General features: G+C 38.6%; 2 protein-coding genes across 3 annotated transcripts; one reads left to right on the top strand and one right to left on the bottom strand.

The window, feature by feature from the left end:
* Positions 1 to 34,471: 34,471 nt before the first annotated feature.
* On the top strand, positions 34,472 to 69,748 carry METAP2 (methionyl aminopeptidase 2). 2 transcript variants are annotated; one of them, XM_046646303.1, is made up of 11 exons: positions 34,472 to 34,695; positions 36,480 to 36,584; positions 42,827 to 42,892; positions 46,739 to 46,841; positions 55,362 to 55,523; positions 56,250 to 56,431; positions 57,271 to 57,365; positions 57,632 to 57,728; positions 67,660 to 67,763; positions 68,266 to 68,381; positions 69,062 to 69,748. In XM_046646303.1, the coding sequence occupies exons 1-11, from the start codon at positions 34,545 to 34,547 to the stop codon at positions 69,312 to 69,314; spliced, it is 1,434 nt and encodes a 477-aa protein (XP_046502259.1). In that variant the 5' UTR covers positions 34,472 to 34,544; the 3' UTR covers positions 69,315 to 69,748. The 2 variants fall into 2 exon arrangements, with proteins under 2 accessions (XP_046502259.1, XP_046502257.1); XM_046646301.1 differs by having other exon boundaries at positions 36,477 to 36,584.
* A 3,375-nt stretch (positions 69,749 to 73,123) lies between these two features.
* On the bottom strand, positions 73,124 to 96,251 carry USP44 (ubiquitin specific peptidase 44). The gene is made up of 6 exons (XM_046646568.1): positions 96,183 to 96,251; positions 82,801 to 84,298; positions 79,963 to 80,158; positions 77,884 to 77,992; positions 74,708 to 74,913; positions 73,124 to 73,740 (listed from the first exon to the last, which is right to left on the bottom strand). The coding sequence occupies exons 2-6, from the start codon at positions 84,226 to 84,228 to the stop codon at positions 73,541 to 73,543; spliced, it is 2,139 nt and encodes a 712-aa protein (XP_046502524.1). The 5' UTR covers positions 84,229 to 84,298; positions 96,183 to 96,251; the 3' UTR covers positions 73,124 to 73,540.
* Between the last annotated feature and the right edge of the window lie 30,302 nt (positions 96,252 to 126,553).

Genomic DNA, 126,553 nt, shown 5'->3' with positions numbered 1-126,553 from the left:
AGACTTCCTGTGATAAATCCACAGGGTCTATCCCAGTGTGGACCTGCCAGTGGAGTTAGAGAAGATTCCTTCTTCCTGCCCTCAATTTCCCTGGGCCTGACTTGATAGTAAACTTCCATAATGTTCTGCGTTGAGCAAATGTGATAGGAATTTGGAAAGGTAAAGAGGCTGATAATTCTGATTTGCCTAAAATGGTATTCCATCCAGTGAGCATTCATTTAATCTCCATGCTATGTCCAACCCTGGTAACCAGGGGAGAAGACTTGGCTGCTGGTCTTGCAGAAATGTTTTGTAATGCACATATTGTAAAATCATGTGTTCTCTTTTTAAAGCTTGGATTCTGGATATGACAGATCCCTTGGCAGAGAATTCTACCAAGATTAGCAATTCTCATTGTTAAAAACCACTCCCTTGACACAGTTTATTACTGTGGGTCATGTATAATAGCATCTTACTCATCCCTGTTGCTGTGTGCTAACTAAATTCACCTCCTCCATCTACTCTGCTAAGCCATCTCTTCTTGGTTCTAAGCCCACTTGTTTCAAAAACCACTTCTGATGGTACTGGGTTATTATGAAAAATGCTTTTTTACTTGCTTAGTCCTTTACTGTCTACAAAGCAGGTTTATGTGTATTGTGTCACAATGACCTGCAGTGGTGAGCAGAAGACACATTATTATCCCTAAACGACTAAAGAAACAGAGGTTCAGGGAGTACCAGTGACTTACACAAGCTCCTACACCCACTGACTCATGAACCTGGTGTTCTGACTCCAAGTTTGTCTTTTCTTCTTTCAAAATTTTTTTAGACTTTGTTTTTTAGGGCAGTTTTACGTTCACAGCAAAATTGAGTGGAAAGTACAGAGAGTTCCCATAGACCCCTGCAAATATGGTTTTCTTTTCATTAAAATATGCTGTCTGCTTCACGTCAGTTTGAGGCCTTTTTTTTTTTAATTTTTTTTAATTTTTTAAAGATTTTATTTTTTCCTTTTTCTCCCCAAAGCCCCCCGGTACATAGTTGTGTATTCTTCATTGTGGGTTCCTCTAGTTGTGGCATGTCAGTTTGAGGCCTTTTTAAACTTGGAAAGTTAATTCTAAGTTCACCTAGAAGAATTGGTGAAGCTGGTTAAGATGCTTTGATGTAGACAGTGTAATCAGAGGAGATTTGCCACACAAGGTAGTAACAACTAACATTTACTGAATGCCTAGTTGTGCTAGGAGTCCTTACAACAACCCTAAAAGGTAGCTACTATGATTATCCCCATTTTACAGATGAGGAAAGTGAGGCAAAGGGAAATTAAGTGACTTTCTTGAGGTCACGTGAATGGATGGAGCTGGGATTCTAGCCCAATCAAATTGACTTCAAGGCCTCTTTCTTAACACCACACTTGCCTTTCTCATATTATATAATCTGAATAATTAAAATAGCTGGAAACTCAATAGGTGGATCAACGAAATAGAATAGACAGCTTAAAAGCATACTCTAACGTATATAAGACTGAAGACATGATTAAGTTGAGAACTCAAATCAGTGGATAACAAGCATATTTAATAAATGGCTCCAGAGAGATAAGAGAGTGTTGCAGTTGAACGCACAGGCTTGGTATCAGACAGATCTAAGCTTACAGAGCAGCGCACCCACTTACTCGCTCTCTGACCTTGGCATAAAAACAGCCACTTACTCATGGAGGCACGTAAATTGCTTCACGTAGTGCCTTACACAAAACAAGCACTCGATAGATAGTAGCTATCATTATTATTGGCAGGGGAGGAGGAAAGCTGGAATGTCATCACCTCGCAACACACAACAAAATTTCCAGCTAAATGTAGAAAAAAGAAATAAAAAAATAGAGTAGGTCTATCTAATCTCAGAATGAGGAAAGATATCTCCTGTTATAAAAACAGTGGGAAAAAACCTTAAAACAAAACATTGATAACTGTACAATAATAAAAGTTAAAATACTTATGTCTTAATCATAAAATTAAAAAGCAAACAATAAGGTGGAGAAATAAATATTTACTGCAAACAACAAAAGATTAATAGCTTTCATACATAAAAACCTTACATGAGGGGCTGGCCCGGTGGTGTAGTGGTTAAGTTCACGCTCTGCTTTGGCGGCCTGGGGTTTGCAAGTTCGGACCCTGGGTGTGGACCCACGCACCACTCATCAAGTCACGCTGTGGTGGCATCCCACATAGCAGAACTAGAAGGACTTGCAACTAGGATATGCAACTATGTACTGGGGCTTTGGGGAGAAAAAAAAGCGGAAGATTGGCAACAGATGTTAGCTCAGGGCCAATCTAAAAAACAAAAACAAAAAGAACTTAGATGAACACGTAAGAAGGACACTAAAGCCCATAGGAAAAAAAAGGTACAGAAATTAGGAATACCCAGTTCCCAGAAAAAAATGTTTCGAATATCAAGAAACACTTAAAAAGTTAAACTTCTCTGCTTAGCAAAGAAATAGACATTTAATGAGAGTATTTTTTTGCCTATCAATTTAGCAAAGTTGGATAATCTTAATAATTATATTCAGTGCTAAGGACGCTGAGATGGGCAGTCTCCTGTTAGTGTGAAAGGTTAGCTGGCATGGTTTTTCTGGAAAGCAATTTGGCAGTACCTCTCTAGCCCTTTAAAAATGTTTATATCTTTTAAGCAAGTTCCACTTCTATGAATCTAGCTTTAGGAATGAATCAAAGAAATGAAAAAATGTTTGTATGACAGTTGAACAAATGTAAATGTTCAATAATAGAAGAATGGTTCAAAAAAATCATGGAACATTCATGGAATGGAATTCAAAGCAGTCATTCAAAATCTTGTTTCTGAAGAATTTAACAGCAAGATGCTGAAGTTCAAGTGAAAGGAAAAAAAGCAGGATAAAAATGGCATTCAAAAGTAGTATATATTTAAAATGATATATATATACATATATAAAATTCATAGTACAAAATACCTATTTACTACATATGTATGTGAGTGTGTCAGTGTGTGGATGTGTGTGTATACTGGATGTATGTGTGGGTGTGTGGGGGTGTGTGTGTTGGAAGAAAATATGTCATAATGTTAACAGTGGTATTCTCTTAGTGAGAAGATTGTGTGATTATAATTTCTTTCTTACACTTTTCTAAATTTTTGGAAAATTTAAATACTAAGTATGTACTACATTGAAAATACATTCCCAAAAGCGATTAGTGGTTATTTTCACACTAGAGGCAAGGTGAGGAACAAAGCATGGTTGACAGTGGGTGGACTGTGGAGGCAGATAGAGCTGGGTTTCACCCCTGGCTCTGTCTTTTTCTAGCTGTACGACTCCGAAGGAACCACCACACTTCGTGGCACATTAGTTTCCCCATCTGTAAGGTGGAGATGCTAATCGTACCTCTCTCGTGGGGTTGTTGTAAGGAGTACGGACAACACATGGAAAGCACCAGGTCCACTGTCTAGCACAGAGTAGATATTTCGTCAATGCTTGCTATCATTATTATCACTTCCTAATTGTTTGATTTGTCCTCTGTCGATCGTTAACTTGCTGAGATGTTTAGTTTCCCGTTTTAAATGATGACAAGTTCGTTGAACACAGGGACTGGTTTTATGTTTCCTTAGAACAGTGCTTTGCCTACAGCTGGCTTTCTTTCCCTGACTTCTTCTTTTCTTCCCTCCCTCCTCTCCACCATTTCCATACATGATCCTGTACTGGTCACCTGACAAGGCTGATTAACTGATAAGTCATGTACCATTGCGTGGCTTTTCCACGAGCTACCAGGAAGAGAAGGGTTTGTGTGTGCATGTGTGAATGTATTTCTTCATATTACAGGTACAATAGGCAAAGTGATAGGGTGAGTTGTCCAGGGTCCACAGGCTCTTCATCTCTTCTTGCCTTTCTACCATAGCATATGCCTCATAATAGTATACGATTCTGGAGACTGCAGAGGCCTCCCTACATTTGAATTACGGCTACTTGTAGTCTCTTCACAGTAGTACTGAGTATTGTCTTCCATTTTAGAACTTCCAGTTTTGAGTAAGGATGTTGAAATATCCAACCTTAAAAAAAAAGACACATATTAATATAAAAGGGATATTTCAAAATGTATACTGAGTCAGTGCTCATTGGGTAAATCCTGCCCAGCCATCAAAGCCTACTTGAAAAAGTAACCAAAATCCATTTGTATTAAAGTATAAATAATTAGCAGCTTAAGAATTACCTCTCCCCAAGCAGATTTGCACTGAAATAGGATCAAAGCTTTAACTCCAAGGATTAAACCCCTATGATGACATCTGGAGCACTAGAGGACTTTCAAGGATCCCTACACACCCTGTGGACCCACAGATCAGATTCTTCAGCATCTCCCAGTGTCGGGACAGAATCCCGTCACCAGAGTGAACATTTCATGGGTAGTCAATAGACTTGGGTTCTGGTCCTGACTCTCCTGCTAACCAGTTTGGGTGCTCAACATCTCTGGGCTTCAGTTTTCTCATTGGTAAAATGGGAGAACTGAATGAGATGCTCTCTAAGGCCTCTTAGCTCTAACATTCTTCCCTTGTAAAAATTCTACCCTTGTGATGAACTTACAGAAATAACCACAGGCAGCTTCAAGGAATTTAAGGGAAGAGGAAAACCTGCTATATCTTTATTTCATCCCACCAAGTCTCGTCCATTCGATAAACTAGTAAAGTACATATATATATATATTTCTTTTACATATATATATATGTAAAAGAAAAATTGGAAAATAAAGAAATGAAAGGTGGCAGGGAAGGACATGGAATCTTGCCACACAAGCACTGTTACCATTTTGGTGTAGAGCCTTCCAGAATTTTTTCCCTATGCATGTTTTAAAATATTAGTTGTAATGGGAATGAGTACACTGTTTATCTCCAGGTCTTTTGCCTGAGCCATGAGCTCTGCAATTTAGCTATAACTTCAGGTGAAACTTTGAATCAGGGCATTGTGGCTCCTCTCCATTTTTTTTTTCACCTCCATTCCCCACCCTAGCACTAGATTAAGGACAGGCTTTACCTTCTCTTCCCAAACTATGGAACTACTTGACTTCCCTTCGTTTGAAGTATTGTCCCACTCCCACCCCATGTGGCTCAAGTTGGGATGATAATTACGCTTTCTTGCCGCCATGAGCCAATGACCCAAGTTTGACCAATAGTATTACTCTGTCTCCCAGGCAACCATGATTGGGTGGCACTTGACTCAAACAGAGCTAATCAGAGTCATTACCTTGGCTACTCAGAGTCAATCCCAATGTCCTGGGATTACATGAAAACTGGAGGAAAAGAAGTACTTTCTTCCTAGGCAGGGAACACGTGAATGTAGGGCTGGTAGTGACCATCTTCTCCACTGTGTGAAATGAGCCTAGCTGTAGGATTTAGCCAAGCAGAGATAGACAGAGTAGAATCCCTGCGGTGTGGAGTCCCACATCCTGCCTTGGATCTTGTTCCTGCAGTTCTCCCTTTAATCTTGTGAGCTACCAGTACATGAGCAAATAATTCTCTTGTTGCTTAAGCTAATGTGAGTTGGGTTCTTACCCCTACCACCTAAAGATTTCTGACAAGCATAATCACATTCAGGTTCATCCCCATTGGATCATGAGAACCATCCTAAACTCAGAGTGAGGAGTGAACAAGTTCCATACCAGTTTCTTTAGGATTAATGTTGTAACTGCTTCCAGCTTCCCATCTTGGAATTTCAGTCCTGCCTTTCACTGACCAAAGCCTTGCTCCTTACTCACAGACTATCTAGTAGGCTGACCACCCGCTTGCCATTCAATTGCCTGCTGAGGGATTTCCTGTCATTGTACTTAACCGCCTGTTTGGATTCCAGGACATTTCCTTGCTGATCCCTCTGGATATCTTATAATTTATTTGATTCCTATTTGCTGTTTTGCCATACTTCCTGGGCTCGTTCTGAGCATATATATCTGGGTCTATTTCCTCAATGTATGTCCCACCCTGGTGGGACAGTTCCAGTCCTAAATTTCAAAAGCATATGTAGGGAATGGGGAATGTAGAAGGGACGCTTGACCCCTAAGCACATTCTCTAAAAGCAGAATCTTTCAACAGTTTTTAAGCTTGTTAGGTCTCTGATGAAAAGACCCCAAAAAGCAAATCCACAAGACCCATGGCAGTTACTCCCAGCTCCCACTCAGGCCCTGAGCCACGCAGCAGTTAGCTATACTATGTCTGTGTTCCAAGGAATGAAGAGATTCCCTTTTCCTAACAACCCATATCTTATCCTTTTTATAACCTCATTCAAGGGTAGACAGAAATCTTTCTAGATTTATGGGACCATAATCCTCCCTGGGAGGTGTCCTTTGTAACATTCAAACAACTTAAGAACCAATTTTTGCCTTTTAATGCAGAAGCCTTGGTTCCCACTCCATGGTGGTTTGTTTTTGTGATGGAAGGGCCCTGTGCTCTTCTAGGGCCATCCAGGTCACTGTTACCCAAGCTGGTTTCCCAGAACCATAAAGAATTCCCCCCTCCCCCCCAAGTACAAGGGAGGAGAGACCCAGGAGGGCTGGGTCAGAGCAGAACGACTTTGAAAAGTTTGACTTGGAATCCACAAACTGAAAATGCTTGGCTCTGCTGGAGGTTACAGTAGGAGGACGCCTGGGAGACAGGTCCCAAACCCCGGGAAAGGAAGTGGTTCTCACTCTGGTTGCTCATCAGAGTCGACCCGGATGTGGGTGAGTAAAGGGATCTTACAATTTTCTAAACAGATCTTACATGACAGTGAGAAGTGGATGACCATAGGTAAACTGCTACCCCAGGAGAACTGGGGACACTGGTTGTGGTTAACAAGAGCTAGAAAAAAAGGAAGAAGGAGGAAGATGAGGGGGGAGGGGGAAAGAGAAGTAAAAGAGAGCATTTTGCTAGATCATCATCAACAGGAAATCAACCCACAATAGTCCATGAAATATTTTCATTTGCTCTAGAAACAAATCAGCTTTTTGGGTTTTTTGGTGAGGAAGATTGGCCCTGAGCTAACATCTGTTGCCAATCTTCCTCCTTTTTTTTTTTTATTCCCCAAAGCCCCACTACATAGTTGTATATCCTAGTTGTGAGTCCTTCTAGTTCTTCTATGTGGGACACCACCACAGCATGGCTTGATGAGCAGTGTGTAGGTCTGCACCCAGGATCTGAACTGGCAAACCCCAGGCTGCTGAAATGGAGAACACAAACTTAACTACGCCACCAGCCTAGCCCCTGAATCAGCTTTTTTTTTTTTTAAAGATTTTTATTTTTTTCCTTTTTCTCCCCAAAGTCCCCCAGTACATAGTTGTATACTCTTCGTTGTGGGTCCTTCTAGTTGTGGCATGTGGGATGCTGCCTCAGCGTGGCTTGATGAGCAGTGCCATGACCGCCCAGGATTCAAACCAGTGAAACACTAGGCCACCTGCAGTGGAGCGCATGAACTTAACCACTCAGCCAGGGGGCCAGCCCCCCCGAGTCAGCTTTTTAAAGTGAAAATTCCTCTGCAAAATTTCTTGATTTATTAAAAGATTGTGTTTATGCTTTTGTTCTAAGAACTGACCTTCGACATGAGAACTATTGAAAAAAGAATCATGTTTTACGAATCTCTTTATTCATCTTTTAGCAACTGGAATAACAGTCAGCAGCCTATTGCTGGTAAAAGAGACTACCAGGATGCAAGGCCTCTTTGTAGCATTACTAAGTTTTGTGGTTAAATGTAAATCTAAGACAAGAAATATTATTAATCTATGAAGTGGAATGAATTCATCCTGTGGGAAAAAAATAGATGTTTCAAAAGCTGTATAGAAACAAAAAAAATAGGGACATTTTGAAAAGAAAGCAAAATCCATGAGAGCTTCTTAAACTTTATGTATGAATTAGGAAGTCCATAAATCCAGGATCCCATAACAAACAAACTGCATCTGAAAGAAATAAGATGAGAAAATTATAATGATAAAAAAGTAAAAGAAATAAGGCTACAGGAAAGAATTCGCACAACTGTGACTTACATTTATTGAGCACATACTATATGCCAGGCACTGTGCTGAGCACATTACATACATTATATCATTTAATTCTCTCAACAAAGTTCTACCATTAATCAACCTCATTTTACAGATGAAGAAATCAAGTAAGTCTAGGATAAGCTCTGAAAATGCCTGTTCTAACAAGTTCCCGGTGATTTTGATGTGCTGGTTCAGGGACCACACCTCAAGAACCACTGCTACAGAGCATCTCCACCCCTTTATTAATGGCAATCACTTGTTCCTAAAAAGCAAAAAATGCACTGCTGGAATTATCTTGTTAAAGCAAATGTATTGGGTTTCATGAGCCATCAGGAACCCAAAATAATACCTACATACCAAAGGGTACTATGAGGATCACACGAGAGAATGAAGACAATAATTATAAAACAACAATAAACACATACGTAGTGTCTACTGTGTTTAGATACTTTTCCAAGTGCTCTAGTGTTAACTTATTTAATATTCAGAACAACCCTGGAAGGAGTACAATTAGTAGGACCATGTTATAGATAACAAAACTGAGGCAAAGAGAGGTTATGAAATGTGTTCAAAGTTATCCAACTAGTAAGTGCAACAGCCAGGAGTTGGACCCAGGAATCCTAAGAGCAAAGGCTTAATCACTACACTAGGTTACTTCTCCATCTCAGAGGAGTCATTGTAGGAATAGCTACAACTACTATTTATTCTTACTGTCAATATCACTATCGTCATTGTGATAGTAGAATGGGAATTAAGGATAAAGTACCAGAAAGGACACTATACTGGGAGTCAGAAGACCAGGGTTAGGGTCAAGGATCTATCAGAAACTGTATGACTTTGGGCAAGTTGTTTAGCCCTTTGGAATCTCAGTTATCTCTTTAGTGAAACAGAAATCCTATTAGCTATCCCACAGGGATACCAGGAGGACTACATTAGAAAGGGCCAGCCCTGGTAGCCTAGTGGTTATGATTTGGCGTGTTCACTGTGGCAGGGGGGATTTGTTTCCCGGTCAGGGAACCACACCACCCCTCTATCACCGTGGCGGCTGCATGTTGCTGTGATGCTGAAAGCTATGCCACTGGGATTTCAAATACCAGCAGGGTCACCCATGGTGGACAGGCTTCAGTGGCGCTTCCACACTAAGACAGACTAGGAAGAAGGACCTGGCCACCCACTTCCAAAAAGATTGCCCATGAAAACCCTATGAATAGCAGCACAGCCCTGTCTGATAGAGCACCAGAAGGTGAGAGGATTGTGCAAACAGATGAGGCAGGGTTCCACTCTGCTGTCCACAGGGGCGCCACAAGTAGGAAGCTACTCCACGGCACTAATAACAAAAATTAGACAATAGCTAGAAAGCTCCCCACAATCTGTAAAATGCTATAAACTAAGATAATTTTATTGTTTAAAATACCAAGTTTTTTCTACATCTAACCTTGCTTATATTTATTCAACACAATATAAGCCAAAGTGGAAGTTCTAAAGTCCTGAACGTAAAGTTTCAGTCTGGGGGTAAAGGGTCAACCGGCACTCTTCATGGTACCGTGCTCATCTCTGGTGAGGTTCCTCATCGTTTTCTAATTGAAGGGCTGTGCTGGTCACTCATATCTCCCTATCACGTTTCCTGAAATTATGATCAGCAAAGACTTCAGACTCCTAAGCCTTTTTTAATAATATTCTTGGGTTTGGTACTTGCAAATGTTTTCAGCATCTGAGAAGATCATTGATTTCTTGGAAATAAAATGGTAAATTTCATTTTAACTGTGAAAAATCTAGCGGCTAAGGTCAGGCAAAGATCAGGTGGAGAGAGAGAACAACGTTCTGAGATAGCGGCAATTCCTCAGAAGGAAGGAGGAAGGAAGCAGAATTGCCTTCTCCATTAGGCACGTGACACTTCTAGGAGCCCAGAGAATGTTTTAATTTTAGTTTCTTTTAGAGCAGCAGAAAAAAAATGAATGTGACAATAATGAATATATAATAATGAGTCCAGCTCTATTATATTTGTCTTTATACCAATGCAGGTCTAAGATCTAATTTTTAATAAGTTTTGTGGAGGAAGGCACCCACGAAGGAAAAAGTGCCCAGGACCCACAAAAGTCATAATGTGGCCCAGGGAGTGAGGGAACACAGATGCAGCGGGAGGCAGAAAGGGGCTGTGGAAGCAGCACTGACTCAAGTGCCTCTAAAATGAGCCAGTTTGTACTATTTTACCCAAATATCATACATCACAGGTTCCTGATTCTAGGCTTACAGACTCAAGTCTTCTCTCCCCACTCAGAAATTAAATGCCCTTTATGGTCTTGTACACACTTGTCCTTCCACTCAGTTCCTTTCATTTACTCCTTTATAAAAAGGAAAGCTTCCTTTCTACAGTCAGCCTAGTTTTTTCTTTTTGCTAACTGTGGTAAAATATATACAACACAAAATTTACCATTTTAACCATTAAAATATTTTTTACTGTGGTTGAATATACATAACATAAAATTTACCATTTTTGGGCAAAAACAACCAAAACAAAAAGTGACAAATGTTGGAGAGGTTGTGGAGAAAAAGGAACCCTCATACACTGTTGGTGGGAATGCAAACTGGTGCAGCCACTATGGAAAACAGTATGGAGATTTCTCAAAAAATTAAAAATAGAACTACCTTATGACCCAGCCATCCCACTACTGGGCATCTATCCAAGGAACCTGAAATCAGCAGTTCCAGAAGTCCCATGCACCCCTATGTTCATTGCAGCATTATTTACAATAGCCAAGACGTGGAAGCAACCTAAATGCCCATCAACTGATGATTGGATAAAGAAGATATGGTATATATATACCATGGAATACTACTCAAAGTATTAACAAAGTATTAACAAAGGATAAAATCATCCCATTCACAACAACATGGATGGACCTTGAGGGTATTATGTTAAGTGAAATAAGCCAGATAGAGAAAGACAAACTCTGTATGACTCCGCTCACATGTGGAAGTTAAACATAGAGACAAAGAGAATTGATTGGTGGTTACCAGGGGAAAGGGGGGGTGGGGGGAGGGCACAAAGGGTGAAGTGGTGTACCTACAACATGACTAACAATAATGTACAACTGAAATTTCACAAGGTTGTAAACTATCATAATCTTAATAAAAGGTTAAAAAAAATTTACCATTTTTACTACAACTCTGTAACATTAAGTTCATTCACATTTTTGTGCAACCATCACCACCATTCATCTTCAGAAATTTTTCATCTCCCTCAGTTGAAACTCTGTGCCCATTTAGCAATAACTCCCTATTCCCCCTTCTTCCAGCCCCTGGACACCCCCATTCTACTTTCTGTGTTTATGAATTTGACCACTCTAGGTACCTCATATAAGTGGAGTCATGCTATATTTGTCCTTTTGTTTCTGGCTTATTTCACTTAGCATAATGTCTTCAAGGTTCATCCAATTATATCATGTATCAGAATTTCATTCCCTTTTAAAGCTGAATGATATCCCACTGGATGTACATACTACATTTTGTTTATCCGTTAATCTGTTGATGGACATTTGGGTTGTTGCCACCTTTTGAATATTGTGAATTTTCTGCTATGAGCATTGGTGTACAAATATCTGTTTGAGTCCCTGCTTTCAATCACCTCCAGTTGAAGATAACTTCATCCTAGGCCTCAAATGATTTTTAAAAACAATTTTTCAGGGGCCAACCCAGTGGCATAATGGTTAAGTTTGTGCACTCCACTTCAGTTGCCCAGGGTTCACAGGTTCGGATCCCTGGCACGGACCTAGTACCACTTGTCAAGCCATGCTGTGGCAGCATCTCACATAAAATAGAGGAAGATTGACAACAGATGTTAGCTCAGGGCTGATCTTCTTCACCAAAAAAAGAAAGAAAGAAAGAAAAGAAAAACAATTTTTCAAATACAATGACACAAAATAAAAAAGAAATCATATACAGGGAATCAAGAGAATATGAATGAGAACCAGCAGAAGCAAAAGGAGAACCTAAAATAGATGCACACAGGGGCTGGCCCTGTGGCCAAGTCGTTGAGTTTGAGCACTCCACTTCAGTGGCCCAGGATTCCAATCGTTCAGATCCTGGGCGCGGACATGGCACCGCTCATCAGGCCATGCTGAGGTGGCATCCCACATGCCACAACTAGAAGGACTCACAACTAAAATGTGCAACAATGTACTGGGGAGATTTTAGGAGAAAAAGCAGAAAAAAAAAAAAAGAAGATTGGCAACAGTTGTTAGCTCAAGTGCCAATCCTTAAAAAAAAAGAAAAGAAATAGATGCACATAAATATGCCCATCTGATTTTTAACAAAGATGCAAAAGCAGTTCAGTAGAGGAAAGATAGCGTTTTCAACAAATGATGCTGAAGCAATTGGACATCTACAGGTAAAAATATGAACCTCACCCTAGGTCTCACGTCTTATACAAAAGTTAACCCAAAATGAGGTCATGGACTTAAATGTAAAATATAAAACTATAAAACTTTTAGGAAAAAAAATAAGAGAAAACTTTTAGGATCTAGGGCCAGGCAGAGTTTTAGTCTTGATACCAAAAGCACTGTTCATAAGAAAAAGAATTGATAAATTGAACATAGTCAAAAAATAAAACTTCTTCTCTGCAAAAGTCCCTATTACAAGGATGAAAAGATACTGGGAGAAAATATTTGCAAAGCACATATACAACAAAGCACTAGTATCTAGAACATATAAAGGACTGTCAAAACTCAACAGTAAAAAAGCAAATAATCCAATTAGAAAATGAGCAAAGACGTGAAAGATATTTCACTGAAGGGGATATACAGATGGCAAATATTCAACATCACTAGCCTTAGGGAAATGTAAATTAAATACAATGAGACATCACTATACACCTATAAGAATGGCTAAAATACAAAATAATGATAATACCCAAACACTCTCAAGGCTGTGGAGAAATGGGATCACATACATTGCTGGTGGGAATGTAAGATGGTGCAGTCTCTCTGGAAAACAGTTTGGCAGTTTATACAAAAGTAAACATGCAATCACCCCACAACCCAGCAACTGTGCTTCTGGGCATTTATCAAAGAGAAATCAAAAACCTGTACACAAATGTTTTAGCCACTTTCATAATAGCCAGAAACTGAAAGAAAGAAAGAAAAAAACACCCAGAAGTCCTTCAAACAGTGAATGGTTAAGCTGACTGTGGTCCATCCACACCATGGAATATTACTGAGCAATCAAGAGAAAAAACCACTCTACATACAGCCTGGATGGCTCTCCAGAGAATTAAGCTGACTGAAAAAAGGCAATCACCAAAAGTTACACATTGTATGATTCCACTTATATAACATTCTTGAAGTGACAAAAATATAGAAATGAAGAATATATTGGTGGTTGGCAGGGTTACAGAGGGGGTGGGGGCAGGAGGGGAAGTGGGCGTGGCTGTAGGACAACAGGAGTGATCCTAGCAGCAACACAAAATGTTCTGAATCTTGACTGTAGCAATGTCAGTATCCTGGTTGTGACATTGTACTGTAGTTTTGCAAGATGTTGCCATGTGGAGAAAATGGGTAAAGGGTATATTGAATCTCTCCATATTATTTCTTACAACTGCATATGGGTCTATAACTATCTTAAAATAAAAAGTTTAATTTAGAAATTATAGATGTGACTAGCATCATATTTCTGTTGGACTGTGCTGCTCTAAGAAAATTTGTAGGATTCCCTGAGGCAGAGACTTCATACCACATGGTTATGAAGCGCAATAGGTGCTTTATTTAACTGAAAGCACTATAAATTTTTGTATCTTTCTCCTGACATTCACTAATTAACTTACTAAAATAATTAACACAAATCAAATATCACTAATATTTTTCAGTTTCTCATTTACTTGCTGTTTTTATTCTTTTTTTTTTTAACCTGGAGGATCATGTATAAATCTAGTTAGTACTTCTACTTACATGTTTTTCCCATAAAATTACTTGATGCAACACAGTGGTGTTTTTTTGCTTTCACCAGATGATTTTCCTTATGACACTCTTCTCTTGAATAGCTGCTCATTTTTGTATCTCTTTAAGCCAAGCTTGGTCATAGAATTGGAATCTCTTTGCAAGGCATTGTGTTTCTTCAGCATTGAATTTTTGGTTGCACACTTATAAGCACTTTCAATAAGATCATGCCAACTGTAATTCACAAGGGTTACAATTTCCGCAGGGGAAGCAACGTTATACTCAGCATATTTCTGCAATGTCTCCCCCAGTTCATCCAGTATTTCAGCACCAGTGAGTTTGGATTCTTCAAAGAGACTCTTTTGCAGGTATATTTTGGAGAATTTAAGGTTAGTAGCAAACTTGGAAACACCAAGAGTTTGTGAGATGCCAGATGAGTGGAACTCATCTTTTTCCTCAGATGGCAGCTACTGTAGAGAGTCTTGCTTCCTCTAATTCTTTAAATTTTGTACTCTTTGTATGACTGTAAAAAACATGTCAGCCTTAAAGATATTTCATACTCATTAAGCTAGTAATTTGACTTCTAGAAACTCATCTTAAAATATTCAAAAAGGGGCCGGCCCATGGCGGAGTGCTTAAGTTCACACGCTCCACTGCAGAGGCCCAGGGTTTCACTAGTTCGGATCCTGGGAGGGGACACGGCACCACTCATCAAGCCATGCTGAGGTGGTGTCCCACATGCCACAACTAGAAGGACCCACAACTAACAATATACAACTATGTACCAGGGGGCTTTGGAGAGAAAAAGGAATAAAATAAAACCTTTAAAAAATATATTCAAAAAGATGTATAATATCTGTGCATAAAATTGCTAACAGTAACATTATTTTTCGATATTAGAAAAAAGTGAAAAGAACCTAAAGGCTCACAGGGATATAGCTAAGTAAATAATGTTGTACCCATACAGTGGATAGCCATGAAAAATTGTTTGACAAATTGTTAATAATCTTGGAAAATGCTTATGTTATAATATTATATAAAAACCATACACAATTGTATATGTGGAATGATCTCAAACGTATAACGTATATATCATACATCTGGCAGCAAAAAGACTAAGCAAACATCCACCAAAAAGTAAATTGATTGTGGGATTATGGAAGTCATTTTTCATTTTCCCCTTTTATACTTTATACTTTTCTAATTTTTCTACGATGAACATTTATGATGTTTATACACAGAAGATAAAAACCAATATGTGTGTTGTTTACTCATTTGTTTAATTATAAGGCAAGACAGAGATCACTTATTCTAAGAAAGCCTTCCTTGAATTTCTTAGGTTAGTATACAAACACGTTCTGTGTCCCCTTAGCCTGTCCTACACACCCCTACCAGAGTTACTATATTACAGCATTTTTCGAGGACACTCTGACCTTCAATTTTCTTCCTAAAAGTGGAGAAAAAACTCTCTGTCCCAGGGGGAAGAAACATTCTTATAACCAGAGAGTTGAGGCCGAGAGAAACCTATACAAAGAGACTTGGTCAAACTAACCCTTATCTTCGTGGTCATTTCTCCATGATCAACTGCCCTAGCCTAAACCCCTTCATCATGTCACTTTTTCAGTTTACACTCTTTGTTCAACCTAGTATATAAGTGTTTGGCTCTAATTGCTTTTTTGGGTCTTCATTCTTCTGAGGGCTCCTATAGACATGTAAAAATTACTAGATAAAATTTGTATGTTTTTCTCCTATTGATCTGTCTTCTGTCAGTCCCAGCCAAAGACCCTAAGAGGGCAGAGGAGAAATTTTACCTTTTCTATACCCTTTTCCTCACAGCCCCTGGTAACCACCATTCTACTTTCTGTCTTTATGAAGTTGACTACTCTATGAACTTCATATAAATCATACAATATCTTTTCATTTGTGAATGTCTTATTTCACTTAGCTTGGTAATGTCTTTAAGGTTCATCTGTGTTGCAGCATGCATCAAAATTTCCTTCCTTTTTAAGGCTGAAAAACATTCCATTGCATGTGTTTACCACATTTTGTTTATCCATTCAGCCGACAATGGACACTTATGTTGCCTCTACCTTTTGGCAACTGTGAATGTTGCTGCTACGAATATGGCTGTACAATATCTGTTTAGGACCCTGCTTTCACTGCCTTTGGGTATATACCCAGAAGTGGAATTGGTGGATCATGTGGTAATTCTATGTTTAATTTTTTGAGGAATTGCCATACCATTTTCCACAGCAATTGCACCATTTTACAATCCCACCAGCAATGCACAGAGATTCTAATTTCTCCACATCCTTGCCAGCTCTTACTATCTTCTGTATTTTGTTTTCTTTTTTTTTTTTATAATAGCCACCCTAATGAGTGTGAAGTGGTGTATAGCAAAAGTCTTTGAAAGTTGCTTACTCTTGCTCCCATTATCTATTTAACCCATTCTATTTGTCCCCACAACTCCACAGGTAAACCTCTTCTAAGGTCAACAAAATCCTTTATAACGTTAAATCCAATGGTCACTATTTAGTCCTCAGCTCACACACTTGACATAACTGAATTCTCTTGAAACACCTTTGTTTGGTTTTCTGGTCACCATTTTCTCTTGGTTTTCCTCCCTCCCGAGCTATTCTTTCTCCAGCTCTTTGCTGGTTTCTCTTCAGGGCTGAGTCAACTTCTCCCACTCACACCTCTTTTCTTCTCTGTACCTATTGTCCCTAATTGATCTTATGTAGTTGAATCGCTTTAAAAATCATTTAGATCCTGACAACTTGCAAATGTGTATCCAGCTCTGACCTCTCATCTGAACTCCAGACTTATATATCTAACTTCCTACATAACATACCTAATAGGCATCTCAAACTCAACTTCTCTGACACGTCCCAAACTGAACTCCTGGTTTTTCCTACCAAACCTGTTCTTCTCTTAGTTTTTACTTATTTCAATAAATGGCAACCATATTCTTCCAATTGCTCAAGCCAAAGGCTCTGGAGTTATTTTGACTCCTCTCTTTCTCTCACATTCTATATCCATTCCATGATCAAATCCAGTCATCTCTACCCTCAACTATATCCAGAATCCAACCTCTTTGCCCCTATTTCATGACTGTCATACTGGCTGGTCCACCACCATCCTTCACCTGGATTATTACTATAGATAGCCTCTTTTCAGGTCTGTCTTCCGCTCTTTTCTCCACCCCTTAAAATTGAGTCTCAACACAGAGGCCAGGTCATTTAATCAGGTCAAGCGATCCCTCTCTGCTCAGACTCTCCAATGGCTTCCCATCTCATGGAGAGTGTAAGCCTGTGTAACAGTGGCCTCCAAGTCTTTCATGATCTGACACTCTCCCTCTCCTCTTATTCTTATGATCTTATCTGCTACTATTTTCTCCCAGTTCATTCTGCTTCAGCCACACTGGCCCCCCTTGCTGTCCTCAAACATACCAAAGATGCTTCCCACCTTTACTCCAAGTCTCTGCTCAAACATTAGTGTAGGAATGAGGCCATTTTGAACAGCTTATATAAAATAGCATCACTCGAATCCCCTTAAACTTGTTTTATTATCTCCAGGGTACATATCACTACTTCATAATATATATAATTGCTTGTTTATTTGGCTTTCATTTATTTTCTTTTGCTCCAGTGAAAGCTCCAAGAAACAGAGAATTTGTTTTTTCACTGCTGTATCACTAGTACATGTTTGCTCAGCAAATATTAGAAGAAAGAAAGATAGATTTAGGTCCAGATAGCTGAGTTTAGTGGGTTTCAGTCTTGCTCAGCTGTGATTCATCTTCAAGACAGGAACAATGAGCTGAATACAGAACATTTACGTCCCAAGTACATATTTTACCAAACAGCAGTAAAGTTATCTCCAAGCCTCTAGATAGTTGATACAATAAAATCTAGGAGGATAATCGAGCAAACATTGTGCGGGCACTGTGTTACGTGGAATACACAGAGAAGACACAGTCCTTCCTCTTTCAGGATCTTAAAATCTGTAATCTGGCCATTATGTTCATTCCTTCATCAAATATCCATTGCATAAAAAACTAAAACTGACTGCATTGTACTGTCAGAGGCATGAACAAAATTACCTTAAGTGAACTGTTCTCTGAAATGTTCTCCTCCAAACCAGTTGCTCCAGGATTTCTAAGACAGCTGCCCCAGTCACCACTATTTCAAAGTGTTTTCTTTCACCAGGTTGATGTGGTAAAACATGTCAACACCTGATGGAGTTTCACCTGAATAAAGTTTTTATAAAATGGTACACAGCACTAAAGAGCCCCTTGTATTTTTCTTGTAAGTGATGGTTTCATTAGCATAGTTTGAAAAATAACACCAGTTTCCCAATTAACTGTTTAATATGAAATAAAAGGGAATTTTTTTTTTAAGATTTTATTTTTCCTTTTTCTCCCAAAAGCCCCCCAGTACATAGTTGTGTATTTTTAGTTGTGGGTCTTTCTAGTTGTAGCACGTGGGATGCCGCCTAAGCATGGCCTGATGAATGGTGCCATGTCCGTGCCCAGGATCCGAACTGGGGAAACCCTGGGCCGCCGAAGCAGAGTGCGAGAACTTGACCACTTGGCCATGGAGCCTGCCCTAAAAGGGAAATTTTTTTAAGATCAAAAGGATTTTGAATTGGCATAAGAATTCTAAATGTAGATCTTAAATCTTTGATCTTTGCGTATTGGTTATATTTTCATGTTGATATTTAAAAGATGAAGACTCATTTTTGAAAACTCTAAATATATTATTATAAGAAGAACTCATTAAATTTCTATATCCCTTTATAGCTTTCAAAGTTGTTCTTATAAACATCATCTCACCAAACTCTAATATTAACCCTATGGAGGCAGCCATCATATTATCTCCATTTTATGGTATTTTCTTTGTAACATCCTGTAAATATACATTCATAACTATCAGGCTTATCCATTGCTCCAATAAAATGATAAAGACTTACTTATTACAATAATAGTAACATACACCATTTATTAATTGCTTCAGTTTTATCATATGTAAAAAGGGGTCAGAATTATACCTCCTGTATTTTTAAAAAGAAAAGGAAATTTTATTTGCATTTAAAAAATATTATTTGTATGTTTGGTGTGTTTTTCAGACAGAAAGCTCAAATAATGGACTGTCCAGTTCAAAACTGGACTTAACCTTTTTTTTGTGTGTGAGGAAGATTGGCCCTGAGCTAACATATGTAGCCAATCCTCCTCTTTTTGCTTGAGGAAGAGTGGCCCTGAGCTAACACCTATGCCAATCTTCCTCTATTTTGTATGCAGGATGCCACCACAGCATGGCTTGATGAGAGGTGTGTACGTTTGCGCCTGGGATCCAAACACACGAACCCTGGGCCGCCGAAGCAGGAGCGCATGAACTTAACCACTACGCCACTGGGCTGGCCCCCAAACCAGACTTAATCTTTCAAAGGATAATCAACAATGAAGGTCTTGGCACCTGGCCCAGTCTTAAAGTCGCCCCACTCTGTAGGTACTGTACTTGTGAAGAAATGCTTCATTCAACAAATATTATCAGGCACAGTTCTAGGTGCTGGGGAGACATGGTGAAGAGGACAGACCTCTGTCCTCAGGGAACTTACATTCTAGTTGGGGATGGATAGGAAGGAAAGAATAAATGGAGGGAGAAAGGGAAGAGAAAGGAAAGGGAACAAAAAGAAAATTACAGATAGTGATAACTGCAATGATGAAAATAAAACAGGGCATCATAATAGATGAAGGGGAGGGGTGTATGTTTGACTTCTTTGGACTGCGAGATCTCTGAGGAGATGACATTTGGGTTGAGACTTTAATGATGATGAGGAAGGGCCCACCATAAAATAATACAGCAGAAAAACAAAGCAGAGACCACAGCAAACGCAAACAACCTAAAGCAGGAGTGGACTTGGTTGTTAAAGGAATAGATAGGCCATAATGGCTGGGGAACAGTAAGTGACGTGGAGTAGTATTCAAGGAGATCAAAGGGCAGGTAGGAGAGGAAATCACAGAAAGGCTTGCAGTCCATGGCAAGAAATGTGGATTTTATTCTGGGTAGAATGGCGGGAGTAGGATTGCCGGTGGAAGAAATGGGGTGTTTCCAAGCAGATGGACAGAAGCAATGCTTAAGACGTACCCTGAGGAATGCATCAAATGAGAAAGCTGGGCAGCCAATAGACCCCTGGAACTCTAGGATAAACAGACCTACTTATTGCTCATACAACAATCTGAATTCACTGATTGAGTGCCAATTATAAGCAAGCATTGTGGACGCAAACAACCAAGTTATATCGAACTGCTTTTTAAGCAGAAAGAGTTGGAAATAAAGAGACAATGAACTTCTGAAAAGAGCAGCAACCTATAGTGGTCTTGAGAAAAGTTTTAGCAGACTTGGAAAAAAATACAGATTTGTGTACACTAGAGTTTCTCAGTTCTGGCACTATTGACATTTTGGACCAGATAATTCTCTGTTGTGGGGACTGTCCTGTGCCTTGTAGGATGTTTAGAAGGATCCCTGGTCTCTATCCATCACATGACAATAGCATCACATTCCCTAGTCATGACAACCAAAAATATTTCCAGACATTGCCAAATGTCCCTTGTGAGGCAAAATCTCCCCGACTTGAGAACTCATTGGTATAAGTGACAATTTTTAACCTTATACAGCCTTTTGAAATATGTTCTAAGACAGGTTGGGATATTTTAATTTCCAAGCTAAGAAAATGTAGTAAGTAGAGGGTAAAAACTTTGTGGAACGACTAGTTCCATTATCTCATTCATCTTTTCAGGGTTGTCACAATTCCATAGTTGTTAATCACAAACCTTTATTAAGCACATTCTATGTGCCCAACACTGCTTTTGGGACTGAGGATAGAGAAGTGATCAAGTAGACAAAAAATCCTGCCCTTGTAGACCTGATACTCTCATGAGGAGAGAGAGGGCAAACACATAAATAGGGATATCATTTAGAATGTTAGAAAGTGATTAGTGCAGCAGAAAAGATAGGGAGGGGGGATAGAGAATGCCAAGGTGGGGACAGGGTAGAAATTTGAATAGGATAATCAAGAAAAATCTCATCACAAAGGTGATATTTAAGTAAAGACTTAAAGGGAACAGGGAGTAAGCAATGCAGAAAACAGAGAGAAGATCCAGTGCAAACTCCCTAAGGCAAGAGTGGGGCTGGGTTTGTTGTTGACTAGCAAGGAAACCAGGGTGACTGGTCGGTACGACCAATTATGCTTAAATTAACCACTGATCTGGCTAAAATAAAGTTCTCTTTAATGCTCTGCAATGGCAATTCCTTGATATAATTTCCTGAGGGATAGGGAATAGGGAAGAATTGGTTCTGAGCACCTTATAACCATCTGAAAATGTAGAGTGACCCCAGCAAGTGAAGAGTAATTCCAAATGTTTTACCTATGCTTCACTCCTGGTGTGTATCTCAAATTAGGGAAAGGATCTTCACATTCTCTCTTTTCTCCTCTTTTACTTTTTGGTTTCATCTAAAATGAAATAAATGTTTCTGATGAAAAAGTAGAGAAAAATATTGGTCAAAAATGAATTATTTTTTAAAAAGTAAACTACCATTTGATTGGACTGAGCTATATTATTACCTAATCAAAGAAATGGATGGGCTCAATGTCCAAAGGTATATCTTCAGTAAAGTCTTTCATTCTGCCATGAGACTTAAGAAGGAGAAACTGGAAATCTGAAGACAAGTTATCATGTCGTAGGTGATATTCCACAGAACTTGATGGCTTTAAAGTTTAGATGTTTTATTTTCAACAAAGTGTAAAAGAATTTGGGGGAGGGGGGAACACAACAGTTCCTTTATCCTCACTTCATAGGCTATCAACTTGACATAGCTGCAAGCAGAGGGTTGCATGCTTTTGGCAAACAAAGTAATAGCATGTCAATGCTGTTTCTCAACCTTGGCACTATCGACATTTTAGGCCAGATAATTCTCTGTAGAAAGGAGCTGCCATGTACACTGTAGGGTGTTTAGCAGCATCTCTGGCCTCTATCTACCAGATGCCAATAGCATACCTTCTTACCCAGTTACGACAACTAAAAGTGTCTCCTGACATTGCCAAATGTCTCCTGGAGCTCAAAACTGCCCTCAGTTGAGAATGACTGTGCTGATGCCATGGCCAAAAAAAAAAAAAAAGGTTTGATAAGGGAAGGAACTGGTGCCTGTGAAGATGAGTGGTACTGCTGATGGCAGGGCCACTAGGGCAGTGCCACTGAAAATGTGGTCCCTGGACCAGCAGCATCAGCATCACCTGGGCCCTTATTAGAAATGCAAATCCTCACTTAGACCTAATGTATCATATGTCGGAATCTCCAGAGGTGGCATCCAGGAGGTTGGTTGTGGCTCTAATCTCAGGTGGCTGTGGATGAACAAGCCCTCCAGGTGATTCTGATAATGCTCAAGTTTGGGAAGCAGTGATCAACGGAACACACTTTACCAAGCAGGTTGTGAAAACCGCATGATTTGTGTCTGGAGGGGAAGTTTGGGGCTGGCTAAACCAAAGCTAACTGGCCTCATGGGTTTGCAATGAAGAAGAGCACACACTGGAGGACTGGGTAGCAGCAACAGCATCAAAGGACTGGGGCACATAGTGGACTGAGGATCATTAGCTATAATTATTACTAAAGAAAACCTTCTGAGGCTCAGACTTGACTAGCCCTTTCTTAAAGAGAAGTACGAGAATCTGTTTAAAATGAGATTTGAGGTACAGCAAAAGCTCCTGTTAATCTAAACATCTCTATCTCATTGTCTTGCCACTGTTGCTAAAGATTCCTTTTTGAGTAAATCCAATTATCTCCATGGTTAAATGGTTAAAATGTAAATACATTTATGTTGCAACATGACATATACATTCGTGAAAAACTTCATGTCTTGCAAAATTGTACACTAAAAATAATAAGGCTTATGGGAAAAATAGAGTTAGGGCACACCACTTAAAACCTATGCTACCTTGGAACCAGAGCACAAAAGGAAAACAATAATTGGTACCTCAGGAGAAACTTAGCCCAGGTAGGCAGTTGTGACCAGAAGCTGCTTCAGGTGATATTTTAGAAAAACAACAGAGTAGAAATGCAAACTTACGGGTACTGAAATAATGTGGATGAAGTAGAGCTCCTTATCAGTAGGGTTGACTTTAAGGTGGGCACAGAAAGAAGTGACACTTGCCAAAATCTGAGAGCCATAAGTCTAGGGGTGTACCTTTCTGGGAGGGATCCCTGGGTACTAGAACTCATTTTTTATGTTTTTTTTTAAGAGTTGAAAGAGTTCTTGCCTATATAGCAGCTGAGCTGGAGACTTCCTCCTGTCCTAATAAAGGTTATAATTCTATTACCTCTACTGTCATCCTCCTTTCACTAGAAAAATCAAGTATGAAAAATTGAGGATGACAACTTCCACGTTATACTGACATCATTGCCTTTTTTAATAATCATTAGCTAATTTGCATTACAGAAACACCAATTATGGTAAGACGGACTATACATTTCCTTGGGAGGAGAGAAGAAACAGCTGAAATAAATAAATGCATAGTGTTTCAAATGAGGTCACTCTCATCTTGAAACATAGAGAGCAGGACCTGAGGAAATCAGGGAGATAGTATGGCAAGAAGAAGGAAGTTAAAGGATGATCCTGAGAATATCAAAGAACTTCAAACAGTTCTAGCCTAGATTTACAACAAAAGGAAATCTGGAGCTGTCAAAAATCAAGCATTAAGAGTACCCCAGACTTTTTAAAAAAATAGAAGAGGAAAATCCTCCCAACTCAGTCTATGGGCCAGCATCATCCTGATACAAAAACCAAAGTCATTGCAGAGAGAAAACCACAGACCAATATCCCTTATGAATATAGACTCAAATATCCTCAACAAAACACTAGCAAACCAAATCCAGTAACATATAAAAAGGAGTATACATTATGTCCAAGTGGGATTTATCCCAGAAGGCAAGGTTGGTTTAACATCCAAAAAAATCTATCAATGTAATAACCATATCAGTAGAATAAAGGACAAGATACTACATGGTTATGTTTACAGACACATAAAAAGTACTTAGTTAATTGCAACACCCTTTTGTGACAAAAATATTGAACAAACTGGGAATAGAAGAGAACTTCCTCAACCTCATAAAAGGCATCTGCAAAAAACCTACAGCTAACATCATATTTAATGGTGAAAGATTGAAAGCTTTCCCCCTAAAATCAGGAACAAAGACAAGGACAAGGTCTCTCAATCATTTGTATTCTATATTGTACTGGAAGTGTTTGCCATGGTAATTAGGCAAGAAAGAAAGAAAGAGAGAGAGAAGGAAAGAAAGAGACAGAGAGAGAGAGAGAGAGAGAAGGAGGGAGGGAGGGGGGGAGGAAGAAAGAGGACCTCACTTGGAAAGGAAAAAGTAAAACTATTTGTACATAACATGATCTTGTACATAGAAAATCCGAAGACCAGTTGTATTTCTATACACTTGTAATAAATAATTTGAAAGCAAAATTAAGAAAATTCCATTTACAATAGTATCAAAAAGAATAAAATACTCAAGAATAAGCTAAAGAAGTGCAAGAATTGTAACATTGACAACTACAAAACATTGTTGAAAGAAATTAAAGAAGACCCAAACAAACGGAAAGATGTTCTGTATTTATGCCTTGGAAGACAATAGTGTTAAGACAGCAATACTCCCAAACTGATCTATAGGTTCAATGCAATATCTGTCAAAATTCCAATGGTCCTTTTTTTAGAAATTGACTGGCTAAAATTTCAAAAATTCATACGGAAATTAAAGGACCCAGAAGAGCCAAAACAATCTTGAAAAAAAGAACAAAGTTGGATAACTCACACTTCCCAATTTCAAAACTTACTACAAAAGCTACAGTAATAAAACGTGGTACTGGCATGAGGCTAGATAAATAGATTGATGGATTAGAAGTGAGTCTAGAAATAAACCCTCACATTTATGGTCAACTAATTTTTTTTTTAGGTTTGAATTTTTTTATTTTTCAATGTTCTTTTTATAGCAGGGGAACCTACATAGTTTGAACTTTTGATGCGTGCCTGAGTACTGACCCACAGCACTGTCATATCCTCCCTCCCTCCATCCACACACTCGTGCTTCTCTCCGGTGGGGCTGGGGGAGCTGCAGGTGCCCAGGGGGCTGGCCAACCACCAATGGCTTGATGTCACTATCTCTCCACATCACTCTACAGCTCTCCTCCCCGCCAGTCCACCCAGGCACGGCCTCCCCACCTATGGCAGTATGAAGCTCTCACCAATATCTGGATGTGTACCCAGGGTCACATGGTTCTTTATTTTCTTTCTTTTTATAAAAAAAATTATTTTATTGAGGTTATATAGATTTATAACATTGTGTAATTTCAGGTGTACATTATTATATATCAGTTTCTAGATAGACTATATTGTGCTCACCACGAACAGTCTAGTTTTTATCTGTCACCATACGTATGTGCCCCTTTACTCCTTTTGCCTATGCCCTCTACACTCTTCCCCTCTGGTAAGCACTAATCTGTTCTCTTTATCCAAGTGTTTGTTTATCTTCCACATATGAGTGAAATCATATGGTGTTTGTCTTTCTCTATCTGGCTTATTTCATTTAACATCATACCCTCAAGGTCCATCCATGTTGTCGCAAATGGGACAATTTTCTCTTTTTTTATGGCTGGGTAGTATTCCATTGTGTGTGTATAAATATATATATATATATATATATATATACACCACATCTTATTTATCCATTCATCAGTTTACCATTAATTAATTTTTGACAAGGGTGCCAAGACAATTCAATGGAAGAAACAATAGTCTTTCAACACGTTAATGGGACAGTTGGATAACCATGTGCAAAAGAATGAAGTTGGACCTCTACATCACACCATATACAAAAAATTAACTCAAAATAGATCATAGAATGGGAAAAAACACTTGCAAATCATATGTGTAATAAGGGTCTAGTATCCAGAATATATTAAAAACCATTAAATTTAACAATAAAAAGGCAGATAACTCAATTTATAAATGGGCAAAGGGGGGCCAGCCTGGTGGTACAGCAGTTAAGTTCGCACATTCTGCTTCAGGGACCTGGGGTTTGCCAGTTTAGATCCCGGGTGCGGACCTAGGCACTGCCTGTCAAGCCATGCTGTGGCAGGCGTCCCACATATAAAGTAGAGGAAGATGGGCACAGATGTTAGCTCAGGGCCAGTCTTCCTCAGCAAAAAAAAGGAGGGTTGGTGGCAGATGTTAGCTCAGGGCTAATCTTCCTGAAAAAAAAAAAAAAAGAAAAAGAAAAGAAAGAAGGGAAAAAAATGGGCAAAAGATTTGGATAGACATTTCTCCAAAGGATATATGCAAATAGCTAATAAAACATGAAAAGATGCTCAATATCATTAGTCATTAGATAAATGCCAATCAAAACCACAATGAGATACCATTTCACACCCACTAGGATGGCTATAATTTAAAAAAACAGACAATAATAAGTGTTGACAAAGATATAGACAAATTAGAAACCTCATACACTGCTGCTAGGAATGTAAAATGGTGCAATTGCTTTTGAAAACAGTCTGGCAGTTCATCCAAAGATTAAACATAGAGTTATCATATGACTCAGCAATTGTACTCCTAGATACATATCCAAGAGAAATGAAAACATACATCCACACCAAAACTTGTACGTGAATATTCACAGTAGCATTATTCACAATAGCCAAAAAATAGAAACCACCCAACTGTCTATCAATTGATGAATGGAAAATGTTCTGTAATTAGATGGTGGTGGTCGTTATACACTTGTAATAAACTAAAACCCACAGAATTGTACACCTTAAAATGGTTAATTTTTATGGCATGTAAATAATCATAATTTTTTAAATAAAGGAGTACCCAAGAGCCTTAGCCAGTTCTAACCTCCACCCATACCAACTTAGAGATGTTGACTTCTAAAGATCAGGTCCTTGAAAACACCTGAGTGTCTTTAGAAGCATCTACCTTTTCTCCCACCAGCTTCTGTCAGTTTTCAGACCCAAAGAATATTAGAGATTTGTTAGTTCTGACCCCCAAATAACTTTATACTAGTGTTCTGTTCAGAACCTCAAGACCAATTGACTCCATTCTTGTCTTTTACCTCAGCCATCCTCAGTCACTGGAAATGTGAGCTTGGAATTTCTGAATCAAGAGAGCTAACTGAGCACCAAGTCCTCTACGTTCTGGAATTTGTATCAGTTAGAAAGACTTTATAAGTATCAGAAATCTCTGTTTAATAATACAGAGATGTGGCATCTTACACGTTTGGAGAAGAGTGTCTAAACTAGGGTTTTCCAATTTTGCAGCTCAATAACATCAAGGGCCCAGCATCTTTCCGTCCTTTTTTCCTGTGTTCTTCAGATTTCACCCCATTCTCAGACCTGAAAACATCTAAAAGAAGAAAAGGGATTATATTTTCTTTCTTTTTTTTTTTTTTTAAGATTTAGGAAAACTTTTCCATAAGTTCTCAATGGTTTTTCTGCATTGACCGAAATAGCAACACATGTCTAGGCCTAAATAAATTGCTGGGAAGAGAGATTGGAACTGTTGTGTAGTATAAGTTTAGCGCAGTCAGGAGGTATTGTTGAGATAAGAATAGGTTCTCCTGCTTAGGCACGTGATTAAGTAGAGAAGGGTGGACACCTGAACCAAAGCAGCGCTATGTTAGCAAGGGAAAAACTTAAAATGAATTCTCGGTAGGCATCCAACAGTGTCTATCACAGGGATCCCAGGTCTATAGTCTGCTTTTCATCCATTCACATTAAAGAAAAGCTTCTCTGTTGACAAAGCCCTGTCCACAAACACAGAGGTCACAGTCAGTTTTTCCACTGCATCATTTTAAAATATGAAATGGCAAGTAACACCCATCAGACATTTAAGGAAAACCTGCAACGTGGGAGAGAAAAATCATGATAAGGACTTCTACTTTCAATTACGATACAGTAACTGACACTGGGCACAAGATGTTCTACCATATACAACTGTAAAACTGGGAAAAATAAATAAAATAACTGTTTTTAGATATTGGTCAACAGGGAACATAGAACTGTGATTGCTAACAGAAGGGAAACAAATGAACAAGCTGCATGATCGCCACAGCTTTTTGTATGGAGGCAGTTTCCAGACCACAGTACAAAGAAGGGCCAACCAAAGCATGTGGTGTCACTGAGCTGAGGAGATGGAGATCAGGTATCAGGGAGACGGAAGCTGCACAGAGAAGTCTGCACAGGGAAAGACTCCATGAGACTAGGCAAAGAACAACTATTAGGGAGAGAACAATTTCTGGGAAGCTATGAGCTAAACAATGACCAGAGATTTCACAGGGATGGGAGGTGTTGACGTTCCAACCAGCCCAGTGGAGCGATCTCCTTAACTACTCCAGGAATTTAGCAGACATCCCAGAAAGGCTGGGTTTTAGGAATAGGGTTAATGTAGCACTACAACAGTACTATTCAAGAGAAATATAATGTGTCACAAATGTAATTTAAAATTTTCTAGTAACCTCTTGAAAAAAGTTAAAGTGAACAGATAAAATTAACGTTAAAAAATATTTTATTTAACCCAATATATCCAAAATATTTTCTTTTCAACATGTAACCAACATAGACGATTACTGAGATATTTTACAATCTCTTTTTCATACTAAGTCTTTTAAGTTCAGTGTCCATTTTTCACTTACAACACAGTTCAATTTGGAGTAGTCACATTTCAAATGCTTAATAGCCATATATGACTAGTTGATTTCATATTGGACAGTGGTGCCCTAGAATAAGGTGGTGCTCTAGCTCTGTCTAAAATAAGCTTGAAACAAATCTTCAAAGTATCACACTGAGATGCAAGTAAATCAGCTGACTAGTTGAACAATATTCAATACCCTATTAAGAAAGACAACACTCAAAGTAGTTTCCGTGGTGTCTAGCATAAGACAAAAAAATTACTAGACATGAGAAGAATTGGAAAATGTGACTCCTAACCAGAAGAAGAAATCATGAACTTAGAATCGGGAGAGATGATGAAAATAGAGGATAAGCACTTTAAAGTAGCTATTATAACTGTTTAAATATTTAAAGGAAAACATTAATATAATAAGGGAATAAACAGAAAATCTCAATAGAGAAATGGAAAGTATAAAAAAGAAGCAAATGTAAATTCTACAACTGAAGAATTATACTATCTGAAATGAAAACTTAACTGGATAGGCTTGACGGGAATTAGACTACACAGAATAAAAGGTAAGTGAAATTGAAGGCAAAGCAATGGAAACCATCCAAACTGAAGCAAGAAAGAAAAACAAAAAACAAAACCAAAATTAACCAAGCCTCAGTGACTGTGAAACAGTATCAACTTGTCTGATTCCATGTCTGGAGAGGTCCAGCTTCCTGGTTCACAGACAGTTGTCTTCTCACTGCGTCCTCACGTGACAGAAGGGGGTGAGGGAGCTCTCTGGGGTTTCTTTTATAAGAGTGCTCATCCCATTCCAAAAGCCCTCATGACCTAATCACCTCCCAGAAGCCCCACCTCCAAATACCATCACACTAAGGATTAGGTTTAAACATATGAGCTTTAGGGAGACACAAACATTCAATCTATGGCACCATACAAACAAAAAATTTGTGAGGTCCTCTGTAATTTTTCAAGTATAAAAGGGTCCTGAGACCAAAAGTTTTGAGAGCCTCTGTCTTATCCTTTTCCATATTACAACCTCACGCACAATGTATTTCTAGTTTAACTCTACCCACCTCTGCCTTCAACACCAAAATAACTCTCATTTTTTAATAAGTAGTAAGAATCACTACCAGGAGAAATGAGAAGAGAGAGTCTATGAAAGGTACTGTCATTTGTCCTCCAGTATTTCATGTAGCTCTTATCTTTCTTTTGTGAACTGATTCCTATGTAGCCCTGTCCAATAAACACTTGAAACTTCCATATGAGTAATGATACTCCTGACATCTTGGCCACAGGAATATTGCTTGGAATCACATATGTCTTTCCCAAAGTCCAGCCTAAATACAGGGATGCTACATAGAAATTATGGGGAAGGTAAAGAAGTTCTGTTCTTAAGTATCTAACTATTCTAACACTCTCTTGTGAGGATCCTTTTCTTGGTGCCATCTAACAAAATTGCTCTCATTAAAGTCACCAGTAGCCTCCTAATGATTAAAATCAATGGTCTAGTTTGAGACTCCATTCCACTTGATCTTTCTTTAGCAGTTGATATAGCTGACCAAACTTTTGTAAAACTTTTTTTCCTCCTCACTTCCACGTGATTATTCTCTAAAGTGTTTTCTCCTTCTTGTCCTACCATTCCTTTGTAATGTCTTTAACAGAATTTCCCACGCTTGTATGTTATAAACAAACAAAATCTCAAAACCTTAGTGTCCTTCTGGGTTGTGTTCTGTTTTTGTTCTTTTTCTCTTCTCTCTAAACTACCCCATTCACAGCCTTCTCCCACACCCAAGTTCTAGTAACTCTCATGTCTATATCTCCAGATCCATATTTCCTCCGACTACCAGATATCTTTGCCTGGATGCCCTGCAGGCATCTCAAACTTAAAATGCCCAAAACTTATCTTGCCCTCTGCCTCCTCCAAAACCTACCCCTCCTCCTTTATTCCCTATCTCAGGGAGTGGTACCACTATCTACCCAGGAACCCAAGCCAGAAACCTGGGTGTCATCCCCAACTCCTCCTTCTCCACATTCAATGGACCATTAACTTCTCTTAATTTAATATTAGAAATGTTTCTGCAATCCAGTCTCTCCTCTCTGGCCCCCCAACAGCCTTCCTGCAAGTTCTCACCAATATTGTTATCAATAATAACATCTTAGCAAGTCTTCCATACTACTAGGCTCTGTCATTTCCAATCCTTTCTTCAGAATAGAGGCCATCAGCCTTAGCGATTTCACTGTTCAGAAAAATTAAAGAAAATAACTTTGAGAACTGACATAGTGTGGCTTTTTAAAAAAAACAATCTTGTCAGGGCACAAAAAACCAACATCATCTACTCTCACTGTCATTTCCTAACAAGAATTTTAAAAGACTATTCAACTTCAAAAAATAGAAACTACCATACTCTCAAAATAGAAAATAATTCTTTAAATATATTCGGCTTTTTAAATGAAACACAGTTTCCTGAATGGGAACGACTGCTCTAGAAGCTAGATTGCTAACAGACTGATGTTTCTTTCACAAAGTAAAAATGAACATGTTTCCTTCGCTTGAAAATCTCTGCATGTATTATATAAGCATTTAAATTTATCCACATAATCTATATGCATATCATTTTATTGGCTTTTAATGGCTACATATGACTCATTGTGTTGACATGCTATTGACATGTGTGTTGCGGTCTTCTATTTTGGGCACTTTTTAAAATATTAAAATTTAAATATCCCTTGTCACATGTCACATCGGCCCTTACAGTAAAAGCCACACTCTTTAGGCTAACATAGAAGGGCCTTTACAATCTTGTCTCAATAAACTTACTCCTCATCAAGAACTTCCCCTAAACATGTGACATTCTTTCATGCCTTTATGCCAGTGGTTCTTAACCAGGAGCAATTCCCTGCCTATTTCTCCAGTGGAACATTTGGCAATGTCTGTGTTATCGTTCTCCAGTGGAACATTCGGCAATGTCTGTGTTATGGTCTGAATGGTGTTCCCCCCAAAATTCATATGTTGAAGCCCTAATCCCCAATGTGATGGTATAAACACATAGATCATTCCATCTATATATTTTTAAATACTTATATCACATTTTTAACCAAAAAGATATGAAAAAATCCTTAGTATTTCCCTTAATGTCAAGCAATCAAGCTTTCCCGATTTTTTCTTAATGTATTTCTTGTTAACCCATTGCCAAAGGTCACATCATAACGTGTGCCTTGGCTCTCTAGGCCATCATATAATCCACACAAATGGAAAGTTTTCAAGAGCATGGCTTACTAACAGTCATGTTAGCTAACACTTATCATTATTGTGTCAGACATTGTGCTAGCATAGTGCTTTCTCTCCATTTTGAAATTTAATTTGCATATCCTATGATGTGATACTACTGTTATCCTCATTTTACAAATAAGGAAACTGAAATTTGGAGAGATTAGTGACTGTCCAAAGCCGTACCACTAGCAAGGACTTCAAAGAAAATAAGGCTGGGACTAATTATGTTGTCCATTTTGGAATCAATATTTTCTCAGCAGATACATTTTTTGGACAGAATAATAAATGTGTCTTATTACAGTGCATTGATTTTATAATAGGAAAAGTATCTCTTTAAGGAAAAAAACTCCCTATTTTTGTCTGCTTATCTAGTTAACCATCTGAGACAAAATGACTTCACATAATTAGAAAAATATTCTAACCTGTGCTGGTATTGAGTTACATTTATCACAGTTTCTCTTAGATTCTTACTTAGGTTTTCAACGTTTCTCATTGCTTTACACCATCCAATTTCCTTCAGCCGAGAAAACCAAATGAAGAAAAATGATGAAAATAAGGAGTGTCTTGGGCTGTTACTTTAAGTATAGTTACTTAGTTTGAGGAAACTCTGGAGGTTCCTGGAAAATAATCATCCAGCAAATATCCATTACCATACTGTTAAGCTATGGACCGTTTTTTACTATTATCTCAGTTTTGTTTTCTTGCCTCTTTTTAGGAAAGAAAGGGGGAGAAGCAGAGTACAATCCCTTTACAACCAAGAAACTATTTTGTTTCACCATTTCATTTTAGCATCCTATTTTTTTCACTGAACAAACTTTATTTTGACATTGATCATTCTGTAGATCAACTTATATCTCAAGCATCCCTTTGCCAAAATGCATCTATCAACCCTACAGGTTCTGTCCCTCAGGATCCTGTGCCTGCTGAACCTGGTCTGAGGTAGCAGCCATGGCACAAGTGTTCCCAGAACTTAGAGAAGAACCGGGAAGACTCACAACAAAGCTTGAAGACGTTTTTGATGTTAGATCTTACTCATAAGGATGTTAAAAGGCTTCTAGCAGTACCTTTGCACCTTAAAAAGGGTGTGATGCCTCCTAAAGGTGATCTGCCACATCTTTGCCTCCAATCTGAAGATCTTTTAGACCCTTTAAAAATTCCTCACCTTTGTGATAGACTAACTTGGAATAAAAAAGAATTAATAAATGACGTAAGGAAAGGATTAGCACCTTATTTTGTTCTTATTTATTTACATGTCTGTCTCATTGAATCCTAAACTTTCTTGACGGTACAGATTTGTGTCTTACTCATTTTTGTATCTTCCACAGAGAAAAATTACTTCTAGTTTACAATCAATAAATAATTTGCTAAACTGACTTGAAATTTCAATTGGGAAGGTGGAATACAGTGACTAAACTTTTAGGGCTTGACGACCTGGGTTTGGATTCTAATTCAGCTACATACTTGCTGTATGACCTGGTGCAAGTTACCAAAACTCTAATTTCCTCAACTCAAAAGTGGATTAAATGAGATAATGAATGTAAAGTACTTGGCACTTCTTAAGTGCTATTTATACAATAAGTATTTACTGAGCTCCTACTATGCTCCAGTTTAGAGGGAGGTGCTGGTGACTGAGTACAAAATTCACAGTGTTCCTGTCTTCACGGAGCTCAAGGTAGTTGGCGAGAGGGACGTAAAACAAATAATCAAATAAATTAATTACAAATTGTCATGGAAAAAGATTAAGAATTCCCTGAGAGGTTGTAAGAGCAGGGCCTGACTTATATCGTCGAGGAAGGATTCTCTGAGGCAGTCACATTTAAGCTGAACCGTGAAGGATGAGGGGAGTTTCTCTTTCCTCCCCTCCAGGCGATCCCCCAATCTCTTTAGCCTGGCTTCCATCTCTCCACCTAACCAGCTCTTGCTAAGCTCACCAGTGGCTTCCATGTTACTATACACACCTGACATTTTCCCGTCCTCTCCCTTGACCTTTTAACAGCACTCAACACAGTCCATCACGCCCTCCTGGAGGGAGGCGCTGTCTTCCCTTGGCTTCTCTAATAATAAAAGCCTCCTGAGCCTCCTCTCTGCCTGCCTCTTCAGTCCCCTTTGCAGCTTCATCTCCTTGAGTGCCTGGACGGCCTCGCCGTGAGGGCTAACTGTGAATAACAACGCAGTCCTTCGAGTCAGAGAATAGGAGTGTGTACAAGTGAACACATTTTTTGTCCCTCGTCTCACTTCCGGGGTGTTTTATAAAACCGCGAATGTAAAACTTTCTGGTCCCCCCTGAGTCTCGCCTCTCCTGGGGGCCGCGCCTGTCTACCGGGCATTCAACTTGACCCTACCCGGGCATATTTACCCGGGACATGCCCAAGGCGCGGGACGACACAGTCGTCCCATCTGGCCCGAGCCGAGGACAACGAGGCCCGGCAGGCCATGGCCCAAGCACCGCTGCGGCCGCGCCCCAGGACGACTCCGCGCGCCGCCGCCGCAGGCGAGTCCGCCGCCGTCCCGGCATTCCCCGCGCCCCTACCATCGAGAGCAGCTTCCGGCGTGGCGGGTGTAGGCGGGTGAAGAAGGAGCGGGCCCTTGCCGCTCGGTCTCACTCCCTCGCGCTTTCTCGGGCAACATGGCGGGTGTGGAGGAGGCAGCGTCCTCCGGGAGCCACCTGAATGGCGACCTGGATCCAGACGACAGGGAGGAGGGAGCTGCCTCTACGGCTGAGGAGGCAGCCAAGAAAAAAAGACGGAAGAAGAAGAAGAGTAAAGGGGCTGCCACAGGTAAAGGGAGTTGTATGTTTCCAGGGTCCCCACCAGGGATGGCCGGATGGCTCGGCTCAGGCCCGGCTGGGGTGACAGGGTCTAGGGACTTGGAGCCTGGGACTGGACTGCTTCCCAGGACTGAGCGTATGTCAGGTCCAGGTTACAGAGTTCTAGTCCCGGGGAGAGGCTGCTTCTCCTGCGGGACTAGGGAGCGGGTGAGGGTGGGGTGGGGGAGGGGGACTCAGCTTCTCCTGAGGTAGCTTTGGGGGACCCCAGTCCCTGCATTCCCAGAACTCGGCTCCCACACAGGCCGGGCACAGGACCCTGTCCTGCCACCTTCCTTGCGGTTTGGCCTCTCCAAAAATCTGGTTCTGACCCGCGCTGCCTCCTCTTTGCTGGAGCAACCTGGGACATATTTTGTCAAGGGTGGGGGTGGAGTTGGCAAGTCTTGGTGCCTTGACCGCACCCCCCAGCCCCCCGCCCAGTGTGCAGAGGGATTTCTGTTGCGTTGCGGGCTGCACTTTTGGGAGGTGTGTGTCTGCGTGTGCCCACACGCTCATGTCACTGAGTAGTGATTGCAGGATGTGTGGTGGTGGCGGTGCGATTTTTTCACTTGCCTAATCCCCCAGCGTCGTCAAGCTGTAGGGCTTTTAGGCCTGAATTACGATGCCACTTGCCAGGCAGTCCAGATGGGATATTCTGTGGCTCGGAATGGAACTTCTCTAAATCCCCTGGGAAGGCAAGGAAAACAGCTGAAAGTTTACTTGGATTATGAATTAGGAACTTAACTATTATATTTTGAGAAATCAATGTTTTTGTTGCGCAGGGTCCTTAATTTTGGGAAAAATTATTTGTACGTGTTTCTAATGAAAATCAGCCACAGAAAGAATGAGAGAAAAATGGAGAGGCCAGAAGTGATGAAGGTGGAGTTGTGGGAGGCTGGAGAGGGTTAATCTATATCCTTCTGAAATTCTGATTAGATGGGAGTTGACGAGGGAGAGTTGTAGGTGCTGGGACGCTTCCAGAGCAAGATTTAGTGCCAGGGCATAGTCTAGGGACTGTTCCTGGCTTTCGGATGAAATCCACACTCTTCTGTTTGTCCTTTAAGGTGTTCAGCACCCTGACCCCAGTATGTTTTTAACAGTTGTATCTGTCAATATGAATCGTCTGCAGTGACCAAAATGTCACCTTATTACGTGCTACCTGGTAGTACTGTCTCTTTTTGCGCACACATATTGCTACTACAACTAGATTGTACTAATTTCCACAGCAGGGGGCTGGTATTCTGCTAAGCTGTTGAAGAATTTTAGTTTTTAGTAATGGAATATCTTTTCCTATTTTGTTTGATTTTACCCAGACCAGCTTGACAACTTCTTTCCTCATGAAGCCCTGAAGCCCCAGTGTCCAACAGAAATCCTTTTCCTAACTAAAGCCTCCAACATTTATTGCCTTTCTTAAGTACCTGTTTGGTTAGTAAAGTATTTGTTGTAGTCTAATTGATAAATGCTTTAACAAGTTAAGCTAGTTAAGGATAGGGACCAACACACACTTTTGTTTATCTTTTGGCTGCTAGGCCAGAGAAAGTGTAATGGATATTTTGTTGAATGGACAACACTACTTAGATATGGAACATTGTTCTCTGTCATTAAATAAATTTTGTTATTTCGGAGTAATGTTTCTGTTTTTGTTTGCTGGACACTTATCAGGAAAGGAGTTCTGTGTTTTCCAGGATACTTAGAACATATTCTAGTGGTAAAGTATGATCATTAGATTTGATTTATGTTATTGTATTTGATCAGCAGGACAACAGGAACCTGATAAAGAATCAGGAACCTCAGTTGATGAGGTAGCAAGACAGTTGGAAAGACAAGCGTTGGAAGAGAAAGAAAGAGATGATGACGATGAAGGTAAATGGTTAATTTGATCTTTGTGGTTAGAAAAACCAGAAAATATGACGTTCTTTTGAACAAAATCTACTTGTTTGTCTATATAGTCTATTATTCTCTGACGCTTTACTTAATTGATGTTAAAGCCTCAATGTCATAGATAAAGAGGAAAAGGTATTTATTAGCAACTCTTTAAAAAATTGGATATGTTGGATGACTGCTTAGGTAACACAGATCTCAACTTTTAAAAAGGTACTTGGTAAAAAGCCAAGTACTGGGTGAGTATTAATAAGATAAAATTGAAGGACTGTTTATTTAACTAACATTTGTTGAACAACTAATGTGTACTAATCACTATCCTAGGATACTTTCTCATACATTCTCATTTTACCCCCAGAAAACGAAGCCAAGTAGGTGCTCTTCTCGGGAAATGATGGTTATGTGATTTGCCCAATGTGACACAGCTGGTATGTGTAGACTAGAGCCAGAGTTTCAAACCTAGCACCGGATGCCACGTCTATTCCTTTTACTCTCTGTACCAAAGCTACCTCTCTATATTCTCAAAGGAGGATATTGGAGTGTTTCTAGACTCTGTTATAAATTCCCTTACCCCAGCTTCTTGTATTTTGGTGCTATAAGATTTCTTTAAAGACAACTACTGTTAGAATTCTAGGAATTGTTGCTATCAGTGAGACAGTGGAAGGGGTGATTAAATTATTATTCTGCAGCCTCTTTTGGGGTGGTGGGGGTGATGGGGCTCTCCCATTCTCAATTATCTGCGGTTGTGACCTACTGCTCTACCTCAAGCACTGCCAGCTTGGGCTTCTGCCTTCTAACCCTCAGCAGCAAATCCCTGCTGTACTTTAATTATCGTGTTAGGATAATGCAGAGTAGTTGTCTTTCCTTTAGAAAGATATATTCTGGACCCATTATGTGTAGAATATCACAGTGCTAATCTTGAAGTGTGCCTTGTTCCATTGCACCGCTGCCAAGTTTTATGAATCTCTTGATGTTGAAGGAGAAAATTTTGCTTGTCAGATTAGAACTCTTCAATGTATTAATGAAGATTTTAGGAATGTTAGGAGTTCCCTCTGGTTTGGGATAATCATTTTCCTAATTCATTTCGGTAATCAGGATCAACCAATGCTACTAATCTATTGTGAGAAGTCTTTGAGGGGCTGGAAAGCTAGTATTTCAGAATCTTTATTCTAAAGGAAAACTGATGGTATAGTGGAGAGACAAAACATAGAGGTGAAAAGATATACTGGTACCTGCAGTAAAGTTTATTGAAATTTGGAAGTGGAGTTATGGGCTGAATGCTGAAGGAAGGCTTATTGGATGGAATGGAACTTGAATAAAACCAAACAGGAGAACATTTTGGGGTGGGACAATGCTGAGAAAGTATTCAAAGCATAGTGAACAGTGCAAACTGGCCATATGAAATGATTCATTGAGGGAGCTTCTGAGCATTTTTAGAAGAAGAATGTTATGAAAAATAAAGAGAGGCATTAGTATACTCTAGGGTTTTGAACTTGGGTGACAGAATGTTGGTGCTGTTGACTGAACTAGTGAAGTAGAGAGAGAGAGAGTTTGTTAGGAGATTTGGGGAGGTGGTTTACAGGCAAAGAAGAAGCTAGTGAGTTTAATTTTAGATATGTTTAATTTGAACCTTGGGGTATTGGTGTGAAAAGTTAATCCTGTGGGCATTTGGTAATGTGTTTGGAGTAATTCATTCAGTACATTTTTAAGTCAGATTTATTAAAGTATAATTTGCCTAGGCTAATATTCACCTTTTTTTTTTTTTTTTTGAGGAAGATTAGCCCTGAGCTAACTGCTGCCAATCCTCCTCGTTTTGCTGAGGAAGACTGGCCCTGAGATAACATCCGTGCCCATCTTCCTCTACTTTATATGTGGGATGCCTACCACAGCATGGCGTGCCAAGCGGTGCCATGTCCGCATCCCGGATTGAAACCACTGAACCCCAGGCCACCGAAGTGGAACGTGTGCACTTAACTGCTGTGCCACCGGGCCAGTATTCACCATTTTTAAACCACTGACTATTTTTTAGAGCAGTTTTAGGTTCACAGCAAAATCGAGCAGAAGCTGTAGAGATTTCCCATATACCCCCTACCACCACACGTGCAAGCCTTCACATTATCATCATCTCCCTTGGAGCGGTACATTTGTTACAACTGATGAACCTAAATTGACACATCATTATCACCTAAAGTCCATTGTTTACATTAAGTTTTACTTTTGATGTTGTACATTATGTACATTCACTCTTTGACAGATTTTGCAAATGTGTAACTGCTATGACAACCAAGATGAAGACCATTTCCATTTAACATTTCTTTCTATCTCACAAAAAAATTCCCTGGGCCAGCCCCATTGCATAGTGGTTAAGTTTGCATGCTCTGCTTTGGCGACCTGGGATTCACAGCTTCAGATCCCAGGTGTGGACCTACGCACCACTCATCAAGCCATGCTGTGGTGGTGTCCCACAAACAAAATAAAGGAAGATTGGACAGAAGTTAGCTCAGGGCTGATCTTCCTCACCAAAAAAAATAGTTCCCTAGTGCTCCTTTGTGGTCACTTCTCTTTCTCCACACCCTGACACCTGGCAACTACTGGTATATTTTCTGTTCCTATAGTTTTCTCTACAGTATGATGTAAATGGAGTCATTACAGCATGCAGCTTTTCTGTGTGTCTAGCTTGTTTCACATAGTGTGAAAGTCATCCATTTGTTGCATAGTTCAGTAGTGCATTCCTTTTTATTGCTGAATAGTATTCCAAATTTATTTATCTGTTTACTAGTTGATGGATATTTGGATTGTTTCTGGTTTTTGTCTATTATGAATAAAGTTTACTGTGAACATCTGCGTACAAGTCTTTGTGTAGCATATGTTTTCACTTCTGGGAAAATACCTAGGAGTATCGTTGTTGATCATCTGCTAAGTTTATGTTTAGCCTCATAGGAAACTATCAAATTGTTTTCCAAAGTGGCTGTACCATTTTGTCTTCCTGTCAGCAGTAGTTTAGAGTTCCACATCTTTTATTTCCTCATAAGCACTTAGTATTGTTAGTTTTTAATTTTCTAGTAGATATGTAGTGGTATGTCATTGTGACATTAATTGCATTTCCCTAATGACTGATTTTTTTTTTTTCCTGAGGAAGATTCCCCCTGAGCTAACATCTGTTGCCAGTCTTCCTCTGTTTTGTATGTGGGTCACCACCACAGCATCGCCGCTGACAAGGGGTTTAGGTCCACCCCTGGCAACTGAACCTGGGCTGCCAAAACAGAATGTGCCAGATTCAACCACTAGCCCACGGGCCTGGCCGCTGAACCTCTTTTCGTATTTTTATTTGCCTTTCATATACCCTTTGTGAAGTGTTTGTTCACATTTCTTGTCCATTTTTCAATTGAGTTATTTGTTGCCGAATTGAGTTGTAATAGTTCTTTATATATTCTTGTTACAAGTTCTGTGTCAGATACATGTTTTATGAATATTTTTTCCCATGCTAATGTTATTTGCAGTAGAAAAGATTTTAATTTTGATTAAGTCCAATTTATCCATTTTTTTCCTTTATGGGTCATGCTTTTTGTGGCCAGTCCAAAAAGTTAAATAATTGCTGTCTCTGAGGTCATGAAGATTTTCTCTTGTGTTCTTTTCAAGAAGTTTTGTATATTTTTAGCTGTTATGTTTAGGTCTGTGGTCCTTTTAGAATTAATTTTTGTATATAGTGAAAGATAAGGACTGAGATTCCTTTTTTTTTTCCATATGGATGTCACTCAACAAATATTAATTGAATTGCACACAGTGCTAATACAGAAATAAATATGAACAGTTTCTGCTTGTTAAGACTATCCTGGGATGCTGTGAATGAAAGACAAGTAAAAACATAAATTGCTGCATGATATGATGGGTGGAACTATAAGCCTATATAGTTTAATATTCAAATGATGACTCTACCACGATCCTGGCACAAGAGTTCAATAAATGGTGACTTTCTCTGTACCGAACATAGGCCTTGGATGAAGTAATTAGCCTCAGAGGGATGATCAAGTACCATAGGAGGAGCTTTGTCTCATCCCATTTTAAAGAAGAGGAAACTGGTAGAGAGAGGCTAAATAACTTTTCAAGGTCACACAGCTGGAAGGATTTTTAGTGTGTCTGTAAAATCCGTTATACATCGTGAAGCATTTGTTTTAGGTTGAGTCTAGTGTAGGTAGTAGTATGCTGAACATTGTGTGTTCTTCCAGAGTAAAGACTATCTTGTTTACTATTCTGTCCCTATTGCCTGTCACTTAAGAACTCAGCAAATATTTGTTGGGTAAACGAAGAAGGCTACTGTTAAAATTGTAGTGCAGAGTATGTGAATTAGAGTATACGACACATGAGGAAATTGAAAGTTGTGTTTTCCAAAAACTTTTCATGTTATTTTCATTAGGCTTTTGAATCTAGAAACCAATAATGAGTAAGTCAGCAAGATTTGTGTTTCCAGTTCCTGTTAATTTTATAAGATTGAACATGAGGAATTGCAGTTTTTTAAGTCAAAGATTGTCAGCTATTGTCAGTTTCTATCACTCAACCCATTTAATCCCTAGATCATGTTGCCTCCCTCTTTGCTAAACTACTGTTTCCTGTTTCTCATCTAGGTGAAAATAAATATAAACAAAATAAAGAAACTAAAGAAACATTCATTTATTTAGAAGCATTGATTAAAGAAACATTCATTTAGAATAGACTGAATATGAAATGCCTGGCACAATGCTTAATGTAAGAAATGGTGTCTAATCTTTAAGGAGCTCACAGACAAGTAGGGGTCAGTGTAAACCAATGATTCCAATTTTGTGTAATAATTATAATAGGAGAATATAGTAGGTAGCATGGTGAGAGAATTTCTTTTATGTCTAATGCTCATCTAGGAATAGAAAGGGAGCTCTTTGAGCAAAAAATGTAAGTAGTTATTGACATTGTTTAATGGATGTGGATTTCACTGTTTAACATTACTGATGCTAGCCATGAGTTACTGCCACTAGGTGAAACATTTTAAAGAATACTATATGGCAAGCATACTGTTAAATTGTCAGCTTCTAATTGTCTGGGACAGCATCCTGTTCTTTCTTATTTTCATAGCAGTGTGATTTGTGGGTAGAAAAGATTTTTATTTTCCCTTTTTTCCCCCAAAGCCCCTCGGCACATAGTTGTGTATTTTTAGTTGTGGGTCTTTCTAGTTGTGGCGTGTGGGACGCCGCCTCAGTGTGGCTTGATGAGTGGTGCCATGTCTGCGCCCAGGATCCGAACCAACGAAACACTGGGCCGCCGAAGCGGAGCTCACGAACTTAACCACTCGGCCACAAGGCCGGCCCTAGGTCTCTTTCTGATATCTTTATTTAAAATGTTTTAAGTCATTATTTTGTTTAATCTTGGCCATAGTAGTATCCTTTATCTTTTCTCACAGTTCAAGGGTACAGGCATGGGCTGCACAGAAGATTGTTATAAAAACTGACAGGCAGATCATGGCTATTTTGGGTACTTGTTTGCCAACTATTTTTCAAAATAGTTATTAACCCCCATTTTTGGGCATCAGGTTCTTTTGAGTATTTGAGAACTATGAACCCAGGGAAAGTAAATTTGCCCTCTGATTTTTGCATACAATTTGACCCAGAAGGAGAGCTCTCTTTCTCTAATAACTGTACAGGAAAGAGATTTAAAATATGAGACCCACAAATATCAAGTTTAGGAATCAAGTGACATATTCTTGGTCCAATTCTGCTGTTTACCAGTTGGGATTATCTTGGGCACATCCCTTAAACATTCTTTGTTACCTCATAGGGTTGCTTTGAGAAGCTCATGAGGTTATGAAATACAAATGTTTAACTACAAAGCATATGTAAACTGTAACTAGTATTATTTTAGATGAAATTACTGTCATCATCGTTGTATTAAACTAACACTAGTTATTTTTCCTAGGTTTGAAAAAGGAGTTTATTTAATATATTTTTATTCTTAAAAATATCTTATTCAGCATTAGAGTAAGTCAAAGTAAAGTTTACTAGTGCTTTTGATTACATGAGTCAAATTCTGATATTTAAAGCTAGCAATATACAAAATTCTTGTCTAAGAGTACTGGGTCAGCTTTGTCGTATGCTATTTAAGATGCATTTTATGTGTGTGTGTATACTTGTCCGCTTGTGCTTGCTTTGTCCTGCTTATGAGGTTTAAATGAATATGTACTTGAAATTGTCTTTTCTTAGATGGAGATGGTGATGGAGATGGAGCAACTGGAAAGAAGAAGAAAAAGAAGAAGAAGAAGAGAGGACGTTAGTGTCTTAAGTTGATCTTACTTGACAAATTAGAAGTGGTTGTTAAGCAGCAGGTTTGAAGTTGCTTAAGATCCTGGTGTATGTCAGGGAAATAAATTTAGGCTCAGTAGAGGTATATTAGTGCAACTCATCACTATTTTGCAAGTACTTTCGTTTAACAATTTTATTGGTATTTTCTTTAGCTGTTATTCAGCTAAAGGATGTTAATAAGTTGGTTGCATTTACTGCAAGTTTAGGGATAAGTTCCTAAAAACTTGATGATTTAAAACTTGAATAATTGAAATAATAATTCTGTCAGGGATGACTAGAGTGGTGTCCAACCATGTGGTATAGGATAAACAACTTGCTGTTCACCTGCCACCTTTGAAATTATGAGATTCTTAATCTATATTTAATGAGGAGTCCCATTATTTAAAATTTGTGCATATGGTGAAATTTTATTAATAACATTTATGTTGCACTATCGCTAATTCACTTAAAATATGATCCTACTTGTGTTTTGTTTCTATAAATGACATAACGAAACATCTTCAGGGACCTGAAACTCTTTTAGAGAGATTAAGGGGAGGCTCTATAGTATTACAGAATAGAGGTTAGGTTGAGAATCAGAACACTTAAGTTCTAACCTTGGATGTCCTTTGGGCTGTTAAGAATCATTGAGGGCCAGCCCCGTGGCCGAGTGGTTAAGTTCGCGTGCTCCACTTTGGCGGCCCAGGGTTTTCCCGGTTCGGATTCTGGATGTGGACATGACATTGCTCATCAAGCTATGCTGAGGCACTGTCCCACGTGCCACAACTGGAAGGCCCCACAACTGAAAATATACAGCTATGTACCAGGGGGCTTTGGGGACAAAAAGGAAAAATAAAATCTTTAAAAAAAGAAAACAAAACCATTGATTGTCTGGTTATACCTTCCTTTAGAATCTTTCAGGCTAAAATTGTGTGAATTGGAATATTGAGGGCTTGACTTCCTTTTTTATCTCTGTGTTGAGAGACACAGTTAAATTATTTTTTAAGACAACTTTTGGCTCTGCTAGCCATTCTCCTGATGTGTCTCCAGGTGGAAATGGGATAGCCTTCTTTCTCTTTAGGCATCTATCCTTGTTAGAGCCTTCTACTCATAGGTTGTCAGTTCTGTCCCTAGCATAGTGTCTATTTAATGAGCACAGTTACTTGCTTTCCTTGGGGATTATGATATTCGTATTTCTTCTGTTCAAAAGTTGATAAAAGTGCCTGAGAGAAGTGATATTACATGGGCATGGCTTGAGAAATATCTGTTTCTCCAAATACTCTAAAATTGCTCCCTAGTGAAGGTAGATAAGCAGGAAGGAGTGTTAGGGGCTGCTTTGTATTTGCCCTTGGTAGAATTCCTCCACTGACAGAGGTTGTACTATGGTGCCATCGGCCTTTATTGTGCCTCCTCTGAGGATGTTCATTGTATTTCTTCATGAGCACTCTCAAGAGACACTCTTTTGTCTGGTCTTAGAATCAAGAATAATTGTGCTTTTCCTGAGTAGTTAATGTGTTTTATTTCGGAAACATTGTGAGCTATGCAAATAACCTGGTTTTTTATATATTGACTGCTAAAGGGCTTAAAGCCAAATCTGTGATTTTTGTATTCACATTATTTCAGGTTCTATTTTATGTTCTTTCCATGTTTTAATTTTTTCTCTCTAATTTACTTTGAATGTCTCTTATTTGTGTATTTTAGATATACTGGTAGGCTATCACAAATCACTTCTGAAAGAAGCCAAATAATGTAATCATGAGCAATTCACTGCCCTAATTTTCCTCTTCTATAAAGTGAGAGAATTATAAATGATAATTAATGGTAACTGCAGTACAGATGATTATAATTATTCATAGTTTTAGATAATAAATTGGACATAGTACATTATAATTTTCAAAGGTTATCCAAGATTTCATCTGGTTCTTCATTTTGTAGATGAGGAAACTGAGGCTTGGCACATTTAGTCATTTGTCCAAGTCACAGCTAATAAGTGGTAAAGGCTAGACTTCAACTCTGATATTTTTATTTATTCTCTAATGATCTTGTTGAGTCCTTTAACTATCTTAATTTCTGGACAATATAAGAGCCATCTTTATCATATTTGTAGAGGAGATAAAGTTGAGGGTGATGAGATAGTATTTTGGTTGACAAAAATCAAGATTTCAAAAGATCAGGAAAGCTGAGACAATAGGCTAATATTAATAAGCTGAAATGTAATAGACATATATAAAGTTAGTACAGGTGGCAGGATCCTAAGGATTTTGAGTACGAGTACAATGTGAACTAAAAAGCAGGAAGTCTTAACTTTTCAATAGCAGTAGGATTTTTAGAATCAGCAGTTCAGTCTTATACTAATTGTCTTATTTGGACTGTTAATACAGAAGTCAATTCTAGTACTAACTTAAAAGGAACATTGACAAATTTAGGTTTGGTGAATGTGGGTGAAAGTGTCAAAAACCATGTCATTTAAAGTGGTTTCGCATCATAGGGAGGAATCAGTAGAAATGAAAAGTAAATTTTTTTTTAACTGCAAAGAATAAAACTAGAAGTAACATACAAGGAGACAGATTAGTATAGGAATAGCTTTCTAACAGTTACAGCTCTCCCCAAATGGATGGATTTTAGCCTGGGAGATAGTGACTGCCTCCATTGTCAGGAGTTCAGTGCCGTCTGTCAGGGTGTTAGATAGGGGATTCCTAGATTGAGTGTGAAGCTAAGTTAGATGATCTCTAAGATCTTTTTTGATTTTAAATTGTAATGTTCCCTCTTAGGAGGAACCTAAAACAGTGTTTCCCAAGTTATACTTTTAAACGTTATGTCAAGGGAGAAAACCAGTTGGTGCTCGTGACATACTGAGAGTTTGGATTAAAAGGAGGAAACCAAAAAATGGTTCCATAGATAAATAATTTGGCTCAGTAAATAGTTGTGTTTTTGTTTGTGTCAGTCCTTTTTTCCCCATTGCAGAATAAAAAAAGCAAAATATGTATTAAAATTTAAGACAAAAATCCGTAACATAAGAGCAGTTCTAATCAAAAGGAAACCACATACTTCAATTGTATAGTTGGGAAGTGCTGCAGGTATACATTCAAGTCGTTACTGCATAAGTTAACTCTCCTGCAACTTCCTGGCATTCCTTGGAACAGCATTCATTACTAAAAGGCAGTTTTCGTATAGTAAGAACTATATAACTAGCTCTTATGTATTTAAGACAAATTTTAGAAGACAAATCTCTAGATATTTTTTTAAAGCATCTTGAAACAGTGTGTTTTAGAATACAGTTTGGGAGATAATATCCATAAATGTGTACTAAGTACTGTAACTTTTTTCAGCTATCTGGAAATTTGTATATGGCGTCTTTTAGCCCTGGATATGAATACTCTTCAACTGTTATACTGATATACCCCTAAAATAAGATTTTTACTTATTTTATTAATGCATAATGGCTTTATATTTTTACTTTATTGCTATAGGATTTCTTTCTTATTTTCTTGTTGCTTATTTCATTTTTATTTATGAAAACCAGCTTCTATTTGCTATTCCATTTCCAGTACAGTAAATGAAAAAAAAAAATTAGAAGTGTTCTTTCTGGCAGGACTTTTTAAATACATAATGGAGTTCTGAGGAGTTGAATATTTCTATTCCTGAGCAACTGTAAATGGGAGAGGAGGTGGCTAGCATGGCGAAATAACTTCTGTTTTTAACTGCAAGGTGACAGTAAGGAGGTTCCTTAAAATCAGGACATATAACAACCATTAGGAAGTGAGAAAACTGTAATGATAACTGCTTAGTTTTGTTTTTAACTACAGAAGTTAATGCTTTATTTGTATCTCACAGCAAAAGTTCAGACAGACCCTCCCTCAGTTCCAATATGTGACCTGTATCCTAACGGTGTATTTCCCAAAGGACAAGAATGCGAGTACCCACCCACACAAGATGGGTAAGGATCATGAAATAACTTCCAGTTTGACTTGAAAGTTGTAGTTTAGCAATACAGCAGGTTTGATTTTTCTTGGAACTTTGCTCCACTACCTTAATAAAAGCTTGTGAATTTGTTGCGGAGGAAATACAGTAGAAGCCCTCTTACCCAAAATAATTGGGACCAGTAGTAGTTTGGTTTAACTAAAAAGTGTGTTAAAGTAGGGATCACAAAAAAATAAATAAATGAAAATCTTTATTGATATAAGTTAACTTAAAACAAACATTTGTTTTTTCATCATTCTTGGTATTTGAGCATGGATTTGCTTTGGACTCTACTTTTTTATCCATGAGCTGTATCCTTAATGCATTGTCTATGAGTCTGTTCCATTTTGAGTTTCTGTGAAGAGCAAGAACTAAGTAATTTGAGGACTGATGCCTATATCTTTACATATTTTTCCTGAAACCATTTACAGTTCTTATCTGTACTTAATTTAACAGAAGTATTTTTGGTAACTTGCCTTTATTGAGATTTTCCGAGTAGTCGATTTAGTTTTCCTAGAAATAATTCTTATTATACAACATTTAATTAAATTACATAATTATAGTAACAAGTACAGATGACTTACACAAGTTTGGGAACAAATCAGCTGATTTTTGGAAGTATTCTGAAGGGATACATTTCAGCTGGTCAGCATACACTCATAGTGGCATTATGCACACTGGTTAAGAGCATGGAAGCTGGGACCAAGCTATCTGCATTTGAATCCCAGCTCTAACACTTAATAGCGTTGTGACTTGGCAAGAAATTTGTCATGTCTGTGCTTTCATTTCCTCATCCGTAAAATGGGCACTTCATAGGGTTGTTGTGAGGAATAACACCATATATAAAGCACTTGGAAGAGTAATAACAGACACATGGTAAGCATTTAGTGAATGTTAGCTGCTGTTATTATTCAGAATTGGAACCTGTGTCACTGTTATTTAGAATACAGTGGGTATTGGTTAGTATGTTTTACAAAGGCTATCAAGAGTATTGGTTAATCCAGTGTTTGCAATAGTTGGTTAAGAAAGCTTCTACTGTAGCATTGTTTCATTGACCTGTAAAGACATCATTTTCCTTTAAACTTAGAAAAGAACATGATGTTGTTATATTTTCATCCCCTCCCTCATTCCCAGTACTCCTAGGGAAGGAGTCTAAAGTTTTGGAATTTTATGGCATGGGCATCTTCCCTTTGAATTTGAATTCATCAGTCACTATCCTTAAAGTATCTATTTTAAAATGTCACAGACACACAATTTTACATTAATTTCATAAATTCTCATAGTACATATGATGTGATCACATTTATTTTTAAATATAATCTTTTTAATTTTTTGTTTCTGTTTGTTCCCTCTTCCTTCCCTTCCTTCCAGACCCATGTAACCACCTAGCAGGTAGCCTTCCATATTTTTCTATGCTCATATCTGTGTACATCTGTGTCTGTTTATGTAAGGAGAGTGTTTTGGTTGTTGTTTGTTTTACAAAAATGGAGTCATAGGCACACTTTCCTCCACCTTACTTTTCTCATTCAGGACTACCTATTGGAAGTCCTCCAAGTCGATCAGAATAGCTGTTATTCTTTTGAATGGTTTCATAATGTTCCTTGGTGTGAATATACCATATTCCACCATTTTCAATTGATGAGCATTCACTTTGTCTCTAATATTTTTTGCCATTGTAAACCATTCTGCAATAAACATCTCTGAGTATATACATATATATGTGTATATATATATTCACACACACACATGCATCTCTCTCTCTCTCTCTCTCTCCTTATGTGCTGGCAGTGGCATTGCTGCATCAAAGAATATTATTAATACATTAGGTTGTGATTCCCAGACTGCTAGTGATTTTGAGCATCTTTTTATTGTTGATTTTGTTCTTTTGCTCTTCAAGAAGTTTTAAAATTTGAAATAGATTACATGTTCATATTTTATACTTCTGGGCTCCTAGTAGTCTCTTAGATTTTCTCAAACTCTTATTTTGTGTTTTATTACCTCTTTAATTGGTCTGGAAGTTTTTGTGTAGGGTTGGGAGTGTTAATTTTATTTTCTTTCAAATGGATAGCCAGTTGTGCTAGAATTGTTTATTAAGTAATTGATTCTGCTGAGTTGAATGATCACCATTGCCATACATTATATTCTCATATAGTGAACTATATTCTCATATGTAATGAAACCAATTTCTATATCATTTATTCCACTGATCTAATTGTCTATTCCTATGCTAATACTGTTTTGATTTGATATCAGCAACTTAATATATTTTGATAATTCGATAAGGCAAGTCTTTCTTTTCTGCCACACACACCCAAACGTAGTTCTTCTTTATACTTTTCTTAGCTATTTTCAGTCATATACACACATATCCACAGAGAAAATGCCCTTGTTAGACTTCTTATCTGAATTGCATTATAGTTATGTATTTGTTTCAGAAAATTGACAGTCCTCTCACATTGTCTTATCCATTCTCATGGTATATTTTCCCACTTACTCTGTTTTTTTTTTTCAGGTAGGTCCTGTCCCTTTCTTGTTAAATTTATTCTTGTGTTTTATGGTTTTGTTACTGATGTGAGTGAGATACTTTTATTCGTATTTCCATTTTGATATGCTTATTGCTAAAGTGGAGGAAGGCCATTGATTTCCTATACTAGTTAACTGATTGTCAATATTTTTAACATCCTGGAAATGGTGGAATACTTGAAGTAATATTTAATACAAGAAAAATATTGAGATTTTGTAAAGCTTAAAAACTATCTTTCCCTTCTTACTTTCATTTTCTAATGCAAATTAAACATATAGGTAGAATAACTTCTGTTTTTGAAACAATAGAGAAGGATACTAATTTATGTTACAATATCTCTTGGGGTAATATTTTTCTTCAATATTGAAAGCAACGTTGTATTCCGTCGTAGAGAAATGCAAATGAAATTAAGATACTGTGGTTATGTATGCTTCTTAATAAATCTCAATATTTTTTGATATTCATATAACCAGTTTTGACTATTTGCAAATAGATCAGAATCAGTATTCTTATAGATTTGGTGAAGTATTAAATATAGTTTTGTATATTGCCTTTGTTGTTTTTTAAATAAACTTATTGAAAATTGAGTGAATTATCACAAAGAACTCACCTGTGTAACTACCACCCAGGTTGAGTGCATTATTTTAACTTTTTATTTTGAAATCATTGCATGCTTAAGTTGTTACATACTTTGATGCTGGTACAGAGAACTCCTGCATACCTTTCACTTAGATTCTCTTTAACATTTGGCCACATTTGTTTTATCATTCTCTCTCTCACAGGAATATGACAGTTATACATATTATGTATAATATACAAGTAACATTCCATTTTCTCCTTGGAAGACAGAAAGATAGAAAGCAAATGTGGAAAATGTTATAGTGATGAATCCGCATCTATGCTGTTTTTTCTGAACTACTTGAGAATAGGTTTTGCATTTTTGGGTGGAATACTACTAGATAAGAAGATACTGTGTCCTTTTCAGGGTTGTCACATCTGGAGGCACATGAAGTCAATTTTTATCACTTGGATAAGGTATTATCCAATTTTCTCTAGTGTGTCATTACTGTTTTTTCCTTTTGTCATTAGGAATTTGTGGGAAGTTCCTTTGAGAATATGTAAATATCTCATTCCTTATGAACATCTTCACATGTGGCACCATTGGTGATTTTTTTCTGAATCAGTTTTTACTATGATGGTTGTTGCTCTTTTAAAAAAATGTACATTCTATTTGCGTTTCCTGTGTCATTAAAAATTTTTGAGGGGCTAGCCGGTTGGCTTGGTGTTGAGTTCACATGCTCTGCTTTGGAGGCCCAGGGTTTGCAGGTTTGGATCCTGGGCACAGACCTACCCACTTTTCGACAAGCCGTGCTGTGATGGCATCCCACATACAAAATAGAGGAAGATTTGCATGTATGTTAGCTCAGGGCCAGTCTTCCTCACCAAAAAAAAAAAAAAAAAAAAAAAGGAAAAGGAGGAAGAAGAAACCAATTTTTAATGGCTATAATGCTGTTCTATTCTGTATCTAGCGTAATTTTTTTACCTGTTTCCTTATTTTTGAACATTTACACTGTTTTCAATTTTTTACCATTAGAAAAAATTCTGTGATGAACATCTTAGTATGTTAATTGGATCTGATTTTTCTCTTATGCTGGATCTCTAGAAGAAGGAGGAAGAATTATTTTGAAATTTTTGAGATCTATTTCCACCTTTAGTAGGCAATTTTTTGGGACAGTTGTTGATTTTAAGAGCAGTACATATTCATTATAAAACAGGAAATAAAGATAAGCAAAAAGAAGAAAATAAAAATCTGCTTAATTCTGCCAGTGAATTAAAACCACTGTTAACATGTTGGTATTTCTTCCTCTAAAGCCTCTATAGAAACCTGTATCATGGGAATGTTTCTCAAGATGGAACTATACTGCAAGCAGCTCTATAACCCCTTTTTAAGTTTGTTTTCATGTTAGTAAAGAATCCAGTAATATTTCTAATGGCTGAATAATTTTGCACATCTGTATGCATACCATAATTTATTTGTCCAGTCCTCTCTTATTGAACGTACAGTTTGTTTCTAGTTGTTTACTATTAAAAACAATGCCAGGATAAATATATTTATGTTGTTTTCAACTTTCATAGTGAAAAATTCCAAACAGAAAGATTGAAAGATCGCATAATGAACTTACTACCTAGATTGAACAATTCTTAACATTTTGCCACATATGCTTTGTCTCTGTATATGTATGTATTTTTTTGTTACTGTTGATTTTTTCTCTTTTTGTTTTCCTGGGCTATTCAAAAATGTCTCATTTATTTTGAGTCACCAGTTCTTAAAACTTCAGTCATCTCCCAAGAATTAGATGTTCTCCAAATTATCACATTTAAGTAAATTAACAGTAATTTCCCAATATAATGTAAATACTTGGTTCATATTTAAAGGTTTTTTCCCCTTGTCCCTGGAACATCTTTTTAGCACCACCCCTGTCCCCCCCAACCAGGATCCAGTCAAGGTTCATACTTTGCATATGGTTAGAATCCCCACCTTCTTCTCTTCCATTGCACTGACCTTTTGAAGAGACCAGTAGTTTAGAAAGTCTCATTCTGGGATTTTTCCAGTTGTTTCCTTGTGGTGTCATTAAGCTTCTTTCTCTGTTCCTGTGTTTTCTGTGAACTAGAGTTACTTGTAAAGGCTTAGATTAGATTTAAAGTAACCATTTTTGACAGAGATATCATGTGATACCATGTACTTCATATTGTATCAGATGTAACATCAGGTTCTGTTAGTTTCACTGTATTTTATCACTTGGTTAATGTAGTGACAGCCAGCTGTTTCTTTTTTAAAGGTACTTTTCTCTTTTTGTCAGTTTTTTCATTGGGGACTGCAAAATGGTGCATTTCCATCATTTCTTCTACATTTATTAGCTGACATTATTCTTTTTGAAGAATTTTCTTTTATCAGCTGGGGATCAACTATAGTTTCTTCTTACAGGCAGTTAAAATGCTTCATTTTTCCCTGTAAGTCCTAGTTTTCAGAGGAAGGAATTGCTGTCATATCTGCATGCATTCTTAATTGTTTCTGGGTTAAAGACATGCATTTTTAAATGGTTCTTGTAAATGTTCATATAGTGCTTTAAAAATACAAATATAATTATCTTTTAAGTTATCCATGCATGAGTTCAGAAATGTTTATGACTGTTTGAAGTTAATAATCAGATACCTTTGTTTATATCTTTTGGTTTTACTTGTATTTTTCTGCTCTTTAATACATCCACTGGTAAAAATAATGAAATAATTGAAAAGATTCAGAAAATCAAAGAGGCGTGAAGAATTTACATACTTGTAAATGCTTCCTATAAAGATGATCTTTCAAGCAGTTGTTTTTGTAGTTTTGTTTTACAGACGTAATACATTTTAAAAAGCATTTCTGTTCTGCCTTTTTCAGTTGGATGAATTAATTGCCTTTTGGAATAATTGTTATGGCTCAGAATGTTTTTTTTTGTTTTTTTACTAAAGCATTTTATTTTATTTTATTTTATTTTTGAGGAAGATTAGCCATGAGCTAACATCTGCTGCCAGTCCTCCTCTTTTTGCTGAGGAAGACTGGCCCTGAGCTAACATCCGTGCCCATCTTCCTCTACTTTATATGTGGGACGCCTACCACAGCATGGCTTGCCAAGCGGTGCCTTGTCCACACCCAGGATCCAAACTGGCGAACCCCAGGCTGCTGAAGCAGAATGTGCGCACTTAACTGCTGTACCACCAGGCCCACCCCTCAGAATGTTTTTTTAATCTTACTAATTTCTATATTTTTGTTACATAGAGTGAATATCAAAAGATCAAATTTAGGAAAAGGGGAAGTCTCCTTCATAATATTCTTTGTCTTTCATTTGGGCCTGGAATTATAGTTATAGACCTTGGCAGTAGGTTTCTTGAGTGTTACTAATGACTTTCAATTTGAACTCAAGATTTAGCAAAAAAATGTCTTTAATCCAATTTCTGATTGGTAGTTCTTTCCCAACAATGCAGAACATTCCATAATCTTTTGAAGAGTCCGCTGCTTCTAAGAGTCAGCAGTGCAGCCTTTGGAAGTGTGAGGTATCATGTGAGGTCTGTTGATTTCAGTGTTGGGGGTTTTTATTTGATCATATTCTAATTCTAAAATGTAGTCAAATAATATTTGAAATTTAATTATACTTAAGTTTTAACCAATTAACAAGTGAATTTGAAGAATCTGAGGGTTGCATTGGGGACAAGAAATGGGAATTGATAATAACCAATACCACTTTCACAGACCTCCATGGATGATATGCATCCGTCACCTTTGGACATAGTCTTTCATTTTACAACTCTAGAATAAATATTTGTTGATACTTTTACTTTTCACAAAATCTTTGGCTTTTCAGAGGGAGTTCTTTAACGTTTACTGCCAGGTATGGCTGTATATGTGCCAGCATTATGGCCCACTTAAGAGATGAAGAATTGTGATGTATTTTGTGTAAGAATTGATCTGAGAATATAGCCAGTACTTTTAAGCCTGAAAATGATTTATTCTCAGAACATTGGGGTTCTTAGTTCCCAGGAAAGATTTTGGATTTGTGGGAGAGGAAGGGCTAGAGTTCGAACTAGATGCCAGGTGACTGTGGCTTGTCTGTCTCAGCATGCAGTGAGCAGCTTTAAGTGTATTGCAGCTAAACAAAGGTTGAGCCACGTCTTGAGAATGTACTTTTTAAAGGATTTTATCCCATTACCTTCTAGTGTGAGGGTATTTGTTTGAATACTTTGATTAGAAGTTGCCTCTCGAGTTTTCACTGTTCCTATAAAAGTAGTTCATATGCATTTAAGTACTTGGGGAGTTTAAAACTGACCTTCAACCGATGGTACTGTAATATTTCAATTATCTGATAGTGGTAGATAGATCCAAAATACATTTCCAAACAGAAAACAAGCCAGAGAAGCCTCTGTGGTGCTTAACACCCAAAGGGCCGTGTGGTAGACATTTCAGGGCTGGAGTGTTACTCAGTTCTGCCATTGTAGCAGGAAAGTAGCCACAGACAGTAGGTAGACAGTATGGGCATAGCTGTGTTGCAATAAAATTTTATTTACAGAACAGGTTTCATGGTGGTTTTGCCTGCAGGCCATAGTTTGCTGGCCACTAGCTTTGAGGCAAATAGGAGTAATTCCTTGAAGGCATCGCTCTTGTACTAAGTATATTTTATGCCTCAGTGATCACTGAGTTGTGAACTGTATATTCAGTGTTGCTTAAGAAGGTGTGAAAGGTATAACAACTTCCAAAAAGATCTTCATTTGAGAACAGTTACCGTTTTTGAAATGTACTGCTTAAAGGGAGTCAGTGGAACTCCTCATTCCTAGACACTAAATATAAAAATCTGTTTATTACCCTTGGCCGTTGTAAAATGTGAGCCATATCCTTCAAGGAAGATTTCCTCTAATATATATACAACTAGAAAAATTCTGCCAAAGCACATAATATTTTATGTTTTGAGGAAAGTATATGCAGATTTCCAGGTCAAGTCTTTGGATTAGTACCTGCCCTATTTGTGAAGTTAAATGCTAATTTTGGGGTGTTCTTTTGAAGTCTCTTAAAGTATATATTACCTCGAGTGGAAGGATGCCTTTGTCTCCCACCTGCTTGGTTTCTAGGACTCTCTTTGACTTTTCTGATTCTCTCCTTTCATGTTATTTTGTGTCTCAGGGTATTAGGTCCTCTGACTTTGAACAAAATCTCACATGAGGATTCTTTTTTCGAGTCTTACAACGGGTTTAACTTGATTTGGCTTGGTTGCAAGTGTGTGGCTACTTGTATTTCTGAAAATTTGCTGACATTTAATGAAAGAAACTCTGAATATGTAGTATTTTTATCTAAAATGTCTTACATTCCTCAGTATATTTTTATCTCTCAGCTTTTATGCTTACTCTGCTATACGTGACTAATACTATGCTATGCATACTGTAAAGGCGAACAGCTGCTTGGAGAACTACAAGTGAAGAAAAGAAAGCATTAGATCAAGCTAGTGAAGAGATTTGGAATGATTTTCGAGAAGCCGCAGAAGCACATCGACAAGTTAGAAAATACGTTATGAGCTGGATCAAGCCTGGGATGACAATGATAGAAATCTGGTAAAAGGAATATGTTTTTGTAAGAACATGTTAAAAAAAATTTCTTTTGGAGCTAACTCTCTGATTATAGTGTTTGGCTTTCATTACTATTTGGCTGAAACTTTAAGTGAAGGTTCTAGAGATGTCTTCTAAATTCTTGTAGTGTCGATGCAATGAGGAAACCATGAGAGGGCATTTGCACCTCAACCACCATATTTTGTACTTATGTACGCTCGTGCAAATGCATACACGACTGATTCTTATTTTCTGTCTGGGATTCTATTATGTTGCTATCTAACAATTCATATTAAACTAAAATTCTTGGACACAAAACATTTATAATGCAGTGAAGAAGCCAATAGAACTAATTATTTCTCCAGTTTTCCCCTTGAGAAATAATTTTCTGATTCAGTTTTCCGAATATGCAACATTGAGCAAATAAAATGTAATCAGCATTTAAATTAGTCTAAGTCAAGAGTCTTATTCCTAGTAAACTAAGTTAAAAGTGGATTGTGTCGTCGTTTCTGCAGATTTCTAGTGGGATTAAGCGCTTTATCTTTTTAGGGGTTAGCTAGTATGTTGCTAGCATCAGAGAACTGTTATTCATTCACATCCAGAAAGTGCTCATATCCTTTCCAGAAAGTAATTTAAGAGTTTTAGTAAACTTTCTGGACTTGATGAACTGTAAGATATATAAGGGTAAGAATGTAAAAGAAAACAACCACCCCCCCCCCCCTTTTTTTTTAGTGAAAAGTTGGAAGACTGTTCACGAAAGCTAATAAAAGAGAATGGATTAAACGCAGGCCTGGCATTTCCTACTGGGTGTTCTCTCAATAACTGCGCTGCCCATTATACTCCCAATGCTGGTGACACAACAGTATTACAGTATGATGACATCTGTAAGATAGACTTTGGAACACATATAAGTGGTGAGTTCTTAGAAATAATTTACACCCCACCCTCCTCCTAAAAAACTCTGATCTTGTCTCTGTTGGGTGGGGCTACAGATGCTGAACTCCCAAATTTTCTTCTTATTGCCTCACTTTTCAGTAGAGCTGTGTTGAGGCAGATTTTGGGATTTACTTTAAAGCATTCTAAGTGGAGTAGAATAAAAACTACTGAGTGATAGAGGTTTATTACCCTTTGTATCAAGGCATGAAAAACATAATCTTACATTTCTTTATTCAGGTCGTTGTTTCAGATATCATTTATTCGTATAACAACAACAAACTTTTACTTAGAATCTGTAAGTTTACCAACCTTTGTATACTTGTTAGCTTTTCTAAATTCTCCCCTAAACCCTATTAGGTAAGTACCTTTTTATCTCAACAGGAGAGAAAGCAAAACTTAGATTAATTAAGTACTTAAGTTTTACTAAATTGGAGAAGCTGGACTGATGGTTAGCATCCTGTGGACCTGTACGTTTTCTCAGCCCGCACTGCTTTTTCTTAGTTCCCCAGGCTTTTCTCACTTTGTTTCTGTTTATATTTTTGAATAACTGCATGGGTGAGTCCTGAATTGGTGCTGTCTTGAAGTAATACGTACTAACTCTAGAATTAATCTTTTCAATCTGAAACCTTATGTAGCTTATTTATATTTTTCCCCTTTGATTATGAATGCTGTCTGCGTACTCAGAGTGTTGCCTTCATTTTTGAGCCCATCATTTTATTTTCCTCTTAACTAGCAAGTTTAATTAATAGAGTAGATGCTATAAAGTAGGTAAGTTGACAGCTGATAAGTAAACTTAAAGAAGAATTTTCTCTTTCAGGTAGGATTATTGACTGTGCTTTTACTGTCACTTTTAATCCCAAATATGATACATTATTAAAAGCTGTAAAAGATGCCACTAACACTGGAATAAAGGTATGTAAACCATAAGCACCATTTCATTCAACATATTCTGAGCACTTTATAGCCTTTTTAAGGTCTGTGGGTTGTATAAGAATAGTCCACTACCCTTCGGGCTTTAAGTAGGTAATTGTAGTGTAATGTACCAAAGGCTTTTATAGAGGAAGTTATAATGTGCAAAGCAGTTTTTCTCATTGTCCGTTATTTTAAAATATTAAGAAGTTAGGTTACTGTGAGATTCAGCCCTTTGAATAACAAAATGTACATTATTCTCTTTTTAGTGTGCTGGAATTGATGTCCGTCTATGTGATGTTGGTGAGGCCATCCAAGAAGTTATGGAATCCTATGAGGTTGAAATAGATGGGAAGACATATCAAGGTATGTGCTTTAAAAATGTGTCTTATTTTGAAATGTATGTGACCTCTGCAGAATTAATTTTGCAAGATAGTGTTGAGTGCTTTCTTTGGGTCAGCTGCTTCATCTTTATCTCTTGGGAATCTAGAAGGAAAATGGGCTAAATGACCTTCTCATGGTAGGAGTACTGTGGTCACTAGATAGGAACTGTTGCCAAGCTACTCTGGTAGTTGATAAGAAAACAACTGGGGATTTATCCAGGGTGGCCAAAATGCAGACTAGGTTTCCTATGACTAGTCGAATTAAGGCTAAGAGAGAAGCCAGAGGCCCTTTCCATTGATGACTCTCCTTTTTTTTTTTTTTTTTGAGTTGAATTCAAAATTTAGAGGCCAGTTAATTCCTTGTGTGTCCTTCCTTTAATCTTTATTCCTTTGCCTCCTCGTCTTTCCTAGCTACTGCCTTTGGTACACAGTCTGAGTCACCTGTGCTATCAGTCCAGCCTTCCTCCACTTCCCAGGGTCTGTCCCACCACTCTCCAGCCACCGTCTTCCTTCCTAATCTATGCTCATTGCTCTCTGTAACCCTTGTTCTAATAACTTTGTTACAGAATATTTCCTACATTTCCTTTAACCAAATCCTATCTCGCCTTTATAGTCCTTTGAGTGGAGACTCTCATGCTTCCTTGCCCCTTAGTAAATTCACATCATTCAGCATTCTTTGCCTTCCTCTGTTGATATTTACAGACTTTTGTGTTTCTTCCAAGTGCAAAAGTGGTTCTTCCTGTGGGACCTGACAGTGCCTGTCCTTGCTGCTCTCTTGCAGATTCCTAATTCTATGAACATCTGTACAAGTCAAAAACGCTTAAGGCTGCTAACACTTGGATGGGGGGTTTTATGGGATAATTAAGAAAACATGCTTTGGGGTCAGGCAGGTCTATCTTTGAATTTAGACAAATCCTGTAACCTCTAAGAACCTAAGTTTCTTTGACTGTAATAGGATTAATGATATTGTGTTTTTTGGTTTTTTGTTTTGAGAAATGTAAGTTTTATGACAGTGCCTGAAATTTATTCAACAAATATTTGTCATTTCCCACCCCCAATTTTGGGTTTGGTGCCACAACAAATAGTGCTTATTCAGGTCCCTCTCAAATTATCTTTCCCTTCTATTTTAATTCTAAAACTTTGGTTGGCATATGGTCTGCCCTTCAAGGTATACTGGGTGACAATTTGACTTAACGTTTAGTTACTGCATAACAATTCTAGTCTGCAGTGTTGGAATCCTTATCTCTCTTCTCACCTCTTCCACTAAGCTAGTGCAGCATTTTAAGTTCTATTATTATCTCAGCACTCTTTTTTGATACCAGTTGTTGTGTTGATCAGAGTTCTTAGTTGAAGGTGATAGAATTCATTTTTACTAGTTTAAGCAGAAAGGATATAGACAAATCATGGCATTGGGAAGATGAAGAAATGGACCATCAGCTGAAGTTTCAGAAGCAGTTTCCAAAACCACGTAACAGAACTGGGCCATCGAGGGGGTGATTTTATTTACCTTGATCAGGAAGCTATAGAATTGGAAAGTTACCCTTACAGCTCTCTTGGTCCCAGAATTAGCCTACCTCTGTCACCACCTTTATAATATAAAAATGGATACCCTGCTTCTTCTGTGTAACTTAGTTATATGTTAGGTTGGTATGGCTAAGAAATCTTTTTATTTAAATGTGTTTTTGATTGGTCTGTGGCCTCAATTTGCCAGATCTTGGAGAAATAGTAATGCTTGCTGAATTTTAAAATAAATTTAGCTTATCATTTATAAAAGAAGGAGGATTTTTATTTTATTTTTTTTAAGTTTTTATTTTTTTTGGCTGTACATCATATTTCAAATTCTGGATACATTACATCATGTTCACCACCCGAACACTAATTATAGTGCATCTCCTCACATGTGACCCTAATCACCCCTTTTGCCCTCCCCCCTCCCCCCTTCCCCAATGGTAACCACCAGTCCAATCTCCAGTGCTATGTGTTGGTTTTTTTGTTGTTGTTTTTATCTTCTACTTATAAGTGAGATCATATGGTATTTGACTTTCTCCCTCTGACTTATTTCACTCAGCATAATACCCTCAAGGTCCATCCATGTTGTCACAAATGGCTGGATTTCATCATTTCTTATGGCTGAGTAGTAGTCCATCGTGTATAAATACCACATCTTCTTTATCCATTCGTCCCTTGATGGGCACCTAGGTTGCTTCCAAGTCTTGGCTATTGTGTATAATGCCGCAATGAACATAGGGGTGCAAGTATCTTTATGCCTTTGTGTTTTCAGGTTCTTTGGATAAATACCCAGCAGTGGAATAGCTGGATCATATGGTAGATCTATCCTTAATTTTCTGAGGATACTCCAAACTGCTTTCCATAGTGGCTGCACCACTTTGCACTGCCACCAGCAGTGAACAAGGGTTCCCTTCTCTCCATATCCTCTCCAACATTTGTTGTTTCCTGTCTTGTTAATTATAGCCATTCTGACCGGAGTGAGGTGATACCTCATTGTAGTTTTGATTTGCATTTCCCTGATAGCTAATGATGTTGAGCATCTTTTCATATGCCTGTTGGCCATCTGTATTTCTTCTTTGGAGAAATCTCTGTTCAGATCTTTTGCCCATTTTCTAATTGGATTGTTGGTTTTTTTGTTGTTAAGCTGTATGAGTTCTTTGTATATTTTGGATATTAACCCCTTATCTGATATGTGGTTTGCAAATATCTTCTCCCAATTGTTAGGTTGTCTTTTCGTTTTGTTGATGGTTTCCTTTGCTGTGCAGAAGCTTTTTAGTTTGAGGTAGTCCCATTTGTTCATTTTTTTCTTTTATTTCCCTTGCCTGGTCAGACATGGGACTTGAAAATATGCTGCTCAGACCAATGTCATAGAGCATACTGCCTGTGTTTTCTTCTAGAAGTCTCATGGTTTCGGGTCTTACATTCAAGTCTTTAATCCATTTTGAGTTGATTTTTGTGCATGGTGTAAGGGAATGGTCCACTTTCATTCTTTTGCATGTGGCTGTCCAGTTTTCCCAACACCATTTATTGAAGAGACTCTCCTTTCTCCATCGTATGCTCTTGGCTCCCTTGTCGAATATTAGCTGTCCATAAATGTGTGGATTTACTTCTGGGCTCTCAATTTTGTTCCCTTGATCTGTGTGTCTGTTTTTGTGCCAGTACCATGCTGTTTTGGTTACTGTGGCTTTGTAGTATAATTTGAAATCGGGGAGTGTGATACCTCCAGCTTTGTTCTTTTTCTCAGGAATCCTTTGGCTATTCGGGGTCTTTGTTGTTCCATATAAATTTTAGGATTCTTTGTTCTATTTCTGTAAAAAATGTTGTTGGAACTTTGATAGGGATTGCATTGAATTTGTAGATTGCTTTAGGAAGTATGGATATTTTAACAATGTTAATTCTTCCAATCCAAGAGCACAGAATATCTTTCCATTTCTTTGTGTCTTCTTCGATTTCTTTCAACAATGTTTTATAGTTTTCGGTGTACAGATCTTTCACCTCTTTCGTTAAGTTTATTCCTAGGTATTTTATTCTTTTTGTTGCAATTGTAAATGGGATTGTATTCTTAATTTCTCTTTCTGCTACTTCGTTGTTAGTGTGTAGAAACGCAACGGATTTTTGTACATTGATTTTCTATCCCGCAAATTGACTGTATTCCTTTATTATTTCTAAAAGTTTTTTAGTGGACTCTTTAGGGTTTTCTAGATATAAAATCATGTCATCTGCAAAGAGTGACAGTTTCACTTCTTCTTTTCCAATGTGGATCCCTTTTATTTCTTTTTCTTGCCTGATTGCTCTGGCTAGGACTTCCAATACTATGTTAAATAAGAGTGGTGACAGTGGGCATCCTTGTCTTGTTCCTGTTCTTAGAGGGATAACTTTCAGTTTTTCTCCATTGAGAATGATATTTGCTATGGATTTGTCATATATGGCCTTTATTATGTTGAGGTATTTTCCTTCTATACCCAATTTATTTAGAGTTTTTATCATAAATGGATGCTGTATCTTGTCAGATGCTTTCTCTGCATCTATTGAGATGATCATGTGGTTTTTATTCTTCATTTTGTTAATGTGGTGTATCACGTTGATAGATTTGCGAATGTTGAACCATCCCTGCATCCCCGGAATGAAGCACAGTTGATCATCATGTATGATCTTTTTAATGTATTGTTGTATTCGATTTGCTAGTATTTTGTTGAGGATTTTTGCATCGATGTTCATCAGTGATATTGGCCTGTAACTTTCTTTTTTTGTGTTGTCCTTGTCTGGTTTTGGTATCAGGATAATGTTTGCTTCGTAGAAGGAGTTAGGAAGCCTCCCCTCCTCTTCAATTTTTTGGATGAGTTTGACGAGGATAGGTATTAAGTCTTCTTTGAATGTTTGGTAGAATTCACCAGGGAAGCCATCTAGTCCTGGACTTTTATTTTTGGGGAAGTTTTTAATTGCTGTTTCGATCTCCTTACTGGTGATCGGTCTATTCAAATTTTCTACATCTTCTTGGTCCAGTTTTGGAAGGTTGTGTGTTTCTAAGAATTTATCCATTTCTTCTAGATTATCCAATTTGTTGGCATATAGCTTTTCATAGTATTCTCTTATTATCTTTTGTATTTCTGAGGTGTCCGTTGTAATCGCTCCTCTTTTGTTTCTGATTCTATTTGTTTGAGCCTTCTCTCTTTTTTTCTTGGTGAGTCTAGCTAAGGGTTTGTCAATTTTGTTTATCTCTTTAAAGAACCAGCTCTTGGTTTCATTAATTTTTTCTATTGTTTTTTTAGTCTCTATTTCGTTTATTTCTGCTCTGATTTTTATTATTTCCTTCCTTCTGTTGATTTTGGGCTTTGTTTGTTGTTCTTTTTCCAGTACCTTTAGGTGCACTTTTAGATTGTCTATTTGGGATTTTTTCTTCTTTGTTGAGGTAGGCCTGAATTGCTATAAACTTCCTCGTAGAACCGCTTTTGCTGTATCCCACAGATTTTGGCATGTCGTGTTTTCATTTTCATTTGTCTCCAGGAATTTTTTTATTTCTTCTTTGATTTCTTCCTTGACCCAATCATTGTTCAGTAGCATTTTGTTCAATCTCCACATTTTTGTGGCTTATCTGGTTTTCTTTCTGTAGTTGATTTCCAGTTTCATACCTTTGTGGTCAGAAAAGATGCATGGTATTATTTCGATCTTCTTAAATTTATTGAGACTTGTTTTGTGGCCTAATATGTGATCAATCCTGGAGAATGTTCCATGGGCATTTGAAAAGAATGTGTATTCTGTGGTTTTTGGATGGAATGTTCTGTATATATCTACTAAGTCCATCTGGTCTAATGTGTCCTTTAAGGCGAGTGTTTCCTTATTGATCTTCTGTTTGGATGCTCTATCCATTGGTGTAAGTGGAGTGTTAAAGTCCCCTACTATTATTGTGTTACTGTCTATTTCTCCTCTTATGTCTGTTAATAATTGCTTTATCTATTTAGGTGCTCCTATGTTGGGTGCGTAGATATTTACAAGTGTTATATTTTCTTGTTGGATTGTTCCGTTTATCATTATGTAGTGGCCATCTTTGTCTCTTGTTACAGTTTTTGATTTAAAGTCTATTTTGTCTGATATAAGTATTGCTACCCCTGCTTTCTTTTCTTTGCCATTTGCATGGAATATCTTTTTCCATCCTTTCACTTTCAGTTTGTGAGTGTCTGTAGGTCTGAAGTGTGTCTCTTGTATGCAGCATATACATGGCTCTTGTTTTTTTATCCAGTTGGCCACCCTGTGGCATTTGATTGGAGCATTTAATCCATTGACATTTAAAGTAGCTATTGATAAATATGTATTTATTGCCATTTTGTCACTTTTTCTTTTTTTTGGGGTGTTTTAGTAGTTCTCAGTTCCTTTCTTTTTCTCTTGCTCTCTTCACTTGTAACGGTTTGATGGCTATCTTTAGTAATATGTTTGATTTCTTTTGTCTTACTTTTTTTCCTGCTTGTTATAGGTTTCTGGTTTGTGGTTGCCATGAGGATCCTATTTAATATACTATGCATGTAACAGTCTATATTGAGTAGATAGACTCTTTAGCTTGTCCTCTTTCTAAAAGCTCTACCTTTTCACTCCCCTCCTCCCACATTATATGCTTTTCACATCATATATAGTCTTTTGTTTAGTGTGTGTATATCCATTGCCCTCTTATCATTGAAATAGGTAATTATATTACATTTGTGTTTTAACCTTCATATTACTTTCACAGGTAGTTGATCTGCTGCCTTTACCATCCTTTTACCTTACAAGTGATTTTATTGCCTGTTTTTTCTTCTTGTTGTTTTGGGTTTTTTTGATAATTTTTTAAATTTTATCTCTATTTGTGGTCATTACTTTCCCACTTAAATAAGTCCCTTCAGCATTTCTTGTAGAACTGGTTTCTTAGTGATAAACTCCTTTAATTTTTGCTTGTCTGGGAAGCTCTTTATCTCTCCTTCCATTCTGAATGACAGCCTTGATGGATATAGTATTCTTGGTTGTAGGTTTTTTCCTTTTAGCACTTCAAATATGTTGTGCCATTTTCTTCTCGCCTGTAGGGTCTTGGCTGAGAAGTCTACTGACAGCCTAATGGGCTTCCCTTTATATGTCACTTGTGGCCTTTCTCTTGCTGCTTTTAGGATTCTCTCTCTGTCTTTAATTTTAGGCATTTTGATTATAATATGTCTTGGTGTGGGCCTCTTTGGGCTTATCTTGTTTGGAGCTCTCTGTGCTTCCTGAACTTGGATGTCTGTTTCCTTCCTCAGGTGAGGAAAATTTTCCTCTATTATTTCAACAAATAAATTTTCTGCCCCTTTCTCTCTCTCTTCTCCTTCTGGGACCCCTATAGTCCGAATGTTAGCATGCTTGATATTGTCCCAGAGTTCCCTTACACTGTTCTCATTCTGTCTAATTCTTTTTTCTCTTTTCTGTTCTGCTTGGGTGATTTCCTCTAATCTTTCGTCTAGCTCACTGATCCATTCTTCTGCTGCTTCTACTCTGCTGTTGAGTCCTTCTGGTGAATTTCTCATTTCGAGTATTGTATTCTTCATTTCTGATTGGTTCTTTTTTATATCTTCCAAGTCTTTGCTGATGTGCTCACTGTGTTCATCCATTCTTCTCTGCATATCTGTGAGCATCCTCATTATATTTTGTTTGAATTCCTTGTCAAGGAGGTCGCTAGTTTCTGTTTCACTTAGTTCTTTTTCTGGTGTTTTGTAGTGTTCCCTTGCTTGGAAAGTATTCCTTTGCCTCCTCATTATGCCTTTTTCTCTGTGCTATTTTCTTTGTACTAGGTGAGTCGGCTATGTCTCCTGATCTTGGAGAAGTGGCCTTATGTATGAGATGCCTTATGAGGCCCAGCAGTGTGCTTCCCTCTCGTCACCAGACCATATGAACCAGGAGTGACCCCTTTGTGGGCTACTTGTGTTCTTCTGCTGTGGCAGGGTTGCTCCCACTGCAGGTACCCAGGGAGTCTGATCTTTCCTTCCCTGGCCAGCTGTTTGTAAATCCGGTTTGGAGGGGCCTCAGCACTGTTGGCTACAAAGTCTATTAGCACACTCTTATTGCAATTGTCCTCTTAATTGGGTTGGTACCCAGTGTTGCTGGTTGCTAGGCTCAGGGGTGTACAGTTGTGATAGGCCTGAGGCCAACAAGGCTGATGTCAGTTCTCTTAGGAGTGCAGCTGAGTGGGGCTAGCCCTTGGCATGGAGGCCCTCAGTTGTTTCAGGCTTTGGAAGGTGGGGCCTATCCTTTTTATGGCTATTTGTGAAGCACAAGTCTTCTGCCGCTGATAAGCCTCACCCTCCTCTGGACCACATACACTGTCAACACAGTCCTGGTCCGTGCACACTTCTCAACCCTCTGGAGCTTACCCCACTGCCACACTGCAGAGGCCCCCACCTCTGTCCCACTGCCCCCCACAGTTCACCTGGTCCTCACACAAGCCCTGCCCCACAGAGGCAGACACCCTTGCCTGCCTGTAGAGGATCAAGGCACTCAGTCAATGCAGGCTGAAAAGTAGCCTGAGGGCTTGCTGTTAGGTGGGGCCAGTCCCTAGGGCGGGTTGCCTGCCCTGGCTGAACTGGATTAAATCTGTGCTCTAGTGGGTGTGGCAGACCCCTGGGCTAACAGCCCAAGGGACGCACCTCAATGGCCCCCACCGGTTCAGTATCAGCACGCCTGGACCAGCTCAGAACAACGGTCCTCACCAATGTCTCAGTCTCAGGAGAGGATCCTCCTCTCACCAAGATGCCCCCAGAGCCCACTAGCTGAGTCTTGTTTCACCAAAGGACAGTCAGCCTTCTCTCTGGTGATTTTAGGTTGCTGTAATGAGTGAGTTTGTGCGTGGGCCCTTTAAGACCCGGATCTTTTCGGCTTTCAGCCCATAGCTTTTCTGGGCTGTCCTCGCTGCAGTTAATAGCCAGCAAAGCCAGATAGTAAGACCCCCATCTCAGTTGGGCTGAGTCCGAAGGATGGTTATAGCAGTATTGCTCCTGCTCCGGACCTCACCCCTCCAGGGAGGGCTGTGTACCTTAGGTTGGCTCCCGCCTGGCCAGCTCAGAAGCTCCGCTGCTCCCAAAGGTGGCTTTTTTCCTCTCTGGCCAGAGCTACTGCCTCTTCTGCTTTCATCAGGACTGTCCCTTGTCGTGGGGGTTCTTTTTATCCAGTTTTCAGTTTTCAATCCAGGGTGATTCTTCCCAAAATTGTTGTAACCTGGTTGTGTTCGTGGGAGGAGGCGAGTTCAACGTCTGTTCACAGCACCATCTTGACGAGAACTCTCAGGAGCATTTTTTTTGAAGAGCTAATTAAGAGTTTTATTTTTCTGCACTAGCCCCTAAATTTGTAATATACTTGTCATTGTTTCATTGTTAAAGATTTGTAAAAACCTAGGTACCTAGTTCTGCTCTAGAAGAAAGGTCGCTTGTACTGAGGATTCTAGCATTGTAGAGCTAGATTTTTTTAAACCTTTTTTTATCGTGGAATATAATAAATGTTAAAAATACACACAACATAAAACTTGAACTAAATAATTATAAAAGCCATGTAACCTTACCCCTTGAGAAATAGAATATTGTCAGCATTCCAGAAGCCCCCCAATTCTATATACCCCTTCCCAGTTACAGCAGCCTCCTCTAGTAAACCACTATCTTGAGTACTAAAATATTTGCATTCGCTTTTATGTGTTCACCATCTAATTATGCATCCCTAAACAGTAGTATAATTATGCCTTTTATATTCCATATATATATATATATGCATATATGGAATTGCACAGTATGTATATAATTGTGCCTTCTCTTGCTCATTTTTTCTTCAGGTTTTATTTCAGTTGTTCACTGTATCCTGTATCCCTAGGTTTTTGTTTTATTGTTGAGTAGTGTTCCACTGTGTGAATTTACCACAATTTGTTTATTCTATCATTGCTGTCAGGATGCTGAGGTTGTTTAGATTTTCTATCTTAACGTTTGAAATGCCGATGTAATAATAAAATTTAAGGTTTCATAGTCTTATCATTTCAACACAGAATCCTCATTTTCATGTTACCTTTTGGTCTATAAGCATAAAAATATACATTTTCATATTTGTAATCATTATGTACATAGCATTTTATGACTCTGTTTTTATTAACTATACCTTCTTAGATGACCCCCATTGTGTCCTCATCACACAGTTTATTCTTTTTCCACCATCTCCCCTTACTCCCTTCTAGTTTCTAATCAGTAACATTGCAATAAATAGCTTTTCATATTCCACTAGTTTTCTACTTTGTATTTAACTCTCTTAATGTGAGGTTATTTAGTAAAGCCATATCTTGTTTTTAAATAAATGCTTGAACTCTGTGCCACAAGGCCAAGAGATCTGTTTGTGCTTATAGAGATCCTGAATAATTATTTTTTTCCTATTTATTATGCCAGTGAAACCAATCCGTAATCTAAATGGACATTCAATTGGGCCATATAGAATACATGCTGGGAAAACAGTGCCCATTGTGAAAGGAGGAGAGGCAACAAGAATGGAGGTATGTATGCCATTAACGGTGTTCTTTGTAAATTTTTTTTCCCAAACTAAAGCTAGTGATAGTTGATTATGTTGAGCAGAATTAATTTGGCATCCATACTCACCCCAACGGGAATTGAGCCGTGTTGAGTGTGCAAATTGTGTCTTGTCAGACCAGGGTTCAGTCAGTTGTGAAAGTTCGGTATGTTAAAGGATTGTTACTCAACACTTAGTATTTATTGAGCATCTCATAGGTGCCATCTCTTTACTAGGCACTGAGGATGTAGTAGTGAACAAAACAAAATTCCCTGCCCATGTGAAGCCTACGTTCCAATAGGAAGACACAGAAAGACCAAAAAGTGCTAAGGAGATAAGCAGGCAGAGGTGGATAAGGACTGCCAGGGGACGTTTCATGTTGTTTCTTACATCAAGTAGAAAATACCTCAGCCTGAAGATGAGAGATGGTAATTTTGATTAGTTCTGGATTTTTCTTCTCTCTCTTTGTCCCTTATGTATTTTTTTAGGAAGGAGAAGTGTATGCTATTGAAACCTTTGGTAGCACAGGAAAAGGTGTTGTTCATGATGATATGGAATGTTCACATTACATGAAAAATTTTGATGTTGGACATGTGCCAATAAGGTGAGAGACTGTTGTTTTTATATGACTAATGAATTTCTCTTTCCAGTTAACAGCATTTTCAAAAATGTGACAAACATCTACAGTGGTACATTCATAAATGTATAGTTCTATAGCCTAACAATAAGTTCTGTGGATTTCTATAATACAGCAAAGAAATTGGCCTGTTAAAAATTTTAATTGAAATGAAAATGATATAGGAAGTATTCTCTTCAGATCCAGTTTCCAATAATCATAATAATTTCAGAAATTATTTTTTTTACTGGCATTTCTAGGGTTTTCTTCTTATTTTCCTATTGGTAAACTTTCTTTGGAGAAGATGGTTGAAGGATGAATTTACACCTACTTTTATGCGCAGGTCTTTCAGCTTGATGCACAAAAAAGTAAACTCCCACAGTAATAGTCTTGATGAGTCTGTACGGGGAATTTAACACACACAGGCACAGACATATCAACAAACATGATAAGGTAGCCTTCGGCTGGTCTCCTATTCAGCTGCCATCTATAATTAGGTATGGGCTATTATACATTCTGGCTTTTGAATGTTGAAAGAGGCAACAACAAAAGTCTTTTGAACTTCAATTACAAAGTAAAGCCATGGCTAGGGTTTGAGTTTTCCTTAATGGGGGAAATGAGTTGGTAAGTTTTTAGCCAACTATTAATCTTTGATTTTCTCCTCTTAGGCTTCCAAGAACAAAACACTTGTTAAATGTCATCAATGAAAACTTTGGCACCCTTGCCTTCTGCCGCAGATGGCTGGATCGCTTGGGAGAAAGTAAATACTTGATGGCTTTGAAGAATCTGTGTGACTTGGGCATTGTAGATCCATATCCACCATTATGTGACATTAAAGGATCATATACAGCGCAGTTTGAACATACCATACTGTTGCGTCCAACATGTAAAGAAGTTGTCAGCAGAGGAGATGACTATTAAACTTAGTCCAAAGCCACCACAACATCTTTTATTTTCTAAGCTTTGTTGGAATACATTATACCAGAATTAATTTGCAACATGTTGTCTGTTTGACAGTGGACCTATGTAATACTTTTATCCATGTTTAAAAAGGAAGGAATTTGATCAAAGGCATACCATCTAATGTAATTAACCAAGGAAAAAGCTTTCAGGACTTTCAGATGTTAACTGTTTTTCCCCTGTCTAGGAAATGCTATAAAGCTCAAATTAGTTAGAAATGACTTATACATGTTGTTTTGAACACCCAGGAGACGCTTTTCATATATTTATATTGCCATATTCTTAATTGAATGCTTTGAATGACTACATCCACTTCTGCACCTATATCCTCTGGTATTGCTTTTTAACCTTCCTGGAATCCATTTTCTAAAAAATAAAGACATTTTCAGATCTGAGAGCTACATGTCAATGTCTGTGGTTATAATTCTGCACAGGAAATAGCCAGACTTAATGTAGGGAAATGTAGAGCCTTTTATCTGGATTGTAGACTTCTACACTGAAACTTTTCTTCTGACATAGTGGTTAAAACAAGATCTATACATGCATAAAGTGGGAGAATTTTGATAAATTAAGATACAGCCTTAGGAATATTTTGCCTTCTTTTTAGGATCATATTAGTCCTTGTCTTTCATTTTTTCCTTGACATTGGAAAGATCTAATTGAAACATGACTTAGTAGGAACATTGAAACCTTGATTCAGTAAAATCTCAATATTTAGAATCTTTGGTGGTAGTATTTATCGGGAAATGTATTTGGCTTACTCAGTAAACCAAAAGGGCATTTAAAACCACAAAAACAAAAACAGGAAAACTTCCCATATTTGGATCTTGTTCTAGTTAGAAGAGTTAAGTTGAATTATTAGGCTTTTTCATTAGTGAAGCAAATTCTCTTAACACCCTGCCTGTCGCCTGGCTGGGATTCCTAACATTCTGGGTGGTGCTTCAGCAAGAGAGGCTACAGTGACACTCACTCCAGCAGGCAAGTGCGTAAGGTGAATGGAAGATGCATGTTACATTTTGAGCTGAGCCCCACTCCCGACTCTTGATCACATTGCTCGAATTCTATGTTAAGGATTTCTTGGAGATGTTCCAACATAATTTCAAAATTGTTATGTACCAAGGTAAAGCCTTAATTTGTATATGTTTTAGCACAATCAGATTGCTTCTGGGATGCTGTTTAGTTTGTATTTTGTTTAACGTTTTCCTCATAGGAAAAAAAAACCTGACTTCTGTACTTAGATCACTTGTTATACATTAAAAATCTGCTCTTTCAGCACTCAAACTATAAATGTATGTTATGGGATGAACAGTCTAGTTTTTAGCTATATGAGCCGTGTTTATTATGGTGCTAATGTTCAATAGCTACCTTCAAGTAATTTCTCCATCTTCTGTGATGATGTGCTAGTGGCAGAGCTCACTAGTTCATGCCTGGACGTGTTATAGGGCTTGGGCCCTCCAGCTAGCTCTTTTGGGATGTTGAGTCCATACTTTTTTGATGTGCTTTGGTGGGAGGTATGAAAGACGTATCGATTTCTAAGCCCAAGAATTTTAGAACTGACCCTATGAGAGAAGAATTTTGGAGCTCCAAGCTCCCTTCCCAGGTAACTGTTGGGAGCAGTGGCATCACTTCATGCCCCTGGAATGGCTGGAAGGGATATGATCTTGTAAATAGGGAAGCTAAAGCTGTCACAAGAAAAAAATTGTACTGTTGACCTATTAGCCCTGTATCTCTTGAAATCATTTTGTCATGTTTACAATGATGTACCTTATTCGTAACCAATTATTAGTTCGATGTTTAACAATAGTGCCTTTAGTAAATTATTTTACAACCAAACATGTTGTTTTTTTTGTTAGATCAACTTAGCAGAATGTGGAAGTCCACATTGAGATGTAAAGTAAGAAATCTAAGCTTCTGTTCATTGTCTAGGTTTTAGTTTTGGTTTTTTGGGTTTTTTCTTTTTGAGGAAGATTAGCCCTGAGCTAACACCTGCTGCCAATCCTCTTTTTGCTAAGGAAGACTGGCCCTGAGCTAACATCTGTGCCCATCTTCCTCTACTTTATATGTGGGACGCCTGCCACAGCATGGCTTGCCAAGCAGTGCCACGTCTGCACCTGGGATCTGAACCGTCGGACCCCAGGCCGCTGAAGCGGAACGTGCGCACTTAACAACTGTGCCACTGGGATGGCCCCTTTAGTTTTGTTATTTTAATAGACAACTTTTTTAGATCAGTTTTAGGTTTGTAGCAAATTGAGCATAAAGTACAGAATTCCCATATACCCCTTGACCTCACACACACAAGTTTTAGTTTTAAGGGATTAAAAAGTAAAGGGCTAAGTCACTTTATTTCTTTGTCACAAATTTTGAAATTGAAATAAGTACTGAAACAAGTGACTATACCATCACAAACAACATAGCTTCCAGAGTTATTTTTAAAATATCCCACTAAAATTAGGTACTGAAATGTATAGCAGTTAACCTAAGTATAAAGTAATCCTTGAAATTAAAAAAAGCTAGACTCGGGTATCTTGACCACATAAATCTTTAATGAGGTATAATTATGTTAACAGTTGAGGTAACAACTTGCATAGGTATTTAATAAATGAACAATTTTAAACCTTAGCCATTTAATACTTAAGCTGTATTTTTGGCATAAATGATTTGCCTGTTCACTGATAAGTTCTCATTGCACTTCACAATCAGCTAGCTGCCTCAGATGACTTGTTCTTTGAAATTTAAGGAGAATTTGCTAATAGAGGTCCTTTTCAAGCTTATACTTATAGATGATCACTGGAGGGAGAACCACATTCTGCAGGATATTACCTTTCATTAAGATTTCAACCTGCAAGCAAACTTAAGAAAAAAGGGATAAATGATCTTCCAGTGGTTGCCACTGAGCTAAGATCTTGCATAGCAGATCTACAGAGGTTAGTGGATTCTCCTCCTTCTGAATAAAATTAAGTTAGCAGCAGTAGGATTTTAAAGAGATCTATAAGAGTCTTAGGGAAGAGCAAAGAGTATTTCATACTATATTTTTAATGCAAGTTTAGATAATTTTTAATTTAAAAAAAATGTCAGGGCCCAGTGTTTGACTAAGAGGTTCCTAGTATTCACATAATCCTGGCAAGAGTAAGTACTCTAGGCTTTATTTATTTAGAAAAATGAGATATTGAATATGTTGCCCAGTTTTCAATTTTGAACAATTATCTCTGCCCTATGAAGTTTTTTTTCTTCAAGACTTACTTTTATTCCTTTAAACTAAAAATCTCAAGATATATGGTACAAAGCTTTAAGAGATCTAATGTTAAACATATAAAATGAACTCATATCCAAGTTAAACTGTACTTGCATAATCATAACATTATTTGCTAAATTCAAATTTTTGATATGACTGCTTTATTAGAATCTGGACAAACCTGGTTGCTGCCAGACAAATCATCATTATAAGTCCCATCCATCATCGTTTTTATGACCATATTACTGAAGTCATTTAAACATACTATTTATAAAGCTGTCGTTTGTATTTGCATACAGTTTGACTACGCCAAATAAACAATTATTCAAACTTAATACAGTTTTGAAAAAATGAAGTTCTATTAACCAGAGTAATGTCTGTTCTGAGCCCTATAACACAAAGCTTCAGGGATATCAATGAGTATTACTGATGAATATCTAGGTGATACCTTGATATTTCACTTTCGAATGTAGTAGTTTTGACTCCCTTCAAGGGGCAAAAGTGATTTCAATATACAAATTTTTTTTTTGGTAAGACTATTAGTGAAGAAAGTGTCTAATTTTCTATCTAATAAGAATTTGTATAGAAAATAGCTACAAAAGATAAGAAATGTATAAAATGATGCCACCTGAACTTCTTCAGTAGAAGATTGCACAAATTCATGATCTGAGCCAATTAAGACACTAAAGTATAAAAGAGGTAACACCAGACTGAGGTAAACTCTAAAAGTACTCCCAAGTACTTGAAAAAGGTTTGGTTTCCGGCTGTCATACATAAACAAGTATTTCTGCTAACTGTCTCTAAAAAGTTTTGTTGTAGTTAGATACAAATGTATAAAAACAGTGTGCACTGATTCATAAGTAAAAAATAAAAACAATGAAGTTCAAAACTGTAAATCAGCCCTTTTAAAAAGTATATATACAGATGGAATGAAGAAAGCCCCACTGTCTTTGGATCAGCTAAAGATTTCATTAGAAGAGGGATCAGCTTCTTCACTGGGATGCTGGCTACCAGACAGGAGTTCTGGAGGCAGGAGTTTAGGACGCCCGTTCTCAGTGACTCGCTGGGTGTAAAACAAGATATAAGCCTGGGCCTTGCAGACTTCGTCCATAGTGCACATGCTTAGCTTGGAATCATTGCAGTGTACCCAAAACCCTAGAGGGGAGCACAGAAATACACCTTAATGTTTATGAAGGAACTTCAGAAATGTCTAGCATAAATTAAAAGCATTAGTTTCCGTGAGAGTTAAGCTTTTTTTCAAGGGAAAATCATCATCTAGCAAATTCATTTCTTTTAATGTGAAATAGAGCTTAGACACTATGTTGCTCTGGAATTATCTACCTTTATCCTAGAAGTAATTTGAAGTTATAGAATCTGACTGATTAGTTCCTTTAACACTATCTTCAATTCCTGGTGTAATCTTACTAGTTAATGCTTTTGCTGCTCATCATACGATAAAGCAAATAGTGTACAACCAACTCTTGGTAGCTTAGTGTTAAATTAATTGCCTTTGTGCATTATCAGGGCTTTTTGTCCACACCTCTTTTCTGTCGGGAGGGGAAGCGGGGTAAATGGTGTGAGGCGGGAGGCTCATTCTTTGTTCAATAGTAGGTAGGGAAAGGGGAATAAAACATGAAACCTAAATCCAATCACTTTTGCTACCTATGAAGACTGTCCTAGAAGGGTCCATGGAGGCAGTAAGTGAAAGTGAGTTTTATATGTTAAAATCTGAACTTAAAGTTTGTTCCAAGTATCTGTGATCCCACAGTTCGCTAGATGCTCTCTTCTTTAACATAAAAATTAACTGAATTAAACCAGTAAACAGAGGACCTGCTCCTGGAAATGTGCCTTTAAGAAAAGATAGCACTCTTTCTGACTTTTGAGACCATCTTTATTATCCTATCGTATCCCTACAGCCCTTAAAAGTCAAAACTACCGCAATCCCACGAAAAAAATCTCCCTTTTCTGCACAAACACTCAACAGTACTGCAGAAGCATTCTTCTTGAAAGAAAACAAGAGGTCAAGTGGCTCTGCTTAAGATGACTTAGTGGCCAAATCGCTAAAGCCTGAACTCTAGCTTCCAAGTCTAATCCAAGATCAAATACTAGCTCCCATCTCTACCTCCTTCAGAGTTGTAGCAGTAGGCAGTGTAGTGTCCTGAGCCGAATCCTTTCCCATGGTGCATTACCACAGCAGATAAGTCATAGATAAAGCATTCTGGGCTGAGGGATTTCAGGGAGTCCCTGCAGCAATAGGGCTCCATGTTTAAGATTTCTTCAAAGCCAACATGAACGCCAATCTTCTCTCGGTTGTTAAGTCCTGACCACCTGTGAACAAACCAGGCTAAAATCATCCACAAGATCAAGGGAAAGTAACCATGTTCTACAGTTCAGACAGTCATAATAATAGAAGGCCCCAGAGAGTGCAGAACACAAAGTATCATATATAAAACAAATAATGTAAATACAAAATCCTTCCAATGCTAAAGTTGGCTATAAATGGAGGAAGTTAGTCTTATTTACCAAACAGGTCTGGTCAGGTTTTAACATAAATATTTGCCTTCGGTAGTTAGATGATAATATAGCAAGAAAATTAACTTTTGTGGCATAGGACATTTCCCCCCTTGTAACAGATAAATTCAAGGGTTTTTAATTCTTTATTGTCTTGTCACACCATGAGGAGGGAATTTATTCTTGGGAGACATAATCTGGACTTTTCTTGGCCAGGTGTGGAGAAAAAGCAGAACAAAACAGGCCACCTCTGATTCCTCGGAACACTTCAGAGCTCTTCAGACTAAAAAAATAGGAACTCTGACCCTTCCCTGTGTAGGTCAGCTGTCTTAGTGACAGAGTAAGTGTAAGTCCCTGACTTAGTGACAGAACTCTAATAACGCTCCTGTACTGTCATTTTCTCAGTCTATTGGTCATGCTTCCCAGTACCGGATCAAAGCATGGCAAGCAGTGTTTTTACCATACATAGAGTATGAGCTGGTGCTGTGGGGCAAAAATAATGCAATATGCGGTAGTTCTTTCAAGAGATGATAATCCAGTTTGGGGTGGTGTGGAGCAGAGACAAAAGACAGACATGGAAGAAAATATGATACTATTAGAGTACTAAACCATGAGGGTAAGAAAAACAACAGCAGGTAGAGAAGGGAGAAAGGAATATAGACAGGTTTTATGAAGGAAAAAAATAAACATGAAAATGCTTATTAATACGATGTAAAATGGTATGGAACTAAAGGTGAGACTTGCAAATTATATCACCTGCTGGACGAGAAGTCATATCCCAATCCTCCATAAACGTATAAACTACAACACTGTATCCAAAATTCACAGTGGTTTACCTCTGAGGAGAGGGGAAGGGACGAGGCCTGGGAGGCACACAGGCGCTTCAAAGGCATTAGAAATGTCCCATCTCTTATGCTTCTTCAAAGGCTCCTGTGTCCCTCCCCAGTCCCATTCTCGCTTTTATCTTTTATATATTTTATACACAGGCAAACACAATCGTACTTTCTGAGTAGACGAAGAGAGAGGAGAAAGAGAAATGTGGTGGTAAGTCACGTCTCTGAATCAGAAATAAATATGGCATGAAGGGTCAAAAATATTTTGGGCAGAAGATGGAAGGGAACAGAGTCAAACAGGTTTAAATTAAAGAGAGCTTCAAATGCCAGAGTAAAGTAGCAATTAGGAAGAACAGGATGTTCTTCAACAGTTTATAGTAGCGAACTAAGTAACAAAAATTTAAGTCCTTCCAATTTTAGCTTTACAGAATCTCTCCTATGTTCTCACCTCTCCAGGCTTACCCGGCCCTGGAATACAGTATTAACCTCCTAACTCATCTTCCCGTTTTCATTCCACTTGATTCTATATACAATGGCAGGTCTCACCTGACTTTTCACTAAACACCCTTCCCTGTTCCTTCCTCCATACCCATTCATGCACTTAATAAATATTTTGGGGCATCTCCTACGTGTGGAGCTTGGTTCTGGGCCTTGAGGTACAGGAATGAAAAAGACAAGATCCTTGTCATTACTGAGTTTCTGCTCCACTGGCAGGGGGAGAGAAATAAGGAAACTACTAAGGGCACAAAGTGTTTGTCGTCGTTAAGCAAAAACAGGGTAATGTGCTACTGAGGGTTAGCTGGCGCTAGTTTTAAACAGGATGGTCAGGGAAGTCCTCGCTAAAGAAACGACACATGAACTGAGACTTGAGTGATATGAAGCCACCTACGCCATTAGAGAGGCCTCAGGAACGTTTAGGCTCCGCTACCCCCCTCCTCCCTCTCTGATAAATCATGGTGTGACAGTTTGTGACACTCAGTATTTCTCTTCACCTTTACTTCTGTGCATGCCTGACTAATCTTGAGAGAAGGCTCTCACTCTGTATTCCCCAAAGAATACAGAACATCATCTTGCATTAAAAAGCACTTACATGATTATTTGCTGACTGTTTAACAGCTTCAATAAATAACTGAAATCCCTGACAAGCTACCAGTGATTATCTCTGGGGAACGGGACTGAGGAAAGAGGCACTTGCGCTTTGGGCTTTTACTTTGCCTTCTGTATTGTCTGAATTCTTTATAAACATGAATTCCTTTAATTATTAAAAAACAACAACAACAACTAAACCAGCAACAATGAATATGTATGAGAAACATGGTCTCAATGGTTTTCAAATCATAGCCCATCAAGTAACCTCTCATTCCTTAAGAGAACAACAAGCTGTAAGGGAACATGGTAATTGCAGGGGATGAAACCATGGGCTGTGATTAACCAAAAGCCTTGCCAACTAATTCACTTGACTAAATACATTTCTGAAGACTAGTTGTTTTTGGTTTTGTTTTTTAACTGCTTTGAATTGAACTGCTATACCTTTGTTCAAATATTTTCCCAGGATAAAGCAATTGGGTCAAATACTCTCAAGTTACAGATTAAATTAAAAAATTTTATACCTAAAATATGCTGAATATTAAACACTATAAGCAGAAACGCACCAGGAGAATCACATCACCCAGCAGACCAAAACATGAGGGGTCTGCGGGTCAGCAGCGCCTTCTGCGAGGGAAGCTAATCAGGAGGTGAGTTATTGAATATGCCGTCCCCTGGTCGAGGCTACAGACAGAATTTTTTTTTTCTTAAAAAAAAAGTAGATGTAAGTTCTCTACTAGCCAAGTATATAGTATTAAAATTTAATTCATCATGTGTATTAAGTTTCGAAGCACTTTAAGCACAAGGAATGATCAAGTTAGAAGTGGATGCTGGTAGGCACTGGTGATACTATGATATGACTACTAACCTGAATCGTTTGAGATGTAGTCTGAGCACCTGAGGCAGGTGGCAAATCATAAGCTGCTTTTGGGCTTCTGTGAGGACAACTGGTTTTGAGGAAAACCTTCTACGCTTTGCTGTGATATCAAAGACAGAATGAGAATCAAATTTAAGGAGAGAAGAAGAGCTGAGTAAACTAAAATAATTCAGAGGTGTATTATCAATTAAACATCTACTGTGTTACAGGCATTGTACTGTGCTCGAGATAAAGAAATGACCTTGCCCTCAAGGAACTTACAATTACACAATAAAAAAGAAAACTTAGGAGCTAGTCAACATAGACATAAACAAATAGGTACATGATTTAATATAATCCTGCAAATAAACAACAGAATGATAATGCTGTAATATTTGAAAATGGATTTGGCTATGCCAATTAATAGGAAAAGTTAAAACTCTCCCTAAACATACTTTAATATACTCTTCCCAAATTCTTAATTAAAAAAGTTACACGTTCAGTTCATTTATTGAGGCTAATCAGGATCCCCAGGGGCATGGGTCCTCATTGCCCAGAACACCCCTCTCCAGCGATCCATCCCAGCCCTGGCCAAGGCCTGAGAAAGCAGACCTTACTAGCTCTGCATCTGAGGCCTCCCTCAGTGTCTTGCTTTTGCTAATTTAGCACCAGATCTTAAAAAGTGGAACTTTGGATTCTTTTTGTTGTCCTCTCTGCTTCCCTGGAGGTCCACCTATGGTCTGTGTCCTGCAGCTTCTGGCTGGGCCACTGGCTACCAAAGTTTGCTCCTGATGTCCAGGAGCTGTCCTTCAACTTGTACACCAGTTCCGACTTCAGCCATAGTAGCAGCTGCTTCTCATGTAGGAGGTGGGATCAGTGCATCATGAGGCTGTCCTCTAAGCCGTCTCCACTTGCCACCAGAAGCCTTTCCTCCAGGTCTCTGCCTGTAAGATCCAGGTTACCTGGCTGCTGCTGAATGTCCTGGACCTACCTTTGGATTGTCTCTCAGAATATATGGTCCAAGTCTAGCTGGATAAGGGATGTCAACTCCTTGACTTACATTTGCCTTTGTGTAATTCCTTATAACAGAGTTCATATTAGTACTCAGAAAACAATGTTAATTTAAGTCATTCTAGAAAACCATCATGTGATATGACATTTCTTCAATGCTGGAACATCCAACATTTCTTTTATATTACCTTAGAAGTTTAGTATCTAAAGCCCTAAAATCATTTTTTTCAGACATGGAAATTAGGGCGAATACCTGGAAATATTTAGTATAAACACTAAAATGCCATGTACACATTGATAGAGGAGATAGAGATACCAGATAAAGACACGCAGATCTGACGTGGTTTTATACACCATTTCCCTGGAGGAGGATGCTGCTCTGTAACTGAAATGGCTGATTCATCTCCCAGTGTTGGGTTCCTGTGCTCACCTCTATTAGCGAGCCTATCAGGGTGGATCTTAATTGTCTGTTTCCTCCATTAGGTATGTGAGTACCTTGAAAGTGTCTTACCTCTATCCATAGCAACAAGAACAATGATGAATATAGAAGAGATAGTCAGTAGATAGTTTTTGAATCTTTGTTTTCATGAAGTCAATCTCCACAGCAGCAGTCCAACTATATATTATTTCCTATTATACAGGTATGTATACAGACACATACACATATATACACACACACACACACACACACGTTATCTATATATCAGTGTTTTGATACAAGCAAAAAGATTCATAAAGCCAACATTTCATTCAGTACTAAGTAACATACTTTGCTTTTACTATTCCCTTTTGCTACTTTATTCTGCCTAATGTATTAAAATTTAAATTTCTTATTTTATGAATCCTTTCTCTCCACAATTGACTATAGGATGAAAAATATTTTTAATGTCATCAATAAAGCAAAATAAACACAAAGTTCAAAAATGCCAATTATAAAGTAGAATAGCCTAGTTTCTTTCGATGAATTCTCAAGGTTTCTTTCCATAACGGCTACATAAGGAATTTCTTCCAGCTTCCTCTCATTTGTGGGTCTCTTTGCTAATCTTAGAAAAGCAGAGAGAATATACAGTCTCTACTTACAGTTACACTGGTCACATATGTAGATTTTTCCTTCTAAAGCTTCAGTTTCTGTGAATTTGGCCAACATTTCAGTCACCAGACATGGCTGGGCAGCAGTATCTTTTCCACTGTACTGGTATCTTTCTGGAAATTCCAGTGACAAGTCCCAGAAAGGTTCTATGGTATTTGATTTGTTGTCACACGCCAGACATGTAACCTGCAAATAAAAATTTTAGTTTCTCAGATTACAATCCTTCTGTCAAATCCTTTCTGTCAAAGCATTTACTCCTTTCACTAGAGGTCATTGCCTGGAAATAAGCTTTTCTTCTGAAAACGCACCACCAGAATTCTGAATAATCTGCTTTATATTATTTTCAGGAATTTTCTATTATAATTAATTTTCCTTCCAAAGGACTGTCATTAATTACGCATTTGTGGGCTTTTAACTACTAGGCATTCAAAAAACTCCAAGTCAAATCTGAATTTAGGTAAAAAACCAAACTGAGGACTCATTTAATAAGATATACAATGCGTGTGTGTGTCTATATGATATATATTTATATGCATTTAATTTAATGTGTTTAGACTTGAGGTTCTTTGCCATTTTTCCTTGCTCATTTTTCACTGATTTTTCTCTCCCCAAATCTCTATAAACTCTTAACCATAATACAAATAAATTACTATTAGTCTATTTTTATAGACAATATATTAATATATACAGATTTTAAAGCCCTACCAACTGATAACTTCAAAAGACAATACATATAACATAAATAATGATGTCATATCTCACTTAAAGTTAACATCACTACCTTAAGATCCTCATCAAAATACAGGAACCACAAAGAATACGGGAGAGTTCTAACAACTTACATAGGAAATTGGGTAACCGGAAAGGGAAAGAATAATAACTTCAGGGAAGCATTCAGCAGATTTAATGCCAACAGACACTGCACATAACTGAAGCCAGACCCTTAAGATCTAATAATCCACACATGATGTGAAATATTACTAAGCTCTTTCACACACGCTACATTCCTAGAACAGGTAACCAAATAAAGAAACCAGTTCTAATGCAGATTTTAGATTTAACAAGTTGACACAGAAGAAAAAAGAATACTCGTGGCATTTAGTCTGGGGACTCTCTAGGGCCAGGGTCTTACCTTTGGGAATAGTTTCTTTAAAAAAAAGCCATTCCAGCAACCAACCATCCAAATCTCCTGAAATGGCCAGTTTCCTAAGAGTTTATTACATGTTCAAAGGGAAGAGAGCAAAAAGCTGACATAATTTTTATTAATTTCAAAATTCATCCATAAAGGAAAAAACAAGCACATAGCCACTGTCACACTATTTGAAATATAAAATGGTAACTTTCTGTAAAGAAATTTGTAACCAAGTATATACCCTCTGACAAAGTAATTCTCCTTCTACGACTCTCTCTTAACGAAATCACTGGAAAAAATGTATTACGTGATCAGAACATTATAATAATGGAAAAACTGGAGCTACTTTACAAGTTGACAATAGGAGAATGGATAAAGAAATTGTGGCATATGCAGATGATGGACATTGAAACGGTGTGAAAAGAATGATTAAATATTTTAATGACTACAAAAAATCTTTATGTTGTTAAGTGAAAAAATTTAAAAAGCAGGTAAACTCAACATGACCACACACTTAAGGGAAAAGAAAAAGTATAAAATGTGCAGAAGAAAAAAAAATTGGAAGGAAATATACCAAAATAGTAGTCTTTTGTGTGCGTTGTGGGGTTATGGGATTAGAGGATGATTTTTCTTTTCTGCATAGATTTACTGTATCATATAGGTTTTCTACAACTATATATTACTTTTATTTATATAGTGTATTTTAAACATCTGCATAAAAAGTTAGAAATGACAGAGAAGGATGGTGGAAAAGTAAAACGGCACGTAATACAAGAAACACAAACTCTTAGTTGCTAATTAGCAAAGTGTAGAATCTTTACATTTCTGAAACATTAAGTGAAACTTAAAAGATATTCCCTAAGAAGAATTACATTTCAAATATTTAAACCACATGCCAAAAAAGTATGCTATAAAAACAAGAGATGATATCATTGCCATGAAAGGTGAACTGAGGAACAGAGGCAGGCGTGCAGGCGTGAGGAAATGACCTAAGTGACCAATTGCCTAAGCTTAAAAAGAAAAAAATTTTTTTAATGCTCTGTGCTCTGGAAAAGTAGAGAGTCTTATGTCTAGTAATAGTCTACCAACAAGTCCACTCATTATAGAGAACCGTTAATTAGATGGAAGAGTCTGGTTTTGTGATTCCTTTTCACAAGGGAAACTTTTGCAGCTGTAATTAAAAAAGGAAAACCATTTAGGAATATTCTAGATGGAATCACACTTCTTTACCTTAAAATTTTCCCACAGACTTGTTAAAGCTTTCAGACCCTGCCCCCCTTGGTTTCGTGGGCAGTCCTCCAGCGCTCCTCCTTGGCCCCTGAAATTACTCAAGTGTGCACCAATCCATTCCCAGTACTGCAGCATCTTCAAATCGGTTCCCTGTGGGATTAAACCCTCTTCTCAATTCCTCAGAGAATGAATGTATTATTATTAACCTAAGAAGCTCTGTTTTCTGATTCCCTCTCCCCACAAAAAAAGCTTTGACACCATGCATGTAAAACTACTTCCAATGATTCATGAAGGAAACAGCTGTAAATGAGTGAGCAGACTTCTCTATACATATTTGTGAAAGCGATCGATTTTGATCTGAAAACAGTACTAGCTCTAACACGCTAGGTATAGAAAGATTATGCACTTTTTAGGCTTCACTTTATGAATTCCCCCAGATGAAAATAAGATTTAAAAAAATCCATACCTGACTAAGAAGTTGTCCATGAAAAATGTTATTCACAACATTCAGAACCTGTTTGATAGCTTTCCTTTGAGAAGTGGGGATAAGAGCTGGTAAACTGGTACCAGTAGTCTCTAGTTCATGTTGTATTTTATCCAAAAGTTCACAAAGAAATTCCTGAGCATCTTGTTGAGCATAACCACGAAAAGCAGGAATTAGTCTCCACACTGAGTGTAGCATGGCAAATGGTGAGACCAAGGCCCACTTTCCAGACCACATGACCTGGAACAAAGTATGCAATTCATGACAGAGAGAAATGCATTGTGAACTTGGCTCCCTCAGCTGAATAAGTTCCATCTTTCTACTCTTTGATGCTCCACCACTTAGTCCTAATGATAAACTTGGACGTCTGGAGCGAAAAGATCCTGTATCTTTTTCTTGGTATTCGTTCATTTGATATACTGTATCGGTGACTGGTAGACGCTTATAAGATGATCTTGTCTTATCACTAGCTGTCACGGCCAGCCATCGGTTCAGATCAAGTTTTAAAAAACATTGTCGAAAAATAAGTAAATGACTCAACACCTGAAGAACAGAATTCATGTAGCAAGTATTTCCCAAATTTCTCAATCCCGTTACACCAGGAGTTACTACTAGTGTTCGTTTAACTGAGAAGTCACTGGCTTTTCTTAATCTTACATCTTCTGAGGTAGATAATACTTTATCTTTTGCTGGTGAGGCTGGGGTTGGTAGCGGTACTTGAACAGGAACTATTCCTAGTGTGGTGGACTGGGCTAGACCTTGCAAACGTAGACTCTTTCTTGGAGGCATACTTTCCAATTCTGCTTTAACTTCATACTCTAATTCTTCCCGTCGTTTCTTCACTTCTCTTTTTGCTGCTATTTTTTCCTGAAATTGTTCTTCTTGCCTTTTTCTTCCAATGGGTGATAGTTCAAACCAAGTTCGAAAGATTTTACCCATTAGTATCCTTCTCCGGTGCCAGACAGCAGTAGACATCTGATCTTCATTCTCAAGCAGAGATTGGGCGCCATCATGTAAGAAATAAGAGTCATCGCGTGTACCCGCAGACCGTAAGACCCTTCCGCTCCCAGTGGGGCAGTGATAATTCTGACTCTTGAGCGCACTTAACGTACTTCGTAGTAACTTCAGGTCTCCAGTTGCGTTATCATTAAGAACATAATCATCACAAAAGTAACAAAAAACATACATCTCATTCACCTCCAATGCAACAGGATGACTGCTTTCTTGAAAGTGCCTGAGTGCATGTTCTTGAATATATCTTCCACAGGCAACATGGGAACAGCTAAGGCAAGCCCAAATCGACTCAGTTGTATTGCAGTCCACACAATGCCATTTCTGAGGGTTGAGGATGGAATGGTCTTGAGCAAGCCGCAACTGACCAATGTGTTTGCACTTATCCATTGTTAACATTTATTTAGTCTTGCTGAGAAACACATAATCCAAACAAGTCTCTGTTCACAACACTTGAAGCATCTGAAAACTAAACAAAACAATGTCAATTTTTAATAAAAGGAAGCCAACATTTTTCTTTTTTATAAGGTATCTTTCCAAGAATAATTTTATAAATTTGCTCCCTCCCAGTTTCTGGGCTGCCTGTCATGATTCCACAGGCACGTCTCACCCTTCCCTTACTCTACTCTTCTCTGATCTCCCACACACCTTGTTCTGAAAGAACACACCTTCACTTTGCTTTCTCTGATGGGTTTCCTTTAAAAGCTCTTTTTAATTTTCTGCCACCATCTACTGGTGAAGGACGGGTAGTGACCACTTTTCACTGAACTAGAATAAGATCCAACCTCTTTTTACCCAATAGTCTGAGGGCAGTTTACAAAACTACATTCCTTTTCTTAACAACTGAGGTGGGCAAGACCTAAATACATCTAATCTACGTTCGGAGAGCCCTAAGTGGAGTTACTAAAGCACAACCGTAGTCAAAGGCATGGGTTCAGAAACAGAAAACTTAGGTTTGAATTCTACCTTTGCCACACACTATTATATGTCTGTTTTGAGCAAATCTTTTTACTTTTCTAAACTTCATCTGTAAAACAGGGAACATCATACCAACTTCATTGAATTGTTGAAGAATTGAGATAATATAAAATATTTATCTCACACAAGGTAAACGCTCAATAAATGGTAGCTATAATGCTAACTATAGTAAACAAATCTTAATATTTTATTCTCTTTATTTAAATGAATCATATTAAATATTCTAATTATTACCATTTTATATTTTGCTTTCCATTAGTAAATCAATAATGACCTTTAATTCATGGCTCTGTAACATACTCTGACTTGACAGACTTGACAGTCGGCCTTGGGGAGAGAGAAAGGAGGAGAAAATCCTTTTGTGTGTGAATAGACTCTGAGGAATGTGCAAGGATGTGTAAGCAAATAAAGAGAAAAGAGGAAGAAGATGAAGTGGTGGCAATACAATGAACTTTTACCTTTTGGCAGGCCTAAGCATTTATCTGAAATCATAAGCTTATTCTGAAAAACAAACATACATACACCACAAAAACCCTACATAATAAAGCAAACAAAACCTACGTGATTTTGACCCCAGAAACTTGTTCCTTTATCAGTTAAAGTCAGGAATATTTCTGCTACAAGTACCTAAAAATAGTGAACTGACATCTAGTTAAAAAGTAGGGATCACAAAACATTATCTTAATTGATTTAACAGAAACGGCACACAAATTTCAGGCGGGGACCTAGTTAGAGAACACTCAGAACAGTGTAAGCAACATGGTCAAGGCTTTACATTTTTTAGGGCAGCAAGACAATACGAATTTCAAGGGGACTTGCAGGTGCCACCTCCAGGGCCCTAAGAAAACTGTCAAGGTAAAGTTGATTTTTGGGTCCTTCCCACCTCTTTTTTTATAAAATCTCCGAGCAATCAGAGAGCCAAGCCCTGCCTGCTCCCCATTTCTTAACTTTTAGATACAGGGTACCCTGAATATGCACTTAAGACTGACCAGTCCCAACCCTCACATGTGGACAGATATTTCTTTTTTTTTTTCAATTTTTATTTTTTTCGGATGTACATCATATTTCGAATTCTGGATACATTACATCATGTTCACCACCTGAACACTAATTATAGTCCATCCCCTCACATGTGAGCCTAATCACCCCTTTTGCCCTCCCCCCTCCCTGGACAGATATTTCAAACACACATTTGAAGTTTACTTCTCTTCCCTCAAAATCTCCTGAGGTCCAAAATCTGGTCAAATACAGCATTTTATTAGAATTCCTAGTATTCAACAATAGTGGCTAATGGCAAAATTAAGACATCAGTGATTAATATACTCCATTATCCTCACTCCTGCTACGTATTGAGGCTCAAACATCTTAGAGTCATCCTTGACTCCTCTTTCTCTCTCCCCACACCAACCCTTCAGGAAAAATGGTTGGCTCTATCTTCACACTATATCTAGAATCTGACTACCTCTTTTACCTCTCTTTCTACTACCCTGGTCCAAGCCACAATCAAGGCTCACCTCGATGACTGCCATAAGGCTCCTAACTGGTCTCCTAGCCCTGGTCCCTGCTGCTACCAAAAGTTTACTCTCCACAAGCAGCAGCATAGTCTGCCTCTGGACCCAGACAACCAGGACCCAGAGCTGCCACTTTAGGGGGCCCCTGCTCTGGCCCTCTCCCATTACGTGGAGTCAGCAGAGTCAAGGGGATGCAGCCACCTGGAACCTGCACATAGCCCCAATTTCCCTTTTAGACCCATTCACTGGGACCTGGCCCCTGGAGAATTACCTGCCCCAATCACCCCCAAGCCTGCCTCCTGGGCCTACAGGTAATAAAAAGCTCTGTAGAGGAGAATGACATGATCAGATATTCAGGTTACAGAAGGATCTGAACGGCAGATCTAGACGGATGAGTGATTAAAAGAGACTCTACTGCTCCAGACATTACAAGGAAATTAACGCTGCCAAGACGGGAGCAGTGGTAGATTTGTGCTGGATTGTTTAAAAGAACTGATTCAATATGGAGATTAAGAGAAGAATCTAGGGCTGTCTTCTATCTCCTTTTATTTAAAAAGGAACATATAAAGAACACAGAGATAATTTAGTTAGATGTTTGTTTCTAGCAAGTCATAGACAATAATTATTAGTTCAATTGCTTGTAGAGATGAAGAAGGAAATGCCGTTTATTTACACTCAAGGAAAATGATTTCATTCTAACATTTTAAAGAGATGGTATGATTTGATACCTTGCACGACATTCAGAAAAGAAAGCTCAAAAGAAAAAAACCTAGAAAGAATATATATATATATTTATTGTGGGGGTTATCTCTGGGTAGTGGGGGCTGCAAATTATTTTACTAATCCATATTCTCAAATTTCCAAAGGTAAGGATCACGTTACTTGTACAGTAAGTTTTAAGTAGGAAAGACAGTGCTATGTATGTACTAAATGATACGCTAGCCTCTTCACTGCCTTCTCCTCTATATTCTGCAAATACATTCCCTTGGTTACAAGGAATTCGCCTATTTCATTGCACTTGTTACTAAAATCTCTATTTAGATGATGGCAAGGTCCCTGACCTGTTAAATGGCCTATAATTGAACGGCATGATTCCATGCAATGCAAAATTGTGAAAAGGGTGAAATGTTGACGAGATGCCATCTCTGAGAGGCATTATAGCAGGGGAAAGGTGTCACAGCGAAACGGTTAGACAGCACACTCTGGAACCGAAATGCACGAGTTTAACACTTGGCTGTATTTACTATGAGACCTAGACAATGTATTTATACCCCACATCCCTTAGTTTTCTTACCTGTAAAATAACAGTGGCAATAACACCAATAGGGTTGTTAGGGAATTAGAGAAATTTATATTTGTAAAGCACTTGGAATACAATTCCTGGCACTTAATATGGCTGGTGGTCTAGTGGTTAAGATTTGGTGCTCTCACTGTGGCCTGGATCCATTTCGTGGTCAGGGAACCATACCACTTGTCTGTCAATTGTCATACTGTGGCGGCTGCATGTTGCTGTGATGCTGAAAGCTATGCCACTGGTATTTCAAATACCAGCAGAGTCACCCACGGTGGACAGGCTTCAGTGGAGCTTCCAGAGCAAGACGGACTAGGAAGAAGGACCTGGCCACCCACTCCCCAAAAAATTAGCCATGAAAACTCTATGAATAGCCACAGAGCAGCGTCTGATAGAGCACCGGAAGGTGAGAGGATGTTGCAAAAACACCAGGCTGGGTTCCACTCTGCTGTACACAGGGGCGCTAGGAGCCAGAATCGACTTGACGGCACTGACAAAAAGTAATAAGGCCCTCAGCACATCTTAGCTGCCAACAATAATAATAATAATAATATTACTATTACTACTATTATTATAATGCTAGTTTCCTTCTAGTTTTATCACTTTGAGCCAGGGTTTCATTCTTCTCAACCAAATGTGTACTAAGCCCAACTAAGGTGCTGTTAATTAAGATGTTAGCTGAGAACTAAGGTCTGACCTCTCCCAGGGGTATTTGCATTTTAAAAGGGGATCTCTCAACGGTAAAATCTTTTTAAAAATCCAAAGAAGTGAAACCAGGATGGTGGAATGACAGATCATGAGATTAATATTTGAGAGTAGGGGGCTCACGTACCCTGTCCACTTATGAAAGAAAGCAGCAAGGGGTGGATGACCAAGAGAAGGGTAGGGAGGAAAGCAGGAGCTAGAGAGCCAGGCTGCTGCCACCGGAGACACCCAGTTTGCCTGGCTGCCTAGAGCCAAAGCTCAGAGACAGTTCCTAGGGTATCCCCAAAGGGGCCTCATTACACAAAGGTCTAAAAGCTCGGAGGAAAAGAAAGGGGGATGGGAGTATCTTCTTGACACTTCCTATTTTCCTCTACTGGCTTCAGAGCACTTCTTTTCATTTGCTAATCCACTGTTGAGAAGCTACGTATTAACTCTGCTTGGCTCCAGCCAAATGGATAAGTGATTTGGGGCAGTATATTCATTTTAAAGAAAAATAAAACATTTTTGTATCCCCTACATAGATTCTGATAAAATATCACCTGTACCTATATATAATAGCAACATACAAATAGTCAAATGTTCTGAAATTTATATAGATTAAAATTATCTATACTATCATTTTCTCTTACATTTAAAAAATGTTTCACACTTGAAGTTCCAATTAATTGCTATGAAACAGCTTTTTCTAAACCAAGTATGCTATCTTTATTTTAAAGCCAGATGTATTTACAAATATTCTGAAACCTCCTTTTGTCATTATTTACTGCTTAGAGACAAAAATATTAATTTTCAAGCAAACCATTCAAGCTATTCAAACTTTTCATGCCATATAACTGAGCATTTTTATTTTTAAAATTCCCTTCGGCAAATCTCTAAAGTTTAAGAAAATAATTGTATTTGACTTACTGAAAGCTAATTATTTTATACAGAGTTAGCATATCATTAAAGCAATTATAAAACAGGTAGGATGACTAGAAGAGAAATAAAATGGAAGATCTTATTAGGATATTTTTAGTCAAAGGTTCATATCACACACAAAAATCAAATAAGATTATAGGTAGGGGCCAGCACGGTGGCCGAGTGGTTAAGTTCGCGCACTCCGCTTTGGCAGCCCAGGGTTTCGCTGGTTCGGATCCTGGGCGCGGACGTAGCACCACTCATCAGGCCATGCTGAGGCAGCGTCCCACATGCAACACTAGAAGGACCCACAACTAAAATATACGACTATGTACTGGGGAGATTTGGGGAGAAAAAGCAGAAAAAGAAAAAAAGAAGACTGGCAACAGTTGTTAGCTCAGGTGCCAATCTTTCAAAAAAAAAAAAAAGATTACACATAAAATATTTAACTTGTCACAGTTCAACAGCACAAAACTGCTTATATTTACCAGCCAAAGAGGACTCTGAAATTACTTTTCATTTATTCAAATTTATAGCCCTTTGCAACATACAATCCAGGCTTTAAGCACGCAGCAATACTTTTCTATTTTTAATGGCTCTTCAAACCTCTTCTCATAAGGAACTCATCCTACCAGCAGAGGTTCAATGATCAGATCTAGAGAGCTGACCACCAAGACTTTATCCTTAGCCCCAAGCTTTCTGAGCCAGTCTCAGGCACACAGCAAACTCAGCTTACCTATACACTGTGCCGCCTTCACAGAATTAGCTTCTTTTCCAGTATTCTCTTATTAAAGATACTGTATGATCCTTCAAGTACCCAGGCTAGAAATCTTTTTTTTTTTTTTTTTGACTCCCTCTTCCCATCTCTTCTACTCCAACATCCAGTGTCACCTATGTATATAAGATAATCATTCCCCAAGTCTTCATTCCCTTCCATTTCCAGAACTACCATTCCCATTATGGACTTTATTATATCATTCCAGAAGCACAGCGGTGACCTCCAAACGGGTCCCCCATCATCTGGATTCTCACTCTCCTTCATAACTATCCTGCCAAATCCATCTTCAAGTTTGCTTTCAGCCTTTAACTCTTGTACTTAAAATCCCGTTCCCCATAGTCCATTAAAGCAGTGGATTTCCAACTTTGACTATGACTCAGACTAAGAAATCTTACATCGGGTTCTAGTAAACATAAGTATACATATAACACACACACGCATTCAGAACAAAAGTTTCACAAGCAATCCTTATAAGAATAATGTATTCTGATATTTCCTATCCTATCATTAAAAAAATACGCTGGTCAGAACTCCCTAAACTGAATTCATAATGGCAGTTTGACAAACACTGCAATAAAAATTATTATCCTTTCATCAGTCTTGCTTTCAAAATTTTCCAGATTCCAACCTATCTTCCTTTCCTTACCTTATTACCCCTCTGTCATGTACACTCCAGGCAAAAAGAATCAGCCCCAGCCACTTTCCTGAACTCATCTTCATCATTCTCTCACCACCACCTTTAAAAATGTATCCATCCTCCAAGGCCCAACTCCTTCTTAAAGTATTTCTAGTTAAAAAAACCTCTTCTCCTCTAATTGCTTAAAGGGCTGGGGTTGTGCCAAATAAGAATCCTTGTGTTTATTTGTGTATCCATCTTTACTCGGCCACCTGTTGGGTAGGTTCCCTAAGGTAATGGAGGGACTATATCTCAAACATCTTTTTATCACCTTAATTAAAAAATAAGGGCTTTATGAAGATCCTATAGGTTTTATCGCCATTTTGTTTCAGCCATTTGTTTCATTTCATTCAGGCTACCAAATTTTTGGTATAATCAACCAACTAGTATTAATTGCAGGTCTCCTCTCAGTTCTCTTTATGACATTTGAATCAGTGGTTAAGATAGGAAGTGACTGATCACTCACTAGTAACCAAAACTGCCCCCACCCTCAACCAAGTGGCCAATTTTTCCCCACAGTCAGTTAAGGCAGATTCCTGATATTTTGTGATGTCATTATCCGAATTCTCTATCTTTAACCAGAGCCTACCATATGTCCTGTCCCATGCTAGATGCTTTCAGATACCAAAAATACATTTTATAGAAAAGCAAATTGAGACATACTTTCCCAACCCTAATTAGGTTATTTATTTTTATTTTTTAGTGAGGAAGATTGGCCCTGAGCTAACATATGTTGCTAATCTTCCCCTTTTTGCTTGAGGAAGATTATGCCTGAGCTAACATCTGTGCCAGTCTTCCTCTATTTTGTATGTAGGATGCCGCCACACATGGCTTGACAAGTGGTGTAGGTCTACGCCCAGGATCCGAACCCACAAACCCCAGGCTGCCGAAGCAGAGCGAATGAACTTAACCACTACGCCACAGGCTGGCCCCCTAATTAGGTTATTTCAAGTTTTGGTATATGTAGTGACTCTTTAAATAACTATTCATGCTCCAAATATAAGTATTACTAAGAGCTACAGGAATCACTGAAAAGTGAGAAACATAGCTAATTTTAGGTCTCATCTCAGTTCAATGTAACTTCAACAATTAATATTCCACTATAAGTTTCAGTTATCTTCAACATAATGATTTTTCCAGCTGACCACTCCCTTGTGACCTCAGTTTCTTAGGAAGACACTTGGAGAGAAAGCATGAAAAGGTACAATATAGTTATAAGTGTTAGAAGTTCCTATAAGAGGTGAGGTACCAACGATTAGTCATATGAAAGTAATCTAGAACTTCTAACCAGTGCAATCAGTATCACAATTTTCAGTTTCTTGGCTATAAAAAATATGTTGTTATGAAAGTCAGGAAGTTACTGTGAAAAATAAACAAAAATAGTCAAACTAAATTACTATTTAAAAAAGTGACACAGAATGCGGGAAATGGCTAATATGCATTGCCAAAAAGAATTAATCTATATTTTACAATCTGAATAGACACTAAAATAACACCATCATGCTCTATTAAGAAGCTTCCTCCTTTCATAGCTCGTACTTAGTTAAATAATCACACATAACATTTACACTTTAGCAGTTTTAAAATTATTAAAGGATTGTTTAAGTCTTGAAAGACCACAAGATAAATTGAAACTCCTTAACATAGCATATAAGAGCCTTCAAATTGTGGCACAATATATACTTTTCTACTCTTATTTATGACCAGGCACTTCTCACACATCTTTTGTTAAAATGTTTTAATATACAAATGACCACATTGTCAATAAGTTTAATTTTTTAAATTTTTCATAAGTGGAATATGAACTATTGTTTCACAGGAAATGGGCATGCACATTTTATATAAATTCTATGTACATTCTATTCCAATTAAAGAAAAAACATCTGTACCACTGGGCATAAAGTAGAATACTTAAATAAAATTGTGTCACAGTAACCATCTTTATCTTATTAAAGAAAATTCTCCTGAGACCTCGCAGAGGGATGGATATTAAAGAGTGGGCTAATATTAAAGATATTGAAGATATTGAATCTTTATTTTAACAAAGATAATTTTTGTAACAAAACTTATCTTTCTTTTAATAGTACCAAATAACCTAAACAGATCATCTAAAAACTATTAAAAGCAGGAAGATCTGCTATTTTCCATGATAAAAGATAGGAGGAAATGGCCGTTTCAATAGGATGTCGGCCTTAGGAATTACTAACCAACACAATCTCTAAGTGCATTTGGATAAGAATGAAAATAACTTTATCCATAGTCATTAGGGCAAACCCTACCCACTCCTTATGAGCAGTTTTCAATTTCATGAAACCACCATAGTACCCTGTCCTCTGAAGAAATGTTTGTAAAATGCCAAGTGTCAAGCATAGTGCCTGGTACAGAGAAAGGGATTCAATATTTTTGAATGAACAAATTATTGAACGAATGAACACAATGGGCTCTCACACTCTCCCTGCGCCCTCTTAGGTATGCTATTATGCCTATTATGTGCTTTGGCACCTCTCCTTGTCAATCATGATGTATTTCCTTTCCTTTATCCCTAGAAAGGCTCTGGTTATTCTTTCTTCCTCCAGAGATCTAGAATCTATAATTACCCTGATCTCACTTAAATTCCTCATTAAACAATAAAGGATACACCCTTTTCCCTGGGCCTTCCTGGTATTTCTAACATACCTCTCCTGAAGCACAGAGATTGAATCTAGTTGATGATGTTCTTAGAAAAAGCACCTAGAAAGTAAGTTCTGCCTCCAGGTTATTTGATTTCCTCACCCATCAATACTTACAAGTATTTCATTCATGGGCAATTCTGTTCCAAAACATTTATCATCAGTGACACACCACCACACTTACATATCAACCTACTGCAGCTAACTTCATAATAATGGGGAAAATAGTCACCAAAAGATTGAACATTCTACCATGGGTCTAGTAAATAGAGTTCAAATACTTTGTGTAAAATGCCTAGACCTTATCATTTTAGTACATCCATGAATTGGCTTAACAAGTATATTCTTGGACTATAAATAAATTAGCTTTTTCCTATGGCATGTAAAACTCTGTTAAAATGAATTCTTTATTATAGAGTTTTTATGGTGTCTCAAATTGCTATGAAAAATCCATTGTTTTTCTTACAATAATCTTAATCTTTGCCAGAAAGCCAGTATTTGTAGAATCTTCCTATATTTTAGTTACTTGTCACCTGTTTAGGCTGGGCCAGATGGCAAAACTGTCCCCCATTATTGAATCCAGAGAATGATGGGGCACACATTTCCTATCTTGATTAGACTCCTAAGCCCATGCCCCAGCTCCTTTCTAATCTCCCACCACCAGACAACTCCATTAGAATCTGGCAACCACGTTCGCTCTGCCCTAACACTGCTGGAAGGACAAAAACTCCAAAGCACATTTTTTTCTGCTACCAAGAAGCCAAAATGTTGCCTTTCTCTTTATCTCTGTAACATCCAAAAACACAATTCAACAAACATTTACAGGAGTTTTTTTCCTCCGTATGAAGCAGTTAGTCAGGTGCTAGGCATTCAAAAAAAAAAAAAAAACAATACAATAAAATATTCTGCCCTCAAACAACCCAGTGAGCAGAAAATCCTCCTATGTACCACCAAGGCTGTAATACCCAACAAGATTCAAGTGTGTAGAGGAAAAGTTTTGTAGAAGGTATGATACCTCATTCCTTTCTTTTTGTAATACAAAAAGAAAAATCTGTAGAAAAGGTGGGTAAAGACAATTATGTAAAAACAATTATTTCAAATATTTAACCCAAATCTTCAACAGATTTTCCATTTTAAATATTCCAAAAAGTGTATCATTGTATACTATACTCAACAGATTCATCTATCGCTTAAATTTTTGTAAGCTAAAAAAATCTGCGACAATTAATGTTTTGGATGAAAAACAAGATTGATGCCCAATCTAAACAACCAAAACGTTTCAGCTTTCTACAACGTATGCACTGAACTATTTGTTCAATATCAGAACATCTCTAAATTTCAATAGGGACTGTGTCTACAATGATAAACACCGGATTGAAAAACCTGCCATCCACTGCAAAATTATGGCTAGTACACAAAAAGCTGGAGAAATTAGAGTTAGGGGGTGAGAGAAGCTAAATGAGCCAAAATGTTTAAAATCTCTGTCAAATCCCCGGAGATGCTAAAGATAAAAAGATTAGGGTTCCAAGAATCCAAGATTTATCTCTTTCAAGACAAGTGAATATCGCCTCTCACTGAGATTATGAAATATTCTATAAACACGTGCTTAACTCATCTTTGCCTTCCTGAATTTGATCACAGTGAACAGCCAATTCTTTTTTCTTGTTTACACCGACGGCTGGTTTTAAACACAACTCAAAATGGAATTTCAGGCCCAGGGCTACCACCCCCTACTTTTACCCCCCAGGCAGCCTCTTAACAGATAATAAGGAATTCAAGTGCAGAGCCTGAAAGTCGTATTTCCATGCTAATTTCACAACCCCGTTACTTGCAAGATATGACAATTAAGACTTAGAAGTGGGGAGCCGCGCGGGCTTGAGGATATAGCAACTCAAGACTTGCTAAATTGTTTTTCCACTTCCAAAATTAAAACTGCAACAAATTATCCAGTTACCAGTAGAATTTACAACAGCTCAAATTTGCAGTTGAAACAATTACATGTTTCACTTTCTTTTTTATGGGGGCGGGGGGGCGGGAGGGAGAGGGAGGCGAGTCCCACTCTCTCAAACTTTCGCAGTCATTTTTTTCCCTCATGGCTGACACGTTGATCATGTTCCCCAAATAGCATTCCCTCCCCGAAGGAGAGCGGGAATGGTTTAGGAAGCCGGTATTCAAAAATCTAAGTGTCTCTAAGTGGCAGCAGGTGCTGGCAGCACTGGGACTCGATCGATGGAGGCAAGGCAAGGCATTCCTTCTAAACAGAGAACTAGAATTGCCCTTCCAAAGCATCCCAGGGGCTTCGAGCATCACTTGGCGTCAATCAGAGCCGGGGGGAGGATGTGGTTTTATCTCAACAGTGCCAGCTCTGCAGAGCGCCCCAGTCCACATCAGATTCGCGATCCCATCTCCTCAACGCTGCGGAACTCGGGTCAGGGCACAACTCCCCCTGGGCACCCCCTCAGGCGCCCCAATTTCGCCCCCTTTCCTCCCAACTCGTCCCCCTCCAGCCCAGCGCGGGGTGGCTACGCGGTGCCCCTGGCCACAGGCGACGCGGCTCCTCGCAGCATCTTCGGATGCTCCTGAGGTGGCCGGCCACCAGGACACCGGCCAGGGCATCGCACGACCCACCGAGACTTCCCAGGGGCGCCAATTCTAAAGTCGCCGGCCCCGCCGCCGCCTCCTCCGCGCGCCCCTCGGCTCGCCCCCCGGTCCGTCCGCGCGCCGCCCCCGTTCCGCCCTCCGACCCCCTGCGCCCTGCGCCGCGGGAAGACGCCGCCAGGTGCCTCCCTCCCGGGGCGCCCGCCGGACCTGTGCGCCCGCCGGCGGCCGCGCGCCCCCACGCACTCACCAGCCCCGGCCGGAGCGGCCATCTTAGCGCTCGCCCGCGACCCCCACCCGCCCCCCGGTTCGGTGGCAGTGGCAGCGGCGGCGGCGGCGGCGGCGGCAGGGGCCCGGTCGGGCGGCTACGTCAGCGGTGACGCGGCGCCGGCCCCGCCCCCGCGCCGCCGGAGGGCGGGGGTGTGGAGGGGGCGCCCGGCGCGGGGCTGCAGGGTAGCCGTCCCGAGGGAGCCGCGCCGGGGCTGCCACTCGGCGGCAGCGGTGGACGTGCCCGGCGCGGCGGGGGCCCGCGGAGGCCGTGGGAGCTTCCGCCCCGCGGCGGGCTCCGCACCTGTCGTAACCGTCGCGGTGACCGCGAGCCTGTGAGATGCAAACCATCCCGCTCGCGCGATGCCTTCTGCACTGAACTTCTGCGACTCACGCGGCGCCGAATTGTTTGGCAGAAAGGCGCGCCAGTTCGGTTATCTTCAGAATCTGCCCAAAGGAACTGGCGTCGACCTTTTTCGAGGAAACGTTTCCTTCCCGAGGAGGCACCTAGGTGCGAGCTCAAGGGCTTCCTCAGATAGCAGTCGGGCGAGTAAGGTTCCAGAATAGGAAACTTCCTGAGAAATAAGATTTAAGGGACAGAAAAAGGCACCTCTGTCCAAAATGACCGTACTTGAAATTGCCCATTTAAGATAATGAAGGCTATTCCGAAATGAAACGAAGAGAAGAGACTGAGGGAGAAAAATCTGGAGAAGAGGAAAGTCAAGACTACAGGTACAAGAAGATGAGTCCATTAAGATTTATTGAGCTTTCACTTGGCGCTCGGCTCTGAGCCAATTCTACCCCGCGGGGAATATTGAAAATGAAGACACCATCTTCCTAAGGGGAGCTTGAAGCAGCAGCGAGACAACCGTGCAACGTTAATAACATGTCAGTTGCCTACGATTTCTTACAATATATAAAGCAAGCTATAAAACTGTTCATCTCTTTTAATCAACAATTCCACTTTAGGGAATATCTTTCAGTGGTGTGACCTGGAAAAAAAGAATGAATGCACAAAGGTATTCGTAGTATATTATCCAAATAACAAAATTTTGAAGGAAAAAAAGTGTCCAACCAATGGGAAATGGCTAATTAACATCTGACATATTAACCTTGAGAATTCTTATGTAGATAATAAAATGGCAATAGAGTCTAATCAGTTCATGTTTGAAAAAATATCGAGTATGTACGTGAAGATTCAACTGCATAAATTAGTCAAGCACACAAGGATTAAAGATAGGAATAAAATAGATAAATAAAGATAGGAATAAAGTAGAAAGAGTAAGACTCCTTTCATTTTTTTTCTGTATAGTTAAGCGCATAATATTCTCTCTGGTTCAGTTGTGTCCCCAGTGCATTCCTCTCACTCAAAACACAAACTGCTATCCTGTAACCTTTCTCGCTACCTTAATTTCTAAAATGCACTATGTGCATCACATGAGAGCATCTCTTAAGAGGAAGTATTTCTTCCAATTAAGCATTTCTGGCATGCAATATAGTTCTTTCTGTGGTTCCTAGAAAGCAAAATATAACAAAGACCAAAATCTTTGCTCTTATTTTAATGTTGTAAAACGGTCTAGAAGATCGTTGGCAAACTCTATCAAGAGTCCGCCACCTCTGATCTAGGAATTCTACTTTGAGAAATACAAAGAGTTTTTACCTGAGACTCAGGCAACTTAGAAGGCTGAAAATAGACACGACCTAACTATTCAGCACTATGGGAGTGGTTAAGTACATTTGGTATATTCATGGGACAGAGTAATATATGGTCATCATAAATCTTATTTTCAAAAAATATTAAATGAAGGAATATAGGTCAAGCCAACTGCGTCTGCCATTTCCATTCCTCTGAGAGGTTCCTTCTGCATAAATTATCTTACGGGTACAACCTGAGCCCTTCTCCCTCTTTGCAACAGTTTACTGGACTGGGATGGACTAAGTCCACTGGACTGGGATTGCCAGACCAAGGGCAATCAAACTGTAGGAAGCTTGTTAAAGCTCTACCCAAACACTGTACAGGGTTAAAGAGGGGTTGAGGTGGATTGGATAATGGTTTAAAGGCACACTGAGTATGCAAGCAGTGGACACCAGGCAGCAAGAGCCACAAAGGAGCAGAAGCCCTGAGTAATCAGAAAGAGGGTATAGGGAGCAGCAGCTCAGTTAAAGAGAAGTAGCAGTAGCAGGAGTCTTAACAAAATTCTGAGGAGAACTGCTTGGATTCCAGGAGCCTCTAAAATAACTGTATAAAAGTGAAAACTAAAAACAGGATGCAAAAATGTATATACTGTGTTTTAAATAGGTATGTATGAATTATTCACATTGAACGACACTTGGAATACATCAACATTTTAATGATGGTGGTGAGATTACAAGTGATTTTTATTGTCTAATTTTCTACAATGATCATAGTTTTCACTAACTGTTGTATAAAGAGTTAAATAGAATGAAGATCATCAATAGTCAAAAGTTCTAATCAGTGGATAAGTTGCATGTGGTCAAAGTGACTAGCAGACAGAAGTTCAGAGAATTTCCTGAGATCATAAATGGCTTCAAGGAACAGGTGGCACTTAGACTGGGTCTTTTAAGGACTCAAATGATTTGCATGAATGAAGAGGAGGTGAAATGGAAAGAAGACAAAGCAAGGACAAGCTGAGTAAAGCGTAGGTAGAGGGTACTGAATAGGGTGTCCTTAACAAAATGTGTTGACTATGAACATCTAAGCCAGGAGAGGTGCTGGATGGGAAGTGGGGAGATAAGAAATTATCTGGAGATTGTTAATTGTGTTAATAATTAAAGAGTAGTAACGAGATAGTTTGTAGCATACCCTTTCAAAATTATTATTACTATTTATTCAACTTTGAAAATTTCCTCAGCTACCAATTTTATTCCAGGTCTTAACAACCTAGGCCTAAATTATGGCATGTCTAGCTTATTTCCTGAGCCCCAAACTTCTCTATTGCAATCTCATTTTTACATAGCTGTCAATCATTCTTCTCATGTAATTTTCCTATTTGTTTTTTAACCATCTCATCAAATCTAAACTTATATAACAAAAAAATGTCTCTTTCCCTTCCCACCTTTATAAACTGACTCCCCCAAACTTACCTATTACATCCTCAAAATCAGTCTTTCCCCACTTTGGCCTTTGGAATGCTAAGAAGTCAGTCTCCTGAAGTTCTTCCACACTTCAGGCACTTCCCACCTTTAAATCAGGGCAGATGTTTATCTCGTAAGTAGAAAGCCCTCCAACTTTCACTCCTGCAGATCATTACAATCAACCTCTTTCAGAGCTGGCCTAAGCTCTCACCTCCTGGAAACGGCTTTCCTAGTAACAACTGGGCTTCCAGATCCCCAGCCCCCACCCCCACTAGGACATTATTATGCAGTCACATCCTTTGTTCTGAGTTCCGCGCCTGGTTCTCTCTCTTTGCATTGTGACCTCTGTAGGGGCAAGGACTGTGCACTTGCTCCATTTATGTACCTCTCCACAGCTCTTAGTACAGTGCTAGCCAAAAACACTATTAAAATTCTTAATGACTTAAAATTGGAAGTTCCCTAGTGTAATATAGGGTTGTGGAAATGATGTGTAGGGGTTTCCTTGTTTCCACAGTCCCCAAAGTGGGAGAAATGGCAATTTACCCTTTCTCCAAGGTAGGCGCACGGTTTCCTAAGCAAGAGAAAATTTTAATGACTCTGAGACCTCAATTCTGAGGCCATATCCAGCTTCTTCTGAAGTGGATACAACACAAACTGGTTTTGTTTCCTGTGTCGTGGGAAGAGAGTGTGAATGAATTAAGTGGATGAAGTAAAAGAATACAAAACACTGCAAATTTTGTAAAACCTCAGAGGTGCTTTTTATGCTTAGCATTGATTTTTAGAATTTTCTAGTCTGGTCTTTCATGAATCTGAGAAATATCTTAGGAATCCTAATTGTAGACAAATAAAGAATTTATGAGCTTGTTAACTTTGAGGAAACTACTTCCAAGAGTTTTCAGAGTTTTATAGACTGAGTGTTCCTATCTCATAACTTTAAAGTTATTAAAGATTTATTTGACAAATATTTTTTGAGCACCTATGTGCCTGGCACCATGCTAGGTGCTGAGATGTCCCTAGCCTGCCTTTAAATGTTTTGAGGACAGAAAGGATTAAATAGAGGAAGTAGGTAAAGAAAATACTAAAGAACTCAGACCTGAAGTTTGATTAACGTGTAGCAACACAGTGCAGTTGAATTTTTTTCTTAAATGAGTGACCTAAAGAACCTTGAATTTATGGCAAATATGTAAGAAAGGAGTTGAGAGAATTCTATTGAAAACAGAACAGCAGATGGCCAGATATGGCCTTAGTAGGTGAATAGAGAGGAAAGTGTGCAGAAAGAAATGGCTTTAGAATTAGACTTTTTTTTTAATTCTAAGAAAGAATGAGGGTGGTGGCAGGTAAGGGAGATAAAGGCAAGTTGAGAAGTAGATGGTACCAAAGCTGATTTAATTTTAACGGGCCATTAACTGTTTATTTGGAGGTCTGTGAGGGAAACTTGTACTTTGAGGTGAATTTCCAACGTAGACCTACTGGAAGTTGAAACTGAGCCCAGGGTTTTGGCATTAACTGAAGCAAAGTTGTGAACTTAGTCAATTCATCTCGCCTTTTAACACCCTCAGCACCTCCACTCTACTCACTTTTTGGGGGATCCTCAGGCTGCTTGTGCCCAGGGCTTTACCTCAGTCTATCAAAGGTCTTTCTGTCTTTCCTCCCATCATAACTTTTCCTATTTCCTATTTTGTTCTAGGACCTTTACCCTAACCTTCCTTTTCCTAAGGAGCCCAATTATCATGCAGTAAACTGATCCACTTGTAAATTATTAGTGTATAGTAATGTTTTTTGCATTTCTCTCTAAGATTATATTTTAATGGAACCTCCTGTAGACACCCAGAGTGTGGAATTTGTAAAATGAAATTTTAAGCAGTGTGCCAGATTAGTGGGACAGATATTTTCTTAAGCCAAGCCATGTTTCCAAGGATAAGCTATGGGTGTGTATGTGTGTATACGTACATATATATACATACTTACACACACACACACACACACACAATTATATAACATGTTTATCTAGTTATAATCACAATTATGACAATTTATCTAGTTATTTTTAGTTCTTTAAATATGTTGCATGTTTTATCTCTAGCTCCTCTGTAAAGTTAGGAAAATAGTATCTGTCCTACCTTCCTTACAAGGATGTTTTAAAGATCAAATGAAGTTTGGCATGTGTAAACACTTCCTGAAGTATAAAGAGAAAAGTAAGTGTATTTATCATTATTATTTCTCTTAGGGTTATTACCATCCTGTAAAGCTCCTTGGAGTCAAGAACTGAGTTTTGTTCATATTTATAATCCCTTAAATCGAGTTTCACTTCTGTACTAAATAATAGTTAATTGCAGGATAAATACTGTAAAGGTTAAAATTATAGTACTGTGAGAAACGTGCAAAACAAAATTTTAGTCTCCCTTTCTCATAGCAGAGGGGGAAGGATCTGGAAAAGCAGAGAGAGAGGAAAGGAAAAGCGTTAGGGTGGAAATTTTAACTTTTAAAGCTTTAGTAAACCATACAAAAAAGATACTAGTAATCTTTCATGAGGGAAGATTATTGAGGTATCTAAATTTTATTTTATACTCTGTACATGTTTTTAAGTCCACTTCTTTAAAAAAAGCAGAATAAGGACAGTGTAGATGGTTAACCGTAGTTGTTTGTGTGATTATTTCTATCTTCCCAAACCATTTGTAAATTGAAATCCTGCAGTGTTGCTCCTGGGTTGTGAAAAACATGAAAGCTAAATAGAAAGTAGCAATCAAGGCAGTACGGTACTCCATCATATAAACGAAACCACATGCTGTAGATTCAGGATGTATGCATGCAATAGAAAGAGCTAACAATTCCTCATGTGCAGGAGTTAGGGTGATCACCCTGCTTTTCTCTGCCATCTTAAGATCCTTCCTTTCAGGTCAACGGCCCTCTTGGCAACAATCATTGGTTGAGCTATCTATAAGCAGTGTCTGTAAGCCACCCATTCCTCAGCTAACCAGAGATTAATGAAGTCCTAGAAAACCACATTTCCACAGGAGACTGTTAAGGGGAAAGGAGATTGTATGTAAAGTAAATTGCCCCTGTCTATTTCATTTGATCTTTGGTCCTGAAACTAGTGTTTATAGAACTGAAAAGAACAGACAAATGCTTGATACAGATTTCTTAATTTTTTAAATTAAATATATGGCTTCTGATCTTTAGAAAAGTAATGGAAGATGTCAATCAGTAGAAAAAAGGTGACATGGAAGAAAGTCTTTTTAGCAAGTATCAAGTTTTCTTTCTTTTGTCTATTTGCTTGAAATTCTAAAATGCCTCAGGAATGATCACAGAAGGAAATTTGTATAAATGCCCCATTAAACACTTAGGAACTTATCTCTTCTTTTCTTGAAAATCCATGGTAGTATTAAAGGATGGCTTAAACATTTATTTGCTTATGCCCATAATATTTTATTGAATTAAGACAAAATCTGGTTTTAAAATTATCATTAGTCAATCACAAAATTAAACTGTGCAAAAGAATTATAATTTTGACTAGTCTCATTATGAGTAATTTTCCTCCTCATTGTTTCGTTTAATACTTATCTACATGTAATGAAGATTAGGGCTATTCTTACAAAAAGGACTATTAAATATGCCTTCGCTGTGTTGGTATGATGGATGCCAGGAAAGACCAAACTTCCTTGACTCTGTTATGTCCCTATTATTAAACAATTTAAGGTCAGAAATGCCCCTATTATTAACCAATTTAAGGCCCCAGGTTAAAATGCAAATCTGGGAGGTGGTAATTTGTTAAACTCTAATCAGTTCTAATATCTTAGTGCAAATTCATGTATTTGATAAATTAACAGTGCTCTGAAGACAATAGGAAATCGGCTGTTAAATTTGGGGATGAGGAGGGAAAATGAGAAAGGTGCATAGATATTATGTTGCCTCTGGGAGGCCTGATCAAAAGTGGAGCAACATCAGGGCATTCCCTGGTTCTTTGGGGAAATAGAAAGAGGGAATCTGAATGCATGCAAGACACTTTATCTAAGACTAGTGCTAGTCAGGAAGTCCAACACTGTGACTATCTGTGGAAAACCTAAGAATTCTCTGGGAAGAACGGCTTGTCATAATCAACTCTGTGCTTAAGGAAAGCAAAAAAGAACCTCCTCTGTAAGTCACTTAACATTCACGCCTCTCAACTTCTCTGTCTGAAAATGAGAATTAAAAAACTGCCTCTGCAGATCCACATTATTGTTGTGAGGATTATGTGAAAGCTTTTGTAAGCTATGAAGGAAGCACTGCATGAACTCAAGGTACATTTTAAGTCTAAAAGGTAGGTGATGGCATTTCCACTTAATTTACAATTTATATTGACCTCAGTGAAGATCAGATGAGAACTGCAGTGCAACTAATAGCTGCTACTATATGTAAGCCAGGGATGTAACAAAAAATTTTTAATGATAATAGTTCCCAATAAATGTTAGGTGCTATTATTATTGAGGCTTATCCTATCCTAATACGTGAGGTACTTTGCTGCTAAGCTTTTCCCCTTCTTCCACGTTTCTTTTTCTTTTCACTGGCCCCTTACCCTCTGCTTTCAAACATGCAGTTTTCCAAATCTGGAAAGAAATTGCTTGACCTGTGGCTTCCTAGCTCTACCACTTTATTTCTCCTCTCCCTTACGTCATCAGTGAGAAGGCTGTCTCAGTAGATCTCAACGGCGTAGAAATAACCTAGTTGGCATGAAACTGTATTTCATCACAATCACTAAAAGTTCATTCTCCTCTGATCTCTGTATCTACATAGAGATAAGGCTTGCCTCCCTCTGCCCACTTTACTTACCAGTTTTTAATGCATCATCAATGTGCTCTGTAGAAATCATAATAATCACATATATTCTCAATAGTTCTATATTTTGTCAATCACTAATGAGACAGGATTCATGTTTATGAGTTGGAACCATGGGAACAAGACAGTCTCAGTAGTATTATTTTTCACAGCCCTAAAATTTTCTGTAAATGATAACTATGTTTAAAAGCCTAGAAAGTCCTTCTCTGATTTTTAAAAAAATCATCATGACTCTATGATAGTGACTGGTGGATACAAAATGTTGAAAACCGCTGGTTTATACCTGCCATCTCCATTTTCTTTTATTTGTTTTTTTCCTTAGCCACCTACAGTCAGGCTTCCTGCCTTTGAAAATGTTCTCTTAAAAAAAAGGTCATCAAGGGGCCGGCCCCATGGCTGAGTGGTTAAGTTGGCGCACTCTGCTTGGGCGGCCCAGGGTTTCCCAGGTTCGGATCCTGGGCGTGGACATGGCACCACTCATCAAGCCATGCTGAGGCAGCGTCCCACATGCCACAACTATAAGGACCCACAACTAAAAATACACAACTATGTACTGGGGGGCTTTGGGGAGAAAAAAGGAAAAGTAAATTTCTTTTTTTTTTAAAAAAAAGGTCATCAGGGGCCAGCCCCATGACCAAGTGGTTAAGTTCACATGCTCTGCTTCGGTGGCCCAGGGTTTCACTGGTTTGGAACTTGGGCATGGATGTGGCACTGCTCATCAAGACATGCTGAGGCAGTGTCCCACATAGCACAACCAGAAGGACCCACAACTAGAATATACAACTATGTACTGGGGGGCCTTGTGGAGAAGAAGAAAACAAAAGAAAAAGATTGGCAACAGATGTTAGCTCAGGTGCCAATCTTTAAAAAAAAAAATGGGTCATCAATAATTCCTTTCTTGTTAAATTCAAAAGCCATTCATTTTCCTTCATCATTTGCTGAAGTTGATCACCCGTTCCTTCTTCTAAGAAGGAAACAATTTCTTAGTTTTTATTCTCACTGCTTATGTAATTCTTACAACTATCCTAAAGAGTTCGCTTTTTTTTTTTATTTGAGGAAGATTAGCCCTGAGCTAACATCTGCTGCCAATCCTCTTTTTGCTGAGGAATACTGGCCCTGAGCTAACATCCATGCCGATCTTCCTCTACTTTATATGTGGGACACCTATCACAGCATGGCTTGCCAAGTGGTGCCATGTCCACACCCAGAATCAGAACCGGAGAACCCCGGGCTGCTGAAGCAGAAAGTGCAAACCTAACCGCTGCACCACTGGGCCAGCCCCGGAGGTCAGTATTATTATCCTCATTTTACAGTTGAGGAGGAAGCATGCTCAGGATTTAATCAACTCGCTTAAATTCACACATGAGAGCAGGATCTGCTCTGGGAAGTGTTAGACCTAGCAATGGAGAGGAAAGCCTTTTCCCCACTGGATCACAGCATGCTCTGTTGCCTATATTTAGATTGAATAACAGAGCTTATTTCTTTTATTCATCTATGCTTTGGGGTACTGCCGTACTTCATTTGTGAAGGTGGCATGTCAAGTAGTTTTTTGCCAGGCTGTCCAGCCACAATTTTATCTAGTCTCATTTGAACTCAGTTTCACCAAGATCAGAGAAGGTGGCTAGAGAGATAGCAAGTTGTGATACGTCACTGATTTTTTTTCTCCTTTTCAAGTCAACTGGCTCCTGTAGGAATGGGAATGCAACCTTGCGTTCATTTAGGCTAGGCAATGCTCTAACCACATACACTACATTGAAAGGTGTAGTCATCAGAATTCGATGGATGACAGCATAGACTTTAAATTAAGCTGTATAGTATAATCTGTTCAACTTTTGACGGAGCGGATTTCACTGAACCACTGTAGTGATACAGTAGGATTTAGTTACGTACATTAGTTACTCATATATTTCGTTTTCTCAAGTAAATGCATAACAACAGTGTAATCTACCCACAAAAGATTTCCTTAAGGTTTTTGTTGGCATGTCAGTGTTAACAATTGGGGCTTGGGTGTTTTAGATTTCATCTGAAATTAGTGGTTCACATACAACAATAAATGGTTTTCATGGTTGTCAGCTTTGATTAGCGTAACATTAAACCTCTTGAGTATATTCTACTACTTTTGTTTTTTAAATGGCAGATCTGAAAAATAATAAAGACATAGCTTCTGTCTTACAAACACATTAAATATATAGTCTTTGATTTTCTCATTTAACGTACCCTTACATTTTCCAGAGGCATTTGGCTTTGTTCCTTCAGCAGGTTTTGTCTCTAAATCTTTTACCTATCTACCAAAACGCCCTCAATCATTTCATTAACAAATCTGATGGAGGGAAGAGAGAATTATGAGTTATCCCAAAGATATATTAATGACATCATTTCAATATAAATAGAATGAGGAAAGGAGGAATTATGTATTAGTAATAAAGTCTTTCATTGCAAAACAATTTACACCTCTCAAAGGATTTTCATCTACATTCTTTTTCTTCATACTTAGCATTATGTAGCTGAGGAAATTAACGTATTAGGTGACTTGTCTGAAGCTGCACAGCAATCAACAGACCTGCGATTAAAAAACAAGTCTTCTCATGACCAGCCATTATTCCTTAGAGCGTCTGCACCTTACAGATACCATTGTTCTTTACAGTGTGCCTTATGGACACCATGCAAATGATTTCTTTTGAGGAATAGTTATTAAAACCCTTTCCTCCTCCTCAACTTGTCTATTTGTGAAAAAAATGCACTTAAACCTGACTGCCTAAATCAGACAAGATAGTGTCTTGGAATCTCCAAACAGAATTTGTATAGGTATAATGAGAAAAATTGGTTTATTAGAGAATTTTACCTACAGCTTATCTCCTGTTAGATGACTGCCTTGCCAAGCTAATTTGGCATATATTTCAAGGTGTCCAGATCAGTTGAGAAGCTGTTCTATCATAATTTATAAAAGCTTTTCCACCATAATTTATTCATTCATAGGTAAACTCATGACCTTGGAGAATGAATAGAATAACAGATAGAGAAAGGTCTCAAGGAGGAAACTGAAATGTGTGTGCTGTCTAAGCTACTCATTATAAGGATGGGTGTGGGGATCAGCTGGGTTCATAAATGAGGTTTTACTTTCTCTTCCTGATCTGAGCTGTATCCTTATTTACTCCATCTGCATTTGAGGTGAAATGCATTGATGGTCACAAATCAATTTCTTCTCTTCCACTCAGGGTACGGGAAGTTCCTAATAAGCACTGGCATCCAAACAATGAGGATGAAAGCTTTGTTCTGAATTTTGCAGACGGGGCAGCAGAAGTTGGGGGTGAAATGACTTGTCCAAAGTCACACAATGGGATGCTTAGCTTCCTGGATCCCAAAGCAGAGCTGTTTCCTCCAAGATATGGTGACTCAGTAACATCCTCATGTTATTAGAAAATTCTCCCTGAGGGCAGATCAAAATTTGTTTACTTGTAACCTTGACCATCTGGAGGGCGAAAACTAGGGTCTCACTGAAAAAACTGCTTTCTCCATCCCCGTGTCCCCCAGCCCCAGCCCGTCCCAGTCTCTTTTATGTCTTGTCCAGCTTAGAGTCAGAATTGGCTGTTTCCTGAGGAAATATCTGCAAACAAGAATCTTCAATATCTTAGATCTTTTTCTCTATCTTTTTAATGCCCACTGTGCCTCCTTGTAAAAGATGTAACATGTCTTAAATATCTTTTTTCTTTCCCCACTTCCATTATTCCCCAAGCCCCCCATCTCCTCTTTTTATTTTAATCCCTATTTTGGATAATAGAATCGTCATCTGGTCAACCATTTATTTAGCTACCTTAGAATCATCTTTGACTTTTCCCTCTTTATCTATCACATTTAGTTAGTGTCTGGATATTGCCAATTCTGTCATTAAAATGTCTCTTAAACCCATTTATCTTCTTTCCACTGCCACTGCCCTAGTCCTCATTCTCAACATCTCTTGTCAGGCTATTATAATTAGTCTCTATGCTGGTTTCCTTGCCTCTATTCTCCCTGTGGCATCATATTATATGGTCAAAAGCTTACAATCTGATGAGGAAAATGAGATATGCACATAATAAACAATTAGAAAATAGCACAAGATAGAATTTATAATCCAATACTAAAAGATATGTATGGACCCTTCAGCATCATGGGAAGTCAGGAAAATGCAGTTATCACTGAGAATTTATGGGGAAGTCTGCCTGGAAATGTGATTTAAAGGATAGGTGATGGGGCCAGCCCTGGCAGCCTAGTGGTTAAGTTCGGTGAGCTCTGCTTCAGGGGCCCGGGGTTGGTTCCTGGGTGTGGACTCACACCACTCTGTTAGCAGCCATGCTGTGCTGGCAGCCCACATATTTACAAGAAACAATAGAGGAAGATTAGCACGGATGGATTTTAGCTCCGGGCAAATCCTCCTCTGCAAAATAATAAAACAGAATAAAGGACAGATGAGAGTTGGATATGCAGAAAGGAGTTGAGAAAGTACTCTACTTCTTTATATTAACAACAATAAGATATTAACTACCATTTACTGAATACCTATTATATGCTAGTTTGCAGATAGGCATTATTACCTGCCCTTCCCCCTTGCTGATCTGGGCTGCGGATGAGGACACCGAGCTCTGAAATTTTAAATAATATGCCTCATATCACACAGTAAATTTCAGAGCTGTGATTTAAACTCAGGTGTGTTTGGTCCTAAAGCTCAGAATTAATTCACTAAAGCTCACTCAGATATCTTTGGTTGTCTGGAAATTAATATAGACAAGTGGTGTTAAAGGGGATTGCAAGTCCATATATCTGATTTTGAGGTTATTTCTGTGGCACCATGGGCTATATTCATTACCTTCATCACTATAATCAATCAAGGGATAGATTAGAGATAGATAAGATGTCCTTACTGCCTTCAAGGAGCTTGATGTGATGGGGAAGGCTGACAATACAGTGTGATCTGTGTACAATAATGAAAGAAGATCAGGAGCGTGGTTGAGACTAAGACCTGTTGCTCTGTAGCCCTGCTTCAGACGGTAACTAGTTTAGACAGTTCATTTAACTAACATGTTTCAGTTTCTTCCTCTGTGAAATGAAGGGGTGACTAAGGGAACCTCCTAGTTATTGAAAATTCATTGTTCTTTTTATTCCTAACCCTTAGTTCTATTTTTGCTTTTCCGTCTCATTTCATTCATTCACTGACTCACTCATCATTCCTTCACTTCATCAACATTTATTAAATACCTTCCGTGTTTCAGGCACTATATGGTACACTGGGAACACAAAGATAGGATATGGTAACCCTCTCACCTCAAGAAACTCACAGGCTTGGAAGACAGATTGGCAAATTCAATGAAGTATCGGGACTGAGCTGTTTACAAAGTGCTGTGGGAGTACAGTGGGGAGAGCGTGAGGTGAGGTGGGGATGGAAATGGGGAGGGGAAGACCTGACAAGGAGCTGACATTTGCAAAGGCTCTTAAAGACTGAGTAGGAATTTGCTAAAAGGAGTGCACATGGGAATTTCAGGCCAAGAAAATAGATTTTGACTTTCTTGTATTTGCCTGCTCTTGATGCTTTTCTTCATCAAAATATTAACTCTTCTTTAGTTATCATCACAATTAGTTGCTGCAGATCCAATACATTGGAGATTTGGTTTCCTAAAAGAACACCCTAAGTAGAAGAGAATACTTTGTTTTCCTGCAAATGCTCTCACTTATTTAATAGAAAGAAAAAGATTCTTGCACCACAAATTTTGTTCTCTAGAAGTCCATGGGACTTCTAAATGGAGCTTCTATCTGTTTTAATGAAAAGAATTAAGTTCTCATAATAACCTTAACAAGTACTTAATACACAATAATGTACTTTGCTATGGGATAGGACTCATGTTTTTATACTCAGAAAGCATTATTCTTCTGAAATATTTAACACATATGCCAAAAGAAGTGTTTTGAGTATTTTCTGGAATATAAACTATCTCCATATTATGAAACCCAATAGTCCCACTACTGAGTTTAATACCATAAGTATAAATTGTCTTTCATACTACAGAAGATGGGGTTGAAAATAAAGACATGAAATAGGTTCATATTGGTGGTTTCATTACTTTCCCCTTTATATGCTTATGGGCTTGTAATGTATTCTTTATTCCCCGATCACAGTTGGAACAGATTTCTACCAGTAGGAAAGGACTTGTGATTCATCCACATTTCTCAAAGAATAGATTTAGTCACTGTTTCTGGAGAGGGCAGACTTAGAACCAAATTGGAGGAAGTTGCCAATAGGTGGAGTGTGCCTCAATGTGAGAAAATACTTTCATCTTTGGAGCTGTCCAATAGTACACTTATTTCGTCTTCTCTGTTACTTGCTTAAACTTCACAGAATTGTAAGTTTCCTTAGAGACGGTGCTATGTCATTCACATTTGTATTCCTTCTCCCCCCATCCCTGTCAGCCTGGTGCCTTACACACATTAGACAAACACTGAATATGTTGAAATGAATTGCCTAGGAGAAATCAGGTGAGCTCTGAAATAATGTAATTAGGCACAGGTTGATGAACGTTAGCCAAGCATGTTACAGTGCGTGACACCGGGGCCTCTTCCGTAATGGTGTAGTGGAAAGAATGCTGAGAATGGGGCTTGGGTTCAAATCTAGGCTCTATCATTTATTAGTTGTGTGATCATGGGTAAGTCGTTTTGCTATGCCCTGGTTTGTGAAGGAGACTGCACACCCTCTCATCTACTCAAGTACACTGTAGTGCTCCCTCTTTCTCCTCCATCATCAATTTTCCTCTCTGCTGGATTATTACCAGTAACACAGAAACATGCTGTTATTTCTCCCATCTTAAAAATGCTTTCTCTTAAGTCTTGCACCCAATGCCCCCATTCCTCTGTTCTCTTAATGGCAAATGTCCTTGAAAATGTTCTGTACTTGCTATTTTTAATTCTTCTCTTTCCATTCTCTCTCAGACTTATTTCAATCAGGCTTTCATCTCCATCATTCCATAGAAGCAGGTCTTGTTGAGCTTCCTAAAAACAGCAACTTCCATGTTGTTAAATACAGTGGTCTTAGTTTTTATCCTTAGGGGAACTGACACAATTGGTCCCTTCCTCTTCCTGGAAATATCTTCTTCCTTTTGCCTCCCAAGAATACCACACTCTCCTGGTTTTCCTCCCCTTCACTGTTTGTTCCTTCTCAAACTCCTTTGCCGAATCCTTCTCTTTTCTTCACCTTTTACCTTGGAGAGCGACAGGGCTCAGTTCTTGGTCCTTATCTCTCTCACTCTCTTAGTGATGTCATCTATGCTCACGGTTTTAAATACCATCTAAATCATGACAATTTCCAAATTTTATCTCCAACCCAGACTTCTCCCTTTAACTTCTGATTCATATATCTAACTGCCTAGTCAACATTTCCACTTGGATGTCGAATAGACATCTAAACTTAATACTTGCAAAACTGAACTCAAATTCTTCAAATCTGTTCTGCCTAGTTTTTCTCATTTCAGTAAATAGCATCTCTATCCTGTTAGTTGCACAGGCCCAAAACTTTACTGTCCTCCTTGGCATCGTCTATCTTTCCCACTCACATTCCACATCAGGGAATCTTTTTTGGCTGTACTTTCAAAATATTTCCTGAATCCATTTCTCTACCTCCACTGCTATAACCACGGACCAAGCTGCTGTCATCTCTTGCCTGGGTTGTTGTAATAGCATTCTAACTCGTCTCCCTGCTTCTCCTCTTGTCCCCATACAGTCTTTTCTCATCATAACAGCCAGAACAGCTTCCCATTTCACTTAGAGTGAAAGCTGCAGTCCTTACAAAGACGTCTAAGGCCCTAATGTATGGGGCTCCATGCCTTCTCCCTGTCTTTTCTCATCGCGTGTCATTGTCCTCATCACACTGGCCTTCTTGCTGCACGTCAAACAGTCCAGACAAGCTCTTGCCCCCGAGAACTTTGCACAGACTGTTCCCCCTGATTGGAGCCCTCTTCTCCCAGATGTGCTCTTTCAAATAGCACCTTCTCAATTAGGCCTGTCTTGCCAATGCTGTTTAAAACTGCTTCCCTCCCCTAGCACCTCCTGTTACCCCAATTTATTTAATTTTCCATAGTATTTGATACTTTTAAAATTGCTGCATCAGTCTAGTATTCTGCTCTAAATAACTGCATAATTTACTTATTTGTTATGTATATTGTATATTTTCTGTCTCCTGCTAGAATGTAAGCTATATGAGAACAGCAGCTTTTATCTCTGTTGTCCACTCCTGAATTATTAGTACCTCCAACAGTACTTGGCACACGTTAGCACGCTATATTTTGTTGAAGGAAGGAATTGAGTGTAAACAACAAAAATGATCTCTGAGCTTCAACTTCCTGTGAACTGCGGTAAGAATCTAATGAGAAAATGGATGTGACAGCCCTTGGTAAATCATGGAGCACAATCCAATTAAGAAATTACTATTGATATTAATTAGTACTCTTGTCTCATCAGTCTGCCATGCAACCTTGTTGAATGTTTGCTATATGTGATTATTAAATAAAGATAGATAGATATCTGGGCTTATGAGAATGGTACTTCCATTCAACCAGCCTCTTGAGATTAAATCTTCCTTCATAAGTTCGTTTGACTATCAGCATCCATTAATATTTCAACTCTTACTACAGCTTTTTGTTCATGCTCCAGCATAACCATACTTTAATTGTGTGGTACAGCTGTTTCTGCATGTCCTTTGTATATGTGTCCTGCAGGCCATCTTGTGTGTACTGTGTACACATGTGTGAGTACACGTACATGCCGCATGTGCTGTGCTCTCCAACGTGCCTTTCTGAGCCATCATCAGTCAGATTAGCCAAAAGGAGGTTGTTTTTATGGGGGTTTAGGACCAGCCAGAAGCTTCAGAGCAGCCAGATAATAGGGGTGGACTGGTAGGGGTGCAGAGGAAACAGAGATGGACATAGGGTGACAGATATTCAAAAAAATTTTTTTGCTTGTTTTCTGTTTATTTTGAGAGGCATGAAGATTGCAGCGCAGCAGCAGAGTGTCGCACCTGAGTTGTTATCTTCTCTCACTGCTATGAGCCACGTAAAGGAGCCGTCATCGAGAGGCAGGGAAAAGCGTTGAAAGGCATCTTTTCCCAGAACATTTTGGAAAATTGAGCTTTTACTCTCTTTTCAGCCCTCAATAGAAACTACACAGATTATATTGTTAACCCAGATTGTAGGGTTTGGGCCGGAAAATATTTCACCAAGTGCTAGGGGTGGTTGTCATATAAAAAGATTTAATCTAGGAATCTCTCTATACTTCTATCAGCCAAAGAGCAGTAGTACTTGATGGCACACTGGGCTGTCTCGCACTTTCTTCAAGGAGTTTGGTTACTGGAGGTAACCAACACTCCAACATCCAGAGCTCAGGTATTGGAGAGAAAAGAGAAGAGAAATTGTGGACTATATAAGGCTAGGGTCTCTCCTGAAAGTGAGAGTGAGGGTACCTCTTTGAAAGTGAGAAAATTCACATTAAGAAGGCCAGGGATCACAGGGCTATGTCCTTACTAAATAGATAGTGAATTCCTGGAGAAAAAGGGGTAATGAAGAATAGGAAAAGGAAAATATGTTTTTCAAGGTGGTATGTATGGGAATAGCTCTCTTATGCCACCAAAGGAAGTATAACATAATGTCACAGTCCACTCTAAACCCTAGTCCTCGTTCTACCAAACTGTGTACGTATGATCCCTAACTAGGTAAAAGTATACGAGGAAAAATATTTGGAATAAATACACCAACTGTTAAATAGCCTTTTTTCTAATTGGTAGGATTAGGGGTGACTAATGTTCTTTTTCAAGTCTTTGGAGTCACTTCCATATTTTACAATAAGGGTATGTTATTTTTATAATTAAAATTTCATTTTAAGGTATTTCTGGGGCTGGACCCGTGGCCGAGCCGTTAAGTTCGTGCACTCCACTTGCGGGGCCTGAGGTTTTGCTGGATCAGATCCTGGGCATGGACATGGCACCCCTCGTCGAGCCATGCTGGAGTGGTGTTCCACATGCCACAACTAGAAGGACCCACAGCTAAAATACACAACTACGTACCGCGGGGCTTTAGGGAGAAAAAGGAAAAATAAAATCTTAAAAAAAATAAAGTATTTCAAAAGGTCTACATTCAAAAACCCATCACCCCTCCAGAGGGAGCCATGTGTTAATGATGGCTATTATTCCAGAAGCACTCTTATAGGCCTGAGGACTGTGCAAGCAGCTTTATAAGTATTTTGTCATCTAGCCTCACACTAAGTCCATGAAGTATATACTGTTATTCTCGTTTAGAGGTGAAGACACTGGGGTACGGAGATCAAGTGACTTGTTTTAGGTCATGTAACTAACAGGTGGCGACACCAGGACTTGAATCCAGGAGGTCTGGCTCCAGTGGTTTCTATGCACATTCCACAATGTTCCAGTGCCCTGGTCTGTACACACACTGAGACAACGAAGGCTGTCTGCCTTGGGTCTATTTCAGATATGCTACACACAAGATCTGTTTGGTGGCTTCTAGCATATTTTAACTTATAAAAAAAGTTACATAAATAGTCCTTCAGATGCTCTGATAAGGAATATTTTTGCTTTTCTTAGAATTCTTATAAAAAAAGTCATATATTTCATTAAGAAAATAAATTGGAGAATTGAATTCAAATATACACATAAAGGTTTGATTTTTTGGTTTTGGGGGTTTTTTTTGTTGAGGAGGATGTGCCCTGAGCTGACATCTGTTGCCAATCTTCCTCTTTTTCAGCTTGAGGAAGATTAGCCCGAGCTAACATCTGTGCCAGTCTTCCTCTATTTTGTATGTGGGATGCCTCCACAGCATGGCTGACCAGTGGTATAGGTCTGTGCCTAGGATCTGAACCTGCGACCTAAGCTGCCAAAGTGGAGCATGTCAAACTCAATCACTATGCCATGGGGCCAGCCCCAAAGGTTTGTTTTTCTTTTTAACCAAACCATCTGAATCATGCTGCAAATTTCATTTACTTACTTAATGTAGCTTTTGCTTTTTAAGCCGTTGTCCCCCGGAGCTCAGTTTCTAGCTCCTGTGACTGAGGGTTTTTAGGAATAATTGCAAAGAAGTAGGAAATGTGGATATTTTTTTCTTCTGTTAATGCAACCAGGGTAGGAAAGATGCTTATTGGGAAGCCAAGCAAGGGTAGTAATCTAGGTCAAGAGCATAGTTTTGACGTAGAATCTCCTTCTATAATTCTCTAGCAAAAACTTTTCAGGTTTGGAAGAGACCTTATAAAGTCCAGGCCAGTAACTGATCTGGCCATCCTTGAGTCTCTTCCTCATTCCCTTCCCATCTTCGTCCCCTGTCCTACAGTTCTACAAGTAACAAGGAGTAACAAGGAACTCACAGTTTCTGGAAGCCGTCTTTCTGTTTTAGGACCGCTGTTGCTAACTCTTCCTGATGTTGAGTGGGAATTAGTCTTATGGTAGCTTCTTATTGGTCCTGCAAGTGATTAAAAGAGCAGTTTCAATAGATCTGAAACAAATCTTTAGTCTATTTTAGTGCATGAGGGCAGGAGTGAACCCTCAATATGCTTTACATCATGATTGCAGGCTTATTAATTACTGTTCTTTATATAGTACTTTCATTTTTTAAAGTGCTTTTTGTATAGGGCATTGTATTTTTTCTTACCCTCTTCTCTGAGAGGGAGGCTGGGATAGTTAGACACACACACACACACACACACACACACGTCGCTAATCCTTACAAGGTAGGTCATTTTATTCCCGTTTTACAGATGAATAAACCAAGGTTAAATAACTCTGCAATATCACTCAAAGAGAAAATGGCTACATTGGCATTTAGATCTCAGAGTTCCCAAGGGACGGATGTTTGGACTTTAAATCCTTGCACTTTTCACAATGATACGCCGAATATCAGATCAAATGGAGTATCTGTGGTAAAGGGAAGGAAGGAGACCCAGACAGTCACAGAACTTGTTTTGGAGCTGGAATCTATCTTGCAGTCTCATTTTGTCTCTACTTCTTGTGGAGTCTACTGGTTGCTGTTGGACTGAAAGCATAAATTTGGCTCATTTGTTTCGAAGTGCCTGCAGATAGTAGTGCCTGTTTGATCCTTTGATTTAAAAAGAACTTGTTAGTATCTTTAAACTATATAGATGGTGAGCTGCTCCAACACTGGACTATGCCTCTAGTTTGAAATGGTTCCACTTTAGGGTTTCCAGTTTAACTGCTTTTAAGACATAGTATAAAACCCAATTCTTTCCTTAAGCCTGACCAGTTCTAATGGAGCTCAGTGCTAAGATGAGAGAATATGGTCATTCTCCCAGAGGGTTAGGAAGAGTAGTTAGGTACAAGGATACCTACGATTATCTCCAAATGGACAGGATTTTGCTATTGTTAATAAGTCAAATTTAAATGATCAATGGGAAAGGTCAGGAGTAATGATCAAAACCAAAGGCCTTTATTTTCCAATACTTCCTAAACTCCAAACTCTCCAGAGACGGTTGAGTACAGGTCAAAGCCCAAACCTTCAATCCCTAAAGGAACAGAAATAAATCACAGTTCCCTGGATTCTCTTTCCTTTCAGCCTCACCTGTCCACACTTCAGACTTTTCTGAACTCTCAACCTTCACACTGACGGCAGACTCGGGCTCTGCTCATCCAAAGCTTTCCATTTTGGTTGGTTTAAATCCCTTTGAGGTAACTGCCATCAGAAGGCTAGGTATTGTGAGCTCACACAGGGCTGTGGGGGAGGGGTGAGCTGGCCTGTGGGGACTCCCGTACCTCTAGAAGCTGGTCACTCAGTTTCAAACAAATCTGCATCACACTGGGGGTTTCCACCCTTTTTCTATGTCAATGATCCCCATTTGTCCCTAGTGCCTGGGGTTTCAGGTCCTGGTGAGCCATTCTCATTTATCTTCCTTTTGTTTTCAGGCTGCATTCTGCCTTAACTATCAACAATTATCATTTATTCTGTACCTCCTAGTTTGGTGGTGAATGCTGAGGCTTTGCTAGCCTTCCAGTTCTGCCATTCAGGCTCTTTATAAAGAACAGCGGCTCAAACATCAGCTCCTTGATGTGTCTCTGGCTGGCTGAGATAATCTTAGATTTGGAGGGGGTTTCTGAGTCCAAATTTCTCCTTGAATTTCCTTTGGGGACAGGAAAGAGTGAAGAAAAAAGAGGCTCTTCCTGTGGTTCCAAATCTCTCCACCATCTCTTAAACCTCTTTGGGGATCTTTCTGTCCTCAGAAAAATGCACACAATTTCAGGGGTTTGCAGACCTTCCGATATCCTTGAATGTACCATCTCTCACTTAGGAACCCTGTCTCCTCTGCTGTCCTTCTGGAGTCACGTGGGTTCTGTATTATGAAGGAACAAGTAGTGAATGTGGCTTTTGAGAAGCAATAAACTGTCTTCCTTTCAATTTTCCATAATTTCCATATGTCCTTTCAGCCTCATGTGTTTGAAATTCTGGGAGCACTGTGCACTATGGCATGTGAAAGACATAGTAATTAATTCTCAATTTGCTATCATATTTTCTTGGAACTACAACACCAACACTATTTTATAACTTTTTTTAGGGGAAATGAAGCTCTGAAATTCCCCATCCATTGCATGTGGCAGTAAAGCGACCTCTAGTGGACTTTCCTGGTAGTTTCTAGGAAATTCTGGAATAATGAGCTGTCATTGCTGGTGTAGGGACAGATCATTGAAATTAGGAGATCAGGTATTCAGCTACCTGGTGTCCTGAATTCGTTGGATGCACGGCAAGCTTCAGTGCGAAGGCTGGGGCAGGTGAGGGAGATATGTTTGGATGAAGCAAGATTCATCACTGGTTAAAAGTGGCTGCAGGAGACCTCAAGTGTCAGGAACTAACATTTTTCTAGAGAAGGACCAAGGATCAGGTGATGATCAGTGGATCAGGACCAACACGCTGGATTGGTTAAAAAAAAAAAATGTCTCTGCAATAAGAAACAGTGAGAATGATTTGAAGTCGTAATGGACCTTTAAGGCAAAGCAAGGGAGAAACGATTCCACATTTTATTTTCTGTTTTGAGTGCTGGAATTTTTTGGTGAGAGGAAGAGAAGCAAATAAACTTTTTTTCTTTTAGACTTTATTTTTTCCTTTTTCTCCCCAAAGCCCCCCGGTACATAGTTGTATATTCTTCCTTGTGGGTCCTTCTAGTTGTGGCATGTGGAATACTGCCTCAGCATGGTTTGATGAGTAGTGCCATGTCCGCGCCCAGGATTGGAACCAACGAAACACTGGGCCGCCTGCAGCAGAGCGCGTGAACTTAACCACTCGGCCACGGGGCCAGCCCCGCAAATGAACATTTAAAAAAAATTCCAACTTGGGACTAAACAGTCTCTCAATCTCTCCATCTCTGTCTCTCTGGTTCTGTCTCTCTCACCCTCACCGTGTAGCTATTATCCAGCCCTACACAACCACCAAAGGCAGGCTCCATTCACAGTCATCGCCTGGGGCCCACCCTGGCTCCTTTGGCTCTAGGTTATGTTTTCTGCCCACTGAACCCACATTGACCTTGGTTACCTGGCTTGCTCCTTGGAACTCTCTAAGAACTTTTACTTGGACTTACCTTTCAGCATGTGCCCACTCCTGGATGCTTTACGGAGGATATCCTGCTCCAACACTGTCCGTGAGAACCCAAAACTCTCAGCCGCTGGCCCTCTCTTATGGTGGGGAAAGCTGGTTTGGGCCTTTTGTCCAATAACAAACCTTCCTGCCCTGACCCCTCTAATTCATATCTAATCTTGTACCTGTGAGCCTGCTTCTCAAGTCACCACCCTCTATCTTTGGTCCCATGTTTAACACCCAGACCTCATCTAACTCTGCAGCACTCAGGCTTCCTCAGTCACGCCTGACATTTTTGTTGTAATTTTTTTTTTTTTTTACAGATTGACATCTGAGCTAACAACTGTTGCCAATCTTTTTTCTTTCCCCTGCTTTTTTCTCCCCAGATCCCCCCAGTACATAGCTGTATATTTTAGTTGTAGGTCCTTCTAGTTGTGGCATGTGGGACGCCGCCTCAACATGGCCTGACAAGCAGTACCATGTCCGTGCCCAGGATCCGAATTGGCCAAACCCTGGGCCGCCCAAGTGGAGCACATGAAATTGACCACTCGACCACAGGGCCGGCCCCAAGGCCTGACCTTTTTGGAATCCTGCTATGATGGGATTTATCTTGGGCCTTCAGGATAAATTGATAGCAGATTAATAATAAGAACGTCTTCTCAAAGGAATAGGGAAACTCAATATGTAATATTATTCCTTTGATCAGCATTTAAAGATGCTATTAAGCCAAGTTCTATCATACGTTTAAATTTGAATGTCTTTTTCTGATGTTTAACACAAGAACTTAGAGACGTAGTCTCAAGACATACAGAACAGTTGAAAAGTCTAAATAACAGGTTAAAAAAATAAGACGAAAAAGAAGTTGTGTGAATGTTCTGTCATGCTAAATTATTATAAACATTTGCCTACTTGGGTCGGAATTATTATATCATTTCTTATCTTTCCAGCTATAGCAGAAACCCTCCAGAGAATCGTGTTTACAGCTGTGGCCACTCACATCTTAAAAATAGGAATCAATGACTGTTTAGTGAAGAACAGCTCATAGGGCACTGATAACATGAACAAGCAATGAAGCTGGCGTCCAAGAGAGTTCAGAGGTTAGTGGGTATAAATGGTTTAATGAAAAATGACATTCACAAAATACTTCAAATCCAGCTGGTGGTAGAAGAAATTCGTCTGGGAATCGAGTTCATCATGAATATAAAAACTGGATTAAGGGGCTGGCCTGGTGGCATAGTGGTTAAATTCATGCACTCCTCTTTAGCAGCCCCGGGTTCGTAGGTTTGGATCCTGGGCGTGGACCTATGTGCTGCTCGTCAAGCTGCACTGTGGAGGCGTCCCACATAAAACAGAGGAAGATTGGCACAGATGTTAGCTTAGTGACAATTTTCCTCGAGCAAAAAGAGGTTGGCAACAGATGTTAGGGCCAATCTTCCTCACAAACCCACCCCCCCACCCCGAAAAACCAACTGGAGGGGCCAGCCCCGTGGCCGAGTGGTTAAGTTCACACGCTCTGCTTCAGCAGCCCAGGGTTTCGCTGGTTCAGATCCTGGGTGTGGACATGGCGCTGCTCATCAGGCCACGCTGAGGCAGCGTCCCACATGCCACAACTAGAAGGACCCACAACTAAAATATACAACTGTGTACTGGGGGGACTTGGGGAGAAAAAGAAGAAAAAAACAACCAACTGGATTAGTTTAGGTTTGCCGTGACTGGGTGAATCTAAGGTATAGACTTTCATGTTCTTCTAGCATGAAAGAAATTATTTTTCAAGCAGTAAATAAATCTACCTATAAAGTGAACGGGGACTATTCTTCTAAGAGCCAAGATAATTTCTAATTTCCCATCACAAATGAAGAAAAGCTCTTGAGAGTGGAAATGCAATATTTATGTCATATTGAAGCTTTGGAACACTGACTTTTCCCATGGAAGCACTTTCCTTAGGGCTTTTTGCCATAAGGGGGTGCTCTGGGATAATACTTTTCAGCAAAGCAGCTTCTTTTCTGCTCTGCTACCTGAAAAAAAGCAAACTTTTAGATTTGATCATTCTACTTCCCATTCACTAACCTTCAAAAGGTGTCAATTTAAATTACAAACATGAAAAAAAATAGTGAAAACTATTTAAAAGGTAAATAACCAGTGTCCGACTCCTAAGGAAAAGACAAGCATTGGCAAATATTTTGTGAATACTCTTGTTTCCTTTTTTGGGAGATTAGAATCACAATTAGCTGAGGGTAGCTGCACTTGAATTCTTCTGGGTTGGAACCAAAAGCAACACCTTGGGGACTGGCATTTGCTGTTTTACTTTAGTCCTTTTTTGTAGCGTTACTTTCACTATGTCTTTTGGCCAATGCTGTGGGGATTGGTGTAGTTGAAGTTGCTTTCTTACAAATTCTGTCAGTGTTTCTGTAATTAACCTATCCTTAGGGCAGGGGGCTAGAAACCAAGAATTCCACAGTAATTTCCCTGTCACCTCTGCCACGTTTTTCGATCAGTTCTTAGGTTCTACTCTTACCTCCCCAAGTGGAGGGGGTAAGGCAGTGGGGAGGAAACTCAGTTCTGTTTTCATGGTCTGGAAGGGAGGATGAGAGGCAATCATAGCAGCTTCCAAGCATAGAATGCTGTGAAGGACGACTAATGAGTCAAGGTCACCAACAGGGCATTTAGAGAGGTGGCTACCACATCTGGAGGCCAGAACATAGGGCCCTCATTGTTTTGGTCAAAAGAACTCACCTAGTTCTAGCACAGCCTGTCTGAAGGTGTTGGCTCCTTCTTGCTTTGGTGGCAAATGGCCCTGGTATACAGCAATATAACAGAAAGAAATCTCGTACTTTTGCTTATAATCTATAATTCCTAAACTCATCCCCTTAGGCAAAAAAATTGGTGAGGTTTCTTTAGTCATCTTTACGGTCATTTTATTCTCTTAAACACAAGAGGGAAATTTGGCTGAGAAGTTATGTAGTACAACTTGGGAGATTTTATTTGAGAATTATGTCTGGTCATCAGTCTTTTGTGTCTTCTTTATGCATGGGATTCGCTTAAAAAAAGATATATTCATATCACCACCTATATTTTAAAAATACATTTTCCTTAAATATATGTTAGGTTCCACTTCCCAGAATTGGTTACCTTTATGTTTTTTTTCTAGCAGTGACACAGAGAAAAGAGGAAAGGAAAGAGTTTTGGGTAAAGGAGAATGTACATAAGCTTTTTTTCCTCTTAATTTTGAGATCTAAAATGGTATTTTCCTTGTTCTTTTCACTTGTGGAACAAAATACAAGCATTTCTTAGACTCTTGATTACAATAGACCATCTTAAGGAAAATATTAGAAACCATAAGACGTTACCAAGTGGCCAAGAACTACAACAGAAAGAAAAAAAAATTTCCCTAAGATTGTTTCTGTCGTCCTTCCCCCGCCCCATGCCTCCCCATCTGTAAATTTCCAAGTTTAGGGATTTAAAGTAAGCCATAAACTCCACTTGACTGATGGCTGTCTCACCCTTTGGGGCTGCTCAAGCATCAGAAGGGGGATATGCAGTCACTAGACAGGCTTCTGACCTGCACACACTTTTTTTTCTTTCCATTAATCCTTTGCACAGAACAGATGCTCTGGGTACAGTTTTAGGTCAGAAGAATGTCCAAAATATGTGGGTGTGAATTTGGTGAAAGGGTCAGCTGAATGTGGAGCATAGATACCAGCCTGGAACCAGGTCACGTTTTAATGAAAAATACCCATTCAGCATGGCATTGTGTTTTTCAAAGAGGTGATTCCCAGCAGTGGAGAACACAAGGGAGAAACAGGCATTCATGTGGAACTCTTTAAAACAGAGTTCTTGTGCACCCTGGCTGGGGCGGGCTCGCCGGTACCTCCTGGGAAATGAGATCATGGAATTTTGCTAGGCGTAATTGAGTTTTTTGGATCATCAGTCATAATTCTTCAAAAAACCCCAAAATCTCTATGATTGAATAAAGGAAAGACTTCAAAATTATAACTGGCTATGCTAGGAAAAAAAAATCTACCTAAGAAGAGCAAAAGTATTGTCCCATTCTCATACTGAAAAATGTGAAAAAGCAGAGAAACAGAATTTGCCCTGTTTCACTAAAAAAAAAAAAGGAATACCAGAGGGAATAAAGTGACTAAGAAACTCTACTTTTACATGTTAAAGAGTGAAATATAAAACTCTCTTAGGTACATGTTTTGCTAGAAGTGGTTCTATTTTCTCTTAAGAAATGTATGTGTGTTTTAATCCATTTGGGATCATTAATAGTACATAAGCAACATAATTGAGGTTATTTTTTAAGAACAAGAGAAATATAGAAATATTAGACTCAATCACCTTTAAAATGGTAATAAAATGCTATTATTGTTAGTGTTAACAAATAAATTTTATTTTATATCACTGTTATGGCTAGTTGTGGATGGTATACAGAAAAAGCAGTGGAAAGTGTCTTCTAAAAAATCAAATACATTAATGGAGGTATTATATCTGAAGTAAGGAAGGTGATAGTCTATTCTACTCTCTGCTGGTCAATTTTATGATTCATAACATCAACCCCTTCCTTCAGAAGAGCTAGGATGATGAGGGGATGTGAAATTAGGATATCAAGAAAGAATGAAAGCGTCTTAGTGTTGTTTAGTCTGAGGAAAGCAAGCCTAGAGGAGTTAAGAGGAGGAAGAAGGATCAGGCTGCTTCTGGACAAGCAGAATTTTTTTCAGTGAATGGAAAAAATAGGGATCAGCCAAATTTTGGTTCAATATTGAGCTCTTCAAATTACTTGACCATCGGGCAGTAACGTTGTAGAGTAGATTCAAGTATGAAGATGTCATGGCGCTAGGATAGAGTCCACGAGATGGAGAGGCAGCCTCAGTTCTGCCAAAACCTTGAGAGTAAAAAACTCAAAATTCAATTTATTTACAGAGATTGTGAAAATGGATAAATAAGCAAACAATTTAACAAGCATAACCTTTAGACATGAAACAAGTGTTATAAAATATTTTGCCTCAAGTATTTGTTGGATTTAATTAGATTAAATGATATAAACCCAGGAATATTTTTATCCATCTATCCATTTTCAATATAATTAAGCCTATTTTCTATACTACAAATTGTGCGTGCTGGATCTCAGTTTTAGATGGAAAAACGTATTTCCACATTTAGCTTCTTTTTAGATTACTACAACTAACAATATAAAGAAAACTCTTTTGAGTTTCAGCAACTATTGGAATAAATAGAATTCCTTCTTGTTACCTTCTCTATGAGCTGAAAGCAACTGAGTCAAGGGCCACAGCTTTCTTACACTTGCATTAAAAGAAAAGAAAAAACAACTCAGAATAATCTCTTCTTGTTCTGGAAGATTGGTGCTAGAACAATTTGATATCTATATAGAAAAAAATGAAATTGACTCCTACTTATACCACAGACAAAAATCAATATCAGGTAGATTGATGACTTAAATGCAAAAGTCAAAACTATAAAGCTTTTAGGAGATAATATAGGAGAATACCTCAAGGGTAGGAAATTATTTATTAAATGTCACAAAAAGCACTAAACATATAGGGAAAAATTGACTACATTAGAATCAACTGTCAAAAGACACTGTACAAAGACTGAAAAGAGGGGCTGGTCCAGTGGCATAGTGGTTAAGTTTGTGCACTCCGCTTCGGCTGCCCACAGTTCATGGGTTTGGATCCTGGGCACGGATCGACACACCACTTGTCCAACCATGCTGTTGCAGTGTCTCACATACAAAACAGAGGGAGATTGGCACAGATGTTAGCTCAGGGACAATCTTCCTTACCAAAATACCCCCCAAAAAACCATACACACACGCACAAAAAGACAAGACACAGACTGGAAGAAGACGTTTGCAACCTATAGCATCAATCAAGTACTAGTATCCAGATTAAAGAACGCCTTAAAAAAAGAAAAGAAGACAACCCTACAGAAAAAAGGGCAAAACGTGTGCAAAGGCGTTTTGCCATTTCGCTATAAAGGGTATCCAAATGGTTGATAAAGGGTAGGAAAAAGGTGCTCAACATCATTTCTAATCAGAGCTATACAGATTAGCAGGATACCTTCACACACTTACCACATTTGCAAAAATTAGAACATCTGCCAATATCAAGAGTTGCCCAGGATAAGAAGCAACAGGAGCTCTCAGACACTTTTGGTGGCAGTATAAATTGGCATGGCCACTTTGGAAATTATTGTGCGTTATCCAGTAAAGTTGAAGATACTCGTAAACTAAGACACAACAATTCCATCCTTAAGAATATACTGTGTGTTTATGTTGATCAGAGTTCATGTTTAACAGTGTTCATAAGAGCATTGTTTTTAATACCCTCAAAATGGAAACATTATAAATATTTATTTACTGTATAATGGAGGAATAAATTGAAATATATTTATAAAATGGAAAATTATGCAGACATGAAAATGAACAAAGTACAGCTATAAGCAACAATATGGAGCAAAAGAAGCAAGAGAGTATGTACAGTGCGTTTCCATTTATATAAAGTTGAAAAACTAATATAAAGGCAAAACTAATATCATTATATTATTTAAGGATACACATATGCGTGGCAAAACTAAAGGAAAGTAGGGACGTGATAATGATAAAAGCTAAGATAATGGTTTAGAGGGATGGGAGAATAAAAAAGGATGCATTTTCTAGAGTTAGCAAGTATGATGACTCCTGGAAGGAACAAGATATAGAAAGTTCATGAGTTGAAAAGAAAGTGTATCGAAGAGAAGTGATATCTATAAATAAAGCATTATCTAGTTTATCGGATCAATATTTTGAAATATTTTAAAAGACAAATTAATATCCAAGCCTAACTAAATTAGCATGCATTTATATTTCTGATTTACTTATTACTTGAAAACTTGTGAGGGTAGATTATTGGTAAAATTGTAAAATAAGCAAAAAAATTTTTTTTGCTCTATGGCTCTCTCCTGTCTTGATTTTATCTCCTTGCCGAAACCCTGTGTCTCATTTCTAAATTGTTTAACGAAGATGTTAACTGCTCTCTTGGCTTAAGGGATTAACTCTCCCAAGAATTTGTATTTTAAGAGATTTTTTAGAAGACTGAAAGGCTTTAAAGATACCAAATAAAATCTCAGACGATGGAATTTAAGCTATTTTTTTAAAATATGGGGCAATTCTTTGCAAGGTGGCTCATGTGTAAGGTTTTGTGAGTAACAAGCAGCCTCTGCTTGTAGCAGACCCCCCAGAGAAGAGACCCCTTTCCAGCTTGGAGGTTGGTTTCTTTAGAAATTCACAAAGATTTAAAGCACTTTGCCTTGAGTTTTTGCTGTGTGAGTCGGAGGTGAACTCCCCACTAACTCAATGCACTGTGAATAGAGATAGGCATTTTAGCTGTCCATGTGTGAGACGGCTCTTCTCGGCTTGGTCAAATGAAGTATGACCAGGCACTAACGTGTGCAATGTAGAGGCCGTTACAAAAGAAACTGGGAAAACCATCCTCTTGGCTGGAATGGAATGAGTGTCTTTGACTTATAAAGCATAAACTGTTAAGATCACTAGTTTGGTAAAGTTGGAAAAGATATATTATTATGCAGAAGTATAAGAATAAGACTTCTGTTGAATTTGAAATACATTCTTTAAATAATTATCCCCAAGATTGGACCATCTCCTAGTGTGGACACAACCATCAAAAAATACTAAATACCTAACTGATCTATTAGGTAATTTGTGGAGCTCTACTTGAGGCTAACAGAAGAATTTTAAATAAGTTGGACTATATTCTAACTATTAAATACCCGAAATTCATTCTGTGACAATAATTGCTAAACCACCTCAAAATTATGGGTGAAAATAATTGCTCCTATA

Source organism: Equus quagga, chromosome 19 (assembly GCF_021613505.1).
Source record: "Equus quagga isolate Etosha38 chromosome 19, UCLA_HA_Equagga_1.0, whole genome shotgun sequence".
In the NCBI taxonomy this organism is placed as follows: Eukaryota; Metazoa; Chordata; class Mammalia; order Perissodactyla; family Equidae; genus Equus; species Equus quagga.
The sequence above is the reverse complement of the archived record's forward strand: the minus strand, read 5'-3'. Positions and strand labels throughout refer to the sequence as shown.

Excerpts from the sequence above, each read along its gene's own strand:
- METAP2 (XM_046646301.1), top strand. The coding sequence starts at position 34,545 with ATGGCGGGTGTGGAGGAGGCAGCGTCCTCCGGGAGCCACCTGAATGGC. Across the intron at positions 57,366-57,631 it reads CCACTAACACTGGAATAAAG|TGTGCTGGAATTGATGTCCG; the intron begins GTATGTAAACCA and ends TTCTCTTTTTAG. Across the intron at positions 68,382-69,061 it reads GTTGGACATGTGCCAATAAG|GCTTCCAAGAACAAAACACT; the intron begins GTGAGAGACTGT and ends TTCTCCTCTTAG.
- USP44 (XM_046646568.1), bottom strand. The coding sequence starts at position 84,228 with ATGTTAACAATGGATAAGTGCAAACACATTGGTCAGTTGCGGCTTGCT. Across the intron at positions 80,159-82,800 it reads ATGGACAACTTCTTAGTCAG|GTTACATGTCTGGCGTGTGA; the intron begins GTATGGATTTTT and ends TTTTATTTGCAG. Across the intron at positions 77,993-79,962 it reads CATATGTGACCAGTGTAACT|CAAAGCGTAGAAGGTTTTCC; the intron begins GTAAGTAGAGAC and ends TTGATATCACAG.